General features: G+C 41.3%; 7 protein-coding genes across 20 annotated transcripts; 3 read left to right on the top strand and 4 right to left on the bottom strand.

Annotated features, from left to right (window-relative positions):
* Window positions 1–3,324: 3,324 nt before the first annotated feature.
* LOC120796522 (serine/threonine-protein kinase MARK1-like) lies at window positions 3,325–32,020 on the top strand. 4 transcript variants are annotated; one of them, XM_040139486.1, is made up of 19 exons: window positions 3,325–3,530; window positions 6,220–6,420; window positions 12,062–12,115; window positions 19,847–19,895; window positions 20,262–20,327; window positions 20,697–20,767; window positions 22,259–22,315; window positions 22,489–22,725; window positions 24,907–25,026; window positions 25,745–25,844; window positions 25,965–26,077; window positions 26,167–26,320; window positions 27,143–27,324; window positions 27,572–27,663; window positions 27,841–27,981; window positions 28,178–28,429; window positions 29,515–29,541; window positions 30,197–30,241; window positions 30,368–32,020. In XM_040139486.1, exons 1-19 carry the CDS (start codon window positions 3,480–3,482, stop codon window positions 30,711–30,713), a joined length of 2,358 nt encoding a protein of 785 aa, XP_039995420.1. In that variant the 5' UTR covers window positions 3,325–3,479; the 3' UTR covers window positions 30,714–32,020. The 4 variants fall into 4 exon arrangements, with proteins under 4 accessions (XP_039995420.1, XP_039995417.1, XP_039995419.1 ...); XM_040139483.1 differs by having other exon boundaries at window positions 3,480–3,530; window positions 26,167–26,365; XM_040139485.1 differs by lacking the exon at window positions 29,515–29,541 and having other exon boundaries at window positions 3,480–3,530; window positions 30,368–30,713.
* A 108-nt stretch (window positions 32,021–32,128) lies between these two features.
* lgi1a (leucine-rich, glioma inactivated 1a) lies at window positions 32,129–37,242 on the bottom strand. Its single transcript, XM_040140060.1, has 8 exons — window positions 36,964–37,242; window positions 36,680–36,751; window positions 35,999–36,070; window positions 35,837–35,908; window positions 35,033–35,104; window positions 34,430–34,599; window positions 34,165–34,329; window positions 32,129–34,037 (listed from the first exon to the last, which is right to left on the bottom strand). The coding sequence occupies exons 1-8, from the start codon at window positions 37,158–37,160 to the stop codon at window positions 33,220–33,222; spliced, it is 1,638 nt and encodes a 545-aa protein (XP_039995994.1). The 5' UTR covers window positions 37,161–37,242; the 3' UTR covers window positions 32,129–33,219.
* Window positions 37,243–41,709: 4,467 nt separating this feature from the next.
* On the bottom strand, window positions 41,710–47,218 carry LOC120796894 (cone cGMP-specific 3',5'-cyclic phosphodiesterase subunit alpha'-like). Its single transcript, XM_040140059.1, has 21 exons — window positions 47,110–47,218; window positions 46,564–46,653; window positions 46,239–46,379; window positions 45,992–46,066; window positions 45,817–45,881; window positions 45,630–45,696; window positions 45,456–45,503; window positions 45,158–45,307; window positions 44,712–44,855; window positions 44,552–44,617; window positions 44,286–44,432; window positions 43,981–44,088; window positions 43,779–43,888; window positions 43,575–43,662; window positions 43,316–43,416; window positions 43,106–43,213; window positions 42,904–42,967; window positions 42,740–42,814; window positions 42,556–42,639; window positions 42,241–42,391; window positions 41,710–42,136 (listed from the first exon to the last, which is right to left on the bottom strand). The coding sequence occupies exons 1-21, from the start codon at window positions 47,206–47,208 to the stop codon at window positions 42,096–42,098; spliced, it is 2,022 nt and encodes a 673-aa protein (XP_039995993.1). The 5' UTR covers window positions 47,209–47,218; the 3' UTR covers window positions 41,710–42,095.
* A 2,275-nt stretch (window positions 47,219–49,493) lies between these two features.
* Window positions 49,494–52,074, bottom strand: LOC120796684 (free fatty acid receptor 4-like). The gene is made up of 3 exons (XM_040139722.1): window positions 51,535–52,074; window positions 51,310–51,441; window positions 49,494–50,199 (listed from the first exon to the last, which is right to left on the bottom strand). Exons 1-3 carry the CDS (start codon window positions 52,072–52,074, stop codon window positions 49,804–49,806), a joined length of 1,068 nt encoding a protein of 355 aa, XP_039995656.1. The 3' UTR covers window positions 49,494–49,803.
* Window positions 52,075–53,601: 1,527 nt separating this feature from the next.
* LOC120796237 (centrosomal protein of 55 kDa-like) lies at window positions 53,602–58,868 on the bottom strand. 7 transcript variants are annotated; one of them, XM_040138796.1, is made up of 11 exons: window positions 58,698–58,868; window positions 58,203–58,278; window positions 57,405–57,589; window positions 56,966–57,190; window positions 56,283–56,348; window positions 55,914–56,064; window positions 55,514–55,640; window positions 55,187–55,376; window positions 55,002–55,076; window positions 54,561–54,683; window positions 53,602–53,897 (listed from the first exon to the last, which is right to left on the bottom strand). In XM_040138796.1, exons 3-11 carry the CDS (start codon window positions 57,555–57,557, stop codon window positions 53,706–53,708), a joined length of 1,302 nt encoding a protein of 433 aa, XP_039994730.1. In that variant the 5' UTR covers window positions 57,558–57,589; window positions 58,203–58,278; window positions 58,698–58,868; the 3' UTR covers window positions 53,602–53,705. The 7 variants fall into 7 exon arrangements, with proteins under 7 accessions (XP_039994730.1, XP_039994729.1, XP_039994733.1 ...); XM_040138795.1 differs by having other exon boundaries at window positions 58,203–58,272; XM_040138799.1 differs by having other exon boundaries at window positions 54,618–54,683; window positions 58,203–58,272.
* On the top strand, window positions 58,823–81,505 carry myofl (myoferlin like). 3 transcript variants are annotated; one of them, XM_040138792.1, is made up of 53 exons: window positions 58,823–59,277; window positions 59,784–59,839; window positions 59,997–60,088; window positions 62,491–62,599; window positions 62,751–62,847; window positions 63,542–63,711; window positions 64,123–64,251; window positions 64,663–64,725; window positions 64,837–64,887; window positions 65,069–65,099; window positions 65,217–65,332; window positions 65,451–65,577; window positions 65,678–65,781; window positions 65,876–65,944; window positions 66,046–66,089; window positions 66,179–66,261; window positions 66,736–66,860; window positions 66,975–67,088; window positions 67,424–67,601; window positions 68,073–68,197; window positions 68,311–68,420; window positions 68,600–68,792; window positions 68,946–69,101; window positions 71,447–71,578; window positions 71,683–71,846; window positions 72,387–72,501; window positions 73,037–73,139; window positions 73,236–73,375; window positions 73,475–73,639; window positions 73,910–73,997; window positions 74,234–74,311; window positions 74,467–74,648; window positions 74,790–74,948; window positions 75,042–75,143; window positions 75,369–75,530; window positions 75,632–75,797; window positions 75,891–75,961; window positions 76,054–76,068; window positions 76,154–76,252; window positions 76,683–76,811; window positions 77,575–77,730; window positions 77,900–77,991; window positions 78,131–78,301; window positions 78,408–78,556; window positions 78,768–78,907; window positions 79,052–79,140; window positions 79,224–79,319; window positions 79,458–79,599; window positions 79,722–79,821; window positions 79,967–80,160; window positions 80,247–80,356; window positions 80,445–80,592; window positions 80,795–81,505. In XM_040138792.1, exons 1-53 carry the CDS (start codon window positions 59,190–59,192, stop codon window positions 80,831–80,833), a joined length of 6,126 nt encoding a protein of 2,041 aa, XP_039994726.1. In that variant the 5' UTR covers window positions 58,823–59,189; the 3' UTR covers window positions 80,834–81,505. The 3 variants fall into 3 exon arrangements, with proteins under 3 accessions (XP_039994726.1, XP_039994727.1, XP_039994728.1); XM_040138793.1 differs by lacking the exons at window positions 58,823–59,277; window positions 59,784–59,839; window positions 59,997–60,088; ... (2 more) ...; window positions 63,542–63,711; window positions 64,123–64,251 and adding an exon at window positions 64,440–64,544; XM_040138794.1 differs by lacking the exons at window positions 58,823–59,277; window positions 59,784–59,839; window positions 59,997–60,088; ... (3 more) ...; window positions 64,123–64,251; window positions 65,069–65,099 and having other exon boundaries at window positions 64,668–64,725.
* Window positions 81,506–82,104: 599 nt separating this feature from the next.
* On the top strand, window positions 82,105–109,973 carry parga (poly (ADP-ribose) glycohydrolase a). 3 transcript variants are annotated; one of them, XM_040139680.1, is made up of 19 exons: window positions 82,105–82,276; window positions 82,675–82,887; window positions 82,982–83,047; window positions 83,231–83,899; window positions 83,996–84,128; window positions 84,987–85,109; window positions 85,247–85,327; window positions 86,059–86,133; window positions 90,085–90,177; window positions 91,513–91,667; window positions 95,073–95,152; window positions 95,266–95,326; window positions 96,439–96,514; window positions 98,932–99,079; window positions 105,235–105,313; window positions 105,478–105,586; window positions 106,141–106,246; window positions 107,588–107,716; window positions 108,467–109,973. In XM_040139680.1, the coding sequence occupies exons 3-19, from the start codon at window positions 83,016–83,018 to the stop codon at window positions 108,646–108,648; spliced, it is 2,331 nt and encodes a 776-aa protein (XP_039995614.1). In that variant the 5' UTR covers window positions 82,105–82,276; window positions 82,675–82,887; window positions 82,982–83,015; the 3' UTR covers window positions 108,649–109,973. The 3 variants fall into 3 exon arrangements, with proteins under 3 accessions (XP_039995614.1, XP_039995613.1, XP_039995612.1); XM_040139679.1 differs by lacking the exon at window positions 82,675–82,887 and having other exon boundaries at window positions 82,985–83,047; XM_040139678.1 differs by lacking the exon at window positions 82,675–82,887.
* Window positions 109,974–113,253: the final 3,280 nt, after the last annotated feature.

Below are 113,253 nucleotides of genomic sequence, written 5' to 3'. Positions count from 1 at the left end.
AGGTCTTGGGGAGTACTACTGTACAACCTTTTGTGGCTCCAGGGGAAACTGTGTGAAGTCTGATCAATTTGGGGCTGAAGACTATAACTTGAAAAGGAAAGAAAGAAGTGACTTTACCAGACCTCTAGAGCCCGGTCCTCCATCCCCGTTTGAGGCCAGCAGCCTGAGGCTACACCAGCCACTGCCAACGAAACACACCCAAATGCCAAATCTCGACCCGAACTGTCTGCGGTCAAACAGCATTGTAGGACATGTATGCGTTTTGGGTCCTAATGCATTGATTGTGATATTTTTTTAAAAACAGACTTGTGAGTCTGACAATGTTTTTGTGCAGTGTGAAATCCATGGGGCAATTTTTTTTTTTTTGACATGAACTAAAATGAACGAGTTGGATTATTAGTTATATTTGTATGCATTGATGTTACTCTCCAATATTTTATATTTTCATAAATAATGCCTTCATATTTTTATCGTGTTGCACAAAAAGAGCAAGGACATATGTCATTCCCACTACCTGGGTAAGAGATAAAGCAACAAGTCTTTTCTATTGTGCATTGGACAGATTATTGTTTCATTCAGATGGTTTGAAGCATCTTTGAGGAAATGTTAAACAAGCGTCTGGGTCTCTCAGACATCACTGGGTATTTATTTTTCGGAGAAATACATGCTTAGCTCTGTGCCTCGAATTTAATGGTAATACATGAGAGGCACAAAATGGGGCTGAGGTAAGCATGCAAAAATCTACAAAACATCTTCCTTCCCAAAAAGCCTGTTCATGGTATTTCCCACACTTCTGCGGGATATGACCAAACATTGTTACTGACTGGAAATCAGTGGTTTGACTTTCACTGGTGAAACTGAGTCAGGCAAAAGGAGCTATGGTAAAGGGCCAATGCTGGCAGATGCTATTCTGCTATCTGTCTTATAATGAGTTTAACCCCCCCCCCCCTTCTCTGTCTTTCTACTCTTTCCTCTCACCCCCTGTCCTGCAAATACAGTTAACTGCATGACCATCCGCGATGAATGGCTGTTAACAGCTGCCTCTTTTTTGATGGTTGCCTGTGAGAGCATGTAATTGCATTTGGCCCTGGGTGTACATGCACTCATTAAACCAGTGTCAGTGCCCATTACATTCCACGGCAGTGCAACTCAGGTACAGAATGCAAATCCCAGGCACGAACGTAGCGTGCTCTGTGGATGTTTGAGCACTGGGGAACAAGAGTGCTGAAGGCCTCAGCTCTATACAAGACCACAAGAAGAAACTGAGTTGCATTGATTGTTTTAAGGGTAAATTTACCTTTTCCAAGTGAACAAGTCAATCGTTCTGGTGAACACAGTATGATTTATTTAATTTCACTGTGTAAATGTATGAATTCACACACACACACACACACACACACACACACACACGCACACACACGCACACACACACACACACACACACACACGCACACACACACACACACACACACACACACACACACAAACTAGGTAAATGGTATCAAATCTAAAATAGATACCAGCAAAACACAGCCAAATATCTCACTATTAGTAGTAAGGGGATGTATCTTGCCAGAATAATTTAGCTGGTCCCAGTTGTTAGGGCTCAGAGAGGATAAGATCTGCTATGCTGGGACCCGATCCACGCTGGGATCAGATGCAGAATCCCAAAAATGCCCATCTTCATGCCAAGATTCAGTGTTGGACCCCTTTTATTTTGTTGAACCATCTTATCTCTTTGCATATTGTTCTGGTATCTCTCCCTAAAAACATTATGAAGACAAAACATTTTTCAATGAAATTTATCTGAGCACTCTGACCTGACTGATGGGAAGGGAGAGGTCTATTTGAACCGATGTTATGGAAGTAAGTTTGCCGTTGGTGAAAAATAAACGACAGATTCCACAAAACCACGAAAACAGACCTAATGTTCTCAGTGGCTCTCAGGTCCTATATCCAGCAGTTATTGTGATACGTCATGTCATGCTGTGTCCATTATTATGGCTGGGGCCTCTCTGCTGTGTGAGACAAACCATCAGTCATATAACACCCAGGAGGATGCACTGTCTGTCTGAATTCCACGGTAATACTGCACGGACAAAGAAGATGTGACATCCCATACAAGACGCCCAGGAATTGGACACTCACTCCTGTTGCACTGGTTGTTCCTTATCACAATACGACATGTCAGTGCATTCACGACTTCTGCCGCAGAGGGTAAAAGCTGAAGGTGATTCGAGCAATAAGATGTGCGATGGCATTATTTGCTAGGGCCCCCACATGTCAAACACTGCAGATGTGCGACAGGGGCCTACCGCAGGTGCCGCCTGACACCTAGAGGACGAACTGCGCATGCACACCTGCGTGCACACAACACACTTCCATCACCACACCCAGAAAACCCCAGGCAATGATTCATGGGTGAGGCATTCAAAATATGCCTCTTATTAGCAGGTAGTTAATCATATTTTGTTTCCTGCTCACTTGGGAAATTTAACTGTTATATCATCAATCATAACTGGAGGAACGGTGAGGGGTGTAATGCTGTAATGGTCCAACAGATGGCAACGTCTGTCCAGTTTACAGTGTGACACAAGCCTTACCCTTTAACTAGGCCCGTCTCTGGACAGTGTTTATCACATTGTCATGGTAAGACACCATATGGAGTAGTGAATGACAGAGATGCAAGACCACATTTCCACTCAGAAGGTCAAACTAAGGAGTGGACACATCCAACAAAGTCACAGTCGTAGAAAATAAAGCAATAAGAAATGAATGCATTTTATTTATATTATCCCAGCATTAATTGAGCCCTTTATTCAATCATACTTCAAAATCTCCTTAATAAGTGCTTAGTATGCTGCAGTATGAAACATTTCTGTATAATCTGGCTATTCTGGGCTTCTACAAGTAGTAATATGGACCGGTTTGGCAGGCTGTACACTCCCTATACTTAGATCTGGTCTGAATCTCAGAGACGCTGCCCTTACTGTGTACTTAACTGTTTTCTGGTGACTTGAATAATGAGCTATAAAGAGGAGACAAAGGGTGTGTATGTGTATAGGAGAGAGAGAGAGAGAGAGATCCCTCCATCCTTCCTGGTGGGAGGTTTGAGATGCGCTGCGCAGACCCGTCCGCTACCGACGCATCTTCCTGGCCTGCCCCCTCTCTCTCTCTCTCTCTCTCCCTCTCCCTCTCTCTCAGTGTCTCTTTCCTCCTCTTCTGTCTGCCAATAGCCTACCTGGAGGGAAGTGTACGAAGCTAATAAGAAAATCTGGCGAGTCGGCCGGGGCCTTGTTAACGCTATGCTGCGGTAAAGAAGAAGAAGAAAAAAAAGAAAGAGAGGCCGACGTTTTGTGGCGTTGTTTACAGGGGATGTAGAGAGGGACAGAGGCACCGCTCTCCCCGACGGACCGCGCCGTGTCTGCTCTGCACTGCCCAGCCCGCTGCACCGCGGAGCGGCCTGCGAGGCACACAAGATGTCGACCAGAACGCCATTGCCCACGGTGAACGAGCGCGACACCGAGAACGTAAGTCCTGTTACCCAGAGACACCGGTGCGATACCGGACTCGGGAGCGGAATAATGGTGACCGGGGATCTGGCTGTTTTTGTGTGCACTGGTCGGTGCAGGTTTGTGACGGCGCTTTTTCAGGGCCACGGCGTTGCAGAGAGACTCGACCAATGAGCACCGTGGCTTCACCCCCCCCCCACCCGACCCCCCTTCCCTTTTTCTCCTCGGACGGGAATTAAAGCATGGAGCCTAGAATAACCTAGACTAAAGGGTGCAGTTTGGTCAGCCCGTGCCTGTCCCAGTTTTCTGGACACAATAAGGCTAGCAATAACAACGCACTGCGTCAGTACGCTGGCTCCGGCGGTAACACGCGAAGCCTGAGTGGCAACGTTGGGAATTAAAACGCCGCCCGGGGTGGCCTGTGAGAAAATGGTGTGGCTCCACTCGTGCAACTGGGGGTATTTTCTAGTCCGGGGCGTCAATAATTAGGCAGGGTGGGGGAGGCTGTTTGCCCTACTTTTCAGCGGCAACGCTCGGTAGCATCGCAATGTGACATCCATCACCTATTGGGCCCTGTTGTAACTGCACGCTCAGTGCTGAGGATGAGGAGGAGGTGGAGGAGGAGGAGGAGGGAGCGGAGTTATTATTCACCATCCTGCTGCCACGACACGGAGGAGCTGAAGCAGCGTACAGACACGCATTTGTTAAAAAGAAAAGAAGGCAAAGAAATGGCCTGAACCGCGGGAGATTTGTCATCCGCCGTGTGAAGGAATGTTTATGAACCGGCACTCACCACCCCGCTGCCCTCGCGCGTACACTCGCGCGCAGGCAGCACAGCACAGCACACAATAATAAAAATACCTCTAGTGAGATCAGTCCAGATGAGGACTGCTGTACGTATGCTGACAAACTCTGACATATCTAGGTTCATCTGATTCCCCCCCCCCGGAAACGAGACGAGGCGCAGACCAAAGCCTCCTTGTATTGTATCGTGTTGCAAGGAAAATAGCTGGAAGCAGTGTTTTAAAGGTTATCCCCATCTTAAAGTAGGGCTTTTACGTTTTGCTCTGCGTGTCAGAGCACACAAATCTGGATTACTCATATTCAGGTGCTACAGTTCAAATTAGAAAATGCACTTCTGTTCCGGCAAAGTTATGTAACTTAACAAACCTGAGTGTTAAGTTTACATGATGGTAAATCAGCTCCCTGATTGTCCTCCCTGTCCACTAAAGCATCAGCTTAGTGGACTGCTAATGTAACTGTCTAACAGTCTAATGCTGCTTTAGGTCTCCCAGACATAGACATAGACGGCTAGGCGTCTATTAAAGCACCGTCTCAGCGGTGCTGGCAGTAGCAAGCCAGCCTAGCCTTCCTCTGTTTGACTCTTAACACTCAGCCCCAGGGCCCACTAGCAGCCGAACTGCATTGCATAACAGCTTATTACTCAGAGGGACGAGTGGCTTTTAGTGCAGCACAATGGAAGGAGCTCTCTGTTGGCCCTCTCATTTGGATGTGTGTGTGTGTCTTGCACAGGTGTGCGTTTTTGTTTTTTTTATGTCTAGCCTCCGTTGAGACACAGCGTCAGTGGTTGGGAGTTAATGGATGGGAAACAAACTTTGTGTATTAATCAAGCATGAATGCTCCAAATCACCTGCCTGTCCAGATGCCCCTCGGTTCATTTAGAGAATTTGGAGCCGGGCCAAGTGTGTATTTGTGTGTACGTGCATGTGTGGCTCAAAGATGAACTGGCCGTCTGATAAATCTGATCTTAAGTTCACACACACACACACACACTCGCGCTCGCGCTGGCGCGCGCACACACACGCACACACAATGTGACACTGGGGAGTGTTTGAATCCTGCAGTGTAGCTCTTCCTCCGTCAGGATGTGGGCTGGCTGAGGTGATGTGCACCCTGCAGGGTGTAGCATTACCCCGGTGAAACGGGAGCAGGGGAGCCTGGGTAACCAGACCGAGGCTTTTATTCTCTGGTTGGGTGTGGTGCTCAGGAGCAGAGGATCATGGGATCTCTGACCTGGACTGACATCAGCAGCTGCTGTAGAGGAGAGGAAAAAGACAGCAGGGACTGCGCATAGCCTGTGCCAGCGTTGTACTTACAGCAAGCTGTTCCTAATTCACCTTCACATGCCATATCACAGGAACGCTTGTTGTTATCTGTGGAGCCAGTAACTCTTCTATAAGTCTTGACTCTGCACTGCGAGGTTTTGTAGGTATTCTCAAAGGCAAAAAGTCAAAGAAGTTCACTTTCTTTTGTTATCAAATCTTGTTTTGTGGCTGATATGGTCTTTAGGTTAGGAGGGTAAGTTGTCACAAAGGGAAAAGAGGGAACCTGATTCTCTTCCACATTGTTCTTAAGTGGGCTTGCTTGCAGGTCACTTCTGTGTGTATGTAAATGTAGTAATATATGCTCCGACACGTGCACATGTAGAGCACTTGATCCCCCTCTTGGATCTGAGACTGACTTAATGGGTTCATCTCTGTTTGCACAGCAGATATCCCAGCTTTGGCACAAACAAATCTCCACTGCAGCACACTGCTGCATTGTTTGTATGTGTGCAGCCAGTGTAGCAAGAGTTGGGGGTCCTTGTGGAGGTTCAAGGACTTGCAGTATTGGTGTGTATATAAATCAAAGTTCCAGTCAGAGAATGAGGATGTTGCTGATCTCCATTCTTTTGGCTTTTCTGCAGCACTCATCGGTGGACGGCTTTGTTGAACCCCCAGTCCCCCCGACAAAGTCTGCGAGTCGCCACAGCCTGCCGCGATGTCGCAACTCTTTCACCTCCACAGAGGAACATCCCCATATTGGCAATTACCGCCTTCTCAAGACCATTGGGAAGGGGAATTTCGCCAAGGTAAAGCTGGCACGACATGTCCTGACTGGACGAGAGGTGAGACGAGTTTTTATTGATATTTTATACAGTAAATCATCTGGGTATTTCTGTTTCATCCTTATTTATGACTTCATCTCAAAAACCACGTCAGCCTTACTCTTTCATTGCTACATGTTAACAGTTAGGGCTGCAGCTTAATGTTGCTTTCATTATCAGTTAATATGCAGATCATTTCTTGGTTCATTAATAGATTGATTGGTCTATAAAGTCTAAAAATAGCAAAACATGTTGATCACTTCCCAGAGCCCAAATTGTCAATCACTTGTTTTAGTCTAAAACCTAGAGACATGGAACATACCATCAAGGAACACTAAGAAAATCATTAAATGTTCACATTCGAGAAGCTGAAACCAGTTCTCAGCATTTTGGCTTAAAAATGATTTAGATTCTGTCAGTTTGCTAATTGATTAATTGAATAATAATTTCAGCTGTAGTAACAATGCAAGACAAAGCTCACTTAAACCACAAGTGGTTCGGATTCAAAGTGTACTTAAGGGCATCTCTCATATGCTCATCTCAACTCACATTTCTCATTGCAGTCATAATTTTATGCGTCCACCAGAGAAACCAGAGTGTAACAGAAGGATGGCACCACACAGTATTCATTTGCCTTATTTGCTTTAGCTCTTTCATAAAATGCTCATGCTTGAACAGGAATTTTGCATATGAGACACTGATTTGCTCCAAGTTAAACTAAGTTTTTTGACCTGTTCTGACTGTCAGAAGAAAGAATGATCTCCTGTCATGATGATATTGTCCTCGACCATGTCAGTTCTCCCAGTCAGGTCAGGTCAAGCTCTCTGTTTCTGTCTCTGTCACACACTTACATTCACAAACACACACACACACACACACACACACACACACACACACACACACACACACACACACACACACACACACACACACACACACACACACACACACACACACACACACAAAGTCATACACTGCTGACCTGTCAGAGTGATAGACGTCCTGCTTTGGTGTGTCTGTAATTAAAGCTCCTGTTTCCCTAAGGAGAAAAATATGACCTGCGATCTGTTCACTGTCTTTCACTCAGCAGGACCCACAGCACTCACTGACAGCCCTGATCCACCTCACATGTCCTCTCATGTCTATGTCTTAGCCACTTGCATCACTTAGTCCTCAGAGTTACATTATCTATCTGTTCATATCAGAGTATTTGCGACATAAGTATTCTCGCAGGTGCAACCGGTGAGAGTTTGATTCATTCTGCATCCTTTAATACTAATGTTAAACAGACACACTGGATATGCTGAGAAGGTCAGACGCTGCTTTGTGTGCCCGAGTGCCTTTGCTGGCTCATAAGAATGCAAAGACATGGATCAGAGTGAGAGAGAGAACAGGTGGAAAGAACCTAACCCACTGAAACTGATGCTATCTTAGCTTGAACCTAGCGAGTCTTTAGCCAGCAAAGATTTTGCTCACACCTAAAACAAATAAAGGTTTTTGCTTTATTGCAAAATTTTTAAACACCAAAAGGGGCTCTGTGGAGCAAAAAAAAAGTAGGTGAGGCAAAGCAGCAGTCGCTTCTAGGTGACAGAGTGTCCTCTATCTGCTGAAAAGGGTGACTACGGGAAACACACACGCACTCAGCTGCACTGATGGAAACCTTTGCCTCTATCATATGCCCTCATCTTCCACCCACCAGGGAGGGGCCATGGTACAATGTTATTATTGTATCATTGTATTATTAATGTATCGGTTTTCAGTGAAATCACATTGTTGCACATCATCATCACAGATTAATCGACTAATAATTTAAGCACTAGCGTTAACAAGTAAAAGGATTTTGACTTCAGTTTTCAGAAGCTCTCAGTATCCTCATACGCATTACATATAACAACCAAATATAGACATAAAGACAAAGACAACAGAGCTAAAAAAAAAACAAAAAAGGAAAAGGCTAAGCAAACATACAGCTGTTAAGTGGCAAGTGTGTATGAAAAATGAAGTGTAGTCAAGTCAGCTTTATTAACTGCATGTGGCCCAAAATCCCAAATTTGCCTCAAAGGACTTTCAAATCTGAACAGCATAGGACACCCTCTATCATTAGACCATTAATCTGTATAGGGACAAACTTTCACAAAAAAACCCTTTAACTGGGAGAAAAGGGAAGGATCCATCCTCCAGGTCAGATAAACACACAATAGATGTCGTATATACAGAGTAGATAGAAACTAAAATACTAAAATTACAAAAAGGAGAATCAGAAAGACAAAATTAGGAAAATAAAGTGCAAATAAAAATGAAGTACATGGATTAGAGAGCGAGTGAGACAAATGAGAAAAATGGATTAGACATGCATAGAGTACGAAGCAGGAATGGACTTCATATAAAGTATCTAAATAGAGGTCAATTTGCTTCTGTATACTGTGTGAACAGGGTTACGTACTGTATAAACTGTACTGTATAAGTATAGAAATATACAGTATATTGTATAGGTAATGTGATAAATTACTTTTAGAGGTAGTTTCTGTGCATTAATTGATTGAGTATTTGTACAGTCTGCTTCAACATACATGTGACAATAAAAAGATATTATGTACATTTGTGTACATTTTATATATATTCTTATTAGTCCGTAAATCAATATTACAATATTATCACCCAGCCCTGCTACCTACCTAACAACAGTGATACCTGTCTTTTCTCTGTATGAGACATGATCTTACACTCTGCTAAATTAGTTCCCTTTAGCGCACAGACATCATGACCCTGTGGCTGTGAAAAAAACAGTTCGGAGGGAAATAAAAGTGTAGAGGAACCTGTAAAACACTTCAGCACAAAAGTGCGGCTATGACTAAGTTTCCTCTCCATGTCCTCTGTCGGAACATTCACGTGTAGGTATTTTATATGTGCGCGCGATCACAAGACCTGCATATGGTGAAGAGCATGTGGCCCTCGTGTCGCGAATGTGCTGAATAATTAACAGAGATGCACGTTGCCCTTCTGTCACTGTGGGACTGAATTATTCACCCTAAAATCCATTAGAGGGAGAACATACACACGCACACGCACATGCACATGAACACTCGCATGGGATGTGATGCCATCCAAGCCTTCATCACATCTCAATCTGAGAACAGAAAAGGGAAATATTCGTAGAGTGTATTGTAGAGGAAATGTAACGAATATCTCTGACTCATGCAAAGGGAATAGTGGAAGTTGGAACAGTAGAGCGACACACGAGGACAGCTCCAACACCTGCAGGCATACATCACCACACACACACACACACACACACACACACACACACACACACACATGCCTCCACCTGAATTTTGTCCATGACAGGAGAATGCAGAGAGGAGGGGACTGAGGTCTGTCTGTGCACCTGCCCACCTAAGACAGGCTGCAAACAGACACCACCTGCGCACTGCGTGTGTCTACACACAGCGAGCCTCTGTGCAGCCTTTCACTCCGCTCTCTCGTCTCCCAGCTACACTCTATTCCTCTCAAAATCACTACAATAGTGTTAATATGGAGTTTAGCCTCCAGGTTTGGATGAAATTAAATGTCACAGCAACTTGTAGGTCTTAGGGAAACCCTGCTCGGGATGAATAACCTGCATTCTCTCCTCCGTGACTCAGCATTTGCTTTCTGGTTTTCCCCTTAACAGGCTACTTGGGATTAGAGCCAGAGTTTGCACCCACTGAAGCATGTTTATTGAGCTCTTGTAAGGCCAGAGTCATAGTAATGCAGTTGTAAGAAAATGTAATTAATGATTTCATGGTATCAGTAATCACCAAAGGACGTTTTTCCCCTTTCCCCCTTCTGCAGAGAGGACGGAGGTTAGGGTTGCAAACGCTGTGTCAGAATCGTGTTGAACAGTTGACTATAAAGGATGACACAAAACAAAACGATCTTAATTTACCTGAGTCTTGACTGTGGTCTTGATAATCCCACAATGCAACACATGTGGAGATAGAGGACCTGCTTTTAGTTGGAAAAAAGAGAAAGAACAGCAATGTTAGAAATGTTCTGGAGGTCACACCCTGATTTTTGTCTTGTGTTAGTATAATATGATACATATGAGATGATTGTCTTTCGGCTGCTCCTGTCGGGGGTTGCCACAGCGGATCACCATCCGCATGTTTGATTTGGCATAGGTTTTCACACAGATGCCCTTCCTGACGTAACCTGAGGGTTGCCGAGGATCAGCGGCAAACCTGCTCTACCACCTGAGCCATTCATTTACAAGACGTTAACATTCTATACTGACTTGTGCAGACAGGGAAAAGTTAAACTGCTACTTTCAAACGCTACCAACAGTTATTTTAAACACTGCGCAAATTACTTAGTCATTTCCCCAGACCTGTCCCACCACCAGAGCCATGAGTAGCTCCTCCTTTTCCGTTGTGAATTATTTTATGGGACAATGGCATCCTTTGATATCGACACCACGCTCAAAAATCGAGAAATTTCAGTAAGCATGCTGGTGTTTTTGAGTATATGTCACTTACTCTATATGCACTTCAATACTGGTAAGAGTCAGTTCATTTCATTGGCACGGCTTTGCTCGAAAGCAGCTTGAATCTTGAGTTTATTTCCTGGCAGCTGATGACATTAACAAACAGTAGAAAAGAGAATAAACAAACACATTTAATATGTTTTACACTATGAATTGGTTGGAGAGTCTAAATTGCTCTAGATGCCTATAGAGGCCGTGCAGCTCTGAAGTGGTGTGAACCAACCAGGAACCTACGACTAGTGCCATCCTCAGAGCCCTTTGCTTTCCTTGGTGTGGTTTAAAAAGATTCTGTGGTAATTTGTCTTTGGTTAGACCACCGGCTCAGCCTGCCAGTACTAGTGACATTCCTATTTATTCAGCCATTCTTAAGTCTATGCAATAAAACTATATCGTTATTTTGTGCAGCAAAAAAAGGCTTTATGTATTTTTTTCACTGCAAGTACATTATATTGTTAAACTGCGTGTCAGTCACTTCCCAGCATATCGTAAAGGGTAGCTCGTGAGTCTGCGGCATGGCTCAGCCAGTGGCTTCGGGAAAGCTGCTGAGCTCTCAGAAAGTGAGGGGAGCAGGTCTGTTTCAGTGCGCACTTTGGGGCGATTATTGAGATGGATGGATCAGACTGCTGCCCAGCGAGATGTGCCGAGCCAACAGTAGATCAACCTGCAGAGTCATATGTTCTAACACTGGCTTGGCTGCCGTACAGGAACAGTTTACTTTAGCCGTTCTCTGTCTGTCTGTCTGTCTGTCTTGAGATTGTCTGCGGATGCATTTACATATACTCATTATCTAGTCACAATCACGAACAAATCCATATCTATGTTTTTTTTTTTCTATATCTGTGTTTTGCGATTAAAAGCTTCATCTTTTTACAAACTACTGAGTAGAAGAGCTTTAAGGTGTGTTCAGACTGAACAACCCGATTCAACTGTGACATGTTTTGACAAAGCTGCCTCACAGCAAAATAGTGAAATAATGAGGAGGAACACAGGCTTTGGCTGTACAACCAAAAAACAAATACAAAAGTAGAATTAGTTTTGACGCTTCGGTTGTCTTTTATCTCCTGTCTCCGTCCCACTCCCCACCCCTTCCCTCCCGTCCCTTCCTTTCTCTGTCTGTCGTCCTGTCTTTTCTCTTTCTAGGTGGCGGTGAAGATTATAGACAAAACCCAGCTGAATCCCACCAGTCTACAGAAGGTGAGTCTGTGTTTTATGGCCACATGGTAACAATGTCTTGGTTACAGTGCTCATGACTTTTCCATTAGTCATTCCTGAGTTCTTGCCGCTGTGTTTCTTTGCTCTTTGAACTCAGGATGTACTGTTTTACATAATGTAATCAGATGTAGTCAGGAGAGACCACAAGGCATGTTTAATCTCCAGCCACACACATGCACACGCACACAAACACACACTCTTGACTCTCTGTTGGTTTGTGGTTGGGAGCAGCTAAAAATACCCCTGCCTGCATGTTTGTCACTTACCCTTGTCTAGCAGTCATAACCAATTACGACGAAGGGTTTCGGACTTTTTCCTGATTACTGAGTCCAAATCCAGCTCTTTCTGCTGATTGAATGCACGCACACACACACACACACACACACACACACACACACACACACACACACACACACACACACACACACACACATATCCATACACATACAATCCTCATGGTAGATTAGACCATGTGGAAGGAAAACAGTCACAGCTACAGTATGAGCCAACATCACCTACTGTGAATCTAAAAATAACGCAGGTGTGCAGCTGACTGACAGGAATTCTTTTCATGGTTGGGACCCTACCGTAGCATGTTTCACCACTGCTTTGCCTTTCATTTTACTGTTGCTGTTTCACTGTAAGGGGATGAACAAATTGCTAAGCAACTCCTGTGGTGACTCGTTATAATATCGACCATTATCGCCACCACACCTACGCAAATGGAAGTAGATGTCTTGATGTATCTCCTGGCCTCGATCTCTCTGTAAGCCGCCGGGGTCAGAAAATATTGTTGCTGTAAGCGTCTTAATGGCTAAATAATGGCAGCAATTAGCTTCCCAAAATGTCCTCCATCCAGCGTTGGTCTGAACGGGCATGAGGGGAGTGAACTCAGCAAGTGTTACTGGAAGAAATGAATGCTGGGCTAATCAAACAGAGCATAATTATAAAGGGCTAATGTGAGACCAAATCTAGTGCTCTTGGAAATTCTACTTGTAGATCTGTAAAACAAGACCATTTTTAGCCTATCAGGGCATTTCTAACATGATTTTGTCCCCGACATTGTTCTCCAAAAGCAAAGCACTTCTGTAATTGACTCAGATCTTAATGGGATCCGACTGCAATTCCTCAGCCAATCAGTGCGAAGATGCCGTGAGAATTTCAAGTTCTCAGATCCATACTCATCTAATCTGACTGAGATAAAGTTCACTGTGTGAGATCTTTTGTTCAACAGCCCATTGTCTGGTTCCTAATCTGCACATGCACACAGTGGAGTAATGAACATTTAGAAGCGCCGTGTGTGTGCGTGCGCGTGTGGCACTAAGATTCTGAATATAAACCGACTCTGACTTTACCGATTTGGGTCCTGTCTAGGTCATGATGAGTGGTTACACACCTGATGGGTCGGGTTGTGCGCTGCCTGGTGATGAAACGTGGCGGGGCCGACATATCATGTGAGACTGCAGACCAATCGGGATCTCTCTGATCAATTATTCAGTGGGCCTTTCTGATGTCAGCTGCAGTAGACCTGGGAGGGTCAATATGTAGAAGTCTTACAGCTTTTCATGGGGGATGAGCTGTTGTTGGTGTGACAGCATTTATGCACATTGGGTGCGTGTACATGTACTTTGATGTGTTAAATCTGGTGTGTGTTTGTGTATCTGTATTCAAATGTAGAGGTGCTTGTTTCTCTGTATTAAGTTTATACGTAGTTGTATATTTCCTCTGCTCTGTCCTATAGATTGCTGTAATGGTATACAGGGGCGTCATCTGCAATGCAGAAGCTTGTCTTATAATGCAGCACTTGTCTCCTGGATTGAATCGATTGTCTCATTGACTCAGAGTGTCCTATGCGATTCCTGTGAAAGCTCTACTATGGGTGCATTAAGAGGAACATTCACTTGAGTATAGTTTTTGTTTGGTTACTCTTGTGACCTTGAATTGGCCAAATGATATCTGGGAAAAGTGAAGTCCAAGAAAAACATCAACTTTGTCAACCACCTGTTCTTATTCCTGGTGTTTGTGTTGCTGGTTAACAAGTTATGGTTCCTGAGGGCAAGAATCGAAAACCACCACTTTAAATTAACTGGATCATTTCATTCATTCAGAGTATTTACAATCAAATTTAAAAAAAATATTCCAGTTTAATTGGAAAATCCTGCCTGGTACTGTGTACAACTTTGGTTTTTAGCGATGTCAGCATCTCTCGCTGACATTGGTCATTTCAGTAATTTTGCTTTGGCTGCTTGTTTTGTTGGAGGCATTCTTCATGTTTAGAAATCTAGACTGAATTTCACTGTGTTCCCCAGGTTTGTCTGGGCTGCTCTTGGTGCTCTTTTCCCATCGTGCCCCTTACACTGGGAAGGCAGCAATAAAAATTTAAACAGGGAATGGATGTAAAATTTAAGAAGCCACACACAAACTCTTGTTTTTTCCCCTACAACATCCATGAAAAAAGTAGTCATAGTAGTTGTGCAGCACAGCTTCTTGGACAATAAATTTATCATAGCACAGTGTACATTTTTATAGTTAAAAATGCCCTCCTGTATAGCTGAGCAGGCTATTTCTAGAGACGGATATAAACAACAGACGGGCGTAATTATTGATTCAGTGACTCAGGCTTTTTACATGCATGAAGAGCAGAGGTTGAAGGATTCTCTGGTGCATCTGAAAAGCACCTTGCCTCCTTCTGTTGCTCTGCTTTAAAGTTAATTAAACATTTTGTACTGAGGATAAATCTGGGGGAAGAACTGAACAATACATATATTTCGCTTTATACTGTTAGTCTTATAGGACTGTTTAACTGTTTGTTTGTTTTTTGTTAGTGATCCTGTTAGTTGGTCAGTGAGGCTGAGCAAGCTTTGAGAGGTCTGATCTGGCTACATCACTCATCCACTCACTGTTAACGCCGGCTCTGTCATGTTAGCCCGTCAAAAAGCCACTGATCTCTCTTTTTATGGTCTCACAGGAGCCAGGCTGCGGGCACACCATCTGGCACTGGAGGCATAGCCAGCGCTCTGGTGTATCCTATACAGCCACATGCATGCACACACACACACGGACACACGGACACACAAACAAGCCTCATACAGGCAACATTTCACATGCATGCATTCAGACCTCTACCTGTGTACAGCCGTTAATTAACTTATACACACAGGCGTCCTCTCACTTATCTCAGAGTAGGATTTAAAGTAGGGGTCACATCGCAGAGATGAAGAGGTGAAGTAAATCTTAAAATCCATGTTTTTATTACTTATTTTCCCAAGCTTACCTTTGTCAGTCTGGTCTTTCCCTCAGTTTGTTTGATTTGGAAAAAAAGGTAAATAGAGGCCAGAATGAGTCATGAGTTTAGAATGAAGCTTTGGTCTGTTCCTTTATGGCCCACTGGCGCTCTCTGCCCTGGTGTGACTTTGTGGTGGTTTCAGTGTAAAAGGAAATGAGGTCAGCTGAGCTTCCAAAGCCTCTCCTTAGATCTGCCACAGGAAATGTATCACAAGTCATCTGTGGTCCGGGATGTTTTCGTTGTCATGGTTTTTAGGCATTTTAGCCCTAAAATAGGCCTCTCCGTTAATCCCCTCCATCGCTGAGCAAACACTGCTCTCATCCCACCATCCCATTGCTCTCTGTGTCTTCGTAATCTGTAAATAAGAGTTGTTTCTTAGCATTCATTTGTTATTTTAACGAATACAACATCAACAGAATTTAAAAGTTATATCATCGAGTAGTCAGACATGCTGCTGTCGATGTTCCGTTTCAGACAAAATCAAAGCTTGTGCTGTTAAAATGCAAGACACGTTCAGATTTGGAAAAGGTGGAGCCATTTGGTTCGTGACGCAAAACAGGCTGCAGAGTGAAGAGAGTAAACAACACGACAGAAACACTGGCAGCTTCTGCAAAAACTAAAATCTAAAACTTAAACCAAACAAAACTAAAACTACGGTGCTAACCTTCAGTCTCACCGTCTTATATTGAATGCGATTGTATGATGTTCCCTGGTTTTAAGGCACTCAGAAAGCCTTCAGAACAACATACTTTGACTATATTAGTGTATTTTCTGCCAGTAGTAAAAAGCCCACCATGGGGTCATGCTCTCTTAATGGCTGTTGTTTGTGTCTATCTTGCGCCTGCCACTCTGCATTAGCCAATGAACTGCTGTTGAGGCCATGGGCTAGAGCAGTTTTGGTCTTGTTCAGATGAGTGGAATGTGATTAGACAGACAGCACTGTTGTCCGAGATGAATCATAGTACAAATCAAATGTTGAGGCTGCTAAGATATGTGTGGTTTACCTGTACAAGGATGTATGTTTTCAGTACTATGGGCTTTTTAGCAAAAGGGAAGTTAGCTGCTGAGTTGTCTCTCGGTGTTGTGGTTAAGGTAGAGCAAGTGGAACATCTTTGCAGACGCAGGGAGAGATAGAGACGGAGAGATGTGCCTTTTCAAGTTTGGGTTATTTTCAGCACCTCAGGAGTTGAGGACAGGACAGGACAGTGCGTCTGAATGTCAGTGACACTTTCGATCCCTCTGCCTGCCTTTGTTTGTCTTTCTGTCTCTCACTGTCTTTCTCTGACAAACAGCAAGCAGCGGTTATTTACTGATAAGTGGTTTTGAGGTACTGTTTGTGCACATGAAAATATGCACGCACACACTCATTAGTGAGATGAGGGCTTCCAGGCTACTCATCCTATCAATAATCTCCATGGTGAATGAGCAGCTGTGCTGCTGTGACTGAAATAGTCCAGCCAGTTCCTGTAAGTGCTCCCAGACTGATATCTGCTGTTCTGCTCCTTCTGCATGGGGACTCTGCTGTAATTAAGGCTAGTTCGGGAGTCTGGCCGCCCCTGGGTGACTAGAAGTAGGTCACTGGCACAGACTATTGAGATTCAGGCACATTGGAAACAACGTGTTTTCATGTGTGTGATACACATTTTGTGTTTGCAGCTATTCTTGTGATCGTTTTCGCCAATCACTGTCTCAATTCCTCACCTGAATCAGCTGTTTTGATTCACTTTATTTTGAAAGGACGTCGTTTTGCCTCAAAGGAAGTTTGGCCCAAATATTACCTTTTTGACGGGCTAACATGAATTACCTTACTACCTGCTCCCCTTGCCCAGAACCACCTTAAAAGCTGCTTTATGCCACACTGTAAATCCCCTTTGTGCCTGTAGATATTATTGATATTTGCACTAGACTGGATCAAAGATCCCAAACTCATTATCTCCTTTCAGCCTCCATGGTGACTACATCCCAATTGAGCTTGTATTGACAGGCACTGTGTTTGTCGTTGTCTCTTTCCACCGCCCTTCTCAGACTTGTTCTAATTTTTGTTTCCAAGTGGCTGCACGCGTGCTTCCCATGTGAGGGACTTTAGGGCAATGATGCAAACAAGAGAGAGAGACAGAGGCAGAGACAGGAAGAGATAAGAGAGCGAGGTAAAACACTGACTCTTTAGTCCATCTCTCATTCAGAATAATAAAGAATTTCTGTCTTGATGGATGCATCACATGTAAAAGCACGTGGTTGGGTGGATGCATATTTGAGGCTGGGACTTATGTGTTTATTCTTGTATACTGCAGGACGTGTTTCCACTCTAATTGACTTTGTTACCATGGGGGAACCTCTCAGGCCAACATAGCAGCTGATGAATATGGGCCGGGTTTGCCACACAGGAGAGACTCGCTACTCTGGGACACTCGGGAATTGAAGGATTTGGAGACAGAAACATCGATCACTCAATCAATCAATCAATCAATCAATCAATCAATCAATCAATCAATCAATCAATCAATCAATCAATCAATCAATCAAACTATATTTATATAGCACCTTTCATACAAATCAAGTGCAATTCAAAGTTTTTTACATGTGATTGACAAAACGTAGGAGAGATTTGGATACTAATGCACACCTAAACAACCAAACCGCTGTAGTTTTTAGCAACCATTAACAGGAGTAAATAGTGCACGTTTTTGGAACTATTTTCAACTGTGGATTAATACACTTTTGATGTCCTAGTAAGTTTTTCAGCAGCAGGATGGTGTACAGTAATTGGGAACTACAGTGTCCATGTTCATTTAAGATGTCACCCAGTACTGCAGTGTGGCTCATAAATGCAGTTTAAATAGCTTTTGGGCAACAACGGAGCTCAATAGCACAAGGGAATAATCTATAACAGGCCTTGGCTACACAGTCAATACTTGTTAGTAGGAAAAAGAAGTCTTTGTTGGTTCTCTTACTCTTTTTATGGGATTTTTTGACAGTAAGAAAAAGTATGACAATGAGAAACAATATTCTTTAAGCCCTCTGCAGCAGCTCTCTGTATGCTGTTTGTGTGTGTGTGTGTGTGTGTGTGTGTGTGTGTGTGTGTGTGTGTGTGTGTGTGTGTGTGTGTGTGTGTGTGTGTGTGTGTGTGCGCAGGGTCTAATGAGATGAGGGGTGGTAGAAAGAAAGAAAAAGAGAGGCAGGATGAGCAAGTAGAGACAGAGAACAGAGGAAAGAATTAGAGTGAGAGAGAGAGTACCTGCATGTTGTTGAACCAGACTGTAGCTGAGAGATCCCACAGAGTTGGGCCTGCTCACACTGGTAAAATGGCTTTGTTTGATGACCTAGAAACACAGACTATTCCAGCACTTATGTAAGACTTAAAAGGACCATTGGAAAAGTTGCACACGCAAACACTGGTATACACACATGCATACATGCCACTACAGTGTTCATTCTCATTTTTTAAAATTTGACATGTCAAATAATAACATGTAGAGTAACTGTCCATTTGCTCATTTAAAAATAGGCTGGAGATGAAAGCATCACTCATGGCCTTTTTGCTCTATCAATGTGGTCTGGAAATGGCAAAATCTGTGTTCTGTCTCTGGTAGCAGTAGATGCTAAATCCCAGTCGAGTGAGTGTTGAAATTTAACACTCTTAACACAGGCCCAGCCCAGCACAGCACGACTGGGAATCAGCAGAATGTAAATGATTCAACAGCACCTCTTAGTGGCTGCAGGAGCTCATCTGACATAAAAAGTCAGGCCAAGACTGAGGAGGAGACATGGTTTTAAATGATTATAACTCTGAATGCTCTCCTTTCTGACTCTGCACTCAGCTGTTATACATAGCGATTTTCCTTTTAGGGGTTTTTCCCAAGCCTGGATGGAAACTTTTCCCATCTGCAGGAGAGGGACTCTTATCAAATTAAACCTTGTAAAGGAGCTCAAATTCTACTACGTTTTGTTTTCTAGAAGTGCAGGACTGCTACTAATTTTAGGAAGTCCTTGTTAAGATGATTGTTATTAGATGCCTAACTAGCAGGCTGTGAGCCTGTGTACTGCTGCTCTGCAGTGGCTGGCTGTGTGTTATGCTGGCTATCTGCATGGCTGACTGGCCGGCTGGCTGGACTGCAGCGTGTCAGTGGAGTTGTAATTCTGCTCCTTATCTGTGTAGGGCAGGGTTTAGTGCGATGTTGTCACTGCATCCGTCATATTGCTTTACACGGTACAGCAGTCCCATGATCCTCAGGTCCTCTCATGTTCCTGCAGAGTGTAATCCAGTTTCAGATGTGTGCACACTTTGGTTCTTTTCGCTTAGCTCCCTAATCAGTGCTCCGTACCATCTTCTAACAGTGCTTTCACAGAGCTGACACGCAGCGTCAGTGCGTGTAATGTCATTTGACATGTTTTCTGGACGCATTTAATGTCCGTCTGTGTCTCAACAGCTCTTCAGGGAAGTCCGAATAATGAAGATACTGAATCATCCAAATATAGGTAAGTTCAAACTGAAACCTGCAGCAGCATGATGACATCAGACCAAAAACACCTGCCACCATGCTAAATGAGTATAACTTGCTGCTGGATCCGTCAAAGAAATAGAGATCACATTTTAATTGCAGTTCTTTAGATTTATTGATCATTTTTTTGAGTGTGTCCTTTAATTTCCTGTTCTCTGATTTTTATTTTCAAACTTTAGTGAGACTCAGATATCAGTTTGAATGCATTGAGTGTACTCTAACCCGACCAGAAAATTAAGCTAACACCAATGTAGAACCTCCATTTGTAAAAAAAAAAAAAAAAAAAAATCTATTCTACTGTAAATAGCTCATTTATTTTTATCCCTGCCTCCTTCTCTTGCAGTGAAATTGTTTGAGGTGATTGAGACAGAGAAGACACTTTATTTGGTGATGGAGTATGCCAGTGGTGGTGAGTGAAGCCAAATGTGTGACATTCGGTTGATTTTGTGAGTGCATTCCTGCTTGTTATTTGCTCTGGAGCAATTTAATAAGCATACACACGGGCAAAAACACTGTCAGTACTGTACACCACCAGGTCATATAAGTTTAAGCTACCTCTAATGTAATATTCAGCACAGAACATCTTGATCTTTACAAATCTATAACTGAGGCTATTCGTCGTCTGAAATACTTCAGTGTAAAACGGGCCATTTGGTAGATGCTCACCTCGCAGCGAGCATGAATACATTATTATGTTAACCCTAGTTGTGATGAAGGTAATATAAACTGATGAGAATGTACTGATTGATGATTGTATATTTTCTTCTGTCTACTCCAGGAGAGGTATTTGACTATCTAGTGGCTCATGGCAGAATGAAGGAGAAGGAGGCCAGGGCCAAGTTCAGACAGGTGAGTCATCGGTAACGCAGCGCTCGCACCTCTGTCGCCATTCCATCGCTGTTTTCAGAGGGAGGTCTGCATGCACCAAGATCAAGCTTCGTCACCGACTGCAGAGGAAAGATGGAGCGAGAGAATGGGGCTCGAGAACAACTTCCGTACAGATGCCGCACTGACACCTAGTGGTGCTACAAGAGCAATAAGGCATCTACAGCAGTTGATGAATTTAATAGCCTCTTTCATGCTTACTTATGCCCTAAAATGAACAGAATTAGAACATTTGTCTCTTTCTCCGAATTTCCTTATCATTCAATGAGGCATGAGCGAGATCTTGACTTAAAAAAAAAAAGTTGTTATCCATGCTATTCATATTTAAAATCCCTCATTGATGGTTTTAAGATGACTCAGAGGAACTGTGTGTGACACAGTGTGGGCAGTTTGCCTGTCTGTGTGCGTGTCCCGGTGCAGATAGCTCAGGATTCAGAAAGTGTTGGTGTGTGTGCCCGGGTGCAGGCGGGTGGGTGGCATCTGTCGAAGGACGGTGTGTTTTCTGTTTGATAGTGTAGCTGTTCTGGCATATGTTAATGTAATTTCCCTGTCAACTGCCATAGCAACAGCTGAGTGTTGATTTGCACGAGAAATGCCGTTCATAAACCTCAGATGAAGATCACAATAGCCCTGTGATGCTCGAAGATTTTTCGGTCACGCCCTCAGTTTGTCCCGCTAAACCAAGCTTTATCAACCATTTACATTACTGAGGATGTTAGCAAGAATGGGCTTAATTGAATGGTATCTCCATTAGCATGATGCAGGGTAAACTTTAGCTGCCAGAGTTTTTGGATATACTGGACACAATTGAAACCTTTCTGCTACACTGACAATGACTCTGAGTAATTAATTTACTTCAGGTTTAAGTGTTTGCTTGATGAGGATTTCCTTTTTAGCTTTTCTTATCTGTGAAAAAATGGTCATAATTAACATTTTGTTTTGGTAGCGGTCTTGCTGATGTGACGCTATCGTGAAACCTTGCTAGCATGAAAGAACAACTGAATGTTTATTGTCTCACGGTTTGAGATAAAGCATGGTAGGGTTGTAACCTCGCACAACAATTAATACTATTTTTTCATATTTTGTGGTTTGTGTTGTAGAGCGGCAATGATTAGTCAATTAGTCCGTAATTGGCAATTATTTTTTTTTTTATCAATTAATCCTTTAAGTTATTTTCAAGAAAATTGACATCACCGCGAAGTTGTGCACTTTTTCACTGTTTTTTAACGTTTTATAAACATTTGAATGAACATAATTGTAAGTCGCAGTCCCGTTGTGCTCTTGTGTCCGGATTTTAATGTCCATCATTCGTTTTATACATTTGCAAAACTCTCTCTTTCATTTTTTATTTTTATGTGAAGAACTATGTAACTACTGTTTTGAAAAATGCTATATAAATAGTTTTCTTTCTTAATGTTTAATATACCTGTTATAATGTATGTGTTTGTATTTCAGATTGTGTCTGCAGTGCAGTATTGCCACCAGAGGAGGATAGTACACAGGGATTTAAAGGTGAGGATCTAAGCTCTTACCCACTCTGAGACGCTCTGATATCTCATTTCTCCTGACTAGTATCCATATCTAGGCGGTCTATCTTGCCAAAATACCTCTATAATCAAATGTTCTGTCAGTGCTGATAACTTGAAAATCCACATAATGGTTTGCCCCCTCTCTCTCCACCTCAGGCAGAGAACCTGTTGCTAGACGCAGACATGAACATCAAGATAGCTGACTTTGGCTTTAGCAACGAGTTCACTGTGGGCAGTAAGCTAGACACTTTCTGTGGCTCCCCGCCGTACGCTGCTCCAGAGCTCTTCCAGGGAAAGAAGTACGATGGACCAGAAGTTGATGTCTGGAGCCTCGGGGTCATCCTCTACACACTGGTCAGCGGATCACTGCCCTTCGACGGACAGAACCTAAAGGTGTGCGCAGGCTCTGGTTCTGGGATATATCACTGGCTATGTTTATAAGAACAGAAGCTTTAAAAAGATTAGCCATACTTGACGCCATGATTACAGCAATTAACACATCATTGCGGTAAAGGGCTCAATATGCTTAAAATGAAATGACTGTCGAATCGTCTAAACTTACAGTCGCATTATACTTCTGTCTCTTAAAAGTCACTCTGTTCAATCACTCTGTTCGATATTTATTTATTACCGACATTAGTTTACAGGGGTTAATGGCAGGGTATTTTTGTTAAATGGGTGACCTATGTGATCTTACCTTAACATTGTCTGAAACCCCCTTTCCCACAGACGATCCGACAATAATGACCTCTTTATGCACCAATTGGACGGTTGTGCAGAGGTGGGAAAGTACACACGGTTCGAATATCTCTCCCAAGCTCTCGTTTTTCCTTCTTCACACAACTAGTGCTGTCATTTGTCGTGTGTACAACTGAGTGTTACACCACAAATGCCTTTGGGGAGAGACTGTCCAAAGGTGTGCGGCATTTTCTCCGCCTACACCAGGGGTCTCAAACTCAAATTGGCTTAGGGCCTCCGCTGCTATTGTCATCTCATAGGAGGGCCCCTTCAATGTTAAGGTTAGGGTTATATATTTACTCACCACATAACTTGCCTCAGCTGCAGCATCTGCATCCTTCTTGGCTTTATGGAAAAGACTTTGCTGAGACGTTAGCCCTCTCTGTAGCTGCGTGGCTCGTTTTTTCTTCTCATCTCCCTGATACCTTTCACTGTTCTCTGTGTTTCGTTGAGTAAAGAAGCTTGAGATTACTCCCCTAGAACGGTGACTTTTACTTGCGTATAAGGCAGGTAGTGTCTCCATTGAACGCCACAAAAAAATACTGCAATATCCATCTTTCTTGAAACTCTTTTTTGGCTTGGAAAGAGACACCTTTGTTGTTTGCAGCCAAACAACAGATAAAGGCCCGAAACCTGCTCCCTCTTTATCAAAAACTGGGCATGTACCTTTGGCCATTGCCATTATTTTGTGCCAAATGAAACAGACACCCCTGTCTTAGATGATTCATCGCATCTCGACTCTCTCTAAAATGGCAGACTTTTTGCTGCGTTTTTGTGTGTGCTTGTTCAGAGCAGGTATAAACACTTTTGCCTTTTGACATATTCAGAGGACACTTTGTGCACCGTAGCTCCTTTGAAACACACTGAGATTTTTAACCACTCTTCCATGGCAAAGTATGAAACGACACAGGCTCCGTATCGTATAGATAGCAATGGCCAAAATAAAGGAAAAGTGCAGAATGAAGTGCTTCATCCTGGTTTCCTAACCAATTTTCCTATAAGTGAGATATGAACTATTCTAAGCTATTCTAAATGACTTTGGATTTTTACATGAATCAACCCAAAACTGCGTGACTTGAATAACCAAATTAAGACTGGAATTTCCTGTGTCTGTCGATTGAGACATTGTAGAGATGAATCCACCCCGCTTAAATAAAGCAGCGGTTTAGGAAAAAGCCTTGAAGTCGCAGTGAATGCAGCAGGTTAATAAAGTGGAAGTTTCTACATTTTGGTTATTAGTTATTATTTTATTATGTTATTAGGTTATTATAGCTGCGCTGATGCGCTAGTGATCTGTGTAGCAATAACAATTGATCATATTACTACACGTAATTGTGTTGTTTCTCTCAATTGTAGCTTTTTAAGTGCCTTTCAGCACTTTTTTTTTTGTTTTATGGCCCACAACCTTTTGTTTTCAGCCACAACAGGCAGCTGTTTTTAGCACAAAGGCATTGTTAAACGCACTGCACACTGCAAGCGTTGCAAGTGAATCTTAAGAAGCATTCAGTAGCTAAAGACCCAGATATTTCCCTCATGAGTTAAGGTAGACCAAAAACAGAGCTAGACAAGAGTGAACATACAACTTAGATTCACTGGTTGGCCAGAAACGTTGTTCCATATCTGCTGGATGAGTGAACAGGCAAGTCTTTGCATACGTCTGCTGTAGCAACTTTTATACAGTGATAATGTTGTGTTTACAGCTTGTTCCAATGCCCCCAAATGGCCAAAATTAAAAAAAACAACAAAAAAAAAAACATAGAAAAATACAAAAATGTTCTTTTCATTGTGAAATTCTCATTTGGTTTCATCTCTGTCTGCCTGCACCTTGGTGTGTAGGAGCTGAGGGAGAGGGTCCTGCGGGGAAAGTACCGCATTCCTTTCTACATGTCCACAGACTGTGAAAACCTGCTGAAGAAACTACTCGTGCTCAACCCTGTCAAACGAGGCAGTTTGGAGGTATCACCAGCATTTGCACTGTTGCATCTTCACAGTTATTTGCTCTCATTTCAAAGACTTTTTGCACAGCAGCAAGCTTGCAGCACGATTGTTGTGCGTCAGCTGAAAGCATATAATTGTTGCTTTTGTTAATATGAACCTGCAGAACTCTTCAATTTACAGCCTGTCAGACGGAGATTTGGAAACATCATTCATCTGAGATCAAAGAATGGTCTTACATAATTCTTTGATGAAAGCATTCAATAATAAAACTAAATAGAATTTGTTGAAGCATTGTAAGAAATAAAACTAAATAAACACAATGAAATCTTATGCATTGTGCTTTCATTGCATCCATGTTATTCGAGATGTTTGGAGCTTATTTCTCCTTCTCAAACAATACATAGGTGTCAGTTCAGTTCACACTCAGTCTGTCGATACCTCTCCTGCACTCAGAACCCGGCTGAAGTTCTATAGTAAAGATTTCTCCACCAATAATAACAATTGATCACACTGTTGTTCAGCCACAACTGAACCTGCGATCAAAAAGGTTTCATAAAGAAGTCATCCATTTCTCAACTGTCCGTTGTGTCATTTTCCCTGCAGTTAACTATCATGTTGCATAATTAACTGACTTCAGTCATGATTAATTATCTGATTAATAGTGGAAAATTGCATTTGAACTAATTGGACGTGGACTGGACGTACACAAGTTCTAATTGTCTTGTTTCATTGTTAGCAAATCATGAAAGACCATTGGATGAATGTGGGTCATGAGGAGGAGGAGCTAAAACCTTACATCGAGCCTGAGGCGGACTTCAGTGATTCCTCCAGAATAGGTGTGTCTGACTGTGTGTGCGTGTGAGTGCGTGTGTGTGCGCGCGCATGCGTTTGTGTGTAGATGTCACTCTTTATGTCTTGTTCATGACTAACTTATGTTGACTTCTGTCCGCCACCAGAGCTCATGGTGACGATGGGTTTCCCCAAAGATGAGATCACGGAGTCTCTACATGGCCAGAAATACGATGATGTCATGGCCACCTACCTGCTGTTGGGCAGAAAAGCTCCAGAGGTCCGTTTGTTTGACATACGTTGTCTGGACATGATCACCATTAGTTAATGCATAGACCATATGCCTCATCCCGTGTCTTTATGTTACAGTTTGAGGGGAGCGAGCCTCTGACTAACAGCATCCTGGCTCAGCGACAGCGGCCGACCAGTGACATCAACAACAGTTCCAGCATTTCTCCCGCCCATCCCAAGGTCACACGCAGCATCTCGGCCAATCAGAAGCAGCGCCGCTACAGTGATCATGGTGGGGATGATGATGGTGGTGGTGGTGGTGTCGTAGAGAAGCCAAGTAAAGTAACCTCGTCCTTCCCAGCTCAGAGAGTGCTGCTGGCTGCATGTTGTGTAGGGGGAAGTTGCTTTCAGTCAGTGAGGACTGGCCAGTGACCAGATACTGGTATCTGCCCATCTGATGTGCCTCTGAGCAAGGCACTAGAGCACTTCCAGCTTCACTGGTGCTCTTATATAGCTGAATGGAGCTGATTAAGCTTTATAAAATATTTTCCTCTCGGGAAAAATAAATAAAGCACATTTTATTCCTAGTGTTTGTAGATTTAATTTTTACTTCAACTGTAATGTTGCAAAAAAGGTGTACATCAAGCCTGGACTAACTAGTTAATTTGCTTAATGTGGTTTAATTTTCATAAACAGTATAAATGCACAGACCAGTGACTCAACCTGACCACTGCTCTGCTTGTGTAGCAGCTTCCCTCTATGTCATGTGGGGCCATTGTGTCTGCCGCCATCTGCTGGCTGGCTGCTTTCCTGCAGCTCCCTCAGGAACAGCACCTTAAAGCATGAAGAGGGAACAGCTTTGCCTTGTAACTGCTCACCTTGGCTTCTATAGCTGTACCTATGAGACAAATTGTTGTTGCAGAGTATAATATCTGACAGACTGGATGATGTGTAAATCCTGGCATTGAGTGGCTTTTCTTGGCGCTATTGTAACGAAGACACCGTTCTTATCCGTTCATTTTTGTCTAAAAAGCCCTGGCATCGGAGCCGTAGAATTAAGGGTGTGCTTGGTGGAACGTGCGTAAATGTGTTCCCATGTATGTGTCTCTCCCAGTGGGTCCGTCTGTGCCCCCGGCAGTATCGTATACAAAGCGCGGCCAGGCCCTGAGTGTGGAAAGTGACCACAGGGAGGAGTGGGACGGAGCACGCCGGCTGGAGCTCAACACTTCGAAAGGAGATGTTCCTGCTTCACCACTGGGGGTGCAGGAGAGGAAGAAAACTACAAGTGCTGTGGGGGTGAGGAAGTAGAAGACACACACAGATACATACATGCACAAATAGTTGTAGGCAGATCCACAGTGATAGAAAAAATTAATATTGAAAAAAGAAAGCAGAAGTTACAGCTTCACCTTTTTGTGCCTCATCCTATTGTCTTTTTTTTTCTTAACCAAATTTCTCGATTACTTAAGTGATGATCTTTCACTAATCATTTCAAATAAGTTCAATCTAAAATATGTTTTTCGGTGTCTCTCTTCACAAATAGACCAATGGCTCAATGACTCGCAGGAACACATATGTGTGTGAACGATCCTCCACTGACCGCTATTCAGCTATTCCCAATGGCAAAGACAGCAGGTAAATACATTCACTCTAAACTACTGGGTTGAAATGAAGCCAATCCATGTTGCCTGTGGTTTTTTTTTTTCCCATCTAATTTTACGTGCATAATGCAAACCCTATTTTACAAATGAGCATGTTTTAGCGAAATATTTTCATCCTCACGTGCCAATACTCTCTGCCTTTCGTCCCCAGTTTGACTGAGGTGTCAGGTAGCACCCCATCGACTGCAATGAGCTCTACACGACCTCGACACACCAAGTCCATGTCCTCGTCAGGGCATCCTTCAAAGAGCACACTGCCCCCCATCGACGACAACACAGAGCTTAAAGCCAGGTGAGCAGCCTGGTCCTGCCATCGTCGTCTGTAATAACGGAGGCTAACGGAGGGATCACCAGTTAAAGTCTGTTTGTGGCAAGGATGGTGATGCTGACAGTATAATGTACCACTAAACACACTTAGCACTTAGCGAGCATGCTGAAAAGCACCATCATTTAGAGGAGTTTATAGTTGTTTTTCGTTTGTTTTGCAGCTCTTCTCCGCGGGGCCCCTCCACCTCTCCGTCTGCACACAGTATTAGCACCCCAGAGAAGAACCGTTTCCCTCGTGGTACCACCAGTCGCAGCACCTTCCACGGGGCTCAGCTCAGAGACCGGCGCAGCGCCACCTACAATGGCCCCCCGGCTTCACCCACACTGTCCCATGATACGGGGGCTCTAGCTCAGCAACGCAGGGGCACCTCCACTGGGATCATCAGCAAGATCACCTCCAAGTTTGTCCGCAGGTCAGTGACGACAAACGGCTGCAAGAATGATACTCTAGGTTGTAGGTAACACTTCTTGCACCTAATAGTTCCGGTATTCACGTTCCCTTTGGCATGCTGAAGTTGCCAACATTTGGTTGAGCGCGTCAGTTCTTTTTTTCTCCCAAACCAGAGGAGCAAAAAGCCAAACTGTGGTACTTCATACTCCTTGAGTGGCTTAAATACCGGTATTTATGAGATTGGTTCAGTTTTGAAGGAATTGTTTTTTTCCTGCGTCACACAAACTCATCGATGTCGTTTTAAGTCTGTGAAATATGTCTGAAGGTCTGTTAGATGGTGATATTATGAACTGATCCTGAATTACCAATCACACTGATTGTCCGTGGGATCAGGTACTAAAATTCAAGTTAATGGAAGGCCAGTTTAGACTTCTTCAGAGATGGATGACTGGTCTAACTAAACTAAGTCCAATTAACAGTTCTTCTTCTTTCTTGTATGCCATCTGCTTTCATTGTTTTAAAAAAATTACTTTATACCAAACTTTATATCCATTTTCTCTTTTCATACACCCACAATATGAATCTTAATATGCTTAATATCTTTTATTCTCAGTATATTTACTTATATGTTGGAAACAGTACAATCTCGGTGGGATCTAGTAGCTGTCTGTCCAAAATATATCCAGTAATTGAGCTAAGCTAAGTTGAGATATTGTGTTTACCGGCAAAGTGCAGACATAAAATATCATCCATAGATTTGTCTGTCTCTGGTTAAGCTTAAAAAATGGGTAAAATTCCCCAAAACCAAACTATCTAAAGAGATTTAAGGACTTGGTGCAAAATGTGTACAGATTACTTTATGCAGCCTTTTTCAGTAGTAAAAAGAAAGAAAGCATCCCATGTTCTCACAGCCTATGGAAACAGGTGTGCTCTTATCTATTCCCAGTCCTTAGATCTTATTACTTGCACAATGTTCCCCTTTCCTGTCAATATGACAAGCAAAGAATAGCGCCTCCTCATCCATACACCAGTCAGCTCCCAGTGTAACCTTCACGCTGGCCCATCTGTTAGAAGCTCACAGCTTTCTCTCCTTTTCTCTCCGCATAGAGCTCTGTCTTTCAGGTCAACCCGGAGGTAGGAGAACACAACGCTTGCTGCACCTGTCCCCCCCATCCAAAAAAAAAAAAACAGAAAAAAGAGAGAAAACAAACCTCTCTGTGTCCACTATGACCTTGGCCCATGTTTCCTTAACCCCTTATGTACTTTCCCACCACACCACAGCCTTGCTTACTGACACCCTTGTTATGCCGTGTATTTCCTTCCCTTGTGTCCACTGCCTCGAGAACAAACCTTACGGCTCACCAGCTTCTCCTGTACTAAGCCACAGTATCTGCACCTCAAGTTCCTGGCTTTCCTCTCCTTACTCTCCCCCCGTCTTCATGCTGCGCATAAGAGAAAAGATCAGGCAAATTACAGAGACTGGATCAAAGATTTAGAACCACTTTTACACTCCTTACAGCTCCGAGGGGATTAAGGAAAGGTAGCATACAGTAGACGGTAGGATGCATTTGATTATTGTGAAGGAGCCACGATAGTATGTGCCTCAAAAAAGTCACAGTCATCTCAATGTGTGCTGAACCCTGATGCCCAGGAGTGTGGATTCTTTCCTGGCATGATGCCTGACACCCTTCTCTGTGTCCAGTGATGATGACGGTGGTGTTGGTAGTGGGTGGGGGAAGGCATTTTGACATCGGCTTGTGGGTAACATTGTATTCCTGGTATATTTCAGGGTGCCTAGTGAGGGAGAGGCCAGTGCCAGGACGGAAACACCCAGGTGAGAACTGGATTGAGACGTAGATTTCATAGAGAGCCTGTAACCAGACTCTGCCTCCATCAACGTCTCTGTCTTTCCATCTCTCTGCTCTTTCTCTCTCTCCGTCTTCTTCTTATATTGCCGTAGGAGTGTGTCTGGTGATACTAAAGAGGACGGTGGTCGGGACTCCAAGCCTCGCTCGCTGCGTTTCACCTGGAGCATGAAGACCACCTCCTCCATGGAGCCCGCCGAGATGATGAGGGAGATCCGGAAGGTTCTGGACGCCAACAGCTGCGATTACGAGCAGCGCGAACGCTTCCTGCTTTTCTGCGTCCACGGTGATGCTCGCCAGGACAACCTGGTTCAATGGGAGATGGAGGTCTGCAAGCTGCCCCGCCTTTCACTCAATGGCGTGCGCTTCAAGAGGATATCGGGAACGTCCATCGCCTTTAAGAATATCGCCTGCAAAATTGCCAATGAGCTCAAACTGTGACAGCCGATGGAGTCCCAGTCAGGCTTTGGTGAGCTGGTTACGGTCTCATCTCATCACTGGATTAGTGTTGACTTCCAGGACAAAACTCAGCACTGAAGGTCCTCACCATGCAGAATCAGGGTGGACTCGGCTGGTAAAAGTGCAATACTGGCCACGAATGTACTGTACAGGGTAGTGGATCAGAGAGATCTCGCAAGGTTGAACCTTTGTGACGGAGAGACAGCAAAAACAGCTACCCCCCCCCCCCTTTTTTTTCTTCTTCCGTCCGGCTCGCTCATCAGCCCACCGCTCCTCGTCATAGGACACATTCATGTAACACATGCAGTATGCAACTGAAGATGAACATCCTGCAATAATGTTTTCAATCTCTTTTTCTACATGCCTACTACAAGATCTACTCCCCTCGCTCAATAACCATTGAAATTACTGAAGCTAAAATAGCCGCTTTTCCACCTGTGTTAAGTCAGTATATAGAACAGGCTGGAGCCCATACTAAAACTATGTAAAAAGAGAATTGTACTGTATGCATAACATCTGCAGGTACTGTATTGTATATTGATTTTGCGTTCTGTACAGAATTTTGTTGTCAATACTGTCTTTTTTCATGGAATTTTAGTTCTTTCCTAATATAATTGATGTCTCTTAGAGCATTATCCTTTAAGTCTGTGAGTTTTTTAATTTTTTTTCCCCTTTTTTTTTAAGAGCCACCATATGAAAATAGTGTTTTTAATTTTATTTAAAGAGCACTAAATTATTTTGTGGAATATTAAGGGATGTGTTCCCTTGCCTTTTATGTTCTATTTTATTTGCCTACAGAAAAAACACTAAGTTGCACCACATAGACTTGAGTAGTAACTTCGGTTAAAACTGAAAAATGTGTTCACTTTATTTTCTCTCAGCAGCAGGTAGGTGATTTGGAGGCCCTGCTGCTCTTGCACAAGTTTTCCAGGGTGATGTGTATGAACATGAGAGTATGCACCTGTATTTCTTTCATGTTAGTTTGGTAGTCCTCAATTACAAAAAAAGCAGGGTTTAAATTGGTTTACTTTAGAAAGCAGAGGACAGGACATCTTTGTCCAAAGGACTGAAGATGCATGAAAAGTCCATCAATCACCATGAAAGAAGCAGTTTGTCTTGTGGAGCCTTTCTAAAGAGCCTGATTTAGTCCTGCCACCAGTGTGATTGTGCAGGTACTTGTGTATCTCCTTGCTTGTGTTTTTCTTTTTTTTTTTTTTAATTCAGATTTTATTGTATTTATTCCATTACATTGTAATGTGCTGCTTTGTAGAATTGAGGCGTGCACTTTGTTGGAGAAAATAAAAAGGATTTTATTTGTTTGTATTTATTTTATTTTATTTCTCATGTCTGTATCATAATTACAGAACTAAGTTCAAGACAATAATGTCCCTCCAGCGATGAAGTAGATGTGTTAGTGTGTGTTGTTTTCGCTTTGAGGACCGTGTGTCGACACTTCGCACTGAAGCCATGTCATGCTGCACAGTACCAGCAGGGAGCTCAGATGAGAACAGTTAATGATGTAAACCTTTATTGACTCTAAATAGCATGATATTAGTCAATAACTTAATCCTAATCATGAAACAACTGATGTATTTTGCGTAAATGTTAGTCAAAGGTAAAGCATTATGAGCAACATCCTCAGTTTTTCATTGCAGTTCCTTAAGAGTGTGAAAATAGTTCCAAGTGTCCCCAAAATGTTTCCCGTACTTCTTATGAAAAACTGTATTTGTCAATACTTTAAACATTATACAAACCATTAATGATAAAAATGTAAGTTGCAAGGATACACAGGTAGATTCACACAATGTCTCTGTTAATATTTTCGAAATTATAAACATAATTTGAAATCATTCTCCTTAACAAATATTTATCTAACTGGCTTGGTCCCTCTTACAAAAGCTTAATTTACAAATCTATTAGCGAACAAGTGGAAAGACAGAAAAATGTAAACATTTTGTTTTGGCAGATTTGTTCAGTTAAACATGTTGATAGGTTAAAAAGTACCATTTCATTATTACTTTCTGTAGATAAATATATGAGATTACAAATGTATAAACTTTGTTGAGCCACATGAATGGTTGAACACAAAAAAACACTCTACTGGCCATTGCAAGATTCACTGGATTAATGAGCATGGATGTTGCATTCATCAGGGGGGGATGGCCTGAGTGAGGCACTGGTCATGCATGAATGTCTTGACAACATCTTGGGTCTAATCCTAACTTGAGATCCATTGAACTCTACACGCATCTCAGCCAAATATACTTGGTTGAGATACATGCATTACATACATACATTTACCATGCACCGATTTCGATGGACGTGAGAGTAATGCCTGCCTTTCTCAAGTTAGGATCAACTGATGATCACCCTCAGTGTTGTTCAGCACTGTGTCTGCTGCAACAGCCTTCTTTAAACACAAACAACACTAAAGTCAACAATAACCTATCAATCAGCGAAAAAAAAAAAAGAAAAAAAAAACAATCACTCAATTGCTCAGATCAATGACTAGGTGCTCATAGATCTGAGTTTTCCCTTTGAAACTGGAGGCCAGCAGGAACTGCCGGTTGTCTATGGAGACTGGGGAGAAGGCTCTCGGCGCCTGGATGTTCAGCTCCTGGAAATGGACAAACTCGCCCTTCTTGGCATCCCAGCGGTACACCTGGGTGAAAGAGTAATCGCTGCCCAGGATGGCGTACTGCCAGCTGCCCACAGCGAAGGGCTGGAACACCATGGAGCCGCGAGACGGCATGGTCTGCAATTCTCTAAAGAGGGCCCCGTCCCAGCGCATCACTTTGGAGTCACCGATGAAGCGCGTCAGGCAGATGAAGAGGTCGGATTTGACCTGGAAATGCTTCACGGCATAGACGTCCTCCATCTCCGGGATGTCGGTTCGTCTGTCAAACAGCTTGGTGCTTTTGTTCCACTGGTAGATGACCGGCCTCTGGGAGCTGCTGGACAGGATCAGGTGAGGTTTCGAGGAAATCTCCATGTACTCCACATCAGTGTCCCGGTACCACGGATGGAGTGACTGGTGAGAGTAGAAGCCATTACCGTTCCACTTGTAGATGGTGGTGGAGCCAGCCTTGGAGCTGTCTGCTATGACGAAGAAAGATTCTCCGTCGATGCGGAAAGTCTCGACATCGTTGGGTTTGCGGATTCTGAGGATGTCAATGCCTTGAAGCTTGATGAATTTATTTGCGGAGGTGTCACGCTTATAGATGTGTGAGCCACCAAAAAGCTGAGCCACAATGATAAAGAGCTGGTTGTCAATGACCAGCGGTTTGCAAATCACTGTGGACGTGCCTGGTGAGGAGAAAGACATGATAAAAACAATATAGCTTCATTCTGTCTTAGATACTTGTCTCCATCTAGTGGTTCCTTTTCCAATCTCACTCCCTCACCACATTAGAGTGAATCTGAATTGACTTACTGTCAATATCGTCAAAGTTTCTGAAGACCATCTCCACATGATCCCACTCCAGAAAGCTGCATTTCCCAATGAAGGGCTGAGCGAACACCACATACTGGTCATTCTCAAAGGAAAATGCCTCTACCGATATGGACTCAAACTTCAGGGACTGGTAGGAGTCAAACTCTGCCAGAGAAACAAAAACACGCGTTAAATAACATTAAAAAGTAAGGAGAAGCTGTGACTATTGTGCGAGAAATAAAGAGTATTTTTTGCCGCACTCCACCTGTGGTGATGCAGTCGAAGGACTGTGGCACCAGATCGTTGATCCTCTTGTCCAGCTGTGAGGCTGGGCCTTTACAGTAAATCTGGTCCACTGTGGCATTGGTGCTGTATATCCATTCCACCAACCACTTGAGCTTACAGTCACAGGTGAACTGGTTCCCACGCAAGTCTCTGAAGGGAGGAAAAACCACCAAACTAACCCCCAAAACCCTCCAAAGCTAACAGGAATGCTCTCAGCTTTGTGAATGGATTTTATTCTCAAAAGCCAGCAGTCATGTAGGTATGGCTGCTGGCTTTGCCCTCCGGCCCTCACAGCTTCATTCCGTGCTCTCATTAATATCAAGAGGGGCTATAAAGGAGAACTGAACATCTTGAGTGGGTGACAGATTGCATGTAATGCCGCATGTAATTTTAATGGTGTTAAAAGCACCAGCCTCCCACACATTTTTCAAGCCTTGGCTGAAGGAGAATAATGAAACAGTTTTCTATATTTAGAAGCCTGTACAGAAAACTCATTGTTCACGAGGTCATACATTATACTTTGAGTAACTATGCAATTTATCTCTCTGTTTCCAGATAATGCAGCTCTAAAATTCATACTTACACTTTTGTCAAGGCCTCGAGACCCTTGAACAAATCTTTGGGCAGAGTCTCCAGATTATTGTAGGCCAGACTCCTGCATGAAAAAGAGGAAAAATAGCAGCTGTTCAGATATACTGATTACTACATCCCTCTTCATACTATTAATGTAAATGGTAGTGCACAAATTCTGCTGTTTGAATGTTCATTCATGAGAGAAACTTCCAGTGCTTCACAAAATTTAAACCTGGATGTGGTTTATGCAGTGTCTCCTTGCAGTGGAATATATGGTATGAATATCCGTTAAAGAGCCTGGGCACATATTGCTGCCCTGGATACTGTAGACAGGAACAGTGTTTATTGTGAGTTTGAGGAAACATTAAGCTATTTTTAGAGCTGCCTCCTTGGCCTTTTTATGGCTCTCGCCGCCACAAAAAAATGTGAAAAAGGGTGATTTTGCTGTTGGGAAGGTCGTAGTAGCTGTACTGAAGATGGGAGAATTTAAGAGACTTCACTTACTTAAATCTGTAACAAAGTGTGTATATAATAGGCCTTCAGCTTCTAAGATTTATTAAGTAGGTCAGCGAAGGGGACAGGATTTGCTTTATAATCATATTAACAGCTGCACAGTGTCAGGAGAAACGTCTGTGCGGCAATAAAACTTTGTCAGCGTTTCATTGGAACAGTGCTTGCTTGAACCTGCAGACAGATTTCTGCACTTTCTACTGATACAAAGCCATTACATTTTAAATTCATGTCACATCTTTGGTACTACATTGCTGAGAAATATGTTCAAGCTTTGCATAGGAAGTTATAAATGTATACTTACAGATGCACTAAGGTTTTCAGTCCGCGGAAAGCATGTGGTGATATCGACTTGATTTGGTTGTTTTCGATGAACCTGAAAAAGGTGCTGAGTAAATGGGCAAGAACGGAAACAGTCTTGTCTTTTAGGAACAGCTTCCAGGGTAAATTTGTTGCATCTACTTACAGATACTCCAGATGTGGAAGACCAAGGAAAGCGTCCTCGTTTATAGACTCAAGGTTGTTGGCTGTAAAGAGGCTGTGCAGAGAGATCTGTGGTCAATATATTTACACGAATTGAACAAGAACAAGCTGTCGTCCCACATTAGCTGCCGTATACTCTGATGGAAGTGTGAAAATGGAAGTGTCTGATGGAAAACCCTTCCCTTCGTTCTTACGCCTGACCTAAATACATCAAAGACAAGGATCAATGCCCCACTAGGGATTCCTGCAGTCTTGCATGCTCGTTCTGAAAGACACGGTGACTCAGTCAGTACTCCACCCTGTGAGACAGGAGTGAAGGGGGATTCCCTCTTCCAAGAGGAGGGATTCCCAATAGACAAGGCTCATTCTGAAACCAGACCTGCTTCACAATATATACAGATACGTCGTGAGACTTGGATGAATGCCCAGCAGAGAGAATACTCTGCCATGTCATGAAAAGACATGCATGGAAATGCTTATTGTTAGAGCCCCCCACCCCCCCGGACTCTGATCAACAGCCACGGCAACATCCATTCTGTTACAACGTGTAGCATCAGCGGAGGGGAGATGTCTTGAACATTAAACATGGCGTTGAGAACCTCACTGGGGACTGACAGCATGCAACAAAGACCGAGGAACAAAAAGCTCCGGAGAGATTTCTCACAGGAGATGCAGGGCAGGCGTGTGGATGAAGCTCTCTTTCGGGATTTCAGTGAATTCGGACTTGACGAATGATCTGTGGTGGGAGAAAAACAGGACAGACAGGACAGAGAGAAAGACACACTGTTAAACCTCGAAGCATAGACTGTCTCACACGATCAGTTGTCTCAGTCTGCTCTTTAGAAATGCAATACTGTGCAGCAGCAGAGAAATGCACGTCCTAACCAGCAGGCAGAGCCGAGCCGACGGCTTGGAATTGATAATACAACAATGATGAATGTTACTCACAGTGATATGACATCGAAGGGGAAACTGCGAGGGATCAGTCCTGCGCTTTCGCACAACGCGTTATCTTTGGTACATATACATGCTGAGGGACAGCGAGGCTGCTTGGCTCTCTTGCTGTCCACGACAAGTAAAACAGACGCCACCACAAGCAAGCCGAGCAAGGGGGATCTTCGGGGCATCTTGCGTGTATTTTCCATCCTTGCGAACCGCTGCGGGCACGACCTGCGCGTCGAACAGCCCTACACATGAACCAGGGTCTCCGCTGTGGTTTCCCTTTTCCACTGCTGCCGCTGCTGCCGCCGCTGCTGCTGCCTGGAGGCCAAGCGTCGCGCTGTCCGCTCTTGTTTATCTCCGCCAAGTGCCGTGCGCCGCCGCCGCCGCCGCCTCCGCCGCAGCCGCTACGGCCGCCGCAGCTCTGGAGGTGATTAAACCGGGCGCCCCGTACGTCCACGGCGCTGCGATTTAACTACACCCCCACACAAAAGAGCTGTGCCTCCCTTGACAAAAAAAAAAAAAAAAAAAGGAAAGCTAATCAAATGCGCGCTGTGGTGGCTCAAGCTCGAGAAAATAGCAGTTGGCGCTGTGACGAACGCGGGCTGAGGGCAGGTGGGGATCCCAGCGGGAGCAGACGGAGCATCTCCATCCAGAACCACGCCTATGATTTCAGCAAACGCCACACTCTCCCCTGCCAGGGTCCTGGAGCAATCCGCCCAATGAGCGACGGAATTGTGTAATTTTTCTCGTGGATCAGCTGGAGAAAAATGAAGCCCTGACACGGAGCAGCGGACTGCTGCCTGTGGCGCAGACGCACACCGGATTTCTATGCGGGAAGCGGGTGGGAAATCAGAGGGAAATGTTTTGACATGATGGAAACTGGGCTAAAAACATTCAATCAGGATGTCCCACTATTCCAATGAACTGCCATTACAACGCCTGTATGTGGTATTATTAATAGTGTCATTGAGATTCTTGTGTTCTGTTCTCACAGTTTTGCACACTTTGGGTTTATGTCCTGGTTTTTACGCGGTTTCCATGGCGACTGGTGGATGCAAAATGCCCAGTGATGGAGGGGTGTGGGGAAGCCCTCCTGTCATCCTGACATCTGCTCTGCCTCAGTCAGATACCCCCCCACACACATCCCACACCCCACCCCCCAGTGCCACTCACAAGACAAAGGACAGGTTAACAGTCTCTCTGCTGCCATCCCTTCCCCTTTTCTGCTTGACATCATGTTTATCTCGCCCCGTCCCTTCTATTTTACGTCTCATTCCTTTAAAACATTGCCCTGACAGTTTTATTATAATGTTCTGTTCTGTTGTCCCCTGACTTGACTGGGTGCAGCAGGATCCACTGGGAGCCCTATTAGGTCTTGGTCTTCACAGTCTAATTTCTCAGATCCCTCCGGAGTTGTAAGATTAATATGTTTACTCACTGTGCCTGGCGGGTCTACGTGCGTCAGACACTTCTGGGAAGAAACATCTACAGGGATTTTTAAAAGGTCTCTGAATAAATATACGTTGCTCTGGACCTCCAGTCTCTCTTACCCTGATGTGATTGCACCATTTGCCATCCAGTGTCTGCTTACTGTGATAACACAAATTCGCCTGTACAAATTAAAGCAGGGCATTTGGAGGAGCAGGGTTGTGATCTGGGGGCTCTTTTGTGGTATGCTGCTGTACTGTTTTAAAGGGTGGGGTGGAAGAATAAAGCTATTACCAGTGAGGGAGACTGCTTACTTATGAGAGGAAACATATGGACGGAAAATGCGGGCATGGAGACGCTGCAAGGGAAGAAAAGTGAGAAATGTCTTTTTTTTTTTCCACAAGCAGCTCTTTTGGACTACATTGAGAACACTAGATATTATTGTTGTTCTGCAAGATGATGGGTAGTGTCTGTGCTTCATCAATGCCATCATTCATCACCAGAATAGAACTCACACTGTCCAGCAGCTATTTGGCCACAGCTATTGATATGCCTGAATCTGGTGTTTCTGACTTTTAAGGGGACTTTCGGGATCTGTGTTTTTTTTTTTTCTTTGACTTACAATCAATATATGACCATATGAATGTGCACAGCTTCACTAATATGTCTCTGTAGGTAAAAAGAAGCTTTTAGACCCACAAAATAAATGTATTTCTAAAGAAAACACTCACGTTTTGATGCACTGTAGGCGTAGAAACAGCCGTTCTGTCATAAATGGGCTGACCTACCCACTAGAGGGAAATGTAGAGCCGAGGCAGAGCCATGTCTGAGGCTGACTGACTTATGAGCTCTCAGCTTATTTCTCTTAACATTATTTCGTATTTTATCTTTTAATTCTACAATTCAAGTCCACATTGGTGGCTAAAAAGTTTGATCTCCTTTTTCTTGTTTTCTCTTTCTGATTATTACATTTAAATCGGTTATTGGTTTCATTATTATTATTAATATGATTTTAGATTTAATTATATTATTATATTCGTACACAACAACAATCATTATCTGACAGCCATATTCATAATATGGTACTAAACAAAGGTGACCACCCTCCTGCTGCAGTCTCTGGAGAAAGCAGCATGCTGAGTGGACACACTCTAGCCTTGATGTTTGACTTCTGGACCCACATGCTGTCTTAAGGTGTCCTGCTAGTCCCTGAAGCTGGCTTACCTCCTATGACGCGACTGCCAGGCTTTTGTAACTGAGATGCTCTCTGGTCCTTGTATGAACTATGAAGTTTGCGTGCCACCTGTCAGTCACCTGCCTGAGCCAATCATATCAAACAGAGGATCACTTATGGCAGCGACACAAGAACACGTATCTTCCTAAATGTACATACATACATTGTAATAATTACCTAACACAAAGTAATTTACCATCCATGCAGAGTAATACTGAGGAATTTCGTTTTTTTTTCTTTGCAGCACAAGAGCTGGAAGAAGGTCCAAGTGTAATTTTAATCTCTAAAAACCTTAACCATTAAATAAGTGGCAGTTGGGTCAGGGTGAAGTGACTGCAAATACTCAAACTCATACATTTGCCCGTTTGCTCTATGATGGAGTGAGAAATTATGGATCACAGAAGTGATTCCAGTGTCTTGGTTTTATGATGATGAGTCGTAATTTCTCATTTAATCAGTTAAAACAGTCCTTGTCCCAAGAATTGTCTTGTACAGTGTTTTATGAAGAACTCGTAGTCACACTATGTATTGGTTTTCATTATTATTGCTCGCTTGCATTCTCAACAATTAAGGATTCTCACTGATTCTACAGGCTTCACAACCTTCTTCTAAATCTGGGAGGGAAAAAAAAGATTTTTTTTAACTTTGATATAGATCTGAATACATTTTTACTGTAACAGCAGGGAGGCAGTGGTCATTTGCCTGAATGGGATCTTTCAGGGATATTCTCACGTGACACACCACAACATCTGTTAGCCATCCCAGCTGAGGTCAAACGACATGCTAAACAGTCAAACGTCAAGGGTCAAAGTCCGCGACCATGTTTGCATACTTTAAACAGCCAACAAACCCAAAGGAAGAAAGAAAGATGAGCACCTTTGTAAAATGCAGCATACGAGGGGGGTTTGACATATTTTCTTCATCATGTCCTCTGTGTCACCTGTAATTTTAAAGTTACTGCAGGTATACACACCTTGATCAGATACATGCAGATTTCTATTGCACATAAGGATGTAGCATACAAACATTTGATGAATGAATATGTGCAGTCTGAAAATAGAAACCAGTCCATAATCAGTAACACGGATCTATGTAAGCTTGTTAGCAGCTGATTAAAAGGTGATGTTTGGTCAGTCCTGCTCTCCTAAACCCCTCTTCAGCTGATCTCAGTGGTGAGCTGGTCATGGAGTCGATAAGGCTGCAACCTACCATCAGGAAACTCTTTCTACTCAATAACTGATTTGCTGCAGGTAATATAGTCTGTGGTTACATCTATGTTGCAGCTGAAATGAAGCACAAAACGACTATTTCAACTCCTGCTAAACTTTGGAGGATGACTAAAATGCACAAAACAGGCATGATTTGAATATAAACTTTATTGAAATTTTCATGTCTCACACATGATGCTACTGCATATCTAATTGTTATTTATTTGAAGCTATACTCGCATTATAACAGTCAAATTTCTTTGCAAAGGTTGCGTTTGCTGAGATTTAAAGTTCTTATGCTAATGAGCAAACAAACTCCTGCATCAGAAAATACAATAGGATCTGACATTGTCCTGTTACATGCTCCCCATGTCACAGGCTCTGTTTGGAGAAATCTGTGAGACAGGATGTTGAAAAAATATCATTTCATGAAATCCCAACATAATCACATAATAAATATGTTGTTTCACAGTCAAACAAAGCCATCGCTCCTGTACATGGTGACTTGTGACTGTGTGCTGCACAGTGTTTCCACTTGACACCTTCCTGTGGTGTCAGTGCCACATGTCGTCTGGACACGCTGACTTATGAGCAGGACGGCAGTATTTTTACTTTATGTAAGCAGGGGACTTAAAAAGGAAAGCCTATGAGCTCCAGCCGGCTTATAACAAAATCCAATTCAGCCAAATCTTCTTACATCTCTCACCCATTTGTCAAAGACATATGCTTGATATTTTGAAAGCACAACTTGCAATTAAAAAAAAAAAAGTAACTTTGTTTATGAAGCTGTTTCTCTACAAAATAAGAGCATTTAATTGTATTGTTTACATTCCAAAAATATTCAGATATTACAGTTCAAACTGCATCATTTTTACAGCCTAATATTCCTATTCACATAATGTCCAAAGCCAGAGAAAGTCAGCTAGATATCCTTATATTATATTCAGTATAAATATTCACAATAAAATACAGATATGCATTCTTCTTAATGACTGAAAGTTCAGCTCATTGGAGCTTTTAGTATATACAAGAATATGTTTAATTACTGTTTTCGTACAATCACAAGCAAACTGTATGTACTCAATTGTGCCCATCAAAATAACTTTCTGTGTCAGAAAATAGGAGAACTACATATTACAGTATATAAAAATAATAATTTTTTCACATTAGAATTCCCTCATCTCTGAACTTATGTTGATGTACATACACACACTGCACAAATACACGTGCAGACAAACATCCATAAATAATTTGGTGGTCTTGGAGGTCTAGCAGATAACACACGTCTTTGACTTCCCGCCTTCTTGAGCTGTAAGAGGCACAAATGAGACAGACAGTGAGACAGTGGTGACTAAATACAGAATGAGCACAGGGGACGTGACAATGTGCTGGATTTCAAACACCAGCGCTCACCTTGCTCGTCTCCACCTTCCAGCCTTTTCTTCTCTTCTTCGATGGCTTTCATCTTGGCCTCGTGGACATCTGCAAGAGCTTTCCACTCTCCCCTGTTATTATTCAGCCCATCAAACATGGGTTTGATCTCTATGTGGAAGCGAGAAAACTCCTGCAAACGCGCGACAGACAAACACGCAGGTGCACATGGGATAAGGGGTTTGTATGAGAAATTTGGGGAAAAAAAGCAACATAAAGTATTCATTTTATATGTATATGTTGAGCATGTTTGTTTCTTTATACATCCAAATATGTTTTTGTTGTCTGTCTAGGTACCTTGTACACAAAAGAGCAGACAAAATCAATAAAACCACACTGCATCTTGGGAAGCTCATCAGCATGATTTCTGTCCATCATGGGCTGAAAGAAGAAGAAGAAGATATTATTATTATTGATATGACTGTATGACAACTTATGTATGCAGACACCATTACAAAATAACATAGTCTAAAGCTCTTACAATAGGCTGCTGCTCAAGAACTGTCCTTTCAAGGTCTCCCTGCTCCCAAAATTCGGCTGCCACCATCAGAGCGACCTGGGACCGCGACAACAAAGAAAACAATGAGAACCAATGTGTGAATAATGCTTTGTAATCATGTTACGAGTCTGAAGAAGGGAACACACCTTGCTCTGAATCTCCCATGGCTTTGTAATGGCTGACAGGTCACAAGCTGTCATCATCATCGCCCTGCAGAAAACACAACACCATTGAGGGATGTTTTGAGTTGCACCTTGAGCATCAACATGGATTACAGACAATCTAGAGAAATGGTAACGTGACAAATGCATTTAAGTGGCTATTTCAGGTGATAAATTATGCATTTACATGATAATCTCCTTTCTGGTTGGATTGTTGGAGATGAAGTTGATCTTCTCTTTCTCCTCTGGAATCCCCTCCAAAGAATCCACAATTTTTTGAAACATTGTTCTCTTCCTGAAAGACGAGAAAGCTGTCAGATTTTGTTCACAAGTCCTGGAAAATCGTGAACGGGCATTAAAAGTGTTCAGTACTAATGTCAAATGTGGCATTCATTACTTGAAATAGAGTGCGAGATCAGTGGCAATGATGCAAACTTCAAACAGATGCTGCACTGTTTCAAACTGCCGCTTCTGAAGGTTTTGGAAGATATTCAGGTTCTGTCAACGAGAGCAAGAGCAGGAGGTTAGACAGCAAATTTCAACAAAAAGAAAACTGGTTAAAGTACAGTATGAGAAAAGACTGCAAATAGATTTTTGTCTATTTCAAATCACAACTACTGTTAAACACACATAAATGTTAACATTTAAGGACCAACCTCATCTTCCATCAGAGTCTTACTGTACTCAAGATGATGTCGCTCCATAACGGAGGTGCTGTGCAGTTTTGCCAGTGGGGATGCACTCCTACAAGAGTAGGAATAAAAAAACTTTATATTCCATAACATATGAGTCAAATTTTTAGTTCCTCAGCATCGTTTAGTCATTGATGTCAACTAAAAAAAGACCCACAGAAATCTTACTTTGTCTGGTAGAGATTGTTGGTTCCTCTGTGGTCGATATCGTGGCAGAAACCAGCAGCAACCATGGCAAAGGCCTCGAGATCAGAGTAATAACTCTTCAGTTTACCTGTCTGTTGAGGAAGAGAGAGGACAGCCTCGTGTTATGACAAAAAGCAGCATAAATGACGGAAATAACAGAAATATAAGTAGAGGTCCGACTCACTAGCAGCAGAGTGAACATGGTTTGTCCAACATTGAAGCCGTGCCTCCAGTTGTGGTAGGTGATGTCACGGTATCCCATGCGAACGGTGTACATCCATCGTGTCAGGATCTGCATGACAAAAGTGATAGAACAAAGATAGATCACTTTAAAAGTAGATCCGGTGAAAGGCTTTCACTCAGAACACAGAAGCGGCAATGATGGTAGACCTCCAATATAAAATGTACTCTCTCTGTACTCATTCAACTCAAAATGCGCAAGTGTGCTGAGTGTTTCAGAGGTAGTTTCCTGACTAATGTATGCCGTACCTCGGCTGGGACTTTGAACTTCTCCACAACCCCCAGCTCAAAGAAGCAGCGGATACCACACTTGATGAGTTCAAACTCTGACAAGGGGAAGTCACTGAAGTGGAACTCACGCAGCTCCACGGTCTTGGCTTCGGGGATGTTGGATCTCTGCATGGAGGAAACACAGTGCAAACAGCCAGCATGGCATCACAAACAGAGGTTATGAGGAGCATTGCAGTCTAAAAAAAAAAAAACTCTACACATCCCTGACACATCTCAGCGCGCACCAGCAGTTTGTACATCTCCTTCTGGTCACAGTCCTCTGGTGTGGAGCCAAACTTCTCTTGGGTGTTCTGTGGGGAAATGATAGTGAAAGAGAAGCTGGATCTTCCAAATCTGTTTTCAGTCAAGTTGAAGTGATATCAGTGGAGTGTGGTGGCAGATTACCAGAATGGTCTGTATTTGGCTTGGTGTGGCCTTTGTCTGGTACATGAGCATTTCCTGGGCAATGTCTTTCTTCCACTCTGTCCTGTTCAGTTTGTCATATGTGTCGCTATTCAGGGTGGACCAGCCAAGGAACTGGGTCAGAGCCTAGTGACATGGAGAAATACAAAACTGTCAGTTTCATTCTGTAATTTCAGTTATTAACTTACTCTTCCACACAAGATATCTTTCATAGTTAAATTATGAAAATAAATGAACAAATAAAATTAAAAATATACATATAATTTTAAAAAAAATTAAGTAGTTAACAATTATATCAATTAATATAAATTACATTAACACTTTAACGTTGGGAGTGTATTATAACAGTATTAGAAAAATGTAAGGTTGTGATGCTTTAAAAGTAAAACAAGGTTAAAAAAGAGCGACACAGAGAGTGTTTTCCATACTTCTGTAATTTGTTCATCATTCTCATCGAATGGTTTGCCATCTTTTCTGTTGTAGAAAGTGGCAACACCAACAATTTCTTCCTTTTTGTTGACGATAGGGAGGGAGAGGACATTCTTAATCATCCATCCAGACTCATCCACTGCTTCTTTCTGTCAAATGAATCAAATCAAATATTGAGATTATTTGAGTGATTATTATTATTATTATTATTATATTATTATTATTTTAGTGAACGGTGTTGTATAAAACAAAGAGGATTTAATTGAAGTGATCAGCTGTCACTGAAGAGCGTCTCACCTGAAATGCGAAGTAGTCATCTGCTGCAGTATTCATCATGTTGCAGATCTGGGAGATGTAAAAGACGTTACTACATGTGTGTTTGGAGATGAGCGGATCAGTGTCACCAATTATATAGCTGGAGGTATTCTACACAGTGTTTGCACAAAATAATGGCACAAAAGTGGAACTTACAAATCCATTCTCAGCCACATACGTTGGGAGTCCGCTGACCAGAGCCCAGTGGTCTGCAGGAGGGCCGCTGCGAGTTTAGAGAGGAGTGAGTAACTCTGATTAGAAGACAATTTAACCTCTAGAGACATGCAAATGAAGCTGTATAATCAGGACAGATACCAGAGCTACACTGCTTCATGATACTTACGGGATAACTTTAATCTCCTCTTTGTCTTCCAGCAAGTAGTCAATAATCTTGTAGAAGCTTATTTCCTGAATGTTTTAAAAATAAGAGTGTTTTTTTTTTTTTTAATGTTTTAAAAATGTTCCCAAATCGGTGGATAAGAATAATGCTACAATGACAAACCCAGCATTGGACTTACTCTGCCATCAGGTGTCTTGGGGCCCTTGTATGGCTCCTGTTCTCCCAGTTTGATTGCCCACTCATCGAAGAATTCCTGGTGAAGAAAATGTCAAAATTCTGTTGCTATGTACTCTATTATTAATTCACATAAATGCTGCAATACAGGCAAATGTAATTGTAGGCAAAAAATTGAGGCTGTTGACAGTGAACGTAACACAACATAAGTTTAAAGTTTAAGCTTTTTTTTCAGACTTTCCTCTACCCACCTTGTCTTTGGTCATGTCCAAGAGTCCCACAGAGTATCTCTCACACTTAATGTATGTCCTCACTGTGTACAGGGCTTTGTGAAACTGCCTCTCGATGTCTGTCAGCTCCTCAAAAACTTTGCTGGCTGACCACAGCAACACCTATGGCAAGGAAAAGAATCACTGCTTAGTATTCTGTGTCACTCCGTGTATTATTTTAGTGCAGCTGGAAAATGAACATCTCAGAAAAAAAGATGAGGAAAAAGAAGAAAGCATTCAAATATTTTCAATGTTTTTCTTGGGAAAACTGGACCAGACAGCTAGATTTATTGTTGTGTTATTTTACCTGGCTTCTCCTTGACTCTACATCCCACATGTAAGCAGTGTGCGCTTGGAGAATGGCCACAGTAGCAAAGTTCACATATTTGTTGAAGAGCTATGATGAAAGAACAAAGAATCATATTCCTCTATGAAACGCGGTCACGTGTTCAGGTTATTCACATTCTCTGGCAAATCATCACTTGGATGACCTCTAAAGTCAGTGTCATAAAAAGGCCATCAACCATGACAAGAAAAAATGTCTCAGCTTCCCCTCCCTAACAGGATTATACGTCTAGCTGGCATAACGGCGGCCCAAAGCAAAAAGTCAAGCCTCTAAATATACAGGTCAGAGAAAGGAAGCTGGCGGGCTAAAATGAGCCATTCTATAAATTCAGGGTAAGGATATGACCCTCGTACTGATCTGTCTCTGTCTACTACACGTGGTAAAACCGTGCAGCCTCAATGGCACAATCTCAGTTTCTCAGCACAGCCAAATGCAGTCTGTGTCTGAGTCATTCTGGCAAACACGCTAGTAGTCAGTATAAATATCACAAACATCCTGTCCACTCACCTCCTGATCACTCTTTGAGAACTCAGCAGCACCTTGTTTGTTGAGTGCCATGATGACACCCAGGGGTTCCTTTCCACTCATAATGGGAGCAGTAATCATGCATTTTGTGGTGTATTTGGTCTGTTTATCCACAAAGTCACTGAAATGAGAGTCCTGAAAACAACATCGAACACCCAGGAGAGTTAAAGGTTGTTAAAGGTTATGTGCCAACTACAATATCAAGCTATAACATGTCTAGTGCTGATCAAAGCTTAGGTCATGTACGCTGCGGCATGGTTGAGCAGCATTGCTTAAGTTACAGCAGAAATGATAATTAAAGCTGATTGTAATTACTTGTTCTTCAGACAAAACTGCAAATTAATGAGTTATCTTAGTTTGAGTTGTAGCTAGTTATAATGCCTGCTGAAGGGACAATAGAATCTGAAATGCATGTTTCTTTGTCCATCAGACTGTCATTCAGTTGGCATACTGTCGGTTATGGGCAGTGTATCTCTGCAGAGATAACATATAGTGTTGTTGGAGTTTAACAAGACAGAATTACAAGATGTCACATTAGTAATGCAGCCTTTTTTAGTCTCTGTTTGTTGCAATTTGTATTTTTGTTATTGAATTATTTCAGAAGATTCAGAAAATTTTTTTTTCGCTCACCTTCTTCACATCAGCAACATTCTGAGGCTTCTTGGAGTGTGCCGTCCATCCAACAATTCCCATGTCGGTGGGGAAAACAATCTCTACATTGGGGTTCACTAAATTCTTCTCAAGTGGAGAATTGTGTGTCACATCAAAGAGGATAGTGGACAGCTCAGGTGTTCCATTACGAGACCTGCAGCCAAAGAAGCTGCAGCGATCAGCCTGGACCAGCAGAGCAATCCTCTGGAGAATCTTGTGCAGGGCTTTCTCCATTTCGATGTTGCCCTGCATCTCTTTTACGAGCTCAAATATGAACTCAGCCTCCTGGATGGTGGAGGCATCCTTGTAAGAGGCTGGGTCTTTGACCTGGACCTGATTGTTGAATGCAGCAGTGATCACATCTGCCTTGACTTTCTTTTCGTAGTACTCCTTTGCAAACTGCGGATTGTTGTCAAGGAACTTCTCTACAGTGTCTTTGTCTGCCATTTTGTCCAAGTTTGGATGAACGATCCCTTCTGTAGTGGCACAAAGATGCTCCCCTCAGCTGGGTACAGCTGGATGAAGGTGGAGCAGAGCAAAGTAGTGAGGGTAACCTCCAGAAGATGTGGCACTGCAGACCCTACTGAGACATTTCCCAACCTCCTCTGTGCACTCAGAACCAAAGCTGCAGCTCCAACCCTCTCCCCGGTAACAGAAAGTAGTGAGTGGCTTAGGGGGATCCCAGGGGGAACTAATGACTGTGACGTAAGAGTCATAAAGCCCCTGAGCTTTCTTAACTTGTAAATCCAGCCACTTATCATTTTAGTGGGCCAATCCAATCACAGGTAATGATAGCTGAGTTATGGCACCTACAGTATGACCTGCACCGTAGAAGATGGTAAGGAAAAAGATTGGAATTATTCCTGGGGGATTTCCTGCATCTGCATAACATAATGAGATCACTGGTTCATCTCCTCTCTAAGTACACTATGTAAACATCTTTGGCAGAAAAACATTCAAAATACTATTGACTCATCTAAAAAGTATGATCTCAGGGGGATAAGGATAATACCGTAACAATAACACCATGAAAAGACAGCCACTGACCACTTGATAAAAGCTGCGTTTAAGTGTCTTATGGTGTCTGAGAAGCTTTCTTTGTATGCGAGCAAGTGATTCGAGGGCAGAATCCATAAAGAATTCAGAGCCTACATACAGCAGGAATACATTTGAAAAACTCACGTTTAGCATCAGTTGTGCATGATTTCACATTGCGCTACCAAAATAAGAAAACTATGAAGCTGTCATAAAGGTATTATTACAATATAGTGACACCTAGTAAGTTGAATTAACTACATTCCAGCAGGTCATTTCAGAACAAGCACTGACAGCTGGCAGTAATGCGGTTTAGTTCAGAATTCGTCTACAGGCACAGAGAGAAATGAGTGTGTTTAACTCACGAGACTGACTTTCCTGGGCTACCTCTGTTGGACAGCAGCTACATTTAACCTTTGACAGGACTAAGTGGAATTATTAACTGCTACTTGGAGTTTAATTCCTCTTGTTGGCAAGCAAACTGCCATTTGTCAGTATGAGGACTCTTCCAGATGACAAAAAAGGCCATGACGTGACTAAATAATGTCGTTTAAATAAGGCCACAATGATACTTTAAATTGAATTTATATTAGTCAGATGATTGAACAACTGATTTACTTATGACCTTTTTTAGGGATCAACACACTATTCAAAATGGATCTTATTATTATCAGCTGACTAAGAATTATTTCAGACAATAAAAACCTGTGCTCTTACCACAACAGATACTGCACACAACTTTTATTATTTGGCATTTCAAGGAAAGATTAATTTCTGTAAATTGAAAAGAAATGACCGATAATTACAAAGAAAAATGTGGAACTCTACACTGCTGGCTCCGTGAAAGGCCTTTTAGTCTTGATGCACCAACTAAGCATGAGAATAGTGCATCTTACATGAGAGGAATATGTGGTCTGTCAGTGTCACCAAAGGTGTGGGCAGTGTGTTGTACACATGGCATCTGTTTGATTTCACTAAATGTTGAAACAATCATGATAATCGTGGATGCATCCCTTGCCTTCGACCACTGCCGCAAGGTCCTTTTCGCAGTGGCACTACAGCAGAACCACAGCAGAGCTTAAACCAGCCGTTCTTGAACTGGCAGACTGAGTAGAGGATGGGATTGAGAGCTGAGTTGGCCAGTGTGAATGTTACCACCCAGAAGAACATGGTAGAGGAGATATACAGGTGACCCAGGAAGTTTCTAGCCAGGATGAGGACGGTGTTGATGAAGATAGGGCTCCACATGATTAAGAAAGAGAGCACAAGGACCAGAAGAGTGCGGAAGAGCTTCATATCCTGGCGGGAGACATGGTATTCAAGAGAGTCACGTACTGGGGGGTGACTGTCTCTGGTTCGGAGCCTTCGCCTACAACTTTTAGCAATCTGTAATACAAATAAAATAATATAACATAATACCGGCATTCTGTTCGTTGTGACATTATATGATATTGGCAAAAGAGATGAAGCAATTAAAATGCAACCTAATTGATCTACCTGTGGATATACACATGGGACTTGAGGTCCTTTATGTTTGTCTCCAATGTGTCTCAAACATCCATAAAAGTCTTCCCAGAGCTAAAGTCAATGTCTGGGATTCTCATAATCATTTTCTATTGTCTGTATCATGTTAACGTCCGCACTGGTTGCCCAAAGTAATATTGACAGTCGGTAGTGCAAAGCTCTGAACCCACACACACACAGGCACCATTTTCAGCTTCAGTAATTACTGAAGCACATGCAACTCTGTTGCCACAATGACAGAGAAATGACTAATATTTACAGAGGTTACAAAGAGAGAGGTCAATATGTCTGTAAATGAATGGACAAGAGTTGGCATGAATTGTTGAATGAATGGTTAATGCAGGTTTCTTCGCACAATTTCACAATTCAAAGGAAAATGCTTATTAAATGAACAATCATTATCAAGACTTTACAGCAAAAGAACATATGAGTACAAAATTAAAGTGAGGCCAAAAACAAAAGGGAGGCAAATATCTCAGTGATGAGACTTTAGACTGATGTTTTTTAAAAAAATTTTTTCATTCCTTTGTTACCATGAACATTTGGACATTTGTTTTCAGTTAATCCCGCGTATGATGACCTGCTGCTGTAAATGCTCACTAAAGCACCAAATGTGTATTAATCCATGGCTGAAAATAGTCCCCAACAAATGGACTATTTACTGTTTTTTGAGTAACGTTTGCTAAAAACCAGTGTCCTGCTGTTTTAGTAAATTACTCACCCCTTTTTAAAAATAAAACTATATATTTATATATATAATCCATTTTTAAAGATTTGCGTTTTCAATAGTAGGTAAGTAGGAAAGTTGTTAGACAGACGTTAGTATTAATCTTTCCACAATAAGAAAAATACAGAGCATTAACCTTTAAGAGTATGGCTGGGATTCCATCATCCTAAAAACAGCCATCCTTTAAACTGTCACTTCCTTCACTTCCTGACCCTTTTGCCAATTTAAAAGCACAAGAAACCCACCTGTAATATTTTACTGTAACTGACCACAATAATGAGTCCTGGGAGAAGGAAGCACAGGGTGGTAAAGCATACATTCCACACAATCTCTCCTGTTGTGTCAGGCCACTTGAGAGTACAGATGTGTAAACCTCCCTGTGGAGAAATAACAAAAATGTGCAGAAAAACATACATTATTATCAGGGACAGTGTAGGGACCTTCCCTGACATCCATTGACTCATCCATACCTGCTCAGGGAAATCCACTTCCATCACAGTAAAGAATAGACTTAGGGGTAAAGCAGTGAGTGCAGAAAAGGCCCAGATAAAGATGAGGGTGGCAGTCACCATTCTGGGGTTTAGAGTGGGTACAGTCTGCATTCGGAGGATTGCCTGGACCCTCTCCAAACTGATGGAGGCCAGGGTAGTGATGGTGACACAGCCGCTCATACAGATGACATACAGCATAATGCGACAGGCCGCTAACCCGAGCGTCCAGGACACGGTCCAGCGCACTGCCGCTATCAGTGGGATCATGCTGACAAACAGCAGGTCTGCCCCAAACAGGTTGAGGGTCAGGATGGTCTTGTTGGCCAGCAGTCTGCGTTCCCAGGTTACCAGGGTTGCAGCTCCAGCATTTGCTGCCACGGACACCAGGAAGACAGTGGAGATAGCCAGGGTCTCGACAATAGTGGTGGCAACATGATTAGAGTGGCGTAACTCAGAGAAAAAGGAAAAATATGTAAAGTTTCTCAAGTGGAGTAAGTGAATGTTAGGGTCTATATCCATAAAGGCTGAAAAGGTATTTAGATCTAAGATGCTAACTGATTACACTGTGGCAACCAACAGATAAGTGAATGAGGAACAGAAGCTGATAAGGCATGAACTGATACACGAGAAGAGGAGGGGGAGGAGGAATGGAGGGTGGTGACTAACCTTTTCGATGCTGTTTGCTCCAGCTGCCACCCAACGGGAAGTCAAACATTACAAGATGTTCTTTGTGCTCTTATCCCCCACTGTGTAGTGAACCCTAATTTTAATGTGTGCTGCTTCAGTGTCAGATTACTTCAGCAAATCTCTTTTTCATAGCCCATTTTTGCACTTTTCCAAAAGTGATCAGCCACAGCTATACTTGCACACTCTTGAGGAATAGCTCTAGACTTAATTGCAACACGCTACTGTTTGTTGTTGACTGAAATTGAGACAACCTCTCTTTGGGTTAATCCGAGTTCTAATCTTCATTCAGTGCACCTGTTAAACAGTAATACTGTGTAAATCGCAAATTAGCTGTCGAGATCTAATCAGTTAGACACCACTTTTATTTACTCCCCGCATTAAGATTACCAGGTTTACGTCCTGAGTAGTGATATAGTAATTGATACACGGTTGTCCTACAAATAGGCTTTTCTTCTCAAGCAAGACCTGCTGGGATTGATTTAAAATGTTCAGGAAGAGAAGAGACCTGCTTCACAAATATTTATTTTACAACTAGAACACATCTGCCTTTCTCTGACAGTGTTTTGTCATGTCTGGTGTTAATACTACAGGGCCCCAGACGACCACCCTCTTGCCTGGCCCTAAATTTGCCTCAGACAGGCTAAGCTCATATTCTGACTTTCCATGAAGACGTTTCCATATGAAAAGTTCCTGAAAGGCACAGAAAGTTAAGAGGTGTCTAAACCACTTTTCTAAAGCTGTTAGGCTAAGTCAACTCTTGGTGTAGTGTTCCCTTTCAAAGCCTAAAACAACTGTTCAGACCTGTGACTCCCCATATTGTTGGCTAGCAATACTAATCCATGTCTTTAAATAGCACAGGAAAGGGATTAGATTACACAAGCTGTTTTGAGCTATTCATCTGGTTTGAACAGTGAGAGACGGGGACAAGAACCGACAACAGCATAATCTGACAAAGTATCACACAACATTAGTTTTTCAGGTAGATGGTCATTAACTAATAAAGTATTGAGCGAATGAAAATTTTGACTTGGTGATGATGCTAGACGAAAAGGAAGGGAACCACCAAAACCAGTAGAATTTGTCAGCAAGTGATCTTGAATATCTGTAGCAAATTATACATCGATTAATTCAACTGACAGATGTCAACCTTGCAGTGGTGCAAGAGGAAGGGTAAGGGGATCACCAAGGTCAGTGTTCATCTTCTGGGAACCATGAATGACTGTACCAATTTTCATGGCAATGCATTCAATGGTTGAAATATTTCAGCCTGGACCAATGTCCTGGACTGACCAACAGACAGACATCGCCATCCCTAGAGCCACACTGTTAGTGTGGTTACATATCAAGAATCACAACCTCAGCAACTGAACGATGTAGTTTATTAAGATAACTTTTACCTCTGGTTAAACAGAACGGATCAAAATCAATCCATATCACAGAACTAAATAGGTTCGAAGCTCAGCTCAGTCGAGACAGATTTCCAGGTGGTTCATCAGTTCTCGGTACTGACTGGCGGGGTACTCGGCCTGGCAGCTGGGACACTCCAGGAAGCTTTCATTCAGCAAGCTGCTGTGAGTGGAGGACATCAGGCTGTCTCTGGAGAGCTGGGAGGGTGGGTGTGTTGCTTCACTTGAGTTGCAATCCTGCTGGTCTCTCTAATGCAGTGTATATGAAGTCACCCGTCAGTGATGGTTAATAAGACTCTGGCTGATTAGGCCAGCTTTTCAACTCCATTCTTAACCAACAAAACTTAAAGCTGCGCTCATAAATAATTTCTAAATTAATAGACAATCAAATGACGGCAATGTGCAAGGGGTCGCACATCATCTGACACTGCAGTTCCCCTAAGTTACAAGGAACCTTTTAATCTATTTTGGAACACACACAACTTCGCTCTCATTGCAAAACTGGTTCAGGCAGGCAGCTGTTTTCAGTGAAAAAAAGGTCTAAAATCTGCAGTACACTACCTGCTCAACACCAAGCAGTGGACAGACAAAGTTGGCGAATAGCTAGTTAATAAAGTGGAGCATTTAGCAGCTAAAGAGTCGGATGTTGCCCTCAGGAGTTCATGGAGAACTAAACAGAGCCACAAGGGCAGTGAATATAGGGCTTGCATCTGTCAGGGTGTGTAAATAGGCAATTGTTTTCTAACAAGTTTCCCATAACAACTTTATTAGGTGATAATATGTCAGCGTTTTGTTTTCAGCTTATTTCACTGCTCCAAAATGACGTTAAAAAGAAAAAAACGATTAATGCAGCTTTAAATTTCATCCTTTATACTAATTACGAAACTAGTCTTTTGCTCTATTCATGCCAACCTTTGATTGTTTTGTCAAATGGTCTTTAGTTTTTTGCAGCATCTTCAGAACTCGTACCATTTGCTTCTTTAAATACGAACAATCCTGCATCTCATCCGCAAGGTCTTGTGAAGAAATCTTGATCTAAAATTAAAAAGGTTACCACTGCAGTCAAAACTATAATACTGTATACGTGTGGGCAGCAAATTTTTCAGATTAAAAGAATTCTCTCCTTCGCTCATGTAAGGACTGATTTTCCTTTGGGAGGAAAGCAAAGAGGTAAGAAAGTATGGCATGCCGTTGTGAAGCCCTCTCAAAGTGCACTTAACCTGTGCCATCATTAAAAGTGGGTGGATTAGCAACTTCCCTCAATTTCTAGCTACTACTAAGGATTTCTTCAACCAAGGGGGATAAGGAACCCAGTCTGAGATGATTTACACAAAGTGAGTGTGCTTGCCATACCTGTCGCTCCAGGTCTGCAATCTTTTCCTGGTCTGCATAATGACGATTTAACATAAACTTCTGAGCGAGATTCGCCTGAGAAGAGAGAAGTTTATTTTTTTCCGGCTGCTTTCTACCCTTGTATGATGAATGTAAGATCTTTATTTTTCCTACTTACTGAAAAAAATAGTTCAATGACGACATACCTGCAGCTCAAAGCTGGCTGACCTACGCTTCTCCTCATCCAGTCTGCACTGGAGCTCTTTGATCTCATCTCTCAGCTGTTGCTCTTCATCCTCAGAGCAATGATGATCTTCTGTTGCACTTTTTCTGCTTATTTGTTCAGTCTGCAGCTGCTGCTTGAGCTCCTCCACCTCCATCTCCCTTCCCTTGTACCTACACATCCACTGATCTGTCAAGTAGCTGACTACCATCCTCACATTCTCCAACTTTGAACGAGATCATATGTATGTGTGTGTGTATATATCTATATATCTATATATATATATATATTTTTTTAACAGCAGACATACCAGTTTTGGGTTATTATCAGATTCTGCTGGGTGATGTCGACCTGCTCCTTGAGCACCTTCAGCTTGTCTTTGGCTTTCTGTAAGAGTCTTTCATAGTGCTCCTGCATTTGGCGTATTCGCCCCTTCTCTATAATGAGAAGCAGACAATGAATGAAAAGAAAATTAAATTGAAAAAAGGAGGAAATTACGAATTACTACATGGTGCACTTTACACATGCACCATGTAGTAATAAATTACTACATGGTACTACTATTTTGAAAATGAAGTGCAAGGCCACATATTTTGTCATAGTGGGCTACTCCATGGCAATCTCGATATCTTAAAAACCTTGTTGTGACAGTTGCTGCCCCTTGTTGCCCCAGTGTTGAGTGCCCGCTGCCCACTGGCCCTCTGGCTCACCGTCTGAATGGTCTTCATTGTGCTGCTGTGAGCGGGCCTGATTGGCTTCGTTCAGCTGCTTCTCCAGCCATAACATTCTGGCCATAATTGCCCTCACATAGGCCTCTCTCTGCTGGTCATATTCCAGCCACTGCTTGTTCTTCTCCAAGGCCTCGGGGGATTGAATAAAAGAATGAGAAACACATAACAGAGAGAGACAGAAACAGAGTTGTGCCAGGGGGGATGGCTCCAAAGCACAAACACTCAGGAAGACATGTACACTGTACACAGGCACACGTTCTTACGTACAAACAAATGCACACACATAGCAAAAAGTAAAAAGTAACTGAAAATACAAAAAGGTGGGTTAGGCAACAGCAAAGCGCTTACATCTCTGAGGTGATTTTGGAGCTCTGTTATTTTGGTGTTTGAGGCCTGTTCAGCTGACTCTGAGTCCTAATAGACGACAGTAAAATACAGTACAGCCTTACACATATGCAAATGACCACCCGGAAGTTATGACACTGTGACATGTCATAACAAGGCGCAAAACATAGATTTTAGAGCAACAAAGTGTTAGGACCTCTACAATGTCCAGAATCTCACTGTGATGGTACACTCTGCATGAGGAAGTGTATTTTAATGGAGAACAGTAATTCTCCGCTAAACCGAGGACTGGCATTTATAAACAAGTGCTGCCATCTAGTGGTTTAGAACTGGTAAGAGAATAGAGGGGTTTGGTAAATCAAACTCTCTAGGCAGCAACCCAACCACGGGCCCTTTTCACAAAAGACATTTTGAAGTGTGAGGTTTAAAGGATAAAATTGATGAAGGCCGAATTCCATTATTCTGTTCTGGTTCCAGGGTCCTGATATTGTTTTTAACACTGATTTCATTGGAAGTGCCAAATATCATGAATTGTAATACAAGCTTCTATTTGAAAAAAATAACATCTGTTGTCATTTTTGTTATCAAACACACATTGTGTATTGTGTCTCCTGCTTTTAAAGATGTATGGTTTGCTTTTATTTCCCTCAGTATAGCAATTATATCAGGAATGAGCCCTGCAGTACCTTCTTCCCTGTAACTTTGCTCTCGAGAAACTGACACCTAGTTGAGATGCTCACAAGCTTGTTCTTGATTTCTTCAGTCTCTGTGGCGTAACCAGATATTCTCACTACGTCCTTTGGGTTCCCTCCTTTCTTACTCAGCTGCTCCGATGGCAAAGCAGTCTTCTCGTCTTTGGCCACCAGCTGCTGAGGACTCTCCAGCCTTACACTTTCAAGGGAGAGAAATCTCTGCCAACAGACACAAAGGAAAAAATGGTTTCACTGATGCTCAGCTACCGTAAAGCACTACCCTGCATAAAACAAACATTTTACACAGCTCTAACTGGCAACATCATTAGATGGTGTTTACAGTACACAGTGAGTATCCTTGGCTACTAGACTTATGTTGGCTTACTACTAATGAGTCAACGAGTGGTTTGACTGAGTAGTAGTCTACGTTTACCTCTACTAGCTTGTAATGTTCTGAATGCTGACGAGACAAATCAGACAGGGTCTTCTTCAGATAGGCATTCTCCTTCCTCAGGCTGCGGACAACCATATCAAGCTCTGACTTGCGCTTTTTCCTGAGGAAACCCTTGCATTTGGAGGATGCCATCGCTATCGCCGGTTCACAAATATCACAAGAGACTGACACAAAAATAATACATCTTAGACATATGTCAGAGTATACAGTTTCAAACATAAACATTCTGAACGGGTCCAGGTTTATTTCCTTTTAGCTGGTGACATTAGCAAAATCAGGCACGGGGAAAACTGAACTGAACCCAGGTTTGTTTTTTATGGAATTCAAAAGAACAAGGAAAAAAGAGAGACCTTTCACAAGTATACTTCCAATCTAATGAAGTCCAAATCATTAATTCTGTTTTCATAATTTTTGAGGCGTTGGCGGTTGTATTTGACTGCACTGTACTGAAAGATGTTTGTTGTTACTGAAATTTTCTGAAGGTGGACCAAACATTAGAAACAACCTTAGGCAGCAACTGTTTTGTGGCTCAACCTTTAAGCCCGACTTGCCAAATATCTACTCCTCAATGACAACTGGCCAACTGCATCCTGATGAAGATCATGTGGTGCGATCATGAACTCGAGAACAGCTACTAAAGGCTCCTAGAAGTGGGACTGTTTAGGCAACAGCAAATGATTAGTATTTGTGCCTTTTAAATGACTCCGTTTTTGACATTTTCTGGCTAAAGTTAACAATAGCTAACGTTAGCTAAGTAACTAACTGATACACACTCACTTGCTCGACGAGGATCGGAATGAGTTTTAAACTGGATATTGGATGCTGGATCTCCTCAGCCAAAAACGCCCTATTACTCAACAAAAAAAAAAAAGCTATAGTACTTGTCATAGTCGGAAGCTGTTTTTTGTTAGCCAATAACATCGACAAAGAGAATAACACCACTTAAGGCTAGTTAGCCTAGCTAATGTAAGATGGAAAAAAAAGTTTAAACGCTACTGTTAGCTAGCGTAAAGTGTTGATATAGTAGAATAGACGTTAAAATCAACCCTTCTTAACTTTCCAAAATTATGGTTTCACTAAGTCCATTGTAGTAAATGTTAATTCATATTTTGTAACCTCTGCAGGACAGATAAAAGATCAATGCCACGGCTAAACATTCCGCGCAAAAACGTTTTTTCGAAAATAATATCGTCCGTGAAACAAAAGGTTTTTTAACTTAACGATATGCGTGCTTCAGTTATTTGTATATCTCATCAAGGTGTACAGGCTTACCGAATTAAAAAATCGTTTGGAAACTATACTGTTCGCATGTTTTACTGCTAAAAACCAGGTTAGCCTTAATTTCCGACTGCACGGAGAGGAGGCATTATTGACACCACCGCCACCGGCACTGAGGGGGGCGCTGCGGTCCAACAGAAGGGTGGACTGACTCCGCTGCTTTACCTGGATGGTGGACGAATCAACTTGCAGTTCTGCACATTGATGTCAAGAAAATTTGAGTTGTAAAGATGAGGCATTTTGTAAAGGTAATGAGAGAAGTAGGCTACCCTGCACAGGCCACTTTTGAGTCTTTTCTCGCCGGTTTAACCCACACCGCCCAGGTTGGGTGGTGTGTTTCATGCCTGTGACTCATGAATGAGGCTGCCCTCCGGTATCCCCTCCTTTCCTCTCCACATCTGTGCCTTTCAGTTCCTTCTGTGAGGGCTCCTTGTCTCTCAGCGGAATATGATTTGTTTCTATGAATAAACTTGGACTTTATCAAAAATGCTGCGGGTCATTGTTGAGTCCGCCAGTGGGATCCCCAAAAAGAAACTTGGAAACCCAGATCCAATAACTACGGTTGTCTTTAGAGGTGAGAGATACCATTGACTAACACTTTGTATTGTATTTTTTCGAGAAACTACTGTATGCTCTGTTTAGTGTTCTCTCGGTCAGAATGATCATGCACACAGTATTCCAGTTTCTATCAAACTATCATCTTCTCTGTCATCCTTAAGGTTGGGGAAACCACTTTTTCACTTAAATGTAGTAGTAGTTAATGCAGCTCGCCCTAGATTTTGACAGTGATTCATAAAAAAAAAACTGCATCCTTATAAGGTCAGAATAACCCTCTGTCTCCAGAGAGAAGCAGCTTTATGGGCCAGAAGGCTTGGTCTTTATTTTTTTTTTTTAATTTTATTTTATATATTAGATATCTTCCTCCATTAAGTTTTCGTCTGTTCCCAGCAATTTGTAAAATGTTTATTCAGTGATTTCTTTTTGGTTTGAAGGATCTTGTTTAATATTGTAGTAGTAGGTCTCTCTTCTTTAATTTAGTAAGTTCATGCCAATACATATGATTTTCTTTTGTGCCTGCAGGTGAAAAGAAGAAAACCAAAGCAATTGATAATGAATTGAATCCTGTTTGGAATGAAGTAAGTGGGGAATTAATGTTAGCTGTAATGTGTGAGAGTTACAGTATGCAGATTTGTTTACCGGGGAATGATTACTGACCTGAGAGCTGCTATTACCAGAGTTAAAATGAATGTATTTTGGTGAGATATTGTAAGTGTCTCTTTCTTATAATTACAGGTGCTTGAATTTGATCTGAAAGGCTCTTCCTTGGATGCATCCTCATTCATCAACGTGGTTGTGAAAGACTATGAGACAATCGGCAAAGATAAGTGCGTGAATGACAGGCATCACATGGAGAAATTGTCACATTTGCATAAGTTGTATTGTAATTGTGTTACTTAGCAACATATGTTTTGCTAAAAAGTAAAAAAAAACAAAAACAGTTTGGTCCTAAACCACAGTGATGTGCTCATGAGATTCTTTTTTTTTTTTTTTTGGAGTGAATGAATACATGACCCTCAGCCTACCTCCCACACACTCCTGCCTTTGTGGAGGAGGACCTCTGAGTCAAAACGACTTCCCCAGGACAGTGTATAGGCAGTCATTACAGAAACCCACCTCCCAAGAAAACAAACATGCATGTTACACCAGGGAGGGCAGGTAATGACTTACAGTGAAAACCTCACTGTACCTCAGAGATTTACCTTCTGAGGAGGTAGACGTGTGATTACAATCTGTGAAAGTACTTGTTTCTCAACAGTTGTAGCTCGACTACCAATATTTACAACTTTTTTTATTCTAACAGTGTGGTTTAATATAGTTATTATGGTCTATGGAGCAGAGTAGCATGTTTTAACTTCATGGAACTGTGTAACCACAGGACTCACTTCAACCATGTTAAGACTTGCAGTATCAGTAAAGAAGTTGTTTTGTCTCCCTCACAATAGAGCTCCAGCTCTTACGGGAGGAATGTTTCCTTAAAAGGAAAAAGAATCACTTTCTGCCAGTTATTTATTACTCTGCATTATGTTCCATTGTTTTTCAGTATGTTGGGTCCATACATGCATTTTGTAACATTATGAGTCTTTATGATTTTGTATTTCTGCAGTGCATGCAAGAAGGTAAAACAAGTAATGACATTTCCCCCCAGTCACTCTAGTGATTCTGTATAATGTAAATTATTTGGAGGCAGACACAAGGGGTGGGGGTGGGGATGAGGGTGGAGGCGTGTCTGTCTCAGCCACGCATGCACTTAGATATTTTTCCATGATCACTGTCAGCAGCACATGAGTGGGGTGAATAAGAGAGCTTGCCCTGGCTTGTCATTGGCACTTCCGTGGTGACTGATAGTAGTACAGCCTGTAATTCTTTGCAAAGTGAACTTTATACACAGCATGAAGCTGAGTCTGGAGGGGAAAATGTCAGATTGGAAATGCAAACAACACTTTGTGAGCAAAGTCTACAATCTAGGAAAATTTAGAAAAGCAATGTGACTCAGAGAGCCTAACATCAAGATAAGCTGTCTCCAACTGCTCACCTTGTGGTGTCGACTGCTCAGTTTTTTTGGCAAAAGAACATTTTTTTGTATTCCTAAATTAGCTTTGTTTAAAAGTGATGTGTCCTCAGTGGAAAAAATATCAGTATACCCGTAAAACATCATCCACTGGCTCTTTCACTGTGATTAAAGAAGCCAATTTTTTTTTTCTTCACTGGAGCAGATCCAAATACTTGAGACTATAATGTTTTTTTCCAGTCTTCTAAGAGAGTTATGTATACAGATGTTAATCTGTATAAACCAGCCCCTGCATGTAAATTGCCATACCAGATTTCCTCCACAGCTGACCCCGGTTTTCAAGGACAACCCAAGTTTTTATAAGCTCAATGTAACCATAAGTAATGGCTCATCTTTTGAGAACAAGCGAGAAGAAAAAAGAGTGCCTGAGCGTAATCGTGAATATGATTGTGTCTGTTCTCATGTTGTCTTTACACCCGCCTCCTTGGTTCTATATTTGTTCTCCGTTAAACTAGGCACAGAGCTCCCAGCACATGCCTGTGGTACGTGTTAATTGTTTCCATCTTCCTAGTTTTTTCTTGGGCACTTTTTCTCTCCTGTGTAACCAGCTGGTTCTTTTCATGGAGCAGAGTCTCCCATTTGTTCTCTTGAAAGATGCTCTTACTGCTCCATAATGGCTCTTTTGCTAAAATTAGCCAGGCAAAGTGGATTTTGTAACTAGGACAACATTTTTTTAGATATGAATGTTTATTAGGGGTCGAGAGGGTATTTGTGACAACAATTAAACAGTGAATTTAAATTGTGGTATACTTATTTGATTTGGGATTATGTTAGAAAATACCCAAAGTGTTGCAATCCGTTATGGTTATTAATCACTGTTGCTATATGACTTCTGTTTGGTAGACAAAGTAAAAATCTGGGTGTTGTTGCTTAGTTTGTCATAATATGAAGAAGTGAAATTGGGAAGTGGAAGCCATCAACTGTCCAGAGCTGCCAGCAATTACAGTCACGAACACTGCGTCCAATCCCTCGAATGATAACTGCACAAGTTTGTCACAGAGCATGGAACCAAGGCATCCATCCTATTGTTTCTTTTAGCCTTTCATCCTTGCTGACCTTTCAGACAAAGGCCATTGTTTCTCTCCAGCTACAGTGATTCATTTGCTGATGTTTGTATGATTGTCTGATGAAAGGAATGTTTATGTGATTGCATTTCAGATTCATTGGCTCGGCAAAAATCTCTCTGAGAGACCTCGCCAGTGGTCAACTGAAATCCCTCACATCCAAGAATGTGCCCTTGATCAGTGAGAAACAACAGGCTGTTGGGGTGAATAACATTATCCTAAACAGATTCCATTCACTTACATATAGGCATTACAAGAAGTAGTTGAATTTGCTGTATCCTATGACATATCATTTGGTATCAGAGATATACAGGAGAGATGATAATGCTAATTAAGAAAACATACTTTTTTCAGGCAACCATTAATTTGCTTATTGGGTATGAGCCACCTGTCAGCACCACTCCAAACCTAAATGAGCAGCCTGATGGAGATCTGTCTCATGTGGATGGTGGTAAGTGAACAGTTAACCTAAATAAATAAATAACATAGGAATCACTCCCCTTTACAATAAGTCATTTAAGTATTTTCCCTCAGGTACCAAGTCACAATAAACAAGCAAACAAAAACACAAAAATACGTATCAATCAGTAAATATTAAACACACACGCACATAAAAAGAATATAATAACAAAGTAAAAGTAGTAGTTTATCACCAAGACATCTTTTCAACAAATGGATTAAAGTCACATCCATGAAATCTAACAGGTGTCCCAAAAATGTATAGGCCTTATTGGGGGTCCTCTTATTTGGAGACATCAGGAGCTGCCAGAGGTTACGTGAAATTAAAAATAACTTTTTTATATGGAACCCCTGATAGCAACACACGGACCCACATACAGAAGGGTGATAACTGTCTTTCAACTTAGCACTCAGTTGATGCATTCAACTAAGTACAATGCATTTTTTGCTGCCATTATTGCTAGTCATAGAACTGCTTTAATATAACTGGGAAGGGTTGTAAGTTCTGAGGTGACCCCTAACAGAAACAAACATGGCTCTGTGTTCATATTTTCTCTGATTATTGTCAACAAGAGTGAAGAGTGTAGGTTTTTCTCCAATGACAGCGTGTTTCATGTCTGTTTATGATGCATGGAACACGTATCTGGGACATTGTTTCAAAGAATGTTTGTGAAAAATTGTGACAGGAGGCAGTGATGAGGGTGATGTGGGGGAGGCAGACATGGAGGGAGGAGGTCAGGGTGGAAGTCCAGGAGCTCCCGCTACACCGAACGAGCCGAGGAAACCCAACCACAAACCAATCCGTCTCAGCCGTAAGAGACACAGAGCCCTGGCCAATAAGCCTCAGGACTTCCAGGTATTGTTTGAGTTTTAGTTGCTCTGTTCCTGGATAATCACGAATATCAGTTTAGAAGGGAATTCTTGTTAATCATATGAATGACAGCCGGCTTCACCAGTGTAGCCATACACTGAAGGCTGGGATAGTGAATTATAACCTTTATCCTTCATGTTAGAGAATTGCAAATATGTGAACACCCTTTTGTTCTTGCATCGGGTCAAACAATTTCACAAATCTGAATTTCTCCACGAACATACTTTTGTTCCTGCGAGGTCCAGAAATGTATATTTATGTAAGCAGCCTTGTGTTTGTACTGAATAAGTTGGTATTTGTCAGCCCAAATGAACCAATAGTACCTTTTTCAAAAAGGATCCAGATGAAATGTCTCACTGTTTGTTTAGCTACCTCACTGTTGCTTGCATTGTCCAGATTCGTGTTCGGGTTATCGAGGGTCGACAGCTGCCTGGCAACAACATCAAGCCAGTGGTTAAGGTGAATGCATGCAGGCAGACCCACAGGACTAGAATAAGAAGAGGAAATAACCCGTTCTTTGATGAGGTAAGTCACTCCCCCACTCCCCTCTCTTCAAAAAAATGTATTAGTGGTCACTTCCTTCTGCATTTTACCTTGCTTGTCTGTTTTTAATGTCCACTAGTCTTCTTTCTTTGCCACCTAATCCCCACCAGCTTCATTAACCTCCTGAGATATTTCTCTCTTTTATTGGCTGCAGTGATATGATAGTGGCGCTTGACGGCAGTGTCCTCAGCTCTCTCCTGTACCTAATGCATCTCATATCCATTTTGCCTGCTCTCAGCTTTTGGCAAAGCATAAGCATCTCAGTGTAATAAATTGTAAGTCCTATAATGTCTGTCACAATCATGATAACAAAATGTGTTTGACATCAAACTGTATTGTGCATATAGTGATTGAAGAAATAGTCACTCATTAATGGCCTTTTCTGTCCCCCAGACGTTTTACTACAATGTTAACATGCTCCCCTCAGAACTGTTTGACGAGAGCATTAGTCTCCGGGTGTGTAGATAATTCTTTTTAATGCACTTTCTTTTGTAAAAATAAAATTATCATCCATTATGTGGGAATCTCTGCATCCGTAGAAGCCTTAATGCTACCTTTTCTTGACAGGTTTATGACTCCTACTCCCTCAGAGCTGACAGTCTAATGGGAGAGTTCAAGGTATGCTAATTCAGATGTTTCTAGGTTATTTATCTCTGCTTTATTCTTCTCAGAATTTGGATCTGCAGTGATTTATTTCTCACTTGTAGCAACTCGATGTAGCAGAGTTGTGGCTTTTATCACCAGCAGGCTGACAGATTTCAAATGTTCCTACAATACATCTTTTTTTCTTGTTACCCAGTTGGATGTTGGCTACATTTATGATGAACCAGGTCAGTTCTTCCATTTAAAATGCATACGCTGTTAAAAAAAAAAAAAAACTAACAAAAAATTGTTTTTATATATTATATGTAGATCTATGAATATGTTGAATATTATACCATGTCCAGGTCATGCCATAATGAGGAAATGGCTCCTCCTGAGTGATCCTGAAGACTCCAGCTCAGGGGCCAGAGGTTACCTCAAAGTCAGCATAATTGTTATGGGCACTGGCGATGAGCCACTGGTACGAGTACCTTCTTAGTCACCATCAAATTCCTCTCCACTAGATACAGAGTGTAGATCAGTACTGAAAAAGACCACGACAAACTCTCCTCTCCTCTCCTCTCCTCTCCTGGGTGCAGACTGAGAGGAGAGACGTAAGTGAGGAGCAGGATGACATAGAAAGCAATCTTTTGGTGCCAGCTGGTATCACAATGCGATGGGCCACTCTGAGCCTTAAAGTCTACCGTGCTGAGGATATGCCACAGAGTAAGTGACCAATAAGTTCATAAATGTCGGCACTCCTTGCAGCGTAATGCAGTCAAATCCCTTCGACAAACTTCTATTTAGAAACTACTTTATGTTGCAGTGGATGATGCCTTTGTTCACACGGTAAAACAAGTCTTTGGAGGGGATGGAGACCGGAAAAACTTGGTTGATCCATATTTGGAAGTCAGCTTTGCTGGGAAGAAGGTATTTCATGTTTAAGTAAAAAGAAAATCTTTTTTTTTTTAAATGTTCTTACTGTGTGAATATTGTTGATTTGCAAACATATGTTTTGTGTTAGCTGTGCACCAAAATCATTGAGAAAAATGCTAATCCAGAGTGGAATCAACTCATCAATCTCCAAGTCAAGGTACAAAAGATGCATATTAAGAGGTATCTTATGAGCTTGATTCAAATTTCGAAAACGTTTTAACTTTCAGCACAAATTAAAACATATTTCTGCCCCTGTAGTTCCCGTCCATGTGTGAACGCATCAAGCTGACTATGTATGACTGGTGAGAGCTAAGAATTCATTCATACACAGGTGCACAAGTGACAAGAAATATCACAGCCAGTATTTGACATGCCTGTTTACTCTTGGCAGGGATCGACTAACGAGGGATGATGCCATAGGAACAACGTTTCTGAATCTGAGCAAAATGTCTTCCTCTGGTGGAGAAGCTGAAGGTAATCATGCCATTTATATTTTTGTTATGATTGTTGTCACTCCGTGTTTTAAATATTGATGTTGCAATATGACATTCAATATATATATGTAATTTTTTTTTTCACTGCGAAACAAACACAAAGGCTGAAAATTGCAACAAGGTGTTTGAACATTCATAAGAAATGGTTATCTGCATGTTTTTCATGTTTTACAATAAAAAAATAAAACCTTTTCTTTGTAGCTTAAAAACTCTGATTTTTACCTTTTACAGTAACGGGGTAGATTGGACATTAATATGCATAAAAACGCATACTGTAGTTAACCTCGTGACGAGCTACATAGTAGATATTTGGATTTATTTAACCATGATTGTGGCAACAACAAGTGTTTTAACCCTGTTCTTCTGTTTGTGCATCTATCTCACACACTTTATTGTTTTCTAAGCCTTGAAACTGTCCAGGTTGGTGTTTCAACAGAGTGTCTGTGTGTTGCAGTGAGCAGTGCAGCATCAGAGGTTGGTTTTCTTCCAGCTTTTGGGCCTTGCTATGTCAACCTGTACGGTAGCCCAAGAGAATTTACTGGCTTGCCCGACCCATACGAAGAACTCAACTTTGGCAAGGTAAGGCTGTCCTGTCAGCTTAGTGCTGAAGGGTTCATCACTGAGTATAGAAACGAGATATTTCCCCTTCATGGATATGTATACTTGAGACTTTTGCATTTGGATGTGGTGCAGGGGGAAGGAGTTGCCTACAGGGGGAGGGTGCTTGTTGAGCTGTCCACTCAGCTGGATGGAAAGACTGACAAAAACGTTGACGACATCCCCAGTGATGACATCTTAGTGGCACAGGTAAACACTGCATACCTGTCATACTGTAATTAACGTTGTGTCCTCATTTATTAAATTTGTATTTTAAGTCTTAAGATACAGGGCCCATGGTTTTGAATCTGTAAGTTGTCATATATTGCTTTATTAATTTTTTCTTTGACAGTGTTATTACAGTGTGGGTCTTAATAGTTTCCCTACAGAAAATATCACTATCAATATCAGTGGCTCAGTTTCGAGCCGAAGAGGTGTCTGGTGAAAAACGGAGACATGATACTTTTAACTGAGAGAGAGAAAAAAGGAAAAATAAATATTCCTGCCTTAACCTCTAACACTGCCACATCTTCTTTTGAGTGCAGAAATACCAGCGGAGGAGGAAGTACTCTCTCTGCGCTGTGTTCCACAGTGCATGCATGCTCCAAGAGCCGGGCGAGCCAATTCAGTTCGAGGTCAGCATTGGTAACTATGGTAACAAGCTGGACTCCACCTGCAAGCCACTGGCGTCCACCACCCAGTACAGCTTTGCCGTGTTTGATGGTACGAAAAGAAGAAGTCTGCAAGAATTAAAAAAAAAAAAAAAGACTCTCAGCTTTATTACATGTTATAATCTAGGGTGTTTTAACTTTTGTCTGTTTTTAGGTTCTAACATTCATGATACAAGCAATTAGACAGTCTAATTGAGTCTAGTTGTGTGAATTTATGAAAGGCTCATTTTTGTCAGGAGCATGAAGGAGCTTCAAATGCACATTATAGTATATGAACCCTGTTAAATATATTTTATTTAAAATTATGACAAATAACAATTATCAGTCGAATATATAATTAGAACTCTAACGTAACGGTGGACATTGGACAGTTATTAAGTTAAACTGTTTACCACAATGCAAGTCTGTTTTTTTAAGGGGTCATGAAGAGGATAAGAACCACATGGACAGCAAAGTTTAGTTTGTGGTAAACTCCATAACTTGTATTTAAAATTATTGGGTATATTTATTTTGTATCCCACAGGTAATCACTACTATTACCTGCCCTGGGCTGACAGCAAGCCTGTAGTGATCCTCACTTCTTACTGGGAAGACATCAGCCACCGCCTGGACTCTGTCAATGTTCTCCTTTCCATTGCTGAGAGACTGGTGAGAACAAGTCACAGTGACACGTTGGCACAGTGTTTGCCTAAGTATTGCACATCTACACAGATAGTATGACTCAATAATCTCCTTTTACCTGTCTTTGTCATTCATTTTAGGAGTCCCACCTCACTTCTTTAAAAACAGCCATCTTAGCCAAGGTGTCTGAGACACGTCTGGCAGAGATTTGGCTCAAACTCATCGACCACATGATTGAGGATCTTAACAAGTAAGACAAGACCAGACAGATCTTACACCGGTCTTGTGGGTTGCATGATGTAATGCTCTAATATAATTTATCATCAGATAACTATAGTGTCGTTATTGCTGTTTGGTCATATACATTTGCAGGTGGCTGCGTGGGTTGAATTCTGTTTTTTTTTTTTGCTTTGGTCTCTGTTTTGACAGCTTCCAGCTTCCAGTGCTGGAGGGCCAGGCCAACGTGACTGCGCTAGACCTCCAAATGAAAAGCCTGCGAGATGCCACCGTAGACAGTATCAGACAGATGGCCAGTCGCATGAGAGAAGAGGCCACAGATGTTAAGGCTACTGTCGGTGACATTGAAGACTGGTTGGACAGAATCAAGCAGCTGGCAGAAGAGGTCAGGAAAAAAACTATTTCATGGTTGCATGCAGCTCGGATGTTTGCTACAAGGGGGTGCAGGCAGCCACTTCTAACAAAAATATGTTATGTAGCTCAAAAAAAATGACTAAAACTTTAACAATGTAACTGAAATGTTTTGTGTCTCCATTAGCCTCAGAACAGCATGCCAGATGTGATCATCTGGATGTTGAGAAGAGAGAAGCGGGTGGCTTTTGCCCGAGTCCCAGCCAACCAGATCCTGTACTCCGACTTCAGTGAACAGGCCTATGGCAAACACTGCGGAAGGACCCAGACCATCTTCATGCAGGTACAACACCAATCAACATACATACATATATAACTGTATTCTGTAACATTAAGATTTCCCTTAATTAGAACTTAAGGGCATATAGCCCAAACCACTAAAAGCCCCAAACCAAAAGTAGACAAAAGAATGCATACAGAAGTTTATTATTATATGGTATATTGCTTTTGGGAGAATGGATGGCCAGAGGTGGACATTTTTCTAGAGTAGTGAACACAGTTGATTCAGTGATGTTACCATTAGAGAAAGTGCTGTTTTAATCAGGTCGTCCAAATGATATTTTATTTTCGACCCTCCCTATGGTTAGAGTAAATTGTGCCGACCCAGCGCTCTTTTAGGACATTAAGACTAATCCGTTCACCAACATGAGACACAAACAGATTTAAAAGAAAGACTCCCAAACACAGGCAGATGTAATTCAATTCATCAGAACTGTACTGAACAGTTTACATGTATACAATAGGTAATACATGCACAAGGAGGGATGGCTGTGGGATGGAGGGTTTGTTTTGGGGAGTGGGTAAGGGGTAAGGGGTGGGGAAGAAAGGGGTATGGGTTGATAAAAGTTAGGAAGGTGGGAGTGGGTAAGGTAGGAAGGGGGGAAGAAGTGGGGGTTTCAGGGGGAGGGATGCTCTGCTGTAGTTAACCCCTGTTCTTTTTCTTCCCCGTTTTTTTCTTTGACTTCTTTTGCTTTATTTGTTTATCTTCACTCCATCTTGTCTCCTCCAAGCACCTTCTCATTGTCTTTGTTCTCCAGCTTTTCTTCCTTTTGAATCTTGTTCTCCTGTTCCATTGTATTGGACACAAGCTTCTGAAAAAAACAAAACAAAACAAAAAAAAAACATTTTTTATTCAAAGACAAAATCTCAAGTATTTTTAAAACATGCTTGCCAGTATTCTGAGGTAAAAGCAGACATTGTACCTGAAGCTGTATGTTCTTGGAGGTTAGGAGGCTGATCTGCTCCTCAGTCTGGTTTTAGCCTCTGCCTCCATTCCTCCTCCTTCCTGAGCCATTTTCCCTGTGCAGCTTCCTCTCATTTTCCACCTCCTGCACTTTCTTCCTCCAGCTTTCGTCTCTCAGGGCCAGCTCCTGTTGGAGACTTGCCTCCAGTGCCTCACGCCTAGTCTTCCATTGTCGTCACTACTCTTTTGCTCTATGTCTTTTTGAATGAGCAGGGCCAGGTAGTCTGGGCCTGCCATTTTCTGGTGACTCTTTTGAGGAGCTTGTCTTTTTGTCTGAGCTCCTCTTGGAGCTGGCTCTCCATCTGCCTCCATCCATTTTCCAACAGGTTAACTTGCTCATTTAGAGCCTTGTTTTCCTCTTTGAGAGACTTAATCTCAGTGACTGCAGCGTAGAGGAAGTCTCTGAGGTTCTGCACAGTGTGCAGCTGGCCCACACTGCTCTTTGCCCAAGAAATCCCTACTGCAATCATAAAATTATCCTTTTCTATTTGTATTTTTATCAAAATATATTAGAACTGTATGTTATGTACTGTTTTTCTCAGTATGGAACAACAGTATGAAAATATATTGAAGCTTTGGACAAAATGTTAAATAAATAATAGGGAATAGTAGGCTGGCCTAGAGAGGCACAGTGCTAAAAAAATGTTTCTCCAGGTCAAATGAGAAAATCTTACCAGGTTTCTTTGTCTGTCCATTTCAGCTCAGTGAAGATACTGAATGGCAACAAAGTCCTATTCCGCAGTTGAAGCTCAACTTGAAACTGTACTGTAGTTTCAGAGCTGTAGAACTTTCTGATGTTGTTGTTCAAGTTAATTAAGTTAAAATTGTAGATGTAGATATATAGATTGTTGTCGCTGTTTTTCAGCAGTCGATGGTTCATTTTCACCAAAGACAGAGACAGTGCTCAGGTCAGGTTGCTGAAGGTAAACAAAGTTTTTCTGCAGGGGCAGGTTCCAACCAGGACCTACATTATTACAGTGATGATGTGCTAATCAAGGCTCCAACAAAGCTCTTGATGGTATTTTACAGTTCCCATCTGATTTATTTTGAACATTCATGAACTTACGGTAAAAGCAAGGGGTGAAAATATTGACATTATATTTTTTGATTAATAAGTTCGAGCATAACATCTTTTAATTGGTGTCTAACAAGTGAACAGATTTTTTTCTCTTGACAAAGTGGAGATGACACAATGTTTCACTTACACTTCCCGGGCTCACATTGTTAAAGACATACAACAAATCAATGGACACAAAAGCTGTAAAGGTGTAAAGACCAGAGGGCCCTACACTACAATGACATAGTACTGTTTATACTGTTTAAAATTTTCATAAACTGCATTGACAAATTTCAGATAACTAAAAAGATAACTTTTGATTTGTCAGTACCCAATGGACAAAGACAAAGGTGTGAAGATCCCTGTCCAGCTGCGGGTCAACATGTGGTTTGGTCTCTCTGCCCATGAGAAGAAGTTCAACAGCTTTTCACAGGGGAACTTCAGCGTATATGCTGAAATGGTAAAAATACATGTACACATTTCTGAATGCAGCTGTGTTTCCCCTGACTTTCCTATGCTGTGTGTAGAATATTGTTCCCAAACACGGATGTTTTCTTTCTGTAGTATGAGAACCAGGCTCAGGTGTTTGGGAAGTGGGGAACCACCGGACTGGTCGGTCGCCATAAGTTCTCAGATGTGACTGGAAAGGTGAAACTCAAACAAGAACGCTTTCTGCCACCACGTGGATGGGAATGGGAGGGAGACTGGTTTGTTGACCCTGAGCGATGGCAAGTATAAGAAGCTCACTTCGTCACACACAAGCACGAAAACACACACACACACACACACACACACACACACACACACACACACACACACACACACACACACACACACACACACATACAAATCTCTCACACAGCCTTTCGTGATTCATGGCTTGCACAGTTTCAAGTACAAACATCCTGTTATCACTGTGCAGTTAAACAGGCTGCAGAATCCTGTTCAATTTTCAGCTCTAGCCACTGTTAACTGGCAGTAATCCTATTGAGTGCTTGTACCAGCCACAGTACATACCCATATCATAAACACAATTACAGGAAATGAAAAGGAATTTCAGCCAGTGTTTTGGGTGAATGAGGTCTCTTTCCCTCCCTCCCTTAGTGACGACTCCTTCTGTTGTTCAGTGCTTACATTTTCCCACCAAGGCCCATGTAAATAATTTTAGCCCTCTGGTCTCTGGTCTTCCTGAGCTGTTTATCAATGTCCTGCATAGCTACTGTCTGAGTCACAAAGCCTCTCATCAACGTGTGTGGTGTTTTCTCCAGCCTGTTAACCGAAGCAGATGCGGGCCACACAGAGTTCACGGATGAAGTTTTTCAGAATGAAACACGTTTTCCCGGTGGGGAGTGGAAACCTGCTGCAGAGCCCTACACAGATGTGGTACGACATACAGAACATACCTACATACATACACATATTTAACTTTTTGGACACTATTGCACTGAAGATAAAAGGATAACGCCCTGTCTATTCATGCTTGTTTACAATGTTATCAGTTTTTACTGTGCTATTATGTACTCAGGAGAGATGGGTTGTTTTGTGGTTAGATTTACGTCAATGACCATATGGCCTTCAGTTGATCTGACCCATTCCCATTAGGGCTGCTAGTAGTGGTTATGGCATCACTTGCCATGGAGCGGTTTAGCCTCTTTCAGCACATTTAGTATTGTGATTATTGATAGTAATATGAAAAGTAAGAGACTCTGCATTTGTGAAGCTGCAGCAAGCCAGTACTTGTGTGTATTATTGAGAACATTTGCTTAAATAACTTAAACTATCAAATGGTAATCAATATTGAAATCAAATAATTTTGTGTTTATGAACATGGACTAAAAAAAAATATAGGTTAACATTTTTGAAGAACTTAATAAATTAAAATGAATGACGGAGTGTTTTTTTTTTTTTTTTTGTGTAGAATGGAGAAAAGGCTCAGAGCCCAGCAGAGTTTGAGTGTCCGCATGGATGGAACTGGGAGGATGAGTGGAGCTTTGACAGCAACAAAGCTGTAGATGAGAGAGGTGACATGAACACGAAAGTTGAGATATGTAATCAAAATCTTCATGTTGAAGCGCTGCGAGTCTAACGAGGTCTGTGTGTATGTCTTTTGGCATTAGGTTGGGAATACGGGGTTACCATTCCCCCTGATGATAAGCCCAAATCCTGGGTTGCAGCAGAGAAGATGTACCATGTCCATCGCAGGAAGAGACTCATAAGGCAGAGGAGGAAGATATCTGATAAAGTGGCTGTCGCTGCGGTGAGGAAGCGGTAGACGAGAAAATAGATATTGCAGTAGATTTGAGAGATGTTATGACTGTAGTTTCTCATGCTTTTCCTGTCCTTGTCTCTTCAATAGCGACGAGAACCAGGGGAAGGCTGGGAATACTCTTCCCTGATTGGCTGGAAATTCCACAGGAAGGAGCGCTCCTCTGACACGTTCCGCCGCCGTTGCTGGAGGAGAAAGATGGTCCCATCAGACTGCATAGGGCCCTCTGCCATCTTCAGACTGGAAGGGGCATTAGTGAGTCTTGCTTAACTCCCCTGAGTAATATTGTATCTGTGCTGTATTCTTAAATGTCCTTCATCGAGGCAGTTGTTATAGCAACAAGAGTTAATTTATGTCATGTGAGTCATATCCTCTCATTATTCTTCTGCATGTGCCCGTTCCTGTCAGCAGCTGGCAAATAACTCAGGAAGTTTCTTCCTAGTTCTCCATTCTTTCCTGCAAATTTAATTTTCATTTTACTCTACAGTGTTCCTTTAAGCACCTCACCCTGCGTTTTGTTAACAGGGTGTTGATGTTGACGAGAAAGCCAGTAAAACGGATGCAGCCAAACTATTTGGTGCCAACACACCCACTGTTTCCTGCCACTTCAGCCGTAAGTAGATGGGTTAGATAAAAAGTAATTTCTGGTCACTGATGCTGATGAAAGGCTTCACGTGTCTTTAAACTTCCTGACTGGTTCTAATGCAAGATAACACTAAATCATGAGGTCTGTAAATCCTGGATAAATATGTGCACATCTAATCAGCAGTGTAGCGGGTGTCCTGTGAGATTATGTCTTTTTTAATGGTGATACCGTTTGGTAAGCTGATAAAAATGCTCTCCCTCCAGGATCTCACATTTACCACCTGAGGGTGTATGTGTATCAGGCGAGGAATCTCTGTGCCATGGACAAAGACAGCTTCTCAGGTAAAAACCAAGCAGTGAATTTATGGCTCAGTATACGCAGACAAAGTGCAAACCTGATCAGGAGGAATAAATGAAATCTATCCATGATGTACCAAAGTAAATATGACATTAAACGTCAGTCATTTCAGTTACAGTTACACTCTGGTTTTCTCTAGATCCCTACGCTCATGTGTCATTCCTATATGTGAGTAAGACGACAGAAGTCATAAGGGCCACTCTGAACCCCACATGGGATCAGACTCTCATCTTTGAGGACATTGAAATCTACGGAGACCCACAGACAGTTGCCCACAACCCTCCTGATGTGGTGTTGGAGCTGTACGACAGCGATCAAGTGGTAAGTAATGTGTTTAATCTGCCAAATGTCTGATCAAATCTCAGAATCATACAGGATTGTACATCAGGAAAGTAGCTGGGGTTTATGTGAATATCATCAGGCTTTGCTAAGTCTTGTGTGCTGCTGGACTTTATTCACTAGGGTAAAGATGAGCCCATGGGTCGTTGTACATGCCCCCCTGTGGTAAAACTGAACCCCAGTGTGGCTGTCACCCCTAAGCTACTGTGGTTCCCAGTCACCAAAAAGGGTCGCAATGTTGGGGAGGTACTGCTTGCTGCTGAGCTCCTACTGAAGGACAAGGTACAGAAAACACTTCAAGAAAATAAACACATTGCACCTTAACTTTATGATTCTAACTGCATGCAGGAGGTAATGTTGTGCTTTGCCCTGCAGGCTAATGATGGAGATCTGCCCTTGGTCCCTCCTCGGCGGGGGGAGACGCTCTACATGGTTCCCCAGGGAATCAGGCCTGTAGTGCAGCTCACTGCGATCGAGGTACACCTTCAACCCATACTGCTCCTTTTCCCAGCTGCTGTTAACTCCATTCATGCACATTACATGATCAGACAAGACCAGCCCAACCCTAGGTTTTCTCTTACGGCTGCATTTCTCATCTGTAACTCCCTCCCTTCCTTTCACTTATCTCCCAACACCATGCTAGTCCTTTGATTTGGTTATACTAGTTTTTATAAGTGTGTTTATGTGTTTATTTGACGCCAGGTCTTGACCTGGGGTTTGAGGAACATGAAGACCTACCAGTTGGCCACAGTTTCCTCCCCTAGTTTGATAGTGGAATGTGGTGGTGAGATTGTTCACACTGCTGTAATCAAGAACTTCAAAAAGAACCCAAACTTCCCTGGATCTGTGCTGCTACTCAAAGTGGTACTAATCATAAAACTCTCTAGAGTATGTCCTATTCCAAATATTTAGGCACCTCTGAAAATGTAGATTTGTTGATGTGCGTTCTCCTCTTTCTTACCTAGCTTCTTCCCAAAGATGAGATGTACACCCCTCCCATTGTGCTGAAAGTAATCGACCACCGACCCTTCGGTAGGAAACCAGTTGTGGGTCAGTGCACCATTGACTGCCTGGACAAGTTCCGCTGTGACCCGTATCGCATCAACAGTGAAGTCTGCATGTCTGCTAGAGGTATATGCACACATGTATTCGCTGTCACGCATACATACAGACTCGGCCACATACAGTATGGATTTATCTCACCTTTTTTCATTGACTTTGCAGTGGCAATGATAGCTGCCTCCCATGGAGATGTTGTCATAAACATGGAGGAGAGACCCTTAATAAAAACTGAGGTAAATAAAACTGCAGTCACATAAGATTTTTTTTTTTACATCTACTGTTTTTTTTATTGATAAGTATTCTGTGTTTGCTTCCCACTTTGCAGCATGAAGCAGAAAAGGTGAGATTTTCTCTTTTCGCAGATAGTCTACTGATAGATAGCATCTCTAAAAATACTAAGTTCATCATTATTCTCCATTGTGTAGGAGGAGGAGGCAGTAGACTGGTGGAGCAAGTTCTATGCCTCTGTTGGAGAGCAGGAAAAGTGCAGACCCTACTTGAAAAAGGGATATGACAAATTACAGGTGGGAATATGTCATTGCTCATTGTAAAAACATTAGAGCTAGATTTAATCTGTGCTTGAGTTTCTACTGGTTTTACAAGCTTTGTGCCTTGGTGGTTGCGAACTCTGTGACAGACAGGGATGAGACCAAGTAATCCTTGTTCTTGTCCTTTATGGAGATAAGAGTTTTTCAGCTGTATATATCCAAAACAAAAAGATTTTTCCCCAGATGCTGATATGAGCAGTCAAACAAGATGCAGGAGTTAGTTCACAAATGAAAAACAATGAGACAAATGTGGGAGTTCTGTGAAAACTTGCAACTAAGGTGTGCCATTTAGTTGGGTTGGGCTTAAATAATGAAATTTTGCGTTTGTTTTATGTAACACATAATGCCCAATTCCAATAGATGTAATTTTTAATGTCTCTGTATTATCGTGTTATGTGGTTGTCAGGTATATAACTGTGACCTAGAAGAGGTTGCACAGTTCCAGGGACTCACTGATTTCTGCAGCACTTTCAAACTTCAGCGCGGAAAAACCGAAGATGAGGAAGAGGATCCCTCGGTGGTGGGAGAGTTCAAGGTAACGAAACCACATTTTGTGAAAGTGTAACTCAGTCTGTCCTTACGCCTGAGCTATTGTAAGGTGAACAATCACTGCTTTTGCTGTTGCACAGCTACTTTTCCTAGCCTTTGTCTGCCCTCTGGTGGATTATTTATGAATTTCAATTGAAATCAACATAAATTTGGGAGCTACAAAATAGTTTAGGATTTAGCTCTTGAGATATTGGTTCAAGGAATGGACACACACTTTCTCTGGAAAAGGAATAAAGCTGTGATGAACTCTAGTTGTTTAACTCTAGTTTATTGTGATACTTTGTTTTTAGGTTTTACTACATACAAAAATTTGCTTTATGTTTGTCTCTACAAGTTTTGAATTTGGTCATGGTAAGTTAAAGACACTTTTCCACTTTGAGTGGGTAATAAATTTGAATGTGTTCATGTAGGCACAATATCAGTAAATGGATACTTAGACTCACATACAGTAGAGGGGCATGGAGAAATTAGTGGAATAATATCTTCATCTCTGGAATAAAATGATCCGATACTTTTTGGACAGCTGATCAGCTTCTTTTATTTTTGCAGCTTATTCCTCAGGTGGTGGTTAAAGTCACCCAGAAGGAAAAGTGCAGAGTTTCATTTATCTTCTACAATCAATTTTAGGCTTGGAAGGAGTCAGGATAACGTTCTGTGAAAATATAATGGCTTTAAATCTGGAGCCATTCTGCCCCAAAAAGATGAGGTGTTATATGATTAACAGCACTGTCCTCTTTGCTGGTATACAGGGATCATTCAAGATTTACCCATTGCCTGATGACCCAGGGGTGCCAGCTCCACCTCGCCAGTTCAGAGAGATTCCTGAGAGCGGACCTCAGGAGTGCCTCGTCCGAATATATGTTGTCCGATGTATTGACCTGCAGCCTAAGGATACAAATGGCATGGTGAGTTTTATATGAAGCTACAACTGATCAACCACCCTGGTTTAATGACAAACCCCTATCCAGATTTAAGTCTCAACTCGTTTACGCCCCTTGAATTTTATTAAGCAAAAAAAAAAAAATGCTTGAAGCTACTGAAGCTAAGTTAATATTTTTCGCATTCTCATTTCAGTGCGACCCATACATTAAGATTGCATTGGGGAGGAAAACATTGGATGACAGAGATAACTACAAACCAAACACCCTTAATCCAGAGTTTGGGAGGTGAGACATAGATGTGACCTGCTGTCAGAACTTTTTGTTCATTTTTCCGTCGTTCAAATGATGATGACCAATTTTAAGTTTGTGTAGGAACATAAATAAAAAACAAATACATTATATGATGTCTTCCATCTTTGTCCAGGATGTTTGAGCTGTCCTGCTTCCTGCCACAAGACAAAGACCTGAAGATTGCTGTGTATGACTATGACTTACTAAGCAGAGATGAAAAAGTGGGTGAGACAGTCATTGATTTGGAGAACAGACTCCTGTCTCGTTTCAGGTCCTGCTGTGGCCTGCCACAGACGTACTGTGTGTAAGTATGTACACTTTGTGTAGCTACTATGTGCGCTTGAAGTGTGCCTACTGTGATTAAGGTCGAATGAGAAGGACTTGGCTCTATTGGTACCATTTTCTTGCAGGTCAGGGATCAATCAGTGGCGAGACCAGCTGACGCCTTCTCAGGTCCTCCAGAATGTGGCCAAAGTGAGGGGTGTTCCTCCTCCTCGCATAGAGGGAGATGGCAGCTCACTGTCCTTCTCAGGAAAACAATACAACCTCCAAGATTTTGGTACTGCTGGTTACTATTTATTATTTGTAGAATTCTTACATTTATAATCTCACTGGTTATGTCTTCGTTTCTTAATTTGTCTTGTAGAATTTTTAAACAATTAGCAGCGAGTATGCTACAGCTGGATTTTGTTCTCATTTTGGCTGTTGTATTTCTTTGATGTTAACATACATCCATGTCTGTCTTTTGTGATATGCCACACCTTTTGCAGAGGCAGACGCTGTCATCCACCCGCACTTGGGCCCGGCTAGGGAGAGGCTGGCTCTGCATGTCCTCAGAGATCAGGACTTGGTACCAGAGCATGTGGAGACCAGAACCTTGTGTAGCTCCCACCAACCCAACCTGTCCCAGGTTAAAACAACAGCAATAACACTGCGTTCATTTTATTTAGTTACAAGTAATCGAGTATGATCATACTGCTCTGTGAAATTAGCATATTAATGTTGTCGTGAAATAGCTTTGATTAAAAGTGGCATCCTTTCTCCACTAATGCAGGGACGAATTCAAATGTGGGTAGATATTTTCCCCAAGAGCCTCGGTTTGCCAGGGCCTCCATGTGATATCACTCCACGCAAAGCCAAGAAGTAAGAAAGAAAATATAATTAAAAATAATAACATTTTAACGTAATGTACTGAGGGATAAAATATAATGGTATATTTGAAACAGGTACGCCTTGCGGGCCATCATTTGGAACACAACTGATGTCATTCTGGACGAAACAAGCATCACTGGAGAAAGCATGAGTGACATCTATGTTAAAGGGTACGACACTTTTCCCACCTGTTACCTTTACCGTTTATTCGTACTCTGTGCATGTGTTTCATTTAAATATGTGTTTTTCTGCCTATTGGACTTGTTCACAAGTAGTTAATCGGAATAAAACATTGCCACGTTTCCTAGATGGATGCCAGGAATGGAGGAGGACAAGCAGAAGACTGATGTCCACTACAGATCCTTGGATGGTGATGGAAATTTCAACTGGAGGTTCATCTTTGGGTTTGACTATCTGCCTGCCGAACAGCTGTGTGTCATTTCGAGGAAAGTGAGTGAGATCATGGATCAGGAACAAAGCATCAAGTGGTTGTTGTTCATAACAATACTATTTTTGTTGTGATGATATGATGGCAAGTAATGATATAAATTAAGTGTCTGTCTTTTTTACAGGAACACTTTTGGAATCTGGACAAAACTGAATTTAGGATTCCTCCTAAACTGATCATCCAGATATGGGACAATGACAAATTCTCCCTGGATGACTACTTAGGTAAAACAGCACGTTTTAACAACATTTCATGCCATGAACACACAAAGTGAAAGCCTTGAAAGACAGCAGTCTGCTATAATTGTGTGCACTGTATCTATGCGCCAGAAAAACATATACTAATTTTCTGTCCATGTCTCTGTCACAGGTTCAGTTGAACTAGACCTAGACAATCTGATCCCCCCTGCTAAGACCCCAGAGAAGTGTAGCCTGAAGATGCTGCCAGGGACGGCAGGCTCAGCCTCCTCCAAAAAACCACTACCCAACTCACTCTTCTCCCAGAAGTCTGTACGAGGCTGGTGGCCATGCGTGATCGAGCAGGATGGGAAACATGTTCTTGGTGTATGTTTATGTCCACAGGATGGTCCTTGGTTAAGTTCTTTTTTTTCCCTGGTTTCTGTTTAAGAATGTGTCTCAAAATTTCACAGGGGAAAGTAGAGATGACCCTGGAAATAGTGGAGGAGAAAGAGATGGACCAGAGACCTGCAGGGAAAGGAAGAGATGAGCCCAACATGAATCCCAAACTGGACCCACCCAAGTAAGAAATGTGGCTCTCTAAAATAACACTGAATTGTTTCACATAAATTTACATAATGTGAACACTGCTGTTTGTCTCTTTTCAACAGCCGCCCTGACACGTCATTCTTCTGGTTTACAAACCCTTGCAAGACCATGAAATTCATAGTTTGGCGCAGATTTAAATGGATTTTCATTGGAGTGATTCTTCTTCTGCTGGTGATCTTGTTCCTCGGGATCCTGTTCTACTCCCTACCTGTAAGATCACTCAGTTTGCTGATAATTTCTCTATTTGATTGTTTCTGAAACTACCATAAATTTGTTTTTTCCATCGCAACACTGGTGGTATTTTGTCTAAAACACTTTGAATGTTCATTCACTCACTGCCTTACTTTAAGTGATTTATTTTTAAATTGCGGTTTTAATTCAGTAACTCTGTAATGTATTCTTCTATCCACAGAATTACATCTCAATGAAGATTGTGAAGCCTTTCTCTTAAGGAGCTTTGCAGAGAATTTTTCTACCTTCCTGCAGCCGAATCTTCAGTACTCCTCACTGTTACTGTCCCTCAGAAATATGCAATAACTTTCTCTCCTGATTCCATAACAGGCTGATATTCATCATTTCCTCTCACATAATCGGAGATGTCTTTTTTTTTTTTGTACTCTATCGCATGTATAGCAAGTAATGTCTCTTATGATCAAATTTAGAAAAAAATTGCAAATGTCAAGATTCAGATTCATTAATAAAGTTTTATATAAGAAATTGTTAATATTTTGTTAGATTTTGCACAAGTGTGAAACCAATCTTACCACCAACATTAAACTGACATTATCAACAATAAAAAGTACTCCTTCTGTCCATCTTAGCTGAATGAACATGAAATGTGCCATGAAATTTTTTATTATTTTTTTTTAAATTCACTTTATACAAAAATTCAAACAGGCACCACATAACATATAATTAGCTCATTATAATACAAATGAGTGAAATATCTGCAAGAAATGAAGATAAAATCAAATAATAAATTAATATATTTAAGAGGAAAACAAAATGAAATACACAAAGAATAATGTCCTGTCAAGGCTGGTTTACCAACATGGCTTAGCAGGAAACCACCAAGGGGCCCCAAAAAGCCCAGGTTTACACCACAACATTTGGGTCAACCAAATATAACCAAATTAAATAAAAGACCTTCGTTGTTTTAATTTTTATTGAGCTCATTTGTTGTACTGTTGTTTCTTATCTGTTTTTCTTTTTTCTGTGTGTCAAGTAATTAACACACAAAACAATTGATGGATTGATTGTTTAGTGTGTACCTGTCAGAAAGTAATGAAAAATAACATATTAACAAATTCAAATGTTGCTTGTTTTGGTTGACAAGCAGCCAAAACCCCCAAAAATGTTGAGTTTACTGTCATAGAAAACAGGGGAAAACTGGCAAATAATCACGCTGAAGAAGCTGTTGCTAGTGAATTTTAGGCATTTTTGCTTAAACAGTTGTGGGATGTGTGGAAAATGGGACCGCATATCAAACATTTTTATTGATTCACGTAGTTTAAATGATTTTTAAAAAAACAAACATTTCAGTCACTTGAATGATATACTGTTTCAACTATGCAACTTTATATGTTTTACAATATTCAGTATCTACTATGCAAGCCGGCCTAATGGTTGCGCGACGGTAAACTGCTTTTTATCCCTGTCGCTAGGATACCAATTCCCGATCCCGCCTACTTTCCCAAGGAAAACGTTTTTATTGGCCACGATTTTGAAGCCGTCAGGGCTAAGCATCTGCAACAATGAAATGGACGTAAAACAGTAACTGGACGATAACATTTGTAGTGATATGTGTTCTGAAAAGGAAAATTTCGTGTAAAAATAAATATATAATTATGTAATGCATCTAACTCAGACGTCTTAAACAAAGAAGGGCATGCTTGTAAGTTTTATCTCTCTTCGTTTTAGTGGAGACTGAACTGCTAGCTTGATCAGGTTGAATTACGTTGGTGCTATCTACCATAATCGGAGCTAACAGCTAACGTCTAGATTTTTAGCCAGTCAAAGCTTAGTTAGCGCAAGATTACTTATTTTCTGACCTGCAAGATGTGTCCGCATCAAGGCTGTAAGACAAAAAAATCCCTCGGGAAAATTGATTATGCCACTAATCATCGAGTAACAATTTATACCATGAAGGTAATGTCAGAAGTAACATATAAGACTGGTTAGTAAGCTAGCTTATTGTAGCTTTGTGAAACCTGCAAGCAGCATGTTTTCTCTACGATGTGCTGGCTTCCGAGCGTGTGTTTGTTTTTGTGCTAAACGAATCTGATACTTCAGGCAAGGGGTTCAAATGAAAATGGAAATCACCGTGTCTGACTGCTCAGCCTCATGAGCTGAACAAGTGGACAGGGTCCGAAAACACCTCCTCAAGTTTTCTACTGGCTGTTCTTACCAAAACTCCGAGTACAGCCTCCGTCCAAGACCAGACATAAACAAAACTTTATATGTGGCTCTATGTGATGTCCAGAGACACCAGAAAAGGGACAGTTTGTAACTACAGTATACCGTAACTTAATGATCATGTTTAAAATTATTTTTTAAAAATGTCGTAGTTTTGGAACATTGATTGTTTTTCTTTCTCCAGTAGCTGTTGTTGATTCATCTTGTCTGACCTGTTAATGATGGATGAAACGATGGATTCTCAAAGAAGGTAAGACAGTCATGTGGCCATTAGGATTTTCTGTGCTTTTGCTCAGCTTTCTAAGTAAAGTAAGAAATATGCATAGAGGGTACAAAGTGCACTCTGGGAAAAGGGGAAAAAAGGGTAGACTTTGTAGACTCAGCCTGGTAACAAAGCCTTCTCTAACTTTGTTCTCTTTCTGTTTTGCTGCAGTGTGACTGCTGAAGTCAAGCCAGAGGATGTAAAGAAGGAAGTACCACAAACAAACTTAACGGATGGAAAAGATGAACTCTTTTGTAGACCGCAAAAGTACGACACTACGAAAGACTCTGTACCAACAGAGAACACACAAAATGACCAAGCATCTCAGAATTCAACGGACTTTGGGTCTGCAGGTGGGCTGGATGAATCTGGCCTCGCTAACAGCAGAAGTAACACAGCTCAAACACACTGCTCTAATGGACAGAAATCTAAGAGGCCCAGTTCACCTGGCCCCCACCCTGTTAAAACAACCTGTGTTGATGCACACTCTCCAAATCCCAAACTCACCCTCTGTCTTAGTAATAGTCCCAGGAAGGGTGTAAGTACGCCCAGTGATGTGGAGATGCTGAGTCCTGACAGTCCCATCTGTAAAACCATGCTCACCAACAACTCTTCAGATAAGTATGATGTCAGTGCTTGTGCAGAGGACTCGGGCTTTACAAAGGTTCAGGCAGTGGAATCTCGGCAGTTTGTCAATGACTCTGACTCTGGATGTTCGGCCAAAGAAATAGCCCATCTGGTTGCCATGGGGACTGAGGATGCTGAGGTAGCCGAGTGCAGTGGCTCATCTAATATGAGCCAGGACTTAATTAGAAGCCAGTCAGGTGCATTTTTTGAAAGGTACTTGTGAACATTTTCACATTTCCAGCATGTTCCCAGTGTCCTTCAGTAATAGTGTGGGATCCTGACTTGTTTTTTTGTTTTTTTCCTGTACAGAATTTCATTTGCATTTCATAACACGGACAAAGGATGGCTGGGGACACCCATAGATGAATTGAACAGAATGCCCCAGTGTGCCCCCCCTCTGTCTCACCTGAAAGTAGTGCCTAACCACACTGTCACAGTCAGGGTGAGTCAATGGCCCTTGTTCTTTTTCTGTGTGTGTGTGTGTGTGTGTTTGTTTGTTGTTTTGTATGTGGTATGTTGTAAAGAATATTGTTGTCATAAAAAGATTGTGAATGCAGGAGTGAATAGGCATTGTGTGGTGGGACTACACTTAATATTTTAATGAGAGAAACTAAGATAGGGAAAAGTCGCAGAGGGAGTGTAAAGAAGGCTGTTTAGATATAGACAGTGGAACTGGGGAAGAGGGAGACAGTGTTGGGCAGGGTGAAGTTATCCTCCATGATCCCCTCAGGGCCTCTTGTCAGGAAAGTTCCAATCAGACTGTGTCCTCCACTGCTCGTCCCACAGGAACAGTGTCAGTGCTGGTGTGTAGCTACTACTTGTTCTAACCAACAGCCACTGCCACCGAAGCCAGACTCTGCCCATCACCCTCTAAATCACCAAAATAATATAAGGTTTTTAATTACTGTTTTCAGAAAATCATACCACTACAAATGGGACAGCTTTCAGTTGTTTAGTCAGCCAGCAAATGAACATATCAACTTTGGTAAAAACAAGAGTCAAGCTTGTATGCTTATTATATATTTATTTAACTTTAAAATAAGGCATTGGCCCTATACAGCCACCTCTTAGATATTTTTATTTAGAAATAATGTACAGAGTGTGTGACTGACTTCTCTTCACATTTCACAATATCTACCATACCATGTCCTCATTTTCAGGGGTTTTTAAAAGTATTGCAGCGCACATAATTTTAATAAGCAAAGAGAGAGAAAAGTTGTGGCAACCATCACTGCTCGAAAAACAACAGTAATCTGTAAAGATAACTAGTGTCCCCTTCCATTTCATTTCCCTGTTACAGACAGATCTCCTCAGAGAGGGAGAGGTCCCTGCCCCATACCCCACTAAGTTCAAAGATGCGTGGGATGACGTATCAGTGAAGATGCCCTGCTCTGAGAAGAACCTGTTTCCTATGGAGACTGAGGTATACTAGTTGTAGTTGTAGTCGTACTCTTTAGCTGCATCACGGCCTTTTATCAAACCATGCTATGTGCTACAACAAGGTTAGTTATGGTAGGAACATTGTCGTGAAAGCAATATATCAGTTGTTGTGTCATGTAGGATGGAGGTGGTGTCCAGAGTCGGTGGGACCTGATCCACACTGCCTTGCGTGGAGGGTTCAAAAGTTCTCTGGATGTGAGGGTAAGACAACTTTGCTCGGCTGGATTGGCGCAAATATGGCAAACATACTCCATGTCCACACTAAGATAAATCTGAAAGAGGTGTTTTACATGTGAAAATGTCTTGCATGCACACTTTTTGAAGTTTTCAGTCCCCACTGAAATGGCAAAACCAATAAATCAGATTATTGTCTTCTTCTCTCTCCTCTTTATGTTTGAAAGCAACAAAATTGTGCATTACTTCTAAACATCACTGTAACACAGAGCTGAACCCATATGAGCAGGCGTACCTCACGATTTCGGCTTTGTTTTTTCTGTCCACGCTAAAATGTGAGACTTGTTTTCAGAGTTATATACCCTATAAGCAACCACACCATCTTAGTGTGGATAGAAGACAAAAACAGAAAGGATAGACACCTTCTCAAATTTAGCTATTGTAATAAAATAGGAATGTGCCTCTCAACCAATATCTGGCTTATTTGGCTAGCATGCCTTTGATACCAGAGAATTTCTGCTCATACATTATTCCATTTGAACTCTCACAGCAGTTTCAAATGCACAAGACTAATTCCAGAAACAGCCACATGGTGGCAGAGTTTGCATCAATTATAGCTAGTTATGTCATGTATTAAGAGAAGACATTTAATCCTATATATTTTTGTGCGTTACAAATGCTGTTAATCTACAGCCATACAGTTTTATATAGTCAAATTAGTCTTCTATGAATAAATAATTCCCAATTCTCCTCTTCAGGATGCAATATTGAGATACAACACAACCCATGCAAAGAAATGGGACTTCACTGCGCTGAACCTTCTTTGCACAGAGGTAAGCTGTCCAAGACTTGGACTTGGATTTGTACACAGGATAAAGCAGGAAGATTAAAATTATGTCCCTAAAGCATACTGACCACACTTAGGCATGTTTCTTTGTTGAACACGCAACCTATTAACTTTGAATCCAGTTCTTTAGGTGGGAAACCTAATTTAAAGAAACACAATGCTTTAGTTTTTATTCTAATTTCTTAATTTGCTATGTAATAGCCCCAAATATTTGTAATTTAAGAGAACTGACATATAAATAAACACCTCATCAGTGTAATACAGCCAGTTGTGTGCGTCACAGTTCTGAAAGCCAGCCCCTGTGAACTTTCCCTTGGCAGTGTTTGTTTAACTCAGCATAATTAACAATGTCTTAAAATGTAACTTAATGAAGAATGAAGCTAGAGTTGTCACAGTGAGGGGAGTCTGCTCTCCTCTGTTTGGCTGCAAGCCCATCAGCGTGTGTCGTCCCCTCCCATTACCTGGGAGTCTCACAGGAGCAAATATGCATCCTACAGTTAGGACAGATGAGCACAGAGCATGACGGCAGCAGCTGTTGCAGGTGAACCAAGGGAATGTCTTTCTTTCTCTCTGTCTCCTTCCTCCTTTCTTTAACACTCCTTCTGTTCAGACAGTTAGGGAGTGTAATTACATACCTGTTGTTAGAGAAACTTGGAGTGGGAGGAATATTTACCATCTCTCATTGTTATGAGATTACTTATTAAAACTGTTTTATAAATTATAACCGTTCCATAGATTAAGGATTTCCAAGTAATCAATCCTTTTGTGGAAATTCCCTCCCAAAATGTTGCAGACACAGTATTAGTGGTACTGCCTGTCTACTGACCTGTTAGTAGACAAGGAAATAAATTTATCAGATAAATTTAATCAAATAAATATATTTATTCGATTAAATTTGGTATAGACTCTGTTACCATCCAAAGTGGCCAAAAACAGAAGACAGAGTCTTTGAATAGATAGCAAATCAAATTCAACTTCAAGTGTAATTTGGTTACGCACATTTAGTAAAGCATGTGGTTTATTGTCAGATTCTTTTTAAGTAAGTTGATGTCTTGGTTACAGCCATTAGAAACAAGATCATTATTTTAATGGACCTCTTACATTTAAGTGGGAGTATTTGATACTTCTTACAGTCCAGTCAGATTGATTTTTGAACTTGGTGTCCGTCCCCACTCATCAGTGATTACTCAGCTAAATTCAGACCATTACAAAATGGTCTTTTTTTCCCCTTCCTCTCTGAAATAATTTCTCAGAGTAATTTAGAGAGCTTGGTAGATCAATAGCCGCCTGAGCCTTTTTATAGCTTAATCCAGTTTAATTAAAAAGACCCATTAAATCTGTAAGGATGCTAAGCGAGGCCAACAAGAAAGTTGCCCTTCCAGGAGTCTAACTGCGTCAGCAGCTCCAGCTGTCCATTCACTGCCCTGAGCACAGTTTTTCCCACCATTTCATTTATTTTTTTGCTGATGCATTTAACAAGGGAGCGTGGTGCTCACAAGATAAGGGCAAGTCAAGGTTTGGATACCCAAAGCTCTTAATGGAACCCCAAATTTTATAATATGTGCATTCATTGGCAAAAGGGAATAGATACATGTGTACAGATACAGAATACCTACTGGTTGTCATAATTTTTTTTGTGATTTTAATTTCTGTCAGTTGATGGATGCATTATGAGGAAGCATTTGCAAACACTTGAGCGCGGATGATTAACAGCTGCCATTCCAAAGCAGACATGCATCATCCTAGGTAATTTATCTTTCACACACAGTCTAATGTAATAAAGAACCACATGGATTGAATTTTCAGCCATTTGCTGGTTGGCCATCCAAATAGATATGAAATTGACAGAATACATTATACTACTTTTCTGCTCACACCTTTTTTTTCCCCTCTTTTTAATTTTTTTTTTTTTTTAATCGACTGCTCTTTTGCTGCGAGTTTGAATCCTAACTGTTGCACTCCTCAGCCAAGAACATCTAATTAAAAATGGAGCAACATTTGTGCAGCACTGGGGTAATTGTCAAGAGGTACATTGCCCCTGGGCCAGTGATTGACACTCTACTCAACGTGTAATAGCCATAGGGGGGAGAAAAAGGGTTATCCAAATTAGGGCTTGTCTGTGTTTCTCCCCTGCCAAATGAAACTGTCACTGTGTCACTTTCTGATGAATGTCTAAGGGCTGAGCAGGAAAGCAGTCCAGGAATAAGTACAGCTGATGTTCCACTAGTACATGAACATTCAGCTGCAAGACAACAACATACTCTGTCTCTTTCCCTTTTGCGCTTTTTCTCACTTGTTTTGCTTTTATCTCTCTCTTGCATGGTGATCTTAAAATGTATTGAAATGTGAAAGTTTGCGTAGTAGAACTGAAAATGAAAAAAATGTAATCAAGATGCGCCTAGGCTGAGCTGCCAGGAAATTACAATAACTTGTAAAGACCAGAATGGATGGAAGATCAGCGTGTAATCGATCTTAAGCCCACACAGCAGTAAATCTGGACTGTCCTGCTGGAGCTCAGTCTGTCATATGTATTGATGTGAAAGGTATTTTTGTGTGTGCAGCCCAACCCATGTGTTACAGTTGTGGCTGGCTGCTGTAGCTGTGGAAAGGCTGGGCGATCATCTTTCTGTCCTCATCCTGCTGCATCACCAACTACCATCTATTAGTCCCACAGGAGCGCTTTATGATGTCTGCCAGCTCATTACTTCTGACAGCATTTAGTCAGACCTACTCTCCAGCCATATAAATGCCCCAAGCCAAATCAGCCACCAAAGACTTTCTGTTGAAAATCAAGCCACCCTGCCACTCTCTCCACAATTGCTCATTTGCATTTGCTCCAGAAGGTCCATTTAATCAGTACAAGCTCCCCTTCCTTACCTTGATAGAATAAGGCAAGTGATTGATGACAGTGACATTCGAAGCCAATACACTCATAAGGGATTGCATTGTAAATCTGGGTCTATGATGGAATAACGATGTTTATTTTAGAGGGAACTGCAGATGGATGCTGAGGTAAGCTATAGGCTGAAGTATGGATGCCTCGGCCGTGGCTGGCTCGCTCCTAGATTGATGGTAGTTTCTTCTGAAACAGGTTCTGTGTAGTGAGTAGCTCCGCAGCATTTCTGTTTCTTCTTTCACTGCTGAAGAGTTGGGATTAATGATATCTGAGAAGTGGGAGTTCTCCCTATAACAACAAGAAACATTTGTTGTCTCCACTGACAGTGAGTTGTTGGATATGAGAGAAATTTCTTTAGATATTGGCTACTGATACTGGGTTATGACCTTGGACTCACTGTTTAACTGTTATTACATCAAGTAGCTGGTTGCTCCTCGTGTATTTCAAGGTCTTTCTGTCTCTTCGTCTTAACAAGACAATCATAAACCTTAAAAGAAGTTATTGAGCAATTAAACACGAAAAGGAAATAGCATCTTTAGCTTTGACCTTTCTTTTTTTTTTAAGTTGAAACAGGACTGTAAAGAGAGATGTATTGTGGGAACTGTTTATATAATTGTTCAAAAAGGGTGATAGTATGTTTATTGTAGTATTTTCATCAATCTGCCCATACAAAATGGGGTATCACTGAACCCACATGTCTTGGAAAAAGTAAGAGTTATAGAATTTGAATGTAGAAACAAAAAAGAACAATTTTTGAAATGTATTGGAGGGATTCTATGATATAAACTATTAATTAAAAAGATACCATTGATAAAATCATTTTTCATGTGGTTGTGACTTTAATATTTTTGTTGAATTGACCTTTTGGTTAACATTTTGGTTGGAAAATGAATGGTTTTACAAACCAGTATGCCACTTCAGACCTCATCAGTCACTCTGACTGCCAGCTCTCAGTAACTGCCTGCCTAACTGGGCAGTCAACTTCTCAGAGCTATTCCAACTTAACAATAGTTCTGCCTGTACCCCCCCCTCTCTCTTCAGTGTCTCGAGCATTGCGAGGTACAACACCTGTTTGGGTTCATTTTACCTGCCATGGTCGACCTGGCACTCAGTGCTCCTCGTCTCTGCACGATGGTAAGTACAGTTTACAATTTGTATGTACAAAGCTTAAAGTTTAAGGGGTTGGCTGGAGTTGTGTGAGTAAACTAAAAGGTGAACCGTTGCATTACAGTAAGTACTGGGTATAAGAAGTCAAGAGTTCATCAATGTTAAGGTACATAGGAGGAAGACTGTAAGTGTTTGCAGTTAGCAGGGACGAGAGGCAAAGGGTTAAATGGTACGTGTACAGGATCAGCTCATGAATTACAACTGGTAGATAATGAATGCCCCTTTTTGGTCCACATCAAGAACTGCTTCATTAGAAAAGAGGACTGAAAGAGAAGAGGTCTGTCTCATGTCCTGTCATCCAGCAGATGTGTTATGCTTGTGCACTTGAGAAAATTCCTCTTACTTTTTGCATTCAGTGCTCCACTAAACTGGAACTGGTCATGAATTTTAAAATTCAGTCTATTCCTTTGGACTTCCACATTTTCCATTCCTCCTCTCAGCAGTATATTTTGGGAAACGGGGTTTGATATCACCCTCATCAAACCTCAGAGGCCTTCCTTTTTACTCACATTAAATGGAGCTGATCCATGTCAGATCTTTTGAATGTCATCCCCATTTGTCTTCATTTTTGTTCTCTGTCATCAATTAAAGCAATGCAAGAACTCCAAGATTGGTATTTTTGTAATTCACTTATCTATTGCAGAATCTACAGTTTTGATTTATTAAGGTTAATTCAGCTGCCCCTCTGGGCAGGATAGGAAAACCCCTCTAGTTGTTATTGGAGACAGAAACCACAGGCAGAACATCAAGAATGCTCAGGTTTAACTAAAGGAGGGAATTTCTGGTACAGATTTCATGTCATAATCATTTGTAGTGGTTGGATAATAGCTTTCTGACTCCGCTTTATTTTGCAGTATTAAGCATCAAGTCTAATGTTTATGTGTGTGTTATTAGAGCAGGTATTGATCTGCTAACTGGGCAGCCTTGGGAGGCTCTTTAGCCCTAATCAGTGAAGATAGATGGGCCTCATGTGTCTGACTAAATGAACCTTAGGGAGAGCAAGAAAACCAGGACCTTAATTACTACCACCCATTCACCTAATGGAACTCCCATGTCTCTTCTGCTTGCTAGATCGCTAAACTAACTATCTACCCCCATTAGCCCTCAGACCTACAGTATCGCACCCACGTAACCTTGTTTTTTTTTTTTTTTTCTTCAGCATCTTACCTTGTGTCTCTACATTTCCCATCCTGCTTCCCTGCGCATTACATTTTTTCACATTGCTTTGACTTCACAACTTTATTCTGTTCTGTTTTGATTGTGATTTCAGTCTCTTTTTTTTCATGATCTGTCTTTTTCTAGCCAATTCCTCTGCTGAAGTCAAGGATGAACCATTCCCTGACTCTGTCTCAGGAGCAAATAGCCTGTCTTCTGGCCAACGCCTTCTTCTGCACATTCCCCCGACGCAACTCCCGCAAGTCAGAGTACTGCAATTATCCTGAGATCAACTTCTACAGGTAAAAGGCACACCATCCTTTGCTGAAATCTGGAGAGACACAAAACAGCGACGAGTAGCTCTCTAGATTAATTGAGTGAGCTGTGGTTGTTAGTATTTTATTCAAAAATGAGATTTGCCCCTTGAGTCCTTCACTGAGTCCCTTTATAAGCCGTTACGCAGGAGGACATCTCAGCAGACTCGGACATTGATCCTGAATTACCCTCATTGGACTATACGCTTCACGGAAAAGCTTACTATACTGTCGGGACAGGAGCATGATTTTACCTTTTATTATACCTTTTTCTAGTCCTCAATGACTGTGGAACCTGCTGACCAGGTTTATTTGAATAAAGACAGGGTCAGGTTTTCTCACAGGGTTTTCAGTAGTGTCATTTCCAGTAATTGGCCATCATACATCATGATTAAGCACAGCAATCTGTTACAATCTGGTCATATTTTGATTGAGTGGCTCTGTTTTAGTGATCTACCATTCAGAGAAAAGTAAACTGATTTCCATAAGGGGGCACTGCTGCCTTGAAAACCCCTAATAGATGAATTCTATGTTTTTACTAAGCTTCTGCTTATTCAGTAAGCGTCCAGTAAGTGCGACATTTACGTTTTATGTTTTTTAACTTGAATGCACTGGGATTGGATCTGGCTGTTAAACGGCCACAGCTTGTGGTGTCTCATTTGTTATGTTTTTTTTTTTTTTTTTAATGGTTGTGTCACTACAGTGTGTGCTCTAACTGCCCTTGTCACCTGTTAGACTTGAGGATGGGACTGTGGGCAGAGAATCTCTTTTAGCTCCATGTTTCGGTTCTTCCTTTGTGTGTGGGAGGGAGATTCAGAGTAGGAGAGTTAAATTGGTGTTCTACCTGGTGCTACCTACTCAGAACCAGTGGTCTGTTAAGAAAGCCTTGTATAGCTAATTAAAACAAATAGTTTTGATAAGAGTATTTTAAAGTGCACACCCCTACATATCTCTCTGGACATTCATAATCTTGATGTGTCGCTTTACTGGAAAAGGAGGGAAGTGAAGCATGAATGTGTTCTGGCCCATGTTTGTAAGATCAATGGCTTTTACATTGTTGTATCTGAAGTACGCAACCTCTGTTCTGCTGTAGGCAGCAGTAGAAGGTGAGGGAGTATTGCACTTAGGTTTTCTGTCATCACAGTTTTCTGGATTATGTCTTTGTTAATAAGTTTCAGCTTGTTTTCTGTTGGAAAAAGACTTCATTGTTGTTATTCGTCTTGTTATTTCTGCTCAAGATATTTGATAAGACGACTTTCAGCAGACATCTAATTGAATCTGGTGGGAGTCTGTTGGACACTAACATCTTCATGTATTTTTTCCACAGCCAATAATGGCTAGGAAGTTGAGATGCTGTTTATGGGTGAGGAGGGGTTGGTAACAGAGTTATAATGAGATTTCTTTTACCAGTTCTATTATTGTATTTATATACTGTAGGCACTTCTGTATACAGTGGACATAGTTCAGATTTCACCTCAACTCAATTTTCCTGTATTTCTTTGTATTATAACTTCTGGTGCTGTTGCCTGGCATACTGGAGATGTTGGTTTGGTAATACCTTATTATGATAGTACACTTTGCAGAAAATGAAGGCTAGGTTTTGTACTATATAATCTTGATATTCCCTGCAATCTGCATGGGCCCTAACTGATATTCAGAGTCTAATTAGCCATCTGCTCTTCCTTGGGGGTTCAGCGTATTATTTTATGAATCCTGGGGACAATCATATTGATTATCCGTGATTTGGTCCACATTCCCTCCTTTAACTCCCTCATTTTATCTGAACTGTAATCATACTCTCACAATCAGTCATCTGTATGCATGATATCTGCCTCCACATCAAACGTTAGATGCAGGCTAAGTGACGAGGCCTCTATAATAATGTAAGCATTGATTCCAGTTGCAGGGCTGGCTGTTTCAGACCCATGCCAGCACTTGGTTGCAGGCACTTGGGCCTGCCTTAACTATCAGCATGTCTGCCTGAAGGAAGGAGTAAGAGGAAAAAATGTCTTTTCTGAGAAGATGAGACAAGACAAGACAACGTGTGCAGTCTAAAATGAGCCCTGGATCATTACTGGCCCTCCTTTTCCCCCTTAATTGAGTGAGTGTCCGTCATTTTGCTTATCCGTTACAGTAGCGCTCTGTCTTGGATAAGCAGAGCAGCAAGCAATCTGGTGATTGCTGTTTTGGCAGAGCTGTCAAGGTTTGTCCTCCGTTAAGTGATGGATAGATTTGAGGGGTAGGAAAGAATACTGGAGACTTATCTCTTCAGTTTTAGTTCTCCTCTGTTTGAGATGAAAATGACGTAGGAAACCCATTTAACAATTTAGTCAACAATAATGGCTCACTACTAAGAAAGAAATCCTCTTTTTTTGTTTGTGCACTGAGTGGCCTATCTCATTTAGAAGAAAACAACCTAATTGTTAATGGCAAAACTGTCAGAAACCTTGTGTCCTGGTGCATGTATGTAGTCGGTAAAGTTACAGTGGATAAGAACCAATGATTAATGTGACTGTCCTTGAAAATGAAAATTGCTGCAATATATTTTGTTACTAAATCCTTTTTAATTAACTGCCCTTTTGTCTTCAGCAAGTATGATTTGTGGCTATTCTGGAAATCTCACCCTCGTGCCCCTGTGTTTCACTTACTCTATGTCATAGGCAGGTTGTCTGGGTACATTATGACAGATTGACACTGACTAAGGGATTTTTTTTTTCTGTGTAAGGAATTTAAATAGTGGGGAAAACACATTTGATATGCAGTAATTGTCTTTTATAAATGAGATTTTTTTTCCCTCACTTAAGGGCTTTTAGTACATTGCCTTTTTCATTTCATTTATCTCCACTGTTTTTATTTCTTTACTGGTCTGGGCAGAAAGCGTTCAGCATTCATCTTTCCCTCCTACTGCTTTCTGCCAAGAAAGCGGTAGGAGGGAAACGGAACTGTGATTAGTCATCATCCTAGGTTGCTTTTAATGGAGGTAGAGTACCACTATGGGGTGATTTAAGATGTCAACCTAATGCTCTCTCTCTTTCTTTCTCTCCCTCCCTCCACCCTAGTTTTTATGGTAACTATGAAGAACTGAAACAGGGCCTCAGGCAGTGCCATTGTATGAAGGATGGAGGTAGAAGGGAGAGATGTCGTGCCAGTTTCAAAGCTTGACCTCACTCATGACATGCAGTAGCATGGTTGTGCATTGAGCTATAGATAATGACTCTGAGTGAATCATTAATACCTCTCATCGGCTAAAATGTAACACATAATTTTATTTGATACCAAAAAAAACTATATTTTCAGTCAAATGTTGGCATTTTCTTTTTTCAGAGACTCTAAGGCTAACCACATGTACTGTTTAACAAAGTTGGTACTTTCCAAAAATCTCCTCTCTTTCAGGTTATTTGAAGGTTCTTCACCAAAAAAAATTGAGAAATTGAAAACTCTGCTGTGTTACTTCAGGAGAGTTACACAGACCAGTAAGTATTAAAAAACGTCCCACGTGATATTGCAGCAATTGTTTCTCTTTAATACCCTTTGTTTTTCAATTTATTATGATTTTTTGATTATGTTTTGTGTCTCTTTTTTTAAGGACCCAAGGGTCTTGTCACATTCACGAGACAAATACTGAACAATCCTCCAAACTGGGAAAGGTAATAGTCTCTATTCTACTATGTTATGACTTTAAAGATTTAATGACTTGAATTTAAAATAAATTTATATTAGGATTTTTATAATAACCCACAAACAGTAATCCATGTTAAAGCTGATTTCTTCTCTAAAAGGTGCCAAATATTAAATAATGCTGGGTTTTTGGTCAGTAAATATTCTTTTCATATGTGGCAATCTAAATTTCATCAAAATTTCATTTAAATGTCCGTACAACTTCATTGAACAAATCTGAATTGATTCGATGTTAGTCAAAGTGAACTAATAACCAAACAGACAAAATCAGCACAACATCTTTTTTTTCTTTGCTGCTGTGGGAGACCTTGTTAGATGGATAAAATGACGGCATTGTGCATTTTGTTGTGGGACAGCTTTTTTAGCAGGCAGGATTGTGTGACTGAATGGTGCCAAAATACAGACGAAATCTTGTGGAAAGACCTGAGGCTGAAGTGGCAGTTTATATTCCATCATGACAGTAGTTAAAGCTTACCATTAAGTTGACAAGGGGATGTCTTCACAGCAGAGATTGAAAGTCCCTCAGTGGCCCTGATAAAACTCAGGCTTGAATCACAGTGAAGCCCCTTTGGAGTAATAGATTGTTCACAGACGCTTCACAAATAGTCCCCACCCTACTTCACAAATCCTTACTAATCCTGCCAGAAAGAGTGTGGAGGAATCCCAAATTTAGATGTGCTGAATGTATCCAAGGAGATTGAAGAAGCTAGTTTTGTTGCTTTAAAGACTATTATATGACTAGGAAAGTTTCAGGACATACTTATAGATTTTAGTCAAATAACCTTAGAGTGTGGGATCAGTTTCCTGTCTCCTTTATCGTTTATGCCCACTAGTTCAAAAATACTAATTCATTTAGGACACTTGCTGTAAGGACCTTTCATCAGAGCTAGAGCAATTTATTTTCAACCTCTTGATTTTTTTTTTTTTTTTTTTTCCAACAGTGAGTACACACTTTGCTGAATATCCCGTTTTAGAAACTGTGTACAAGGGGAATCTTTCAGCGTTACCATGTTACCTGGCTGGAATGCTACTTTCCTGGAATGAATAACTGAAAGTTTTGCAATCTTTTTTTTTTGTCAAGCTGTCAGACTCAGCTGACGCGCTTACATATCACTTGTGAGGGGACAATTGAGGATGATGGATATGGGATGCTGCAGGTAGGAATTCCTTTACAATTTAAATCTAATGCCAAGTAAAACTAGACTCTAACCTTGCATAATAAAACTCAGCACACCATTCAGTGTCCCCCAATCACTGTAAGAGCCTTCTTTCAGCCTTCTTTCTAACAGTGGCGGCACAAACTCAGTTTCAAGATCGTTGGCTCAGAGTGTCAGAATTGATGTAACATGCCTGTTTTGCACTTGCTGGTTTGGTCAAAACTGACAAACATGACTCTGACCATCACCATGCCTTCCCTCTAGCTTTCAAAAATTAATGAGAGTGCTTGTCGCAGTAGTTGCCGACTACCCCCAGCTCAAAATTGGTTTTATAATTTTTTTTGCATATCTGTGAAGGTTATTTGTTCTCTATCTGTCTGCATTGATTCACCCATTCTCCTCATTCCCTCAGTGTTCCAGGGTGGCTGGTGCATTTTTTCCCTGGTTGACAGCTGATGTATACACTTGAGTAGCTCAGAGAGGCAAGGGTGGAGGGGAGGACCCTGGGGTGGGGATGAAGGGGAAGGAGGCGTACGGAGAAAAAGATGAAGAGGGTGAGCCATCTCACTGCGGTGACCCAGTGGGCCAGGAGTCCTGCAGGCGGATTGATGGCTACCTCAGCAGGCTGGGCACTCGCTGTGTGTTGAGTTTCGATAGGGCAGAGTGGGCTGTCATTCTGTCAGGAGGTGACATCGAAGTGTGAGGGGGGGGTTAGGGGTGTACCAAGGAAGGAGGCGAGGAGTTGAGCGACTGGTTAGAAAACATACACATGCACATACAAACACATTCACTGTCACACAGATTGACGTAGCTGTGGGCCAGTGAGCAGAACCCTCACCCCTGACAGTCTGTTTAAATAGCAGCATTGTGATTGAATGGGCTCTCCACTTATCCATGCCACAAAAAACAAGGAGAGGGCTTACATGGCATGAAGCTCCAGTATCATATATAAAAAAATTTTCTACAATGAAACAGCAGTCCCAGAAATAACCATATATATGATATATTTCTCCAGCGATCTCATCAACCATTTTAGGTTTGTATCTCAGTCCTTCTACTAATATTATCGACACTGAAATTTAAAACATTAACTAACATGACTTAGAGCCTGCAGCCACGCTAGCAGCTCTGTGAGGCTTTCCTTGGCTGATGGGAATGTTATTCATTTTGCAAGTATTTGCTCATAAACCAAAGAATTGGACAAATTAAACATTTGATGGTTGATGATGGCGTTAGATAAAGAGTTTGGGGATTCCCCGCATGATTGTAATTTGTCCTGGGGGGGAATGGAATTGATTCTATCAGATGTCAAACACACATGGCATCCTTATGGTGGCACTTGTAGAAAATTCACGAAATGACCAAAGTTGGTAGGATTCATTGTCTTTAAACTGCAAATGTCTGTAAAACATTCAGTTCCAATCCATTTAGGGAATGTTAAGATATTTCACCGCAAGTGAAAACTTTGATCTGGTGTGGGAACTAGAGGAAAACTTAAGTTTCACCAAACTCAGTAGGATTTGTTCTCTGGTGATCATGAATGCAAAATATCATGGCAGTCTATCCAAAGGTTTTTCAGATATTTCAGTCAGAACCAAAGTGATAGACCGAACAACATACAGACATCACCATCACTAGAGCCCTTTATAACCAATGTCTTTCTGCATTTACCCTTCAATAGGGATCAAATTCCCACACAGGTTTGTTATTTTGTTATCATTGCTACCTTCCCAATGTCAGACTAAAGAGTGACAAATACTGAGGACAATTAAAGTGCCCACTCCTGCTTTAAAATGAAAGTTTTGATGTTTCTTCTATCCCTATGGATTAAAGACTGAATAGTGAGCCATCACAGGGAAGGCCAATAGATTAATTACTCGCCTATATATAAAAATAGAGGTCTGCACACATTCATGCCGATTTTCCATTAATGTTCTACTCACCATTAATTTTAGATTTTATTCGTATTTAACCATCTCGTTAGATTTCGTGTGTGTTGTTGTGCTAAAATTTCCTCATCTGATTACTTCCAAGCAGGAAGTAGTTTTATGATCCTTAGACATTTATCTGTATTAAATGACCACATTGGGTGATGGATAATAATGAGATACTAATAGAGTCATATGTTTAAATAATGTGATTGACAGTAACTAAACCTCACAGTTCTTCTCAAGTGTGTTGAATGGACAGGAAAAGGGCAATATATAAACATCATTTAGTCAAAATTTGTTTTGTTGTGGATACGTAGTCTAGCCAATCACACGGTAACTTGCACGAATTGAGTTCATCAAATGGGTCTCATTCTATTTTGACAATTCAAAATTTTTTGAGAGCGATGATGAACGCTGTTAAGAGGAGAACTGAGGGATTGTGCCATTTTGGTTAACTCTTCCATTTATTTTCTTTTATTTCACTAGGTAGACTTTGCAAATAGATTTGTAGGTGGAGGAGTGACAGGACATGGACTTGTCCAGGAAGAAATCAGGTTCCTCATCAACCCTGAACTCATTGTCTCTCGCCTCTTTACTGAAGCTTTGGAATACAATGAATGCCTCATCATCACAGGTACGCGTCACTCAGTCTCAGGATCTGTTTTTTAAGGCATTAATTACTGTACCTTAAACAGTCTTTTACTTACTTAGTATATAGTTATTTATATAAAATGAATAACCACGCAACAATATTAACATGTTGGGGTAAGTCAAGAATTAAAAATCATCAATGAAATAAAAATCCTTTTACAGACAGCAGTTTTCATAATAATAACAACGGTTCTGGACACAGTCAAAACCATAAGTATTTGGATGGTTACACATTTTGTTCTACAGGCTCTGAGCTTCAACACATTTAATTTGAAATAAAATAATTCATAGTACATTAAAGTGCCAAGTTTCAGTCTTAATTTTAGAAGGTTTACATCAATATAGAAAGAACTGTGTGACAGATGTAGCACTTTTAACACACAGTGCCCAAATTTTAGGGGTTAAAAAGTAATTGGACTGATACACATGAAGTCACATAAAATGATCATATTTAATATTTAGTGAGAGATTCTTTGGAGTCAATGACTGCCTGAAGTCTTCTACCCATAGACATCAACAGACGCTTTGTGTCTTCCATGGTGCTGCTCTCCAAGGCCGTCAGTGTTTCTTCACTCATTGTGGGGTCTCTCTGCCTTTAGTCTGGTCTTCACCAAGTGGAATGCAGCTCAATTGGACTGAGATCAGGTGACTAACTCGGCCAGTCGAGGATATTCCACCTCTTCACCCTAAAAAGCTCTTTGGTTTCTTTGGTCTTGTGTTTAGGATCGTTGTCCTGCTGAATGATGAAATGTCGTCCAATTAGTTTTGATACATTTGACTGAATCTAATCTCACAGAATACTCCTGTATTCCCTCCGCATTCTTCCTGTTGCTTCTGTGAACTCACCAATTAATGCCAGTGTGCCAGTTGCATTGCGGCTTTGGGTCTTGAGCTGTTGCTGTTTTTCACCATCATGTTGACAGAGGTTGATTTTGGTTTCGTCAGTTCATATAACTTTTTTCTGCAACTCTATTGGTTTCTATTTGTATGTTTTTGCAAACTGTACAATGTACACCTACATTCTGTAGAGAATTCTTGACTTGTTGTGCAGTCATAAAGGGGTTTTTCTTCAATGTGCATATGATTTTATGGTCATCCAAGACTTGTGCTTCTAGGTTTACCAGCTTGTTTGCCATTTTTTATATTTCCATTGTGCAGCTGCTTTTTAAAAATGTACCCAGCTGTTGATTTTGGCAAACCAACTACATTTGATCTCTCTCTGATAAATGTTTGCTTTGTTTGAGCCTTGCATGGTCACCTCTTTTCTCCTCATATTGACAGACAACTGCACCTCAAGCTAAATGGCAGTTCTCAATAAACTCTGAGCCACATGTAAGCGCTCACGTGCATGAATTAATGTTGAAATGACACACAGCTGCCCAAGAAACATTTAGTAGCCAAGTGTCTAGTTATTTTTTAACCATTGCAATGCCGTGACTAATACTGGTTCTTAAAAGGGCTTTATCTCCCACACAGTTCTACCTATATTTATGTAAACTTATTCAAACTAAAGCTGAGTCTTGGCACTTTAATGTAGTATCCCTTGTGTTATTTTAAATTGGATGTGCTGAAGCACAGAGCCTGAAGAACAAAAATTGTGTAACTGTCTAAATACTCTCACTCTGGACTATAAATTGGTCCCCTTTTTTCAAAAATGGTTGGTTCGCAGGACCAGAAGATAAGCTCCAATTATATTTGTATCACAATCCTGAGCCTCCTCAGGAAAGCCGTCTTATTACTTGTTCATTAATCCAATCTAATTTTTTTGTGGACTATTGCTATATCCATCTCTGCAATATGGGGTCTGGATGGCATTGCTATGTGATGTGGATGGAGTGAGAGTTGTGTCCGTAACCTCGGCAATAAGTCGAGCTGCATTCTCAGTAAGCCAGCTTCGTTGAAGCTGTGCCTACTGACCAGTTTTCTTTGTGACAGAATCTCTCTGAGCTGCTGACCAATGAAGAGTGTCTGGTTTGGTGACCTCAGGATTGCCTCTCTTGCTTTTTAAAAATTATATATTTCTTTTGGTTTTATCGGAACAAGACTTCCAGCACACACTGGGGCTGTTTGCAACTGCATATGAAAACGATTGGTTGAGAGTTAGCCCCTCCTTTCCTTCTGAGACTGTGGTAACCCAAGGAAATACATCAAACTGTCCCCATTGGGTTGGGAGCAAGTTGCTGCCCAAAGTCAAGGGGTGTGAGTATCTAGGGGTGAAAAGGGAGCTGAGTGTATAGGCCAGTTGATAATAGGTTCCCATCCCTGGAGGTGCTAGAAGACATGATTAGGCAGAAAAAATCTGGGATAAGTTGTTTATCCTGCTACCACTGCATCTAGAACCCAGATAAACAGCAGGGGATGGATGGATGGATGGATGGATGGATGGATGACTATTTACAATTCTTGCCAGTTTGTTTCTGCTCTTGGCTCTAAAATTCCCATAACACACTTACAGAAAAAAAGTGATGGCACTCTCAAAGGCATCTTTATGGTGTCTCTAACACATTTGCATTCACACACACAGAAACTAGATATTAGGTCCCAGATAAGGCGTTCTGTGACATGGGGCCTATTTGTCTACAAGGTGCAGGGAATGGAGCCATTATAGAGCAGACAGACAGTGTAATTGCTACAATCATATATTTCTTTGATGATGTTATCTACCTATTAGCATCTTTTTGATCATGAGTTAAAGAAATCCAATGTATTTTGGTCATATAAGACTGAGAGAGAGGGTATTTAGTGCTAGTCGTGTTCTCCCTTTATGCATTGTGCAAATACAGTATGATTACAAGTACAAAGTAAATACTAGCACAACTTATACAGAACTAATAGACCCAGATATATGGCGCTACCACACTGTGAATACTCTGAATATAATGCAGTCATGTCATGTGGTATATTGGATCTTTATTCCTTGATATAGCTCATTATTTTCTACTTATTTCTTTCTCCCATAGAAACCACACACATCTGCATTACCGGTCAAAAGTTTTAGAACACCTAGATTTTTCCAAATAGTTTTTAAATTTACATAATTCAATGTCTGGTTTTCTGAATCACAAGCATGGAAAAAATAAACAGTTGGAGATTTTAAAATAAGGAATCATGGAATGTTTTTGTTGAGATAAATTTAATCTAAATTTTTGACTTGTCCAGCAGCCGAACACACTTGTTGCGTTCTTTCTACAATGGAAATCAAATATTGCGCAGCACTGTTCTAGCACTGTTGCAGAAGTTCCAGTGCAATTGTAGGTTGGTTTGCTTCATTTACTTCCTCTGCTGCAGGAAAACTGTAAATTAACCAATTTCTTAATTCCTAAAAATGGCCTGTTTTCTATGAAATTTACATAATTTTTCAGTTTTTGGTGACCTAAACTTATTTATTTATTTATTTATTTATTATTATTATTATTTTTTTACCTTAGGCAGTTTACCGCTTACCTTTTAAGGTTATTCACTGGACTGGAACTGCTTTAAGTTTCATTAAAAACTGTAAAAATGGGGCTGGTAGTGGTATGTAACACTAGACTGTAAACTGTTCTTTTTTTCGTCTCTGAGTTATTTTCTAACGTTCACTGAGCCCTGTGTGTTTCTTCGACTCCGTTCATTTTTTTCCCGTCCTTCCATTTGGCTTGAAAGTAAATCCATTGCATTGATTCACTTGGGACTGCCCAGTTATCCTTCTTTTCTCCCCAGCAGAATTGCTCTATTTTTCAACCTCCAACTCACTCTGCTTGGGTCAACCTGTCTAAGTGTTCTGCCCTCTCACTTGCACCCCTCCTCCTCCTCTGACCATCCTACCATTTTCCTGGTTTCAGCTGTACCTCATCCAGCTGGTCATATTAAAAAAAACATACAGAGATTAAGGTCATGGATGCATGTACATATTACATGTTGATTGAAATTTACCTTAATTATTATGGTTTGTAGCTTCATTGCATTGCATTACCTATATCATATTTATTTTACTACCAATTTATCTAGTTAACATAACAAAGTAAATTTTTAACATCCACTTATCCTGTTTTAGTGTTTGTATTTCATTGGGACATAAAATTTGCCTTTCAATTTGCCTTTGATATCACAAGAGTCATCATTATCCTATCTGCTAAATCCATCCTCTTGACAGTAAGACATATATTATAATTTAGCTATGCGCAAACAGAAACTCAATTATAAATGGTGTTCCCAAACTTCTGTACTTGGTTGATTCTGTCTGTAGAGTTTTCTTTGAACTTGCCTAAAATGTCTTACAAGAAAGACACATGAACAAACAAAATATGAATAGACACGGATTTAGTGTGATCTGATGGGTTCTCTTGGCGCAGTCTGTATCCACTACTTACATTGCTTGTTGCTTATAGGCAGGTTGTTAAGAGCAGAGTAGTTTAAAGGAAACGCTAACGTGGTTTTACAGCCCCTGACCCACAATGGTAATACCACCAAGCAAACATAATGTAAAAATTGACTTCTGTCTCTTTTAGTACCCTTCTCTCAGTAATCAAAGAATTATCTGTTGTGTATGGCGCCATGTTGTCTTCTTTGAAAAGCACATCTCTTGCAAGTCACCTTCAGTGGTTAGTCACCTCCCATAATTCTGACTCCGTCCCTCTTTCCCTCCTCCTCCTTTCCACTTAACTTTATTACATTTTGGACAGAAAGGAATTTATAGCCCTACCAAGGTCAGTGCTCCACTAATGGAATGGGCCAGTTACGCCATAGATTCATTAAAACCTTCAGAATATTCCTTGCACGCATGCAGTGTTTCCTCTTTAAGTTTAGTCACTGTTTCTAGACTCTTTTTATCTGTCTCTCTTCCTGTCTTTGTTTTTTCTCCTCTGTCTAGCTAATTGCATTTCCTTCCCTTTAAGGGTATCATCACATGGGTCCAGTTCCAGTGCATTTGGAATTTAAACGTCACATCAGTTATTATCCATTGGCGTTTTCAGAAGGTAGAGGTCCAGGATGTAATCTAATGATGGAGGCCTGTATGCCAGGATGCTGTCATGGGCAGTTGCCAGAATAAATAGGATCAAGGTGAAGGAGGATAGATCCGTTGATGGAAAAAGTGATAGTGGTATCCTGTTGTTTGACATTAGGAGTCGCTAGTGTTGTAAAAAGAACTTCTATTGACTAGCTGGCGATGGCTCAAGATGTTACTGTAAATGTTCTTTTTGTTCACTTAGCCAAAGCTTTATGTAGAAACATAATTCTTTGCCCAGTTGTACTTTTGTTATTGGTGTATGTCTTGCTGCCAGTACAGGCCATTAGAATGAATCATACTTTGACATAGAAAGACATTAAAAAAAAATCGTTATTTCTGCTTACAATTCAAGTTTGTGTTGTGGTTGCAGTATGAGTAGACTGTACATGCTTAAAATTACATCAAGTCAAATATAAGAAAGTAAAAGCAGTATTTTATTACTGCTTTTCAAAAGATACTGTAAAGAATGAAATTTAGCTTTGCTTTTGAAATATTTCTGTGCTTTTCTGGTTATTGTGAACTTAACTTCAAATCTTCCCCACTCTGCTAGTTGCACGTTTAATTCTGCCAGTACATACAGTAGAACCTCAAAGGCTATGTTAATCACTAATTCACTCCTGCTCCTCATTGAAGTGCTGTATAACCACCTCACACCTAATGCATAATGTATGGAGCCCTTAATGGGCACCATTTTCAGAATTGATTGTAGCTGTATTTGTAATGACAAATGATGAAATCTTTCGCGAGCAAACCCTGAGCACATACCAGTAGTTGTTATAAAAATGCTACTGTCTTGGTAACAGAGGTGTGTTACCCTGTCAGTTAATGAATGATATGCTGATGTTTCATGTTTTCCAAACATTTTACAAATATGGCCATGGTTAGCTTCTTCTGTTCTAACCATTTCTTCTTATTATGTCTGAAAGCTTTTTATTTCAAACCCCAAAGCGGATTACTTATTAAATCAATGGCCTTTATTTATGACAATCCAATAGAAGCTGATAGTGTGTACTCACATGGGTAGCATAGAAAGCACTAAATTTGATTTAAGAAATAAGGCGCTGAAACAGATTTAAGCCTACTATGTGTTCTGACTGCTGAATACTGAGTATTGTCTTTTTTTTCTCTTGACTTTCTTTCTTGTTCTGCAGGCACTGAACAGTACAGTAAATATTCTGGTTATGCTGAGAGCTACACATGGAAGGCCAGCTACAAGGATGAAACACCCAGGTAGTTTTCCTCATTTAGTTTCTATTTAAAATTTTGGGATTCTTGTTTTGATATTTGAAACCCAAAATCTTTAATTCAGTCATAAAAAGTGAGGGGACAGATGGGAGGATTTTTCGAAGTCATTGTCATTCCCCTCCTGCCTATTCCTTTACTCTCATTTTCAGGGATGACTGGCAGAGACGATGTACAGAGATTGTTGCCATTGATGCTCTTAAATACAGGCACTTCTTAGAGCAGTTTCTCCCTGAGAAGATGACCAGAGAACTGAACAAGGTGAAAGAGAGATGTCCCTGTCTGTGTTTGCACAGTGATTGAGAAAGTACAGTTAGTTACAGTTAAACAACACTATTTCAAAAGATGTTATTGTCAGTAGTTGACCATAGGATAATGCTGGACACAACAGATATTATGTTGTTTTTGACTAAAAGCTCATGGTACTGAACTTTGACATGCTGTCAGGTACCGCCTGCAAAGATGTTAATTAAAGGCTCTGTGATCTGTAACACCATTGAATTTAGCTCGGGGCTACTGAAAGCCTATCTGACCATACAACACAACACCTATTTATTGTAGTGGTACTGTCATTTTCTACAGTTTTTTTCTGTTGAGAAATTTGGCAAAAATATTATGCACCTGTCTTTGTGATTGTATTGCTTATGGTTAAACCTGAGGCTTACACTTAAACATTGTTACTTATGCTTACACCGTATTTAATGGGATATAAATTATGATATATTCATCATTGATCAATGTTGAAAAAAAGTTTCTCTTGTATCTTTTTCTAACCCCACCTTCACTTCCTCCTTCTCCCTGTGCACTCATCCCAGGCATACTGTGGACTTTTCCGAAATAACGCCAACAGCAAGCACCTCTCTGCAGTAGCCACCGGCAACTGGGGTTGTGGAGCTTTTGGTGGAGACACACGACTCAAAGGTATCAGTGGCTGAATTAATAACCTGCATCCCAATAGGGGGAAAGAAGAGACTGTGTTGGCAACAAGTATGAAGAAATCAACAATTTCTCATACATGAGAGCTGAAATGGTAAAACTGCAATGCAGATGCATCATATCACTTATACTGAAATTTTAACTCTGGATTCTCAAGCAGCAGCTAAATATCATTAGCTCAGGCAGGATTATCTATTCATCTGCACTACTTGTCCAAGCCATTGAAGCCCCTGCTGAAGGATATTCAGCATTCATGCAGTATAGGCTGTACAGTTCAGTCACAGATACTGGTCTCTCTCAAACCCCTCTGGTCAATTAGTAGCTCTCCCAGGGTGTCACTCAACCGTTCCTTCCCTCCCTTTATTGATCAGCTGACACACATTAATGTTTTCCATTAAAAGGGCGATTGATTACAGGGAAGGGACACCATAAATCCAGGCTGATGCAAGTCTCTGTGGGTTTACACAACATCCCTCTTCATAAGCAGGGGCTCCTTACTGTCCCCTTGAGTACGCCACACTACAAATTTTTGCCAGTTGTGTTTCTAGTCAATGCCTGACACATTTTCATTGCCTTTAATTTAGTTCATACTTATCATACAATATGTTACTAAAGTAGCATATGCTGTGTTATGCCTGGATTGATGAATTCTGTGCTGTGCTAAAAACACATCTCCACACTGTATTATGAATGCAGATGTTATTTTTGAGATTAGAGCAACAGTAGTATGTTCGTGTACAGTTTCATGTAGAACTGAAGGTGTTAATTTCCTCTGCAACATGCTATGAATAGACCCACTGGACTTGGCAAAGTCCCTGAGGATAATATTAGCTTCCGGAGACCCCCGCCCATTAGGCTTGGAATTAGCATAGCCGGTATTTTTAGAAGGCAATAACTGTATTTTACATTAAAGTCCTGGAGCTGACTTGAGACGTGGTACTTACATAAGACTAAACTGTTATGTTGTATAGATTACAGACCTTTTGCAAATGATGGTTTGTTTTTTGTGTTCATTAATCTGAAATCAATATCCATTCTGTTAAATATTTAAAAGTCTTAAGACCTAATTTGCAAGGGCTAAAAGACTGAGTGCAGTTTATGAGGCTATTCTACCAGTGGTGGATTATTTACTCTTCTGATACAAATTGCCCCTGTCACTCGTGTTCTTTTCTGCCACAAGCCACACTTTATCTGGCTTATTGACCAATCAGTTAGTTATTTTCAGTGGTCAATTACACATTTATGATTTTGCTCTGAAGCTGAAGGATACTAATGTATTATTGTTGCCTGAATTTCCTTGTAGCTTTCTCCTTCTCTCTTTTTCAGCGCTTATTCAGTTGATGGCCGCAGCAGAGGCCGGGAGAGACGTGGCTTACTTCACATTTGGAGATGCTCAACTTATGAGGGATGTCCATGAAATGCACAGCTTCCTCACCAAGAGACAAGTCACTGTTGGTAGGGCTTGCTCGCAAATAAATATTTTTAGTATTTTTGTTGCAGGGGTAGGATTTTCTGGCCTAGCTTAATTAACGCAGCTTTTATCTCGTCAGCCCTGCCTCTGTTGACCTCTTACAGTAGATTACATAATGAACAGGAATGGTGATGATATCTGCCACTGTTGAGATTGTGGGGCTCTTGAGGCTCGTACAGCACATGGAGGTTGTCCTTGTTGGTGTCATTACAGGGACAGTACGCATAAATAACAGAACGCAGTCCATCCGTATGTTAAGTTATTCCACCCTATGGGCCATCTCTGTTCCTCTCTCTATCCATTCAGCCTCAGCCGCAGAGTGGATTGCTGCCTGAACTGACCCCAGCCCCTCCCCTCCCCCTCTTTTCATTTTTCTTCCGCTGACATTTATTGAAACCTTTCAGAGAAATTCCCCTCTAGCCATCCATTTCCTAAAGTGGAGCTACAGAGAAAAAGCTCACGGCTTGTGTATGTGTGTATGTGTGCTTGATTTATAAATGAGCCCCAACACACTTTTGTATATTTTACTGTTTTTTGTTGTTTTTTTTTCTCTTACAGTTTTGGTCTTTCTTGCTTGTTCTTTGACTCTCCAACCATGTGTCTTTTTGTTTACTTCTCTCAAATCCTGTTTTTATCTTCCTCCATATTTCTTCCTCCTCTCCACCCCTGCACCATCCTCCCCCTTTATCTCTCATCCTCTCTCCATCTTTGCCATCCCTCCCCCAACCTCCCAGGGCGGTTGTACAGTCTTTTGAACCAGTACTCGAGTGTCGTGTGTAAGAATTGCCGCACGACTCGACCTGATGTCAGTCTCTACAGTTTCATCTACGAGAAGGTCTCTTCCCCTACAACCGCCGACGCCTCGGACTCTGCCAAGGATTCTGGGATGTCACCTGTAGCGTTGGACTTTCATTAACATGGGGAGAGCTACACCTTAACCTCCCTTCCCCTCTCTCTTTGTGTAATAGAGACTCCAGGTTCAAAAACCTCAATGTGCTCTCAGTCTTGTGCTTACAATCACTTTTTTCTCTCTCACACACACTCCCTTTAAGTTTGTGATCCCAACACACAAACTACCAAAACACAGTTTTGCCTTTCTTGTTGGTGGTACTATAGGAGCCTCTTAGTCCGCCACTGAGTGTGGTGAAGTGTTTCAGAGACTTATAGCAATAGTAAATCCTGGTTACTGTTAAGCCTTTCGTTAGACTAAATGTGATGTGGAATTCTTTTGTGTTTACATACTAATTACAAATATGGCCAAATAGTCATCATATGCATGATTGTGGACACTTTTCAGGACATAACGATCATCCCTGGTTATCTTGTCTTATATTGGGTTTGCAGCTTTTTCCAATGAGTTGTCTTCTCTATTATCATACCCAGGCTGTGGTGAGGTTCCTGAATGCAGAGAGATGATTAGATGCCATACTGTAGTCTATGCATGGGTACCATTTATTTATCAAATATTCTACAAATATATGCTGCTCTTTTATATGCTCTTAGGATGTCGAAGTTCAACACACATATTGTCCTTAAAGTTTGTATTAATACAAGTGAAAATAATCAATAAAATGGTCGCTGGTATGAGAATCTTCTCAGATGAAACGGATATTTATGGTCATTGTCATCTTGACCATTGATTCTGTTTAGAGTAACTTAATAATAATTAATAATTTCACATATATTCAGTGTTAAGAAGTATTGATACTGCATTTACAAATGGGGGGCAGGTAAAGAAAGAATTGCACGCAAATATTATTTTTGTTAATGTTTTTACTCAGCATTTACTTTGGGGATGTGATTATGTTTTATTTTATTATTTATTGTATTTTTCTGATTGACAGTGTGGGTTCTATTTAGTGATGGATTCATAAACAGATTAAAGGCTGTACATGTATGGCATAGGACTGTACTTTAGGTTTTTAGGTTGTACTCTTTATTATAATTTCTTAATTAAACTATATCCTGTTAAAATTGTATTTCTCAGCTCAGATCAATATGATTTACTGACTAATTACCTGTCAGTAGAATTACCATCAGTACGATACAAGCAATACAAGACCAGCTATTATAGGTTGCATAGCCTCACTTCAGTTATCTCAAACATTTGAATGTTAACCAAAATTTATGTCAAGAAGCCATTCTGCAGTATTCTCAGTACGTGGTTTCTTTACATCTGGCTAATTTAGTTATTCATAGATCATCTAGAAATAACAGATTTTATTGCAGGACTGTTGTCTTCATCAGAGAGAATTCATTTCTTTTTTTTTTTTAAGTTTTTAACTGTGTCTTGGCACCACGGATTTGTCACAAAATTTAATGAAATCATACATTATTTAATCATTTGAAATGTGATTGATTTTTGTGATAGCACGTGTACCAAGGGCTGTCAGACAAATTTAATTCCACCTCCAAACATGCTTTATTAGATGAATTAGGGTTCCTAAATAGCCTCATGACGTGGATTTCCATAAATGGTGTGTAGGCTTGGCTCGGGTAAGTGGATTACACATTATCTGCTTCTCCCGCTCTTTGTACCTAGCCCGGCATTGACCAAATGAGCCGTGGACGCATGTACTCAGTCAATTTGGTTTGGCAGACCTAACTGTTGATGGCTGGTGCGAGACTGAGTCACCTGGGCATGAACTTTATTTTAGGTTACTGGTGCCTCCTGGATTAAATCAAACATTTATTTGGACAGTGGACATTGACTGAATGTGCCAGGCCTATCCTACAAATGAATAACCATGGTGAAAAACAATGGTGATGTATTCAGACAGTTTTTAGCTTTTGCACGTCGGAAACAATTTCACCAGAAATAGGATGTAGAATAGTAACTTGTTTAATTTCCCCAAACACAAGAAATGTTTCAAACAGCAAAGAGCTGGTCCAGCCTTGTCCCATACAGTGATGTAATAATTCTAAACAGGATGTAATTTAACAGGAAGCCCTGTCACCCAGCAGCACATGTCTTTTCATCAATGAACACTATTAATAAAACGCCAGAAAACAACTGGTCTTCGCTCCATCTCTGTCAGGCTGTAACGCCACTACAACAAAATGGCATTTCAGTTCATAATTGCCTGACCTTGCCTTCTCCAGGTCAGCTGGAGAGCAGCACCAAACACAAATGCAAAGAATGAAAAAGGAAGAGCTTCCTTCAGGGAAGACTCAGCATTATTGTGGGTTGTTTTAGAGTGAAAGCATAGTGTTGCTGTGGGTGAAAACACTTCGTTATATACAGTATTCTGTGGTGCGTTTAAAAAAAAAAAAAAAAAGCTAGATGGTTAAATTGGGCAATTTTGTGTTGTTGAAAGGAGAGCCTGTGTTTTCACACGTTTGTACAAAGATAACTGGTTTAAAAACCACAGAATGATGCCGTGATTAATGTGATGTTCTGATATTTGGACCTACAGTATTCCCTCCGGTAGATCCTCTCACAACTCGTGCCCACTCCCATTTCCTCCTTTTTCATTGGCGTGTTTGTCATGATGGATAATAGTGTTCCTTCTGTTCCAAGCAAGTATGAATGATGAAAAGTCTGGATGAGGAGGAGAGCAGGGTTGGGGAGGGGGAAGGAAAGAGGCTGAAGTGAGGGAGGGCCAATTATCTGATTGTTCAACTCACTCAAGGTAGAAGGCCATCAATCTGAAACCACTTGCTCAAATGACTCATGTTCAGCCATTATAAAAGTTTAATTGGCTTATATAATTACCACTGAGGGGAAAAGACATATGTGTGATGTAACTTAAAGGGAAAAAATGAGCGTGTGCAGAGGCCCATATAGTTGGTGTGACAGGACTAAATAAGTATTCTGATTATAAAACTGATTGCTGTTATTTACAAAACGCCACAAACCAGGGGATAATTAACTTATTCCTGATATTTTTTTTATTTGTATCACTTAAAAGAAACTTATCTGGAAATGTAATTAAATTAGTTGATTGTTTTCCTTTCTCTGCGTCCGTGGGGCACCGCTGGGACCTTTGGATGCCGCAGGTTGCTCGCTGTACAGATGAAGCATCACCTGACAGGCCGGGGGGGGAGGGTGTCGTGTCAAGCCTTGACCGCTGCTCTCGGATCTGTGTCACCTTCACTGCTACCTGTCCGACTTGCACCCTTCGGCGACGACTATACAGTCAAAGAGCGGTGCGGTCTAAGGTAAATGTAATGCAAGTCTTGGAAGCAAAGCACGGGCAACATTTTAAACCACTGTCCCATTTCCCGTGACGCCGCGCTTTTGCAGTGTCAGGGACGAGGGGAGATTATGAGGATTTGTGTTGACGTTGAGGGATTAGTGGTCGAGGGAAACCCGTAATAGAACCAGAGTTGAATAGACGGTGTCCTGGCATTGATCTCGGGGCTGTAGCCTAAAGCGAGCAGCCAAGCATCCTGCAGGAGAAGGTGAGGAAGTTCTAGCCGCGGGCAGTACTGCAAACAGTGGACCGTCGTACTTGGTCGGACTGTTCGCGGTCACGCGCTTGTTGCAGCTGGGGAGACTTTGCGCGGAAACGGACGCGCAGGCCGTTACGCAGCTGTGATTAGTCTTGCTGTTTTTTTGCAAACGGACGCTACAATCGGTTTGTGCAGATGAAATATTGTTTGATGTGTGACATTCAGAAATGTCCCATTCAGAGGACGGTTGGTAATAAAACTGTGACGTCGAACCCACGACTACACGCTTTTTTCTGCGTTTTGGTAAATGTTAGTCAATCCACGATTCCTGCATCTGAATGGCTATTTTAACTCTCTAACAACCAACTTTCACTTTCTCTGTGCCTCTATAGTCATGAGTCAGTTTCGGGCGTTAGCGGGTGTGCTGAGGGGTGGGTGTGCTGGGGGGAGCCGGTGGCTGCGAGGGTGTGGAAGGGGCCCGGCCAGGCCCTGGGTGGAACCCAGGAGAGGCTGCTCCTCCGGGGCTGCGCCTGTTCCCTCAGCGGTGGCCAGTAGCTCCAGCTATGTGGAGGAGATGTACTTTGCCTGGCTGGAGGATCATAAAAACGTCCACGAGGTAACAATGCGCAACATGCGCCATCTGTGCACATATCGGTCAGTAACCAAAAGCTGACAGTTAATGATATTGAATATATAGTGCATCCAGAAAGTTTCAGACCCCTTCACTTTTTTCAATGTTTTGTTATGTTGCAGCCTTATGCTAAAATTGTGTAAGTTAATTTCCCCCCTCTTTAACCTACACTCAATACCCCATATAGACAAAGAGAAAACAAAATTTTAGACATTTTTGAAAATGTATTACAAAGGGAAAAGCTGAAATATCACACTGACCCTTTGCTATGACACTTGAAACTTAGCTCAGGTGCCTCCCATTTCTCTCGATCATCTTTGAAATGTTTCTACGACTTGGCTGGACTCTACCTGTGGTAAATTAAATTCATTGGACATGATTTGGAAAAGCGCAGACCTCTCTCAAAGGTGACAATGCATATCAGAGCAAAAACCAAACCATGAGGTCAAAGGATGTGCCTATAGAGCTCAGACACAGAATTGTGTCAAGGCACAG

Source organism: Xiphias gladius, chromosome 11 (genome assembly GCF_016859285.1).
Source record: "Xiphias gladius isolate SHS-SW01 ecotype Sanya breed wild chromosome 11, ASM1685928v1, whole genome shotgun sequence".
Taxonomy (NCBI): domain Eukaryota; kingdom Metazoa; phylum Chordata; class Actinopteri; order Istiophoriformes; family Xiphiidae; genus Xiphias; species Xiphias gladius.
The sequence above is the reverse complement of the archived record's forward strand: the minus strand, read 5'-3'. Positions and strand labels throughout refer to the sequence as shown.

Excerpts from the sequence above, each read along its gene's own strand:
- LOC120796522 (XM_040139483.1), top strand. The coding sequence starts at position 3,480 with ATGTCGACCAGAACGCCATTGCCCACGGTGAACGAGCGCGACACCGAG. Across the intron at positions 20,328-20,696 it reads GATGGAGTATGCCAGTGGTG|GAGAGGTATTTGACTATCTA; the intron begins GTGAGTGAAGCC and ends TGTCTACTCCAG. Across the intron at positions 22,726-24,906 it reads TCGACGGACAGAACCTAAAG|GAGCTGAGGGAGAGGGTCCT; the intron begins GTGTGCGCAGGC and ends CTTGGTGTGTAG.
- lgi1a (XM_040140060.1), bottom strand. The coding sequence starts at position 37,160 with ATGGAAAATACACGCAAGATGCCCCGAAGATCCCCCTTGCTCGGCTTG. Across the intron at positions 35,105-35,836 it reads CTGAAAACCTTAGTGCATCT|GAGTCTGGCCTACAATAATC; the intron begins GTAAGTATACAT and ends TTTTTCATGCAG. Across the intron at positions 34,330-34,429 it reads CTTCGACTGCATCACCACAG|AGTTTGACTCCTACCAGTCC; the intron begins GTGGAGTGCGGC and ends TTTCTCTGGCAG.
- LOC120796894 (XM_040140059.1), bottom strand. The coding sequence starts at position 47,208 with ATGATTACTGCTCCCATTATGAGTGGAAAGGAACCCCTGGGTGTCATC. Across the intron at positions 45,882-45,991 it reads CCAAGACACCTGATGGCAGA|GAAATAAGCTTCTACAAGAT; the intron begins GTAAGTCCAATG and ends TAAAACATTCAG. Across the intron at positions 42,392-42,555 it reads TCTGCTCTTTTGTGTACAAG|GAGTTTTCTCGCTTCCACAT; the intron begins GTACCTAGACAG and ends GCGCGTTTGCAG.
- LOC120796684 (XM_040139722.1), bottom strand. The coding sequence starts at position 52,074 with ATGGATATAGACCCTAACATTCACTTACTCCACTTGAGAAACTTTACA. Across the intron at positions 51,442-51,534 it reads AAGTGGATTTCCCTGAGCAG|GGAGGTTTACACATCTGTAC; the intron begins GTATGGATGAGT and ends ATTTCTCCACAG. Across the intron at positions 50,200-51,309 it reads GTTACAGTAAAATATTACAG|ATTGCTAAAAGTTGTAGGCG; the intron begins GTGGGTTTCTTG and ends TTTGTATTACAG.
- LOC120796237 (XM_040138796.1), bottom strand. The coding sequence starts at position 57,557 with ATGGCATCCTCCAAATGCAAGGGTTTCCTCAGGAAAAAGCGCAAGTCA. Across the intron at positions 56,349-56,965 it reads GCAAAGTTACAGGGAAGAAG|GACTCAGAGTCAGCTGAACA; the intron begins GTACTGCAGGGC and ends GTCGTCTATTAG. Across the intron at positions 53,898-54,560 it reads ATTTGACAAAACAATCAAAG|AGAGACCAGCAGGATTGCAA; the intron begins GTTGGCATGAAT and ends ACACTGCATTAG.
- myofl (XM_040138792.1), top strand. The coding sequence starts at position 59,190 with ATGCTGCGGGTCATTGTTGAGTCCGCCAGTGGGATCCCCAAAAAGAAA. Across the intron at positions 73,640-73,909 it reads TCAGACTGGAAGGGGCATTA|GGTGTTGATGTTGACGAGAA; the intron begins GTGAGTCTTGCT and ends TTTTGTTAACAG. Across the intron at positions 79,822-79,966 it reads CTCCCTGGATGACTACTTAG|GTTCAGTTGAACTAGACCTA; the intron begins GTAAAACAGCAC and ends TCTCTGTCACAG.
- parga (XM_040139679.1), top strand. The coding sequence starts at position 83,016 with ATGATGGATGAAACGATGGATTCTCAAAGAAG. Across the intron at positions 91,668-95,072 it reads CCTGAGATCAACTTCTACAG|GTTATTTGAAGGTTCTTCAC; the intron begins GTAAAAGGCACA and ends CCTCTCTTTCAG. Across the intron at positions 105,314-105,477 it reads TACAAGGATGAAACACCCAG|GGATGACTGGCAGAGACGAT; the intron begins GTAGTTTTCCTC and ends TCTCATTTTCAG.